Source organism: Toxorhynchites rutilus, chromosome 3 (assembly GCF_029784135.1).
Source record: "Toxorhynchites rutilus septentrionalis strain SRP chromosome 3, ASM2978413v1, whole genome shotgun sequence".
Lineage (NCBI taxonomy): Eukaryota > Metazoa > Arthropoda > Insecta > Diptera > Culicidae > Toxorhynchites > Toxorhynchites rutilus.
In genome coordinates, this window is record NC_073746.1 from 229,170,529 (window position 1) to 229,312,766 (window position 142,238).

The following is a 142,238-nucleotide window of genomic DNA, read 5'->3' on the forward strand; positions in this document are numbered from 1 at the left end:
GGTATAGAAGGAATACTATACGCCAAAAAAATGGCAACTGTGTAATGTGCTATTTATAGATATGATAAACATGTGACATGTGCACTATTAAAATTCGGCTCTGTTACAGCTGAAATGCTAATGAGCCTGAAATAAACGAATGGGATAATAAAAAAAAATTTAAAAAAAATCTTGCTATATACCATAACGAAAAGTTCTTCAATTATTTGTTACTTTCAACTTTGCTACGTTATCCTCAGTGACGAAAAAAGTACAATTTGGATAGTCCTGATAGTTTCAACAGGCACTGGTGTTATTTACGGAAGAAGGACCAGTAATTTTCAACCAGGAATATTGGTGGAGGCTCGTGCATGGTTTGGGCGGGATTCTATGCAACCGGAAAACTCAAGACAGCTTTCACATCATTCAAGGATTACATACATGTTCTGAAATCATCTCTCCTACCGTTTTTGCGTGTATATCGTCTCAAAAAATTCACATTCCAGCAAAACAATGCTACTATTCATACCAGAAAGGAAACTAAGCAATGGGTTGAGGACTCAAAACTTAATTTTTTGGACTGACAGGTTCGCTCTCCAGACATGAATCCTGTTAAAAATCTTAAAGGGATCCTTGTACGCAGAATCTACACTGAATGAATGCGGTACACCACGACTGAAGAGCTCAACGTCGCAATTTTGGAAAAATGGAAAATATCGAAAAATCCGTTCAGAAAAATTTGGTAAATAGTATGCCAAAACGAATTTTCCAGGTTATTAGCCCAAAATGACAAGGTTGTCAATTATTGTAAATGTAAATCAGACAATAGCTTTGAATCTCTCATTGATAATACTTTTTGGAATGGATTTATAGGAACTTGACAGCTTAAATTATCATATTTAAGAACAATAAATAAACAAACAATTCTTTTGAACGAAATTGACGTTAAATAAACTTTATTCTAAGCATTCTACAATGAATGAACTGTTTGTGTTGCAACGAAATATAATCAGGGCGGTCTTATAGAAGTTGGACAGAGTGTAGTATCGATCTAAGAACACTGTTACTGATTGTGATATTATTCTGAAAGCCATTCCATGCCAACACGATATAGTGATTCTCAGATTTTCGTGAAAAGTGGTAGTTTAGATCCTTATCGCAAAATATTAGACCCGTTTTTTTTATTAGGGTGCCTATTTCCATTTAAGAGTGATTCGAAAAATCTACTTTCTCCCTTTTTTTTCAAATTAATAGCTTTTGAACAACTAAAACGATTCTGATACTCGATCTGGAAGATGTCAACTATGACCGATAGAATTTCGGGCGAACCTCAAACGGAGGACCCACTCCAATAATTGTGTGAATAAAACGGAGAAATTGCTGATCGTCAAGGCCTCAAAAGAGCAGAAGACCAGCCGTAAGACCACCCAGCAGGGTGTCGAAGCGTCATCCAAAATATAAGCTTTTTTATTGCATTGCTCAGTAATCTTCGGAAATAATTCTGACAAAAGTAATGTCATACAAAAATAAACAAAGAAAGGTTCACGCTCACAGTAGGTGAAATAATCATTTTTTGTCTCATTTCTATGTATACTCATTGCAACTTAACGACTAACCGCTGGATGTGCAACGAGTGGTACTTCCAATCGTGAAGAATTTGGCGAAGGAAAAACATTTTACACACTAATTGAAGTGTACACCTTCAACGGTGACGTCAATTCAACTACTGCGGACTTATTGTTTACCGTTTTGCAAGAGTGCTCCTTCATCGGCTTCTCCGCCGGGCAGAAGTATTCCGATCGTCGTTGAAAGAGTAATTGACTCGACTAATGATGTTCCCGACAAAAAGTAACGTAAGTTAAGAAACTAAAATTAGAAATTCCGTTCCATTGGGATGTCAGTTATTGCCTCATCCATTATTTACAGATCAAAATACAAGTGACTCCAACTTTTTTTTGTAGAACACTGAAAGCACAGTCAAGGCCTTTGAAACTAAATTGCAAATATGCAGTCTAATCTTTAATGTCGACGAACACATGAAACAAGAAACACTTTTATATTTGAGAACAAGAAACTACACAGGTATGTTTCAATGATAACATCCGTAACACAAATGACAAACAAGTCTGATAAATAATAAAAAAAAAATTATGCTTTTATAAATCACCGAGTGGTTGGTAGCATTAATAGCACTTAGAGTGTCAGACAGGAACATTGAATTCACACGAAAGAAAACTGTGGACTTGTAATGTGTGTTGGGTTCAAAGGACTTGCCAAAATTGTTAGTTCTTAAATTATCATACAATGTTTTATATCGGCTGGTTACTCGGTTGTGATTTGTCGAACTAGAGATTATTGTGGCGATCCAGCCAAGGGCTGAAAATTCCTTAAAGATATGTAAAAAAGTAAGATTGTCCGCATGTACACGAGTTTTTTCATAACCATACAAAAGAAAATTTAACGGTGTCACGAACCAAATCATATCGTCTTACGATTTGAAGTTAAATGAAATGAGACTTTGCCATGGCAGAATCATCATTTTTGTAAATATCGTCATAGGCGATACACGGATCTCATGACTAACCTCAAACTTAACAAGCCACAATTGTAACGACACTCGTGTTTGAACTCAGAATATCTTTTCACGAGCTTCAAAATGGATAACTATGGAAAAGGTTTACATAAAATTGCCACACACAATCACACCTTTAAATATTCGAGGATGTAAATGGCTGATGACTAAAAAAGTAGCTGAATTTAACATTCGAGTGTCTCGTCCAAGAGAAATAGGAATTGAATAAGGGCACCAGGTCAGTAAAATTTATTGTTGTCTATATAAATAAATCATTAGAATGATTATGTGTTTGATACAGGTGTTTGAAGCGTTTCAAGCAGGGTATTCGTCGTTTTCGACAATTTCCACCACGAAAGGGCTACAACGATAATAGAGTCACTGTGATTTCCGGGCACTGGAATCAGACTAATACACCGAAACTAAGACCAATTAATTATTATTGGATTTTGAAGCGCAAACTGACCAATTAATTATTATTGGATTTTGAAGCGCAAACTGAAGGGAAGAACTGTCAGCGATGAGAAGCAGTTCAAGTCAAAATGAAATTCGAAATGAAAAACAAGTGGGAAATCAGTCGATGCAAAGAATATTGAGCCATGTTCAGGGAAAAGTTCGATCAAGAAGTTACGGTAAGAAGTATGGCTAAAGCAATGATCTTACTATAACCATCAAACCCAGTAATGCGTACCAGATATGTTAGAAAATTAAACATTAAAACGCATGGTTTTACTCTAGCAAAATTTTTTGGTGCGTAATTTTCGGGTTCAATCTTAAGTATAATGTCATTTTACAACGATGCTCGTCCTTTAGCTACGAATAATTATAACAGCATCAAAGCAATTGGGATCAAGCGAACGACTGCATGGTCATATATAATAACCATTCATCAAAAAATATACACCCGACGGCAAATAAAAGTTCAACGGCACCCAACACTCAATAGCTGGCAAACACGTTCAAAAGCCGAAAGCAATATTCAACAACTGTTAAATAATTCATCAATGGTCGATTGTCGGGTTGTTTAAAAATTTCAGCTCGGCAATGAGATGATTAGAAGAAATCAAAAAACCGCCAATATGCATTGACGAAATTCGCACAAATGGTTTGCAAAAAAAATATGCTCATATAAGAGTTCTATTTTGCAGATGAAAGACAATGTGATTAACAACTTTTTTTTATTCGAGTGGAGTTGTGCAAATCCTTTCTTTGACAAATTGTTTAGCACACTACTGTGATATGGTTTGAATCGTGTTTTGAGACAGACCATATATGACCTTGGCATTTTGTGTATAGTCACGTAACAATTAATATATCAGCATGTGGTATCAGCAGAATCCGACATGAAACTAATATGAACGAACTGCTCATGAAAAAAGAGGTTGTGTATCGATGAGTATGACTTGGAATAAGTTAAGGCATTCAAAAGTTGAAGAACATCACTTTCACCCTCCGGGGCAACGTCAATTCAAGCACAAATTCAACATATTTGCTCACTTATTTCGAACGAAATGTCTCTAAAAGCGAATGCTTCGAATGATTTTGTACATTCAGGCTGAAGAGTGTAGCTTGAACGGCAAAACAATACGTGTGTTATTCAAATAGGAGTATATCTTGAGAATCAGGATTTTTTGTAGCGAGTGCTCTATTTAAATCAATTATAGGAAGAACTTGCCTTTCAGATTTTAATTCCTAGAACGATCCTGTAGGACTTTCCCATACAGAGATATTTCGGTTTGAATGAAAAGTTATCCCTTCGTCTTTGATGATGTTATGAATCGGTCATTCTGAGAGTCCCGTAGCATTTTGTACTTTTGGTACGATTTGCGATGTGCTCCTCTAATTTACTCCAAATTTTGAAAAATCGGCTAAAAGAACCAGCTGAACGTATCAATATGAAACGTTCACAGGAATGTAAGGGATACACTAGCCTAAAAATTTGCCTGCAAACATTAGAATTTACTGCAATATTTACAAAATTACAGACAATTTTCTATAAAACTACAAAATACCTAAGCACTTCTTGAAAACAATGCGAAAAAATTAGATAATATTTTATTTCGTCAAAGCATTAGACTATCTTCATATATAATTTTATGAAGTTTTCAAAACTGTCTGTCGATGTGCGATGCGATCATTGCCTCTTGTAATATTCATCATCAAAGCATGTGGCATGTGAATTTTACAACCAAAACTACTGATGGGTCTATTATGTATCTCAGTTCCTCAGGCATTTCCACAATTTGTTGGTGAATGTTAGAATCTGGACATGAGGGGTAATTTTTAATTGAAATTGAAATATCCCTGTATGGGAAGTTACTACAGGAACGTTCCAGGAACCAAATGAAAGCTTGTTGATAAGGTTAATTGGGTTTGCTATTTAGCTGGTTAGTAAAAAAAAATGTGTTAGCCCACAAAATCTATGAAAAAACAGAAAAAAAATCGGTTTTTTATTTCTTCCCGATAATATTGCCACTACACCTACACGCACCAAGATAAAATATGTACGTAAAAAAGACGAGTGGGTAATGTCGGGGACATAACCGGAGTGACGTAGGACTATACAAAGGGGACAGCATTTGCTAAATATATATTTTAAATATACTGCTTTATTTTCTTCTCCTACGTGAATACCTACCTATATAACTGAAAAATGGATTAGTTTACTGTTCTTTATGAACATGTTGAAGGTTCTGAAAAGAACTTTTGATGTTGTGTTTTTGCGTTTTTTTTACAAACTTTCTCAATTTTTTCTCACTATCTTATAGTTGCTTCTTGATATTTTTCTGAAGGCTTTGTACTTATTAAATGTTCAACGCCGGTCATCTTTTGGCGTATGCACATATCGTACAATCAAAATGATGGCTATGATAGGGAATGCATAGTGGTCCTCAGCTCATTCACTATCATATATTTCACTATTGAGCACATTACCGTACCTTAAACTGTGGCTTCGGAGACGAATGAATTGTAGTATCCGCAAACAAAATAAATAAAAATGAAAAAGAATTGAGGTTTTGGAGACGAACTCTACGATCTGTCGAGAAATAGACGAGCTATAAGCGTTCTGAAAAACCAACAGTAAATACAGGGACGGATGACCTTCGGATTAAAGTCCTTTAAAATAAGAACAGAGCAGCAGGAAATACATAGCTCATCATGTTGCTCCTTAGTTATGTTTCTGTACAATGCAGATGTAACCTCAGTCAATTTACAACATCAGTTATCAACCAAAGAAAGCAGTTCTTGCTACCATGAAAATTCGTGAATGCCATCATGCATACAATGTGTTGTAATTTGAAGCCACTTTTAATTCGGGAACCATGCATGGGTTTGTGAAAACTGAATGATCAATTTAAAAGACCTCAACCACCAATAAGTTCAAAAACAAGCATAAACAAAATAAATCAGTTCATATTATATATCATATTATGTCACTTAAGAATGCATTGGTATTGTGAATAACTTTTGATAACTCCTCTTTAAAAGGTATAATTGCCCTGAAAAGCGCCGTGTTTTACGGTGGCTGGTTTTGCCACCAAAGCAGTCTGTATAAACAAACTTTTTCCATCTTCAACCTGCTGCCTTTTTGCGATTGCGTTTGCCACTCGCTGAAACTAGTTGTTGCCACCGAACCGAATGTGCTCTGTTCTGTAGGCGAGTTTTCTTATTGTCGTGAGCAGCTTTGCAAGCCAACTCGAGAACTCCGGCGGCCGAAATTCTATAACCGATATTAGATATACTGGTGCTCCGGCACCAATCCGTTGATGCGATGTGATGTGAAACGATGCCATACAACCACACTGAATGAAAAAAATACATTCATTACGATTTGTTCGCTCGTTGGATTCACATGCAGGCTAAAAAGGGTCCTTTTCAGGATCACAAAATTATCTTTAATCTAAAGAGTTTATTGTTTTGTTATTACTCGAGATGATGGGGATCTTGTTCGGCTAAACCTTCCTGTTTAGCGATTGCGTTTGCCACTCGCCACAGCATTCACAGTTGGAAAATTCCTTCCCATCCAGCTTGTGACATGTTGTACAGTAAATTACATTATGCGACATGCCGAAGCACCACTCAGTGTCGCATTGGAGGCGATTTTAACCTGTAATTGAACATTTGCGATGACAGTGGTACAGTGTCGACTTTCAATGTGGGGTCATAATTTGCACCCCGAACTATATGTTTACAAAAATGTCCAACTAAATATGTCGCATTACTAGTCCGTCAAATTAGCTAAATGTCGAGCTAAATGTAAATTACTGTACTTTCAATCTAGAAGCATTTTAAGAATTGGTGAAAATTGAATAATCAGGAAAGTCCCCAACCATCAATAAGCTCAGAACAACTGCCAAATTCACATACCCATCATATCCTGGCAAACAAATTATGAAAAAAACAATTTGTGTTTTATTATTATTTGGGATATTGTTTTAGAAAGCATTGAACTGTATTTCTTAAACTCTTTTTTGGAAGGGTTAATGGCCCTGAAAAGCGCCTTGTTTTATGGAATGGTTCCAATTTAGAGAACTTAGTACTCGTGATTTTGAAAAAAACCATTTCGAACTGCCGCCTTGTTCTGGATTTGCCACCAAAGCAGTTTGTATAAAGAACGAAACTTTTTTCTTCTGCCGTTTTGCGATTGCGTTTGTCACTCGCCACTCGCTGCAACTGTCTGTTGTCTCGATGTCCACCGAACCGAATGTGTTCTGTTCTGAATGCGGGTTTTCTTATCGTACGAGCAGTATTGCCAGCTAACTCGATCACTTCGGCGGCCGAAACTATATAACGCCGGCTAGGTGGACTGGTGCACTGGTACTAAGGTGCTCGGCCTAGCTACCCTTGCGGGGAACTCCAGACCGACACGGTTCGAGCGGGATTTTGCCTTTCCCTTCACTTTTCCTCCTTTGCCATATCCAACCATGGCTGCTTGTGTTGGTTTGTTGATGTGATGTGATGCGAAACGATATGGTGTACGGTTTGGATGAGAATGATCGTTACGGAAGGAAGGAAGGTATTGTATTATAGAGACTTTAAACTTTTTCAGTTCATTCGTCTCTAGCCTTGAGAAAGGCCCTTTGAAAACTCTACTCTACTCTACTCCAGCGCTACCACCTCCACCCTCTTGCCTTGAGAAAGGCACTCGATCCCTCGCCGTCCAGCTCGTCCAGCAACGATGATGTCCAGTCGGGTTCAAATCGCATGATCTGGACGGCCAATTGGCATCACCAAAACGCGAAATTATGCGTCCCTCAAATTTCGTTCGCAATATGGCCATGTTCGGTCGTGTTGTGTGACACGTGGCGCCGTCCTGCTGAAACCACATGTCATCCGTATCCATATCTTCAATTTGTGGCAAAAAAAAATGGTTAACATGCGGTCATAGCGCTCACCATTCACAGTTACCGTCTCGCCGTCCTCATTTTCAAAGAAATACGGCCCGATGACTTCACCAGACCATAATGCGCACCAAACAGAGACTTTTGGCGGATGCAATGGCCTCTCAACAATCACGTGTGGATTTTCTGAGCCCCATTTTGGGTGTTCACATAGCCACCGAGCTCGAAATGTGCCTCATCGCTGAAGTAAATTTGATGCGAAAATTCAGCATTTTGCTGCCGTTGTTCGTTCACCCAATCGACGTATGCCCGACGCATTCCATGGTCACCACGCTCTAAATTTTGTACCAGTTGAACTTTATATGGATGTAGGTGCAAGTCCAAATGCAAAATTCGCCACAATGATGTGTTTGACAAGCTCAATTGCTGAGCACGCCGTGGAATCGAAACATTCGGGTCATCCTCCACACTGGCAGCAACAGCAGCAATATTTTCGGCCGAACGCACATTACGACGATGCACAGGTTTCACAATATCCGCTACGGATCCAGTTTGTTGGAATTTACGCACTATATTAGCGATTGTGTGCTCTGTCGACCAAAATCCGTCCGTAATGCTCGAAAAACATTCGCCGGTTTTTCATCATTTTTATAGTATAATTTAACAAAATTAACACGTTGTGCAATGCTAAAACGATCCATATTGTAAAATGGCAGACATTCAACTAACGATATGACGCTTTCGGAAGCCCGAAATGGAAAACCCTGTATGATCACTGGTGTATGCAACATAATTTTCATGCTGTTTTTTTTTGTATTTACACCTCATAGCGATTGACCCTGTCCTTGTCCTTGTCCTCTAATACAGAGATTTCAGTGAAAAAAGTACAGCGGCCGACAAAAAACGGTCGTCTCTATAAACAGACTGATATTTTTTACTCGAACCTATGTGCTTCTCTAAAAAATCATGTAAACGATTAAAAAATAAATGACTGGTTATAATCGATGGTCATTGCAGTTGGAAATATGCGGAATCGATTCGGCTATAAATAGAATTCGGTTAATTCGAGTGAAACATGAGAAAACGGTTATGATTGTAAAACATGTACCGATGAAGCTCAATTATATGTCTGCAGTAAAACTCGTGACTCATTCACATTCCTCCGAAACGTCTTGAGATGTACGATTATTAGCACTTTGACGTCCGCACGTTTCGTAAAAAAAAATTTCCGCTTGGCACCAGCAGCGCTAATATGGATTTCTTGGCTTGTCGCCGCCCGTTCTTGACATTATCGGATAGTTATAAATTGTTAAGTTTTGCTAATCTCATCGATAGTTTTCAGTTCTCAACCCTGTTCCTTTACGTTCATGGATTTTCGAAGATATACGTACGTAAATATTAGAAACCTGTCCATAGTCCCCCACTATATGTCCATGCGGGTAATCATCGAAAAAATGCTCTACTTTTCGGTCTGTTTTAATTTTAGTAAACACATTGAAAACCTTCGGCTGATTTATTCTAGAAACAGTATATTGAAATGCAAGAAACTGCTGAATCCAACTGAATCCAAGCAAATATTCCACGATAACTTTCACAAGAAGGAAAGATCCTATTCGCTACAACTATTCTCTCGACGATGCTCCTCTAACTAAACTTGACTGCGTGAAGGATCTAGGAGTGTATTTAGACTGTAAACTGGATTTCAAAACTCACGTCAACTACGTGGTTGGAAAAGCTTCCCGTAGTCTTGGATTCATCATGCGCACTGCGAGGGATTTCACCGATGTACACTGCCTCAAATCTATGTTCAGCGCTCTAGTTCGTTCAAGTCTGGAATACTGTTCAGTAATTTGGAATCCGCACTATCTGAACGGAGTCAACAGAATCGAAGCTGTACAAAAGCGATTTGTCCGGTTCGCCTTAAGACGATTACCCTGGAGTAACCCCCATCAGCTACCTAGCTATGAAAGCCGGTGCCAACTAATGGCTCTTGACACGTTGCACGTGCGAAGGGATGTGAACCGCGCCTTATTTGTATATGATGTGCTATTGGCTAGGACAGAATGCCCAGTTATTCTGGAGAACATCAACCTTCTGGTTCAACCTCGAACTTTACGTGACCACGCTTTCCTCCGAGTTCCTTTTCGTCGTACCAATCATGGATACAACTCAGCCATATTGGGTCTTCAGCGTTCAACAGAGTAGCTTCTGACTTTGACTTCCACTACTCAAGGAATGCGGTTCGGCAAAAATTTGTTGAACAAATACGTAGATTTCATTAATATCATTGGGGCGAAATTCCGCCTGTTGATAACGATTAAATAAATAAAATTAAAAAAAAAATAAATAAATAAAAAAAACAAAAATTGCTCTCTCGATAGCCATTAGGCCGTAGTCCTGTGCGCATGGTATCTAAGGAATTTCTAGTGAAATTTAGTTTATACAATCTGATATATTGGACAAATCATCAATTTGGATAACTATTCACATATTCTAGAAGAGGTAAACAGGTGCTCCCTTGGCCGAGTGGTTAGCGTCATAACTAACATGCCGGGTGTTCGGGTTCGATTCCCGTTCTGGTCGGGGGATTTTTTCGTCAAAGAAATTTCCTCCGACTTGCACTGTGATCACGCGTATTCTAGAGCTTGCCACTCAGAATGCATTCAAGGCGTGTTATTTGGCATAGAAATCTCAACTAAGTATGTACTAATAAAAATGACGCAAGTAATACTACGTTGAGACGGCGAAGTTCCTCTAGGAACGTTAGTGCCATTGAAGAAGAAGAAGAAGAGGTAAACAGATTTTTTTTTATCTGTATTATAGTGACTTTCAACTCATTTGGCTGGTTCGTCACTTTTACTTCCATTTTTGGAAGAATGTCGGGAGTGAGAATTGAACTCGTGACCTTTAGCGTGAGAGGTATGGATGTTACCACTACGCCAGATCACCTCCACAGAGGTGAACAGATTTTTTTTTTAATCTCAGCGATTAATTCGCATAGAAATTACTTTGATGTTTGGGGGCAAAGTGGTCATAGGTGTATAATGACTTACAATGTTCTGTTTACTAAAGCTGATATACCGCATCACATTCTGCATTTGAAGAGGATCCTTTTATGGCTTTGACCCTGGAAAAATATGCCACTTCAACTAAACCAAGCCCCATTATGCGAAGCGTTATGTATTTCCTACTAAGTTTTTGAATGCATGAGAAAATTTAAATATATTGAGACTTTAGATGAATAGACCAAGCTTATTTCATACATGTACCTACTATATCAAATATGATTTGAACAAATTTGGACGAAAAAACGCATAAATCTATGCCATTTAGCTTGATATGTGTGAGTGACCACTTTGCCCCCACTAGGTGACCACTTTACCTCCAAGCAAAGAAAAAGTTCGAATTTTCACGTTTTTTGTAATGATGAAAAGTGTACTATTTTGATTTTTTATAGTAAAAGCCGTTTGCTGTCTTGAACAACAATAAGTTGAACTATAATATTCTTCGAGAAACGAAGAGATCTGTGGACGCTGGAAATGGGCTTATACCTTAGGGTGACCACTATGCCCCCACTTCCTCTATCTAAGTTTTTCACTTATTTATTCAAAATCATTGAACGTCATACTTCATACCGATTCATTATATATTCATTAAAATCAAATCATCAAAACATCAAGAAATACTGCATAACTTTACAATTTATGATGATTGTTTAAGAATTGAAACGCAAATGAAGCGAAATGCAATGTCAAACCATTCAATGCCTACAAAATAAAATCTATTTCAACCATTTAACGAAATAGAAAGTTGCTTGAGATTGCACATTCTTTTATTCAGAAGGAAATTAAACTCAATTTTACTTTTTGTTTTTCTTATTTATTCCGAAAGTCAATGAATTATGAAAATGTATCTAACGTGTTCTTTCAATTCCTTGACATGCATTAGCCCAAGGAATGAGTTTATGACAATTGTGAATAGCGGCTTCAATATCGTCATAAAACAATATTCAATGAGAAACCGCTCTGATGAGACAGACCGTAGAAGTTTATTTGTTTGCTGGTTTTTTCTTCTCTCGGCTTATTGCTTTCGTGAACGTGAACGAAATAGATATGGTTATTATCATTTCGATTTCATTGATTATCATTCGCGTGATCGCGTACTGTCGATTACAAAATTTGATCGCGTACAGAAAATATCCGCGCCCCCACAGCAAGAACATTAGAAGATATTTGTATGGGCGCTCATCGTTCTGCCACACGGAAGAACCGGTCCACACGGAAGATTCTTCGGGAATAGAATATTATATTGATGCGATGATGCTATTGGTAACCGATAGAACCGACGCGGGACAAATTGAGCAAAAGTTTAGACATTTTTAATTCTGGGACTATATTACGAGAAATTTCGAAAATATGAAGATGAATGAAAAATCGTGACATTCCATAAACACCGCAAACAATTTCAGAACCTGGAGTGAAGCCAAATAAGGTGATGCTTTGTGTATGGTGGAATTGGAAGGAAGGAAAGTCCTCAATAAGGTTGTACCAAACGACCATTACTTCAGAACTTTATTGTTTTCAATTGAATAAATTATACGAAACAAAAAAAAATAGAATTGATTAACAGGGAAATTGTCAGGAAATTTTTTTCCTAAACATTGTTAGACCGTTCATCAATAACGTCAATTTCACTTTTCAATTAGAAAGTTCTCAATTTTGCGAACTTTATAATGAAACAAGAATGTTATTGTTGATCATTTTGGGTAACTTATGTTTGGAGAACAACGTGCAACGATTCGCTAATCCTGACGTTGATGGGAATGATTTTGAAGACTTTCTGAAGAAGCATGAGGATGTTTACTTCGGTATCGATGCAGAAGAAGCTGAAAAAGGATTGGATTCAGCTAGGAAGCTGATCTTCAAATCGATTTGTTGTGACGTCTATATTCGCATGAAACAAATTTCAAATCAATTTAATTTCAATTAAAAAAAACTGCCAAAAATCCATCACTGATTTAAATTTGAAACAGTCATTGCAACCGCTTTCTAGTGTCCATCACGTGACCATTGATTTTCAGTGTTTAAGGATTGCCTGCGTAAATAAGATCTTTTGTGCACCTTTTCAAGTAAAAGTGCAGAGAAGTCATCTTGCGCGGCCGATAATTGACATCACAAGATCAAAAAACTAACCATATTGTAAAATAATATTCCAGAAAACCAATCCAATCACAGGTTGGACTACATCTGAGTCTGACCGCTGTTTGAATATAGTGCTATATTTTAGAAATCACGAATTATCAAAAAGCGCAACCAAACTCATACAAAAAGAACCATAAATGTCCATATCCAAAAGTAGAAATCATCTACAGCTTTGATCCCAGTAAGCTGAATCGATGCAAACAATAATCGATTAGTTCATATGAAACGATTATTCGACGACGTCGAATTTCAATCAAGCGAATGAAATTATCGGTTGTGATAGGTCACACACAACCGATAATTTCATTCGCTTGATTCATGATTCATTGTTTTAACACTTTGGGTGCCGAATTGCTCTTGCTACGTTTTCCATTCAGCCCGCATCAAGAGCCTTTGCCCAATATCAGTGTTGGTCCCCATTCCCAAAGATATTTATTGTATAAAACGAAAATAGTCAGAAATTCGACTAGAAAGTAGTCACATATCGTAAAACAAAATTTTCCAACGAAAAGCTCAACGTCAGTCCCTAGGGACCGACACGTGTTAAGCATGGGCTTTTGTGGTGATAAATGTTGTTGAATTCATGTGTTGGTGAACTGTAGTAAGTTACTAGAAAAAGGACTGAATTACGACTGAATGTACCAATGACACTTACTCTAAAAATAGTTACTGTGAACTTCATTATCAGCTCTTCGCATCCTTTCTTACATTTTATTGGTAAAATTAAAAAGGTCGTAAAACGCACAATTGAAAGAATCGTGGCCATCGCTGGACAATGCTGCTCAGCCATGCGCAAACAATAAAAAAGGTGATAAACTGAAAAGATAATCCCCTTGATTCCGCGCGGCGAGTGACATGAGATGAGTCATGTCACGGTATCCCTGCAGGCGAATTGCGTGACTATAGATTGTCACTTAATTGAGATTTGAAGTGTCCTCATATGTTATCGACTCGGGTATGAAATAGGAGCTGAAAAGTAAGGTGGCTTCCACAATAAAGAGAGAAAATTTGCCTTCTCACGTCATTCGCCGCGCGTATATAGGGGAATATCTTTTGAATGCGAAAAGTGTGGGTCATTCATTCCTATCATTCATTTGAGCTTTTCGCAAAACTTTTTGAGTTATCGTTGTATACTCTATTTTTGGCGCCTGCCACTATACGCTTCTTCCTTCTTTTCTTCTGTTGAAGCAACTATTCACACTTGAGAAAAGACGTTCAACGTCTTCCGACTTAAAAGTACCACAAATATCCGACCCTTAGTTTTGAATCTCATCAAAAACGTTTTTAATTATTTCCAGTGTATCATTGAAATCTCGAAAGTGATGTTTCAATTTTTTTTGTTTTTATCCCAAGCAAGCATGGGAAAGTTCATTCGCTCATTCGCTGCACACCTAGTTACTGTTCTGAATCATATTCCGGACACTTTGCTCTAATATCTCGAAATGCTTAATGCACTGATGATATAAGTATCAAATTAATATCACAATTGCTTGTTTAGAGTAATCCCTTGGTTTCACTACCATTGCACATGAAAACTGCATTTGAATTATAACATAATCGGTAGAAATATTACAACACTACTCATTATCGTTTGTGTTAGACGTTTGTTTAGCGTGAGCGCGTGGAATTTACCCGTTTAACAATATTTCAATTTCTCCCGTGTTTCATCAGTTTTCATCATCGTTAACAGTTTACTATGATTGCTTGATAAGTGTTTCGAAGTTGACTATAAAATATAATTAAGTGTAATGTAATTTTCGTCCAAAAAATTACAAAATAAAGTGTCCGAAATTTTAATTCAATCTGTCCGAAATTTAATTTAGTGTCCGATGTTTGATTCTTATTCGCTTCATTTGAAAAGCATTTTATTCGATGATTTTGATATGTTTTCAACCAAATAAGTACCAAAGTAGAAAGCTTAAAAGCATATTGAACTAATTTATTAAAAATATGCCAAATAATACCTGTGCATAAAGTTTAGATCTGTTTTCTGCATCATATGCCTTAAGCGTCCGAAATATGATTCAGAACGGTATAAATCTTTCTATCTGCTTGGAAGAATCATGACGAAGAGAACGCAGCAAGCAATCGTGAGATTACACGATGAATCATTTTAAACTCTCCGACCTTCTTCATTAGGGACTGTGACTGAACCTAACATAACAAAGAGTGGACAACAACATTCAATTCATGAATACTCCTTTGAAAGAATCGTGCGGAACAAAATAACGAATGATTCAAAATAGGCTCAATCTGCGTGCATGTATGATTTTATTTTCCCTTCTACTCTCTTCCTTGTTAGCATTCAAGCCGAGCAATACACTTGAATCTGCTTTCCCGCTCACCAAAAATTTGCGTTATTATGGTCTATTGTGTTGGTTTAGATCGTTTCATACTACAGGGTTTTCCATTTTGGGCTTCCGAAAGTATATAACCCTGCGCTGACAACCGTTTGACATAGCTGTCAACCAAAGCGTCATATCGTTAGTTGAATGTCTGCCATTTTACAATATGGATCGTTTTAGCATCGCACATCGTGTTAATTTTGTTAAATTATACTTAAAAAATGATGAAAAACCGGCAAATGTTTTTCGAGCATTACGGACGGATTTTGGTCATCATGGACGGCCTACAGAGCACACAATCGCTAATGTAGTGCGTAAATTCGAACAAACTGGATCCGTAGCGGATATTGTGAAACCTGTGCATCATCATAATGTGCGTTCGGCCGAAAATATTGCTGCTGTTGCTGCCAGTGTGGAGGATGACCCGAATGTTTCGATTCCACGGCGTGCTCAGCAATTGAGCTTGTCAAACACATCATTGTGGCGAATTTTGCATTTGGACTTGCACCTACATCCATATAAAGTCCAACTGGTACAAAAATTAGTGCGTGGTGACCATGGAATGCGTCGGGCATATGTCGATTGGGTGAACGAACAACAGCAGCAAAATGCTGAATTTTCGCATCAAATTTTCTTCAGCGATGAGGCACATTTCGAGCTCGGTGGCTATGTGAACACCCAAAATTTCCGTATATCGGGCTCAGAAAATCCACACGTGATTGTTGAGAGGCCATTGCATCCGCCAAAAGTCACTGTTTGGTGCGTATTATGGTCTGGTGGAGTCATCGGGCCGTATTTCTTTGAAAATGAGAGACGGTAACTGTGAATGGTGAGCGCTATGGCCGCATGTTAACCGATTTTTTTTTTTGCCACAAATTGAAGATATGGATACGGATGACATGTGGTTTCAGCAGGACGGCGCCACGTGCCACACAACACGACCGAACATGGCCATATTGCGAACGAAATTTGAGGGACGCATAATTTCGCGTTTTGGTGATGCCAATTGGCCGTCCAGATCATGCGATTTGAACCCGCTAGACTTTTTTTTGTGGGGTTTTGCGAAAGACCGTGTCTATACCAACTCTCCGCAAACTCTTGAACATTTGAAAGACAACATTCGTGAAGTTATGACCGAGATACCGCCCCATATGTGCCGAAAAGTCATCGAAAATTACCTGTTCCGGATCAAGGTGTGCGAGGAAGCTCTAGGTGGACATTTGAATGATGTTGTATTTCACACATAATGGCATAAACCAAACTTTAATTTGAAATAAAAGTTTCATCGAAATTCGAATTCTAAGTGTGTTTTATTTAAATTTACTTTCGGAATTTAAATTTGGAAAACCCTGTATAAAAAAGAAGTCATTGCAATAGTGAACAGGAAACAACTCAATTTCGAGCACCTCCCTGTATTTTACTGCTGCGATCGAGGCTTCAACGATTGCTATTTGAGTGAAAAATGAATTATTTTACTTGTATGAGAATTCAATCAAAACTGTATCACAGAGCTCGAGTAAAAGATTCCAATCTGATCCTCTCACCATCTAAAGTCGTTTAGAGAGACAAATGAGAGAATGCTAAATTCTCTGAAAATAGAAGAAAGGAATCGAGACAATATTTCTCCGATGAATTCGTGAATAAACTTTGCGAAGATGATAGATTATTGTTTTCTGTCTCAAATATAGTGAGTTTGATCTTTCATGATCCCAAGTATATTTTATCGTTATCATCAAAAATCATTTTCTTCAATACTCCCGAATTAATTTTTGAAATAAATGTCTCACGAACTATTATATATGTTGATCTTTTTGAATGATAAGATGTAAACGTGTTCTAGAAGTCATTATTGATGCATCTTGTACTTTTCCCTCGGGTTTGATATTTCTCGATACGTTCAGTCAGCATACACAATTATTTACCTGAAAAAGCTAGGTATTGCTTGGTGAAATAAAGGAACGCTCCAAAGTCTTTTCTCGACATGTACTTTTACATGTATATTTACTACTCCGACTCCGACTTCCAGTTAAATGACCCAATAAAATCAAAATATTTAGGTCATTGCAAAAAAATTTCATTTCATGATCTTATTAGTTTCCTATTCACGTCCGAACCGTTTGCTTGTGTGTTGGTCATCCACATCTCTCTGCTTTCTTTATAAGCGACATGATGACAGTTAGCATGACTACTGAAATGCTCAAGAAGAGCATTGTGGATATGGTCTTGAAAAACAGCATCCCCCTGATATTTTTGTCACAACCAGCTTCCATGGCTTTAAACGGGGAAATGGGAATAAAACTTGGAACTTATCTTCAAAGTCAAAGAATCAGATGCATGGTGATTGAAGAAGCAAACACTTGAAAAAGGGAACTTGCGCAAATCCGTTAAGAACCGAGTTGAATTCGTTGAAATTAATTTGATACCGTAGTAGATGAAGATGCCGATATGTTCAAGATCTTCCGCATGCATTGTGCCATTCACTCCAGTTGACAATTCGTGGCAGACTGACTGATCGTGCTGATACTACCTGATTGGTAAATTGAAACAAGTTACTATAGCTGCTAGAACACCGAAAACGAAAAATCCGCTATAATGAACAAGAATCGGGATCGAACCATTTTGCCACGGGAGCACATAAACCACTTCGCATACAACATGTAAAGAGTGTTATAGATGATTCAGAATAATGTTTATAATATCTTAGACAAACCAAAAATACGAGGTCGATGAATTGCTAACATTATGACTCATTTCATACGAGCCTGAAAGGAATTTGACGACAGAAAGCAACTTGCAATGGACAACAACTTTATTCAAAGCCATTTCCAGATGTAGCGCATTTCTAACTTGGCGGACCAACGCTTTAAAATGAAACCAGTGTGATACTGTTACTATAATCAAACGCTCGACATAAATCCTGCGCACCACATTCATACAAATCAATCAATTTTGCCAAAACAGTCACAACCTCCTAACCTCCCTAACAACCCCCTGAAGATGAGCCTCGAATATATATTAATTGTCAAACAATCAAAACGGGACTCATCCCATATGCGTTTTCGACGAACTTTTTTCTACTTTACTGTACTGACAAGTGAACCCTGTCTCATTGTCGATTTAATGTTTTATATATCCTATTGGACGCGAACTGCGCGATAAAATGTAGAATCAATCGTTCTTTGGTTTTGTAACAAAAACATAAAACAACGCAGAAATTTGCCCTTAGGCTGACCTAGGAAGTTTTATTGTACATTGCACACATCAACCGATGTGGTCAGATGTTAATTGGCGGTTGAAAAACGGAGTAATAAATCGCAATTGCAACTATAAATTGCTAACTTATTTAAGCAAGGTCAACTCGAAGCAATCACGTTCAATTAAATTCGACGTGGTTGAGCTGCAGTTATTGTTATTGCTCTCAAAAGCTCATTGAAACTATTTTCAATTTTATACCGCCATTTCCGAAGACTCTTTTTGCTGCTGGCCTTGAATCTGTTCTTACCTTTAACATGGTAGAATCTGACATCCTTGTTAACGATTGCGCTATTATTTTCACCAAATTGTTTTATATGATCGTTATTATGTTATTATTATTATTAAGTTTCTTCCAAACAGAGAAATGCTTTCACTGAAAATAATTAAGGCAGCTTCATGTTCCAAGGACGAAAAATGGGTTCACAAGAAACCTTACTCGATGATAGATTTTTACAAAAATTCTAACTCAAAAACTAAAGTGTCTACAAAACTCTTCAATTTTCAAAAAAATATGTGTATATAAGATAGCGATATAGCGTTTTCGACAAAGTTATAGATGTTATTAAAATGTGAACTTTTGTCGCGGACATCAATTTTAACTCGTAATATTTTTGTGTGTAAATTCTCGCGTTTGAAATGTTCTTGACATATTTATGAATTGAAAAAAGTTTGCAGGATTTTTTATACATGAAAATGTTACGTGTTAAACGTGTAAAGTAATTTTTCAAAAAAACATGAAGAAATTGTTGTTGAAAATACTCTTACGTATGAGTGATTCGTTAGAAATTGTAAAGCTTATCCAAATCTATTTTAAAAGAATTTTCAAAATACTTATTTTTGAGAAAAATGAACTTTAATTTTCAAGATAATTCTAATGATTTTTTTAAATTTGTTTGATATTTTTTAATGGAAACTCGAATAATTTTCTTCATTTTATTCTCTAACTAGCTGACCCGGCAAACTTCGTCCCGCCCAAATTTTTTTTTTTTATCACATCCACGTTTTCCTATTAAGCGCACGTTCATGGGTCCAATCGCAGAACTGTTCATTGATTGATCTTCTAATCTACTCTTTAAAATTATTTTTTATTATAAAATTTCAGTACTTCTACCAAAACTCGACGTTATAATATCAGATTATTTTCAGACACAATTCTCGTGCAAGATTTTTCATCCACTTGCAAATAACATATTTCTCTGTTACATGGAATAAATTTGTGATACAGAAAATATGATAAAATAAAGACAGCCCTAAATCGGACAGCTTCTTTCTCGAATTTTGCTCTCATCAACACATTCGGCGATCCATGTTTATTTTTATAGATAGAAGACGATATAGGAGTGCGTTTTGTCACATTAAAATCCATTTCAACTTCCAAATGAAGATCAATTTCGTTACAGCAACCATCAAATGGACTAACAACGCTTATCAACATGTAATTGTAGGACACATGCGAACTGAATTTTTCGAATTTTCCCATTTTCCTTCAGAGTTTTCCGAAAAATTTCAATTGTGCATTATTTTTATGGGACCTTCCCTCCTTTCCAGAGGAGGAAAGGGTGCCATATCATCATAGAAACACTTCTCGTACCCAAAAACCCTCACATCCAAAATTTGGATCCATTTGCTTGATTAGTTCTCGAGTTATGCAGAAATTTGTGTTTCAGTTGTATGGGGCCCCCCTTAAGAGAGGGAGGAGAAGTGTCGAACTACCATAGAAACGTTTATCGATTCCTAAAACCTCTACATGCTAAGTTTGATTTCATTTGTTTGATTAGTTCTCGAGATGTTCAGCACCCTCCCCCTCCAAACCAAAGTGTCAAACCACCATAAAAACATTTATTGCTCCCTAAAACCTCCATTTGTCAAATTTGGTTCCATTTGCTTGATAAGTTCTCGAGTTATGCAGAAATTTGTGTTTCGTTTCTATGGCACCCTCCTTAGAGAGGTGGTAGGAGTGTTGAACCACCTTAAAATGTTTCTTGCCCCCTAAAACCTCCACATGCCAGATTTGGTTTCGTTTGCTTGATTAATTCTCGAGAAATCCAGAAATTTGTGTTTCATTTGTATGGCAGCCTCCCCTTAGAGAGGCGGTGGAGAGTCTAACCAACATAGAAACATGTATTGCACTCTAAAACTCTCACATGCCTAATTTGGTTTCATTTGCTTGATTAATTCTCGAGTAATGCAGAAATTTGTGTTTTATTTGTATGACAGCCCCCCATTAGAGAGAAGGGAGGAGTATCCAACCACCGTAAAACATTTATTGCACCCTAAAACACTCACATGCCAAATTTGGTTTCATTTGCTTGAGTAATTCTCGAGTAATGCAGAAATTCGTGTTTCAACTGTATGTAACCCCCCCTTAGAGAGGGGGGTGGAGAGTCTAACCACCATATGCCAAATTTCGTTTCATTTGCTTGATTAATTCCCGAGTAACGTAGAAATTTGCATTAATTTATATGGCAGCCCCCCCCTTAGAGAGGGGGAAGGGGTCTCAAACTATCACGAAAACCTTCCCCGGCCCCTAAAAAACCCCTACATACCAATTTTCATTTTCCGAGTTTCCGAGTTTCCGAGTCCATAAGAATCAGACAGACAGACAGAAATCCATTTTTATATATATAGATTTACATTTTGTAGTTCTTGAGTGATTTTTTTTAAATTTTTAATCTATTTTTCAACTTTTTTTAGAAAAATCTAAACTCAAAAAAGATAGACATTTTCAAAGAAATTGCAAAAAAGTCTCTACAATACTGTCCCATAGTTAATTGAAATGGATTGAAAATATAAAAAAAAATCAAAAGCCTTTTTTTCAATTTACCTACTTATTCTGTACTGAACAAATATGCATGGTTGACCCTTGGTGCTCCCTTGGCCGAGTGGTTAGCGTCATAACTAACATGCCGGGTGTTCGGGTTCGATTCCCGTTCTGGTCGGGGGAATTTTTCGTCAAAGAAATTTCCTCCGACTTGCACTGTGATCACGCGTATTCTAGAGCTTGCCACTCAGAATGCATTCAAGGCGTGTTATTTGGCATAGAAATCTCAACTAAGTACTAATAAAAATGACGCAAGTAATACTACGTTGAGACGGCGAAGTTCCTCTAGGAACGTTAGTGCCATTGAAGAAGAAGAAGAAGAAGAAGAAGAACCCACCAGCACTACGGGAAACATTTTTTTCTTGTTTTAAGCTGAATCATCATGACTGTGAATCATTTTTATACAATGATCTGTTTAATAAATATTAACGATCAGAAGTGGGCTGGAGGGACTTTATGATTTTTTGTTATTTCACTTCAATTTAAAAACACTTTTAGCTCTTACGTCGACCATGCAGTATATATATATTAGGGTGCCAATGAATGTATGGGAAAAATCGACCCTAGAATTTCAAAAAGTTACCCTATACAAAATGTTCACCACCTCGAAAAAACACCCTATGCCGAATTTCAGCTCAGTCGGACTTAAGGGAGAGTGGCACAAAGCGGTCAAAGTTTGAGTTTTTTGAAAATCGAAAAATCACCCAAAATCGATTTTTTTTAAGTCAAATGTCTTAAAATTGCATGAAACGTCGAGATCTAATGTCATCACAAAAAAAAAATTGTCAAAAATCGGCATTCGTACTTCGAAAAAAACTAAGTCCTAGAATACCGATTTTTGACAAAAATTTTATATCGAGATTACACTACATCTCGACGTTTCATGCAATTTTAAGACATTTGACTTAAAAAAATCGATTTTGGGTGATTTTTCGATTTTCAAAAAACTGAAGTTTTAAGTCATTTGACATAAAAAAAAATTCCGAAAACCCTGATTTCTCTTGGGTGATTTTTCGATTTTCAAAAAATAATTTTCGAGGTGGTGAACATTTTTTATGTGGTAACTTTTTGATATTCGAGATGACCATTTTCATTGGCACCCTAATATATATGTAGTATATGAGTGTCGTCTTTTCTTTGAACAGGGAACAAAAATTTCATGTTTCTAATCAAACATTAATAGCTCAGGACAGTTGAGAGGCCATAAAAAACCTTCAAGCCCCGAATAGTTAAAAAAGTATTTGTATTCATCTTGTGCCATCATGGATTCATTTAATGAAATAATTGAATAGGAAAAGTATTATTAGAAATTAAAAAACTTGTATCTGCCCAGAACTCAGCCGACAACGATCCCAAAAAGAGTGATCGCTTCAATCGGCAATGGCACAATTGATCTAACCATCGACCACACGATCATACATCACTTCGAAATATTTAAATAACATTTTTGAAGCTAACATTTGCGAATGCTAACTACCCCTCCGGGTGGTTACCGCTAGTTCTAATCCTGTCAGTATTTGCACGGAAGTAAATCGAAGAAGAATCAGACTGACAAGCTTAATGTTTAAAAAAAATTCTAGGCGGTCTTTGGTGATATTACAATTACAACTACAATTTTTTAATTACAAAGATTAGATTAAAAAATTTAAAAAAAGTCAAAATGGAAAAAAACGATCTTCAAAATAAAATTTAAAGAAAACGTGAACTTCAGGCCTTGAGAAAGGCCGTATGAAAATCACTGCGAAAAGCTGTTGACTGCCCACTGTTCCGAGTTAATTTATTTATTATTATCTCCTTATTGCAATTGTTATGAAGTGTCCAAATCTATTGGTTCCAAAATCTTGTAAATTCATCAAGAATTAAATAAGCAATAAGCTCTCAAAATATTTAGACGTTCAATTTCATCCCGCTTCCTTTTCAAATATTTCCAGTCATAACTCATAAAGATTGGTGTACTCTATTTTTACCTTCACTCGACCCCAGTCTGGAATAAAAAATCTGTAACCTTTTTTCTTGCATCTACGAACCAAAATCTATACACGATCAAGCCCTATTTGAACTAAACAGTTTATCATCATATGACCTCGAAGAAATGGGTGCTCCCTTGGCCGAGTGGTTAGCGTCATAACTAGCATGCCGGGTGTTTGGGTTCGATTCCCGTTCTGGTCGGGGGAATTTTTCGTCAAAGAAATTTCCTCCGACTTGCACTGTGATCACGCGTATTCTAGAGCTTGCCTCTCAGAATGCATTCAAGGCGTGTTATTTGGCATAGAAATCTCAACTAAGTACTAATAAAAATGACGCAAGTAATACTACGTTGAGACGGCGAAGTTCCTCTAGGAACGTTAGTGCCATTGAAGAAGAAGAAGAAGACCTCGAAGAAATATTTCCGTGACCAAGTAATTATAATTACAACACAATCAACATTCCTCTTCAATTCGTCCTTCCTGACCGGCATAGGCTTAACTGAAAAAGAGTGACTGAGCAGTACAATTTACGCACCACATAAACGCATAAAAATAACTGCCGCATTTGATGTTTCGATGTATTAGACCTCTAGCAACCAATTTGTCTGCGAAATTACTTTTTCACCCAATTACCGTCACAATTCTTTAACCTGTTTTACTCTTTCGAGTAAAAACAGGGTCAACATAAACATGCACACCTCACCACACGTGAATTGGTGGCGATTTAATACAAAAAACTTAATAACCCTATGGCGATCGCTTCAATCGGCAATGGCACAATAGATCTAACCATAGAACTCAAGATCATAATCACTTCGAAATATCTCAAACAACATTTTTGAAGCAGTGCGAATGCTAACTACCTGAGCTGTGAAAAACTTCCGCCATAAGAACAACACAAATGAAAAAAAATTAAACCCATCCGACTTCGGTGAGTTGAAGAGTTCCATTCTTCGGACTTCGGTGGAAGAATATATTACGACGTACTGAAATTGCATGATGTCTAAACTCATTGCCAGAAGATATAGAATCTCGGCAGTATTAAGTACAATGGATATGATTTTTTGCCATTGCTCTCGTTCACCGTGAGACTGGTGATACTCTGCAATGACACAAGTACTGCCCATCGTTTTACCTCAGGTCAATGTAAAATAATGCGATAAACGCAAACGACTATGAAGACATGCTGAACGTGATCTGCGACGAAAAATATTGTTTCAGCTCACGTGGTATATCAATTTGTTCACACAAGAACACACTAAGACCTAGATATGTTTCTTTTTCAGATAAACCTACTAAGCAAGCACAACAAATACCGTACCCGATCAGTGAAGGAACTTTCCGAATTGAAAATTTTCTTGACATGCCTTGAGCATAAAGTTGAATCTAGAATTATGCTGTACGTCAGCTAACTGTGTATGAAAGCGATCACACACCGTGTCATAGTAAATTTCAGACTGAAGGAGTTCCCTTTGAAAATTCACAGTCGATACGAAAAGGAGCATTGTTTGTTTTTACGGTTGTTCTAGTTATCCGGCCACGGCCGAGTGGACAGGCATGTCATATTCAGTGCTTCAGGCTCGATTTCCATTCCTAGGTGAGCATGAAAATTTCTTGCGACTTGTATTGATACTCAAGTAATCCCCAACTTACTCATAATACAATGATTGCTTTTTATTTAGAATAAAATAAGATTTGAATACAGTAGAGCCCAAATTATCCGCGGATTAGGGTGCTTTGTTTTTATGAAAAAACGAAACCAGGAAGTTGTTTCAAATTTTCAAGCAAGTATATTTCGTCGTCCATTACGATACAAAAGTATTTTACTAAAAATTGAGTACAATCGATTCTGCAGTGCTTTTTTACTTTTTAAACACTTGACGACGATTTTTAATTACGGCTCTAGATAAATATCGAAACCAATGTCGAAACAGTGTGTTTTAGATAACAAAATTGCTCTAAACTGACGCAGTACAAGGTATTCATGAAATCTCTTAAAGGTAATTCAATAATATTTAGAATCAAGTAATATTTATAAGCATACGACTCTAATATTAAGATTTAAAATTCGAATTAAAATTTTTCAGAGTATATTTTTCATACAACATTTCATACATTTTTGAAAGTCCCACGCCCTTTGAAAAAAAATTATCTCTAGAAAAAATATCATCCCCTATGTCAAAGAAGAAGGTTTATTGAATTTGGAGAGGGTCATTTTTTCATTTGTAAAGCTGAGATCATTTTAAAAATGGGCACTTATAAATATTATTGCGCTCCCTATGGACATATTTTTTTTTGTTTGTAAGCCATTCAGCTTAGTCTATTTTTGACTTAGGACAACTTTTTATGGAATAATGTTACCGTCAATAACTATTTTCTCTATGAACGAATTTTGATGATTTGCATATAAATCGAATCGAAAACTTTCTAAGATTTGTTTGATATGCTCTACATTGCGATTCCCCAATCCATAAACGGTTTAATTCAACGGAAATTGGAAATATTCCATTTTCCATCGTCCCAAACTTATTCTAATCATTTGTGTGCTTACCTACCCGTACTGTCGATATGGAACAACTCCCAAGTGTGCATACTTCTCAAACCGCAAATTTGCTTGATTTAATGATCTTCAGGCACTTAGTTTTGATTTTGACATGCAACTTGAACACTTTTTGTTCAATCGACGTTACCGACGTTATGTCAGAAAATTGTTATCAACATTTTGTCAAGCGGTATTCAGTGAGCTGAAGACATGAAGGGATATCTTCCAATGCAGTCTTGAATAACCGAGCCAAAGTGTTATGTTCAAACCGCTTTTGAAGTGGGCACACATTCCGGAGTGCAAAAATGCACGCGGACACAAAAGTTCCCACACCTTGCATATATCTGCAATGTCGATTTCCTCAGACTCCTCGCAGTCTGAAGTATTGAAGTCGGTGTTGAAGAAAATCATTCCGGTCTGCAGAAATGCATGCGAGTACAAAAACAAACGCACCTATTTTGGAATGCAAATTTCCCCAGGCTTTTTGGTTTCGAAATCTGTGTTAGGGAAACAAACAGATTGGATCGTACATCAACCACTGCGAAATCATAACTGAGTGGATTTCCGAGCAGGTATACGTTTATATACAGATTTGTGTGATTTCGATAGCCTCTTTCCAAAGCAATTTTTAAACTAATGAAACGGGTCAATAATTAACAAGCATATAATTTTTGGACATTTAATTTTCGAATAAAGTGATTATCAAACCTGGCACTCCAAGTGTCACGCTCTCGTTTTCGAAACTTTGAACTTACACCCCGGTACAGAAATAAAAAACGTAGTCCGACGTCAAAATTATTTCGTAGTTCTAGGTTAACAATGCGGTCGTGCTTTGGACAACAGCTTTATAGTATTTTTTTCAAAGTTTAAAACTGACATGGTTATGCAGGATAAGTAAAGAAAAATTATTGTGCGTCAACTCGCTTGTTGGCGAATCTGCTGGATTATTCTAAAAGTACAGAACGAATACACGAGTGATTAAACAGCACAAGGAAACTCTCACACACTCTATCCACATAGTGCAATCGTCTTAGTGGAGCCCTTGATCGTTCGTGGAAGCGGACACGGTTTGCTGACGAGCAATGTCAATGAAGTTTCTTTATCAAGGCATATGAGGAAGGAATTGGATGGAGTTTGTCCACAAGGGCCCTTCTTAGGACTAGAACTGCAAAAGTTTAAAGTCTCAATAATTCAACACAATCAATCAATCCACATCCTTACGTCTGATGTGTAAAATATGGTTCAGAAGTTTAGAAGTTCTCCTTATTATATATTGTCACATTATACTTAAACTTGATTGTTACAGACACGTGCACCAAACCACTCTCTTCGGTGTTCAGTCAATTTTAGGGATAAGTTTTCTTAATTGTGGGAATGCCATTTCACCACCACGGGTAGAGAATAGTCTGAAAAATCAACATTGCGCAGCCCTCTGAATTCCTCATCAATTGGCTGAATCATTTATCTGGGAACCAGATTAGGAAAACTTTCAGTAAACAGTAGAATGATTTGATGTGTAATGAGTAGTTCAGCCGTTGTTCCAACCTACACATTTTCCAAGCTCTCGTAATTTTGTTGATCGAACGCAACTTCATTCAGATCTTTGAGCGTTTGCATAAACTCATTTGTGAAAAAAATCCAATACCGTACGGAAAAGTACTGAAATGCTCGAATGAAGAATCGGTAGGACTCTCACTTTGAAATAACTTGTTCATGTTGTTAATCACTTCGAGTATGTATGACAAAAATGTTAAATAAATATTAGTCTATCAATTAAGCGTTCTCAACATGATTAATATGTATCAGAAATCCAAAGTAGATTTGGAGTGGTTCATATCTGTCAAGCACTGTTTGCACTACTGCTTCCAGTGAAACCCATCTCGTCGCGCATGGATGCAGCAATTTCAAGCGTTTTAATTCAATAATTTCCTGAATTTCATCACACTTACTCGTCCGCAAGGGGCTGCAGCTAAGACAGCTATTGGTTTGCTTAATTTTATCTGGAATATGCTTACACGCATACGAAGAGCATAAGGCAGAACTATAACAAATACACTCCATAATGAAAAACGATGGACAATCTCTTTCAAGCAAAGCGCCAAGTGAGTTGCCTGGTGAAGTCATAGTCCCTGCTCCATCAGCCTCATAGCCAATCGAATAAATTTAGTATGTAATTTTGTCTCTCTTAACCAACGAAATGACGAGATGATACGACATTCTAGAATCCGTTTCAGTAGTCTGTATAAGGTCATAAAACCAATCATTCACGAACAGTATACCTTATACCAGTATACCTATCCTTCCGAAGACCAGTTCTGGCCGACAAGGGTGCCCATACACTCTTTGACCGAAGCCAAATAATTTGACTCTTTTTGATAGATAAAATTTAATCAACGTGTACTGATCAAATATATTTGACACAAAAGCAAATATTCAGTTATTGGATTACCAAATATTTGATTGGCCTGTTCTTCGAACCTGTCGGTACATGGTTAGGTTACCTCAAATATTTCAATCGAATTTTTCCATGTTCGATGTTTGACATTGTTTGATACTGTTAATAACAAAGCAGTCGCTTTTGTGCTTCTAAATCGCAGTATGCTTCAAGAAATCCTTCAGTCTTCCAAGACTCTTTATATCTTTTCTACATACTTTGTAGAAACCAGCATGCTTATCGATGCTCTGAGAAACCCAGCTCAGTCTGGCCTCCCAATCCCTTCGGTGAAATCAGTGATGCCATTTTGAATAACTGTTTCAATAGAACTAGTATAAACTAGCTTTCTAAGCTCACTCAATAGATTCAAATGTGATTGTAGATTTTGTTTAAATCTGGAAAAAATATGGGAAATGTGCAGAAAGTCTGGACTAACGGGTGTTAAATAAAAAATGAGAATTTGTTCAATCACATATAAAAAAAATATTTTTTTTCGTCGATTTCAGTATTTTTATTAATAACATAAAGTATTTTTTTCAAAAAAATGTCAGTGAATGTTTGAGTAAGGGCCGTGGTCTGCTGTTCTACGCAACTTTGTCGCGATGCTCTCACAAGAACGTTGTACGGCACTTACGTCCATTTTCCGGATACAATTCCGGATTCTTGTAGTCAGTTGCTTCGTGTCATTGACCCTCCAATTGTTTCTATACACTAGGGCACTGAGTGAGCCAAAGAAATCCTCTATTGGGCGGCACTGGGGCAAGTTTATTGGGTTACGATCTTTCGGCACGAACGGTATCTTTTTCTCCTCAAGATACGCCAGCGTCTTCTTGGTGTAATAGGAAGACGCCTTGTCCGGCCAGAAGACGTACTTCCCATCCGCGTGATGCTCGTTCAGGAACGGCAGCAGGATTTTATCGAGGCACTCTTCTCGATAGATTTGTTGGTTGATTGCCAGACCGCTCGGCTTAAACCAAGGCTTTGAAATGCCCCGGTCGAAAATGGCGATGTACAACATAACCTTTTTTTCAAACTTGTGCTTGAACTTGTATTTCACTTCAGGCGGTGTGGATGACTTGTCTCTGAAGTAGTAATTATCATTTCCTGGAATATGCGTTTTGGACAGCGGAAAATAGCTTTCGTCGTCCAGAACGAAAGACGTCATCTTTGCTTTGACTAAATTCAAACTAGCAAAACAAAACACGCCTACTGTTTCTAGGGAGTCCAAAGAGCAATTTTCTTGGAGAAAGAAAATTTTACGCTCTTTATTTCAGTTACTGAAAGGTATTGAAAAAAATCTCATTTTTTATTCAACACCCATTAGACAAACGACGCTCTGGATATCTGGCTGCGCTACCAAAGACTGGAAGATTCCAGACAAACCTGGAATTCTGGCAACCGTGCCAAATGCACTTGCTAAATTTATCGATTATACCGACTTATGCGCGCTCATCTATTCGTTGAGTTGTTGAAAAGTACAACAATAATACTTTCTACTAGAAATCAATTTAGTCGAGTCGATTTGTTACGGTATAAGAATTCAGAGCTTCATTTTTATTCACCAATTTCTTGTCATGATTTACGATCATAAAATAAATATAGCTATAGTCTTAAATAAAAGACGCAATGCAAAACTGCAAATGCAAAATGTGAATATATTCAGGCACAATACCAATTTTGGGCGATATAAGGAAAATGTTAGCACGCTGTCATCGACATCAACTACGCAAAATATATTCAAAACAATTACGAAGGAAATTGTGTAAAAGAAGCGTCGGAAGAAGATTGCCAAAGATGCAAATCACATTCATGCAACGCATGTAGCGATCTCAAATCTGCATCTAGCCATGTTATTATGTTTCTATTTTTTTTTGGACTAAGCAGACGACGTAATTCAGCTCGTGAAACAGAACCCTCATAAAAGGTTATACCTTTGAAGTCAATGTGCCGTAGAAGAAGCGTTGGAAAATTATTGCAAATTACCGAAAGTGTTTTGGCCCCAGGCAAATATCTTTCATCTCATGAATTGCCTTTCTCAAAAATGAGCCTTGAATGGAAATGACTAAATGGCTGTGTCCAGTATATGGCGAAAAGATTCGATCCAACATCAAAATACTAGAAAGTGCTATACGTCCTTATCACGCGAACTCGCGCATTGTCCTCCTGTTTATGTATACAGACTAAAACAACGAAAAAAGCAACACCAAAAAGCGAATCGGAAAAACTGAAGCGGATAATCAACGTATGATTTTATTAATTCGCTACGTTTGTTAAGATCATGCCGTAATCATTGGCAAACTGCCAGGGTCACCAACGCACACAGCATATTTCCTCTACCACCATATGGGGAGAGAAAGAGAGAGAGAGAGAGAGGGGGACACATCTCATAGATTTTTGCGTTTGCTGCACTCACGATGTTGTGTGTTACCGGCGTTGAAAATACTGTTGCCGAAAAAAAACAAATCAGCGACACATCCCCAGAGGCTGCGCGGGCTTGGATAGAACCCGAGCGCCAAACGCATTAGTTGCTGTCGGGCAACCGGCGATAAACGACGCTTTTTTATACGATCTTGGACAACATCACTGAACTGATTACGGTGCAAAGAAGGAGCTTCTAAGTGAAAAAACAACAGGTGGAAAATTTTGTGTGCGGTGAAAATTGTGCAGAAAGTGTAAGAACATGCTGGATCCTTATGTTAATACGACCATAAGTGTGCTGGGAGAAGCCAACTCCAGCTCGTTCTTCAGCGAAACTTGGCATGCCTTTCTCGACGTTGTTGGTGAGTGACTAAGATGTTAAACATTAAACATTTAGATGCTGTACCATGAAATTTTTTTGGAAAATCTCTCCGATTCTACTGTGTTATTGAGTAATCGGAAATTGGATAATGTGAAAATGTGTATTCGTGAAAATGAAGAACTATTTTGAAACAGACCAACTATATTAACAAGCAACCAACTATGTATGTACAGAAGAACGAACAAATTGAATTAATCATAGCGTAAAGGTATACCAGAAGTCTAGTTGCAAGCAATGGAGTGATTTTGAAATATCCCAACATACTTATATTGAAAACGCAGAAAAAGCAAATTCAAATAAAATAAGTTTTATTGAAAATTGCTCTAACAAAAATAATTAGGGATCAGTGACTTCAGTGTTATCATGAAACCTGCATTTCTGAAAATTTTCTCAACTAGCAAGAGCTTTTTTTCCAGACCGGAAAGTGGTTATTATCATTATTTGAAAATTTTGTGAAATTCAACAAACCAGCTAAAACAATAGTTTATTTTTCTATTGTTTCATAGTAATGGACAATAAGAGGTTCGTCCCTTCAAAACAAATCACTTGTTTACAAGTGCCATGCTGAAAATCTATATGCTGAACACATTGAGCTTCGACCAACCAATCGACCAAATGGTGAGTTTTGTGCAGAGCCAACTATCGGTTTGAAAACACATAGCTGAAAAAGAAAGTATATGTTTTGGTTCTCTTTTCGTATGTAAATGTCCTCAATGTTTGCTTGACCTCTTGTTTTATTCGAATGACAATGGAAGAAGATGAGTATTGGGAGTCTGTAACCAGCGGTCGTTCGAAAGTAATAGAAGTTGTTTGCTGCATCCACCAGGTTAAATTATCACGAATCGTTTTTTTTATGCTATGCATCATAGAAATAACAAAATTCTAGTTTGTATAGTTGTATAGAATTAAGCAAATAAGAAACAAGTTGCGCGTTCTCAGTGTCATAGATGTGAATTATATTTATACCGATTGTACACGGCATTGAGAAATTAAGATCTTTTTGGTTGGTAGTTTGAATGCTTCGTGCTTCATGATTGAAATATGGAGATGATGTCCAATTGACGTGAAAATTTGTGAAAGCTTTGGAATTGATGCTACGCGTTTCTCTCAGGCACACCAATTTGATTCAATTCTGTGCTACAGTAATCAAAGATAGGTTTGGAAAATTGAACGAAAAAAGTGTCACCAAATATAGAATACGAATATAAACGTAAGGGTATATATATATATATATATATATATATAAATATATATATATATATATATATATATATATATATATATATATATATATATATATATATATATATATATATATATAATATACGATACCGCTCAAATACCGATTACTAAATATTTAATACCGATTAGAGTGCCTCTACGGGAGTCTCCGTAGCCACATTGGTTGCGCGTTCGCTTAGTAAGCGATCGATCGTGAGTTCAAAACTCAGGACCCTCATTGACCATCTTTGTGTTGTTACAGAATAGCTACGTCCACGCAACAATCATCAGCGATGGAGATCGATCCACGGTCGAAATTAGATCGATTCATCCATACAACTGCTCTGCTCTGCAAGACACATCGGGCTGCTGTTCTATAAATAGCTCAACAATGATCAATCAACTTTCTCCGCTGTCCGGTGGTCTAACTGGATAATGGAAGAAAAATACAATACAGAATACTCTTACGCCTAAATGGCTACTGTGTTAATGTACCATATGCAATGGTATAGAAGGAATATTGGCGAATGGCAACTGTGTAATGTAATGTGCTATAATTATAGATATGATAACCATGTGACATGTACACGATTAAAATTCGGCTCTGTTACAGCTAAAATGCTAATGAGCCTGAAATAAATAAATGGGATAAAAAAAAGAGTGCCTCTATGCAGAAAAAAAACTGAATATTTTTTTTCTTAAATTCTGCTAAACAATACATGTAATTACAAATTCAAAACCCCATAGCCTATTTTCAAACGCGATTTTAGTAGTTTTGTACAAACAACATTCAAATAATTTTTTCGTCGGTCGTTTTTCTAACAGAACGAATTATTTTATGTTGTTAAATGACAGATGGCGCTAGATCTCCAGGCGTATCGCCGGCGAGCTGGAAATATTTTTTAATGAGCACAACGAGTTACTGAAATAGTTCAAATCATACTTGATCGGTTTACAAAATTACAATCGCGTTATTGTCATCAATTCTGATAAAACATCTGCTGGAGAGCCCGTGTCTAGATTCGGTGCGCAAGCATTACTAAAATCATAGAAGGTGTTTGCACAATGACGTGAGAAATAGTGATTCGAAGAAAAAACAATAATCTGGAATTCCTCGTTAACGCTCATCCTTCATACGACTCTCTCCATGTTCTCCTTCAAAAGCACTAACGTTCCCAACGTTCGCTTTCTCATCGTAGTATTACTTGCATCATTTTCAGTAGTACTTAGTTGAGATTTCTATACCAAACAACACGCCTTGAATGTATTCTGAGTGGCAACCTCTAGAATGTGTGTTGCCACAATGCAAGTCAAAATAAATATCTTTGACGAAAAATACTCGACCATTCTGAACAAGATGAAAATTGCACAAACATTAGACAACGTGATCCTGCCACAGGTATTCCATTCATTATGAACATCATAACTCATTTTGAAATGAATAGCTATATCAGACGAATAAAATAAAGGAGTGCGCTCGATGGATTTTATGTGTATCGTATGATGTCATTATATGATGTCATGAGCTGTACCAACATTTCATGATCGACAGTTACGCGAAGGTATAGAGCGAACAACTGCGATTCCTACGATCCAATCAACATGTGTGGCTTATGGAAGAATTCATTCACTTGGGAAACGCTATCATGAGCAACGCAGTAACAGCGTCAGAGTCAAAACTATCCGAACGGATTGCAATTTTGCATTCTGAATTCCATTCGACTCAAGTCCAATCGAGTCGTGCAAATGTGTCAACCTTGCGTCGCAATTCGACATAGACAACATTGAGCTCCGTGTTCCATTTCTGTGAAGCAAAAATGCAAATGTATATTCGGAAGGGGAAAACACGCTTTCATGTGCTCCCGTGGGCAAGTGGTTAGCGTCACACCCAACATGCCGGTGGTTCGGATTCGATTCCCGCTCTGGACAGGGGAATTTTTCGTCAAAGAAATTTCCTCCGTTTCGCACTGTGCTCACGCGTATTCTAGAGCTTGCCACTCAGAATAAATTCAAGGTGTGTTATCCGGCATAGAAATCTCCACTAAGTACTAGTAAAAACAACGTAATACTACGTTGAGACGGCAAAGTTTCGCTAGGAACGTTAGTGCCATTTAAGAAGAAGAAACACGCTTCCAAACCAATTTTTTTAAATGAAATTTAATTCTACTTATCAAAAATGTGTTCGATGTGAACAAGCAGCACATTCTCTGCAGAGTTACGACTATGTCTTCTATGTATTTAAACGACATCGAGTAATCGTGAAATCCGATCGAGTTTCAATCTGAATTTCCGGAATAACTGTTCGATACTGTTACCACAATAATGGCGTTAAGTCCATGCGGTGATTCGAAACCTTTATGGCCTTGCATGGTAGACGGATTATATACAAAGCGTTTTCCTAGAGATTCCATCAACGACACGATCGTAAGCGTAGGCGAATAATCAATGTATCAACGAATAAATACTGATAAAGTCATTCACGAACATCAACAACGCAGACATAGAAATTAAAAATCGTTGAGTAGTACCATATTCGCCTCAGCTGAGCAAAGAGCAATTAATACATTTGCAAAGCCATCGATACAGGGAGTGACAATATTGCTGTGATTGTAAATTAGAGTACCACTGTGAATACTCCCCAATTTAATGACAACAACAAAGTAATACGGTTCCAAATAAAAACGACGTATCGTTGGTTTCGTAACTCATGAACGAGATCCAGCAGATATAAATTCAGCCTAGCATATTGAAAAAGAGAAGCGGGTATTTTCCTCCAACGAGACAGTATTTGAACGATATTAATATTGATTTTCTTTAATTCGTTTTTCAACTTTGCGACAAACATCCATTACTTTTTTCTCTTTACATTTTACTTTTGAGAGATCAAACACACCAACTTCAATTGAAATCGTTTCATTCGTTCTTTTTATCGGTCACATTCGAATAATTTTGTAGATCGTTAAAACATTCAAACACGCTTAAAATACATTAGTCATGTTTTATTTAACACCCAAAATATTCTATAGAAACAATTTAAATGGCATAACAATGTTTGCCAAATTAGCTAGTACAATGTAAATATCTTGGAATGAATGTGCAAAAGATAAGGTACAAGAAAAACACGTTTTAAACTAACTTTTACTGCGATGCGTTGTGAAACATGAAACAAATCATTTAAAAAATAAGTTTCTTTATGTTTAGGTCATAAGTCATTAACATCATTAACATATTTCGTATGACCAAAGTATTATATGTAGTTGTGACGTTTAGTTTTAAGTAATCATTTAGACCAAATGTGAGTCAGATGATTCTAAGAAATAATATAAATAAAATAAATAAAATAAAATACGCAGTTTTATAATGACAGTAGAAAAACATTTCACCGCCTCAAATTGCAGTGAAATTTTATATTTGTAAAAAAATTTGCGAATTTGCTCACTTGAAATCTCCAAAAAAAATCTAGACGACGCTTTGAAAAGGTCCTGAGTTTATTCTATTTTTTTTTTATAAAAAATTATAATTAAAAAAAACAAAAAAAATACATGGTAGAAAATTATTCAAATATTGAAATTTATTTTGAAAACAAAAAAAAAACAAAAACTAATCCTAATTTTTTTAATGTCGAGATAGCGATAAAAATTACTGGACAGTCTGAGATAATACAAAAATATGGAATTCCATCAAAGACGTTAGCTTTCTATATTTTATAGCGTATAAAATATATGGCACTTTTGCAAGAGTCCTGAATAATTGTTTTATCTCCGAGAATTTATATTTTCGCGATTATTTTACTCGGATCTCCGAGTATAATTTTTCGCGATTGAAAATGTTCAGCAAACTTTTTTCGATTTAAAAAAAAATCAGAATTCGAAAACGATGAGATCTTAAAAAACTGTTGGACAGGTAAAAGAATCTAGGAAATTGTTGAAATTTTTTCTTGAAAAATATCAATAACATTGAAAAAATACGCTTGAAAAAATATTCTCAAAATTAAAACGATATAGTGGTTCTCAGATTGTCATTAAATTTGATATTTTCATTAAATTTGATAACTCCTTATCGCAAAATATTTTTTTGCATTAGGATGCTCATTTCCATTTTAGGTTTCTCCTTTTTTCCAAAAATAAAATCATTACTTTTGAACAACTGGTTCAGATGATCTATGGTTTTGTTTGTAATTTTATTTGGATATTTTATATTTTTTCATTCTTCAACCAAAATTTAAACAGAGATTTCTAAAGAGGTATTTTGAGTCGGTATTTAGTAAATATGTGTGAAATCAAAACAAAATGACGGCTTTGGAAGTAGAACTAAAGATATGTTGCTAACATCCTAGATTCATACGAGAAGAGCCACCATAACATTAGGACTTAAACTTAGTTACTACTCGCAAATATTAATATTTATTTCAAATTTATGTATCAAATATAACTTGTTCCATGGAAGCTTGATCTTTTTCTAAATAGAAAAATGCTGCCAAATGTTAAATAGAATGAACATGCCAATCAAAGCCTCGCGATATAGCACACAAAAATGTTACGAGGAAAACATAAGTTTTTCAGGAGTCTCCATGCAAAACTTCAAAGGTTATAAATGATAGAAAGTTGACGTTTTTGACAAAAATCCATATTTGAGTGTTATCTTAAACTTTGCTGAATACACTATATCGCTATCATGACTTCAAGCAAAATAAGGATTAATTGTAAGTTTATCAAAGAAAACATGAAGCAGTTGTTGTTGGAAAAACTATTTCCCTGTAGAAGTGCCCATCTTTCGATGTGTTTGATGTGAATAAGTTTTTCTGTTATTGAATGGGTTTTTCATGTATATTATTTAAATAAACAAAATACGTTTCTAATGTTAATTAATTTCAATTTGCCAATATTTTTTTACACGCACAAAGTTTCGCTGCAATCTGAGATGGTGCTACCAATGGCTAGTCACGAAATTCCTCATAGGAAATGTCGAAATGCGTTTTTTCTCGAAACCTTGTTATTCCACCTGGCGGCACATTTATTTCAGGATCGTTACGACCGGTTTGGCTCAAGTTTATTTTCACCATGTGAAATTGTATTTTCTTTCGCGTAACGTACTGATTTTATATGAGCATTTTAGGTGACAACATTTGCTACAAAAAATCGAAAAATCGCTACGCTACACGTATTCAAGCCAAGTTTCTAATTCTAAGTCGGTCATATTGTTCCCGAGATAAATGTTCCACCTACCTTTGAAGGGTACTAACGCACACAACTACCAGCGCATTAATAGACAGTTTCGCTCCCAAAATTTTCAAAATACATCTTCAAACATACTTTGAACACGCCACGAAAGATTCGAACACATGGTCAAATCCTAAATGGCATAAAAATCGTCAGAATCACATGTTTTTCGGCTCTTCTTATTGGGCCACCCCTTAAATGAAAATTTACTTAACTTGTTTTTTTTTTTTTTTTTTTGAATAAGCTCACAAATACAAAACATTCAAAAACGATGAATTGCTAGCATGATTGTATGAAACATAGCTTCTAATATTCTAATTTTCGATTGCCCAAATAAGCAATCGTGAACGATTATGAGGATCGCAACTGGCTTCGAAAGTTTTAGTTGTTCCTCACCTACTTCAGCCCGTCGAAGGAAATCGATCGTAAGAAACTATTGTGAACATAGGCTTGAAAATAATTGATGCATAATTGGAGGCCTTCGCTGGAATTACGCACTAAATTGGAAAGCAATTTTAGTGACCTATGTTTCGAGGAGAGGGAACCAAAAGTTAGGTTTTTTTTCAATAAGATACCATTAAACGTAATGTTTCAATGTCATATGATCTGTATACTCCACAACACATGCAGTGATCGATTGTTCGTCTGATTACTAAGAGGGATGACAGTTCAAATATTGCTAGAGGTTCGTTTCAACATCTATTTCATTCGCCAAATCCTTTCTCTGCGGATGTCTGCCGGCATTTTCCAGATATCGGAAGGGGCTCAGAGAAGTATGCACTGCAAGTGTTCCGAGCATAACGATATGAATTCTCGAAAACCGATCTGCCAAATGAAAGGCCAACCGATCTGCCAAATGATGAACCAAAACACGTGTAAGAAGAGCAGTTGTCAAAAAAAAAATAACTGAACATTCAAAACAGCCATACTTGTCAGCATAAGTGAGAGACATGAGTACCAACATAATGCCACAAAAAAAATCTAAAATCGAATAAACAAAATCCGCGTAAATTCGAAAGTCGCGTTACTATTTGAACAGACCTCGTATCTGACATCGGAATTGGTTCAAGAACTCTCAAATCTCCAATCGGTGGTGATTAAATATTTAATTCACGTGTACCAGATCTCCTTCTTGGATGGCACTAACGTTCCCAGTGGAACTTTTGTCTTCTCAACGTAGAATATTACTCGTGTCACTTTTATTAATAGTACTTAATAGTACTTGAGATTTCTATGTCGGATAACACGCCTTGAATGTATTCGGGAGTAGAAAGCTCTAGAAATCATCAGTATTCTCTGAATATTTTTTTCTAGTTCCATCTACATGCGTAATGCATGGGCTTCAGTTGGTTTCGTGAAACTACGCCTCCAATGCGACACTGAGTGGTTCCTCGGCATGTCGCATTAAATGTAAATTACTGTATCAGTTTTCTAAACCAAAAGCTTTCATTTATGATTCCTACAATTTCAGAAGTTTATAAATTTTAATTGCAATCGCAAAAAAGACTAACAAACATTAAATGTCCGCTTGCAAATCTGGCAACTCAGTCTGGAAGTCCGTGAGGTAAAACGTCAATTCTGCAATATTTGCAATTGCTCATCGGAACATATCGTTCATACATTTTATTTGAGTATTGAATTGTTATTTTTTCCAAATGTATTCAAAGACTCGTGTCAGTGAAGCGCCACACAGTCTGATAAGTGAATTGATCTATTTACGTGTGCTTTGCCCTTCTCTCACAAACACTATTACCCCATTTTTTCACGTGATTTTACCTATACTACTACAATGGCTAGCTTCCACCTTCACCTTAAATCCTAGCGATATTGTGCACTCACACCTGACCATTTCCGTACAATCTTCCACGTGTAACATTACCATGGACACCAGCAATATTGCAACCGCTTCCGGTGACACTATCTGACTTAGAAAATACAGTCTATGATGCAGGCTAAATTTTTGAAACCCCAAAAGCACTCACCAAAACGAGCGAATCGCACAATGAAGATAGCTTAAACACAGCGTTAAATATGTTTTGATGAAACGCCGTTGCAGACGAGCAGCTTTCATTGCAACGCATCGGAAATACGCGTTCCACTGTATAGTTTAAAAAGAGAACAACTGTTCGGCATTCGGATCCATCAGTACATTTGTTTACGAACCGACGAACTGGATCATCATGAGGGAAAAGCACAAAATAGCTAATAAACACTCTGTTGATTACTTCACACCTTCAGTCCTCAAGAGGCTAAGATACCTCTTGAAATATGTTTGCATCGTTGAACGCCACATGAGAATAAAAAGTAAAATTGTTTCCGAAACTTGTTCACACTCATGTGTCATATTATCAGTGCCTTTGGTGCTCATGGAACTCAGATTTTATGCGTATACAATATGCCTTCCATTTCATAACCGCTGTTTCGAAGTTTAAATTCGAAACATGAAGAGTAATCTGAAAATTATACAAATTATATGTATGGCATTTAAGGAAGAAAGGTGTAAAATTTCAATCTCAGACATCCACTATGTACTCCGACTTTCTGCATTCGCCTATGAACCAATGGAAATTTCACAACAAAAATATGTAGAAAATTACATCGAAATTTTCAGATAAAATTACATACTGAATACATGAAGAAGCGAACTGAAGATAAATCAAAATGTTGCATTCTTCTCTGGATGAGAAATTCATCGATCATTTTTCTTCAACACTTCAACGTCATTCACGGCTAACAGCCTCGAGTAGCCGGACGTGCGCTTCACGATTCTCCGCTATCGCGATCGTTTACCGTAAGTTTGTGATTTTATATTCCTAGTGATTGCTTTTCGCGCGTTGTTTGCACCGTTCGTGCTGACACATCGGGCCTGAACACGAACATCACGGTCACGGACAGTTGCGTGTAAAAATGAACTCCGTGAAGTAAAAGTGTTCATTCCCATTTATAAGAGACATGTTGGTTGCATAATGTCGGATGTTTGAACGTTGTGTCGGTTGCATAATTTCGGACGTTTGAACGTTATGTAGGTAAAATTAATACAGCGTATGAGATAATTATCCATTTAATTAATCGTATGTTTTAGAATGACAAGTTTGCGATTATACCTCGATGGTTAGTTAGCTGAATCAAATGCTTGCTCAAGGAGAGGAGGAATACTTGGATGCTCGTGAATAATGTAGTTGTTGAACATATAGAAATGTAATTTTACGCTAGAGATAAAACAAGACTCATCTCGTGTGAATCGCTGTGAGTGAGAACGTGAGAACGAGCACCGGACTGAAAAGTGCACAATCGCAGCGGCGTCTGCAATCATCCGATCGAGCAGCAGCCGTTACCGCAATCATCGCACTGGTGTGCGTTAGCAAGTAGTTTTATTATTTTTTTGTTTTTCTTTGTTTTTTTTTTATTAGGTTATAGGAATCATTCAAACTATTGCAATTATCAGCCACATAAATGATGGATGAAGGTGGGGGGTCTTTTAATATGGAGATCTCCTTCGATGACTCCCTTTCCGTTGCACAAAAAGGTGCCGGAAAGTCGCTTAAGCGCGTTCCGTGTGATACAGAAGAGTCGTCGATTAAAAAGCCCTCCTCTAAGAAATCCACAAACCAGGGAATCGCCACTCATCCCCCGAACCCCCCCGTTTTAACTCAACCATCGACCTCGCATTCCTCATCTGTTGCTCCTGATCCCTCTCAACCATCCACCTCATCTCCCCCCTCTACCGTCCCCGTTCCCGCCCAAACCTCGTCCTCGTCTTCTTCTTCTGTTTTGTCCTCTCCCCGTGTCAAGGTTTATCCAGAGGATGCACCTGGAACTGGTCCATGGGTTGTTTTCTTCCGGCCCAAATCCAACGGGAAATCGCTGAACGTCATTCAGATTATGAAAGATCTGACAAAAAATTATTCCTCCGTGGTCGAAATGAGAAAGGTTAGACCGAACAAACTGCGTGTTGTCGTGGCTGATCGGAAGCAAGCTAACGAAATTGTTGTCGACAATAGATTCATCCTAGAATATCGCGCCTATGTGCCCTGCCATAACGTAGAAATTTCGGGGGTGATTACAGAAACGGGTCTGACGAGCGAATTTATAAAAAAGGGAGATGGCAGATTTAAAAAGCTTCCTCGGTCGATAGTTAAAATTTTGGACTGCCAACAGTTAGGAAAAGTGTCCCAGGAAGAGGGAAAAACAAAATTCACGCCGTCCGACTCGTTTCGAGTAACTTTTGCTGGTTCCGCCCTCCCTGACTACGTTATGGTAGACAAATTGAGGCTACCACTGCGACTCTTCGTGCCAAAGCCCATGACTTGCAACAAATGCAAGTCAGTTGGTCACACAGCAGATTATTGTGTCAACAAGGAGCGCTGTGCCACTTGCGGAGAGCAACATGTGGGGAAATCCTGCAGTGCGACTGAGCATAAGTGTCCATATTGCGGAGGATCCCCACACGTGCTCTCAGCTTGTGAAACTTACAAGAGTCGCTGGGAGAAGCAGAAGCGCTCTTTAAAGGAACGCTCGAAACGTACTTTTGCGGAAATTTTAAAGGGCGCTTCTCCACTGGCTCAACAACAACAACCAATCTCAACACACAATACCTTTTCCGCGTTGCCAGTTGATGAAATGGAAGCGGACACAGCTAGCGAGGGCACACCGTATATTTTCAAAGGGAATCCCCGGCGCAAAAATGTGACCACTCCCAAAGTTCAAGAACAAGTCCCCACGGTTATATCCTCTGTTAGCTTGCCTAAAAAATCGAGTGCAGCGGACAAGCAAAATCAGGTTCCTCCTGGCTTCCGTGGGAATATTTCATCTTCGAACGACCCAGCACTCGAAGGGACATCAAAAACCCCAACTGTCCCTATTTTTCCATCCAGTTCAATTTCCCAATCGGGATTTATAAAGTTGTCTGACCTTTTGGATCAAATCTTCAAGTGTTTTAATGTTTCCGACTCCATCAGAACCATTGTCATCTCAATGCTTCCAGTATTAAAGACAATTTTGCAACAATTGATGCAAACATGGCCCCTCCTTGCAATGATTATATCTCTTGATGTCTAATTCAAATAGAGAGGTCGGAGATATCACTGTTTTACAGTGGAATTGTCGTAGTCTTATCCCTAAATTGGATACATTCAAATTTTTAATTCATAACTTCAATTGTGATGTTTTTGCTCTGTCCGAAACTTGGCCTTCTTCGCGAGATGATATCTCTTTCCACGATTTTAATATTATACGCTTGGACCGTGATGATAGATACGGAGGGGTGCTTTTGGGGATCAATAAGTGCCACTCATTTTTTAGAATTGACCTTCCAACTATTGGAGGGATCGAAGCTGTTGCTTGTCATGCAAACATCAGAGGCAAAGACCTCTGTATTGTCAGCTTGTATTGGCCTCCGAGAGCTGCGGTTAGCCGCAAACAACTTGATGACATGTGCTCACTCCTTCCTGAGCCACGATTGATCTTGGGAGACTTCAACTCTCACGGAACTGCCTGGGGGGAACAGTACGACGACAATCGTTCATTGTTGATATATGACCTTTGTAACAGCTTCAATATGACCATTTTGAACACTGGGGAAACAACACGTGTACCTAAACCTCCTGCTAACCCTAGTGCTCTTGACCTCTCGCTTTGCTCGAATTCACTATCGTTAGATTGCAAGTGGAATGTAATCCAGAACCCCAACGGTAGTGATCACTTGCCAATCAAAATTTCCATCACCATTGGGTCGAATTCTTCTGAATCTATAAACATGGCATATGACCTCACAAGACACATTGACTGGAAACAATATGCGGACGCGATTGCTCTAGCCATCAATTCCAGAGATGGTTTACCTCCATTGGAGGAGTATAACTTCCTTTCTCGTTTGATATATGACAGCGCGGTTCGCGCTCAAACGAAACCCATCCCAGGTTCCACCATTCGCCGAAGGCCTCCCGATCCATGGTGGGATAGCCAATGTTCCAAGCTTTATGTAGAAAAATCGAATGCATTTAAAGCTTTTCGGAAACGTGGAACCCCTGAAAATTTTCAAATGTATTTAGCCCTTGAGAATCAGTTCAAAAATTTGATCAAAGGGAAAAAACGTGCTTATTGGCGAAATTTCGTGGGAGGTTTGTCACGAGAAACGTCAATGAAAAAATTATGGAAAGTGGCTCGAAACATGCGAAATCGCTCATCAACGAATGAAAGCGAAGAATATTCACATCGATGGATTTTTAATTTTGCACGGAAGGTTTGTCCTGATTCCGCTCCTGTGCAAAAAATTGTTCGAGACATACCACAAGATAGGTGCGATCTTGATTCCGAGTTTTCGATGGTAGAATTCTCTCTTGCTCCCCTTTCTTGTAACAATTCGGCTCCAGGATCGGATAGAATTAAGTTCAACTTGTTGAAAAACCTCCCTGGTGTGGCGAAACATCGCTTGTTGAATTTATTCAATCGGTTTCTGGAACATAATATTGTTCCAGATGATTGGAGACAAGTACGAGTTATAGCTATTCAAAAACCTGGAAAGCCCGCGTCCGACTTCAATTCGTACCGCCCAATAGCAATGCTGTCTTGTATACGGAAATTGTTGGAGAAAATGATCTTGTTTCGCCTTGATCGATGGGTTGAAACGAATGGCCTACTCTCAGATACACAATATGGGTTCCGCAGGGACAAGGGGACAAATGATTGTCTTGCGTTGCTTTCTTCAGAAATTCAAATGGCTTACGCCGAAAAAAAACAAATGGCTTCAGTATTCTTGGACATAAAGGGGGCCTTTGATTCTGTTTCAATAGAGGTTTTGTCAGACAAATTACACTCTCGGGGTCTGCCGCCTCTATTGAATAATATGTTATATAACTTGCATTCTGAGAAACATTTGAATTTTTCTCACGGGGATTCGACAGTAAGTCGGGTCTCCTACATGGGCCTCCCTCAGGGCTCATGTTTAAGCCCCCTTTTGTACAACTTCTATGTAAGCGACATCGACAATTGCCTTACACAAAATTGCAACCTAAGACAACTTGCAGATGATGGAGTGGTGTCTGTCGTAGGATCAAACGAATCCGACCTGCAAGGACCCTTACAAGATACTTTGAACAATTTTTCAACCTGGGCCATTGGGCTAGGGATCGAATTCTCCACGGAGAAAACAGAGATGGTGGTTTTTTCTAGGAAGCATAGACCAGCAAAACCAAAGCTTCAACTTTTGGGTAAACCGATCACTCATGCTATGTCATTCAAGTATCTTGGGGTCTGGTTCGACTCCAAATGTACTTGGGGGGCCCATATTAGGTATCTGAGTAAAAAATGTCAACAAAGAATAAACTTTCTCCGTACAATTACCGGCACCTGGTGGGGTGCCCATCCTGAAGATCTTATAATGTTGTATCGAACAACTATTCTCTCAGTGATGGAGTATGGCAGTTTCTGTTTTCAATCAGCTGCCAAAACACACCTCATTAAACTCGAGCGAATTCAGTATCTTTGTCTCCGTATTGCGTTGGGATGTATGCCCTCAACGCATACCATGAGTCTCGAGGTTTTGGCAGGCCTACTCCCACTAAAAGATCGCTTCAATTTATTATCTCTTCGGTTCCTCATCCGGTGTAAGGTTATGAACCCATTGGTGATCGGAAATTTTGAGCAGCTTATCGAGCTAAATTTTCATTCTGGATTCATGAGCTCATATCATGAATTCATCACCATGCAGGTTGATCCTTCTTCGTATATTCCCAACCGTGTTTGTTTTTCTGACTACATCAATTCCTCTGTACATTTTGATCTGTTCATGAAGGAGAAAATCCATGAAATTCCAGATTATCTTCGATCGAGGATCGCTCCTACGATCTTCAAAGCAAAGTATGGGCGTGTCAATTGTGATAATATGTACTTTACTGATGGGTCCTCTATGAATGAGTCCATAGGATTTGGAGTGTTCAACGTATTTTTTAGCACCTCACACAGTCTTCAGTATCCTTGCTCAGTATATATTGCTGAATTGGCAGCAATACACTGGGCGCTGGACAGCGTCGCCTCACGACCTGTTGAACACTATTACATTGTAACGGATAGTCTTAGCTCTGTCGAAGCTATCCGTTCAGTGAGGCCGGAAAAGCACTCGCCGTACTTCCTTGAGAGAATACGAGAAATTTTGAGTGCTTTATCCAGACGCTGTTATGTCATTACCTTTGTCTGGGTCCCTTCACATTGCTCCATTTCGGGTAATGAGAGGGCTGACTCATTAGCAAAGGTAGGTGCAATTGAAGGCGATATTTATCAGCGTCAAATCGCCTTCAATGAATTTTATTCTTTAGTTCGTAAAAATACCATCGCTAACTGGCAACGCAAGTGGAACGAAGATGAATTGGGCCGGTGGTTCCACTCGATTATCCCTAAGGTTAGCCTCAAACCATGGTTCAAAAGTCTGGACTTGAGTCGGGACTTTATTCGGACCTTCTCCCGACTCATGTCCAATCACTGTTCTTTAGATGCGCTGCTTTTTCGTTTCAAGCTTGCCGACAGCAATCTCTGCGTTTGTGGCCATGGTTACCACGACATCGAACACGTTGTTTGGTCGTGCGAGCTATATTTTGTCGCCAGATCGAATTTAGAAAACTCCCTTCGGGCTCGAGGAAGGCAGCCCAATGTGCCGGTGAGAGATGTGTTGGCTCGGTTAGACCTTGATTACATGTCCCAAATATATGTTTTCCTTAAAGATATCGATCTTCGAGTGTGATTGTTCTTACATCCTTTCCCCCCATTTTCTCCTCCTTTTCGTCCTTCGCGAGCTATCGGTTCCCTAACATTAGAATAAGTTAAATTGTTAATACATATTAGATGTGAGGATAGTTTAAGAATTCAGTGTGATGTGTGAGTATGAATGTGAAAGTGAGTGTGAGTGTGAGTGTGAGTGTGAACATGGTTACAATCTCCTTACATCCCATCCTTTTCCTAAAGAAAATGTGTCACCCTTCTAAACTCGAGTCGACCGCGAGTAATCGGTTTCCTATTTCATTAACCGTAGAATTAAGAAAACATGTTAATAGTAAAAGTATAGTTGAGAGTTTGGCTTCTTTAAACCTATGTAACTGAGCCTGTACAAATAAACGAATTATAAAAAAAAAAAAAAAAAAAAAAAACAAGACTATTATGTTTAATAATCTAAATCTCGCATACTATTGCACTTTGCTCTGTCTTACTTGTTTGAATAGTGAAAAATATTTATGAACTGTTTCTACAATTTTGGTGAATAATAATATCTTCTATATCTCAGAACAAACCCGAATTTATCCACCTCACGATCAGTATAATCTGAGCTACTCACATATGGGATTCTGAAGTTTAATCCTCTTATTCTTCCCATTCTCGTGTAATTTGATACACGTGACATGAGGTTTGATTCAATTATTTCAACAGGAACTGGTCAGCACACAAGACAATTGAAAATATATGTAACGTAAAAAGTTATAACTATCGTCCTGATTCCGGTTCGACAATTGTGAATGTTTGAATTACGAAAACTAGCTCTGCAATGCTGGAAAAACTTTACAGTCATTATTTTATATTCAAAATATCAACAAATCAATATTATACATAATCAATCGTAATGATCGTATTTGGGCCAGTGGCCTCCATTGTCATTTTAGGGTATTGCAACTCTCTCCTAAAAATAGAAACAAATAATTTCAGTTCATTTAGGACAATCGGAAGTAGACCTTCGCCATGTTTCAATGGGCCTACGGGAGCTACATTTTCAATCCTTAATTACATCCCATAGCGCATTTAGCGAATCCAAATAAACAAATTTACGTCCTCTGGATACGTCAGAATTTCGTTCTAAAAAGGCCATCAGGCAGGTAAATTGCTGTTTTTTTTTATCTTTGGTTTCTTAAACAAGACAAGACAATATTCAAAATGTTAGCAAAAAAGCTAAATAAATACGAAATAAATACTAACTCCATTCCGCGTGACTAGCTTTGACCATCTAAAACACAAGTGACAAATATACCTGTTTTTCTCCGTGACATGACAGTATCGTGGTATTCACAATAACACCGAGTTCATCAATGTTGTCACGACGGATGAACTCTTCTGGATTCTACACACACGGTGACAGCCATAATGAGGTTGTATACAATTCACTTCGTTTTCACCGTGAAGTGACGTTCGTGATACGGCCCATTGTATTGTGCCCAACGAGGTTATCACAACAAAGGCTGAAAGGTGGCTAGATTTTCGCCGAATAATCGCCATCAGTTGTCAACAGTATCTCGCATACCCAAACAACTATCAGTACGAGACGCCTCATTGAAACCTCAACCGCTCCCCGTGTCAAGGTCCATCCAGAAGGTGCAACTGGAACCGGCCGGTGGGCTGGTTTCTTCCGGCCCAAACGGAAAATCTCTCAATGTCATTCAGATTTCGAAAGATCTGGCAAAACATTATTCTTCCGTGGTCGAAATCTCTAAGGTTAGACCGAACAAACTGCGTGTTGTCGTGAGTGATCGGAAACATGCAAACGATATTGTTTTTTTTTTTTCCAAAATATATTTTTTATTAAGGCACATGTGGCGTTAGCCTGACGGGGCCGGGAGTCCAATATTTTGACAATTTTTGTCTTACAACTATGTTAGTAATATGTAACCGATTACTCGCGGTTGGCTCGAGGTTAGTATTACAAGTGTTCTCATAATTGGTATGTTGCAGTCTTCGATGCTCTATACGTGTGCCCGACACGGGCTACTTCCTATTGGGATGCAGCTGACCATTAATCAGCAACGCTCCCTAGTCTGTACCCCATATCTAGCGTGGTGCGTCTTTCTCGACTCGAGGAATCCAGGATAGAATGGTTAATTCTATTATAATTGTTGTCGACCAGAGGTTCACCCTAGAACATCGTGTCTACGTGCTGTCCCATGACGTAGAAATCCCGGGGGTGGTAACTGAAACGGGTCTGACGTGTGGTATTATAAAAGAAGGAGTTGGTAAATTCGAAAGTCTTCCTTCGGTAAATGTTAAAATTTTGGATTGCCGCCAACTAGGGGAAATCACCCAGGAAAAAGAAAAATCCAAATTCACGTTGTTCTTTTACATTTTTTTTTGCTGGTGCCGCCCTTCCTGACTACGTTATGGTGGACAAGTTGAGGCTACCGGTGCGACTCTCCGTGCCAAAGCCCATGACTTGCAACAAATGCAAGTCATTTGGTCATACAGCGGATTATTGCGTCAACAAGGAGCGCTGTGCCACTTGCGGAGAGCAACATGAGGGGAAATCCTTCAGTGCGACTAAGCATAAGTGTCCATATTGCAGGGGTTCCCCACACGTGTTCTCAGCTTGTGAAACTAACAAGAGCCGCCGGGATAAGCAGAAGCGCTCGTTGAAGGAACGCTCGAAGCGGACTTCTGCGGAAATTTTGAAAGGGCGCTTCTGGCTCAACAACAACAACCAATCAACACACACAATGTCTTCGCCACGTTGCCAGTTGACGAAATGGAAGCGGACACAGCTAACAGGGGCACACCGTTTAATTTCAAAGGAAATTCCCGGCGCAAACATGTGACCACTCCCAAAGTTCAAGGACAAGTCCCTCCGGTGATACCTCCTGTTAGTTTGCCAAAAAATTCGAGTGCAGCGGACAAGCACAATCAGGCTCCTCCTGGCTTCCGTGGGAATAGTTCACCTTCGAACGACCTGGCACTCGAGGGGACATCAAAAACCCCAACTGTCCCTGTTTTTTCGTCCAGTTCAACTTCCCAATCGGGATTTGGAAAGTTGACTGACATTGTGGATCAAATCTTCACGTGTTTTAATGTTTCCGACTCCATCATTGTCACCGCAATTGTCTTTAATTTTGCAGCTATTGATCCAAACATGGCCCCTCCTTGCAATGATTATCTCTCTTGATGTCTAATTTAAATAAAGAGGTCGGAGATATCGCTGTTTACAGAGAAGAAACATTGACTGGAAAAAATATGCGGACGCGGTTGCTCTAGCCATCAATTCCAAATATGGTTTACCTCCATTGGAGGAGTATATCTTTCATTCTCGTTTGATCTATGACAGCGCGGTTCGCGCTCAAACGAAACCCATCCCAGGCTCCACTATTCGTCGAAGGCCTCCCAATCCATGGTGGGATAGCCAATGTTCCAAGCTTTATCAGAACAAATCGAATGCATTTAAAGCTTTTCGGAAACGTGGGACCGTTGAAAATTTTCAAACGTATTTAGACCTTGGAAATCAATTTAAAAACTTGATCAAAGGGAAAAAAAACATGCTTATTGGCGAAATTTCGTGGGAGGTTTGTCACGAGAAACGTCAAGGAAAAAATTATGGAAAGTGGCTCGAAACACGAGAAATCGCTCTTCAATGAATGAAAGCGAAAAATATTCAAATCGATGGATTTTTAATTTTGCTCGGAAGATTTCGTTCCCATGCAAAAAATTGTTCGAGATATACCACAAGATAGATGCGATCTTGAGTCCGAGTTTTCGATAGAAAAATTCTCTCTTGCTCTCCTTTCTTGTAACAATTCTGCCCCAGGATCGGATAGAATTAAATTCAACTTGTTGAAAAACCTCCCTGATGTCCCTGAAACGTCGCTTGTTGAATTAATTCAATCGGTCTCTGGAGCATAATATTGTTCCAGATAATTGGAGATAAGTACGAGTTATAGCTTCGTACCGCCCAATAGCAATGCTGTCTGGTATACGGAAATTGTTGGAGAAAATGATCTTGTTTCGCCTTGATCGATGGATTGAAACGAATGGCCTACTCTCAGATACACAATATGGGTTCAGCAGAGGCAAAGGAACGAATGATTGTCTTGCGTTGCTTTCTTCAGAAATTCAAATGGCTTACGAAAAAAAACAAATGGCTTCAGTATTCTTGAACATAATGGGGACCTCTGATTTAGTTTCAATAGAGGTCCTGTCAGTCAAATTACATTCTCGGGTTCTGCCGCCTCTATTGAATAATATGTTATATAACTTGCTTTGTGCGAAACATTTGAACACGGAGATTCAGTAAGTCGGGTCTTCTACATGGGCATCCCCCTGGGCTCATGTTTAAGCCCCCTTTTGTACAACTTCTATGTGAGCGACATTGATAATTTCCTTACACAAAATTACAGCCTGAGACAACTTGCAGATGATGGAGTGGTGTCTGTCGTATGATCAAAAGAATCCGACCTGCAAGAACCCTTACAAGATACTTTGAACTATTTTTCAACCTGGGCCATTGATCTAGGCATTGAGTTCTCCACGGAGAAAACAGAGATGCTCGTCTTTTCGAGGAAGCATAGACCAGCAATACTGAAGCTTCAACTTTTGGGTAAACCAATCACTCGTGCTATGTCATTTAAGTATCTTGGGGTTTCGTTCGACGCCAAATGTACTTGGGGGCCCATATTAGGTATATGAGTAAAAAATGTCAACACAGAATAAACTTTCTCCGTACAATTACCGGCACCTGGTGGGGAGCCCATCCCGAAGATCTTATAATGTATCGAACAACTATTCTCTCGGTGATGGAGTATGGCAGTTTCTGTATTCAATCAGCTGCCAAAACACACTTCATTGAACTCGAGCGAATTCAGTATCTTTGTCTCCGTATTGCATTAGGATGTATGCCCTCAACGCATACTATGAGTCAATTTGTGATAATATCATTAATTGAGGAGCTTAGAATGCAAGGGGTGTAAGTGACTTGATCGATTTCTCTTCATCAACTTTTTCTTCAGTTAATAACTCAACTGCAAAAATGTTCCAATTTGAGTTTGCTATAGAATCCGATAGATGAGGTTCTGACCTATCTTCCGCATTGTCAAATACAGCTGGGAATGTATTTGCAGCTAAGTTATGACCAAAAGAGAAAGTCGATGTAGAGAAATCGATCAAATCACTTACACCCCTTTCATTCTAAGCCCCTTGTTCGAGACGAGATTACGGTGAGCCTAATCGCGACAACGTTTGATAAAAGCGCCTAAAATTCGCGGCTAAATTCGACACCGAGAATGACACGTATCCGACAGTATTCTTCCAAAGATGACGAGAAGCAAAAGAACGTGTTATAGGTTCAACTGGTTTGTTCAAAGTCAACGTATATTTCGTATACTTCTTTTGTGGCTGGTGGTCAAGCGCGGCAAAGAACTAAAGGTCGATAGTGCTGGACAAAGGCTATTGATTTGGTATCGATTATCCTATTATCTGTTCAATTTGAGGCAATAATCTTTTAGGGTGGTGTGCGAAATATTGGATTCCAATTATTTTTTAACTATGGTTTGAACATGCCGGCCACCTTGAAAAGTATTTTCAATATTTACAATCTAGTTTACAAGAATTCATTTTTTATTCAATTTTTTTTTACTGATTAGTTGAGTGCTGTTGAGGGATGGCCGTTGGCTGCTCTGCTGCAATCGCGGGGTCTATCTCTATTGGTAGAGGACATAGCTTCGTGAAGGGCCTCTTGATTAAGTTGACGCTGTTTGGCAACTTCACGGTAGCAACACGTATTAGTCCATCTTGTCCTGGGTGAGTGGCCACTACTCTTCCCATCGACCATCGGCCAATCGGTAGGTTGTCATCGCGTATCAGCACAATCGATCCATTGAGAAGATTAGGATTCATAGTTGTCCATTTATATCGAGTTTGTAGGGTGGACAAATACTCCTCGTGCCAACGTTTCCAAAAATGTTGTGTTATGCGCTGAATCTTCTGCCAGTTGTCGAGACGATTCTCGGGGATTTCATCCAGATTGGGCTCAGGAACTGCTAACAGTGGGCGGCCTATCAGGAAATGTCCCGGCGTTAGGGCTTGCAGATCATTTGGATCTGATAATAGCGGAGTTATAGGACGTGAATTTAAACAGGCCTCTATTTGGGCTAAAACGGTGGTAAATGATTCGGCTGACAAATGGTTGTTGCCCACAATTCTGCGCATATGGTGCTTGAAGGATTTGACGCACGCTTCCCAAAGACCATCAAATGTGGGAGCGTGTGGGGGGATGAAATGGAATTCAATCTTGAGAGCAGCAGCTTCCATGTACACTGCTTGCTTATGTTGTTGTGATAGAAATAATCGACGTAGATCTCGGAGTTCACGCTGAGCTGCAGTGAAATTTGTTGCGTTGTCGCAGTAAATGGTGCTGGGGATTCCCCTGCGGGCGACGAATCGACGTAGTGCTGCTATGAAGGCCGCTGAACTGAGGTCAGATACGAGCTCGAGATGTGCCGCCTTGACAACTAGGCATACAAATACTGCCACGTAAGCCTTCACTGGGGCTCCTGTTTGGTTTTGATTTAAATAAATAAAATTTGGTTTTAAATAAATCGGACCTGCATAGTCGATTCCCACAAATTTGAATGGATGTGCTTGTGATATTCTTGCAGGGGGCAGTTGACCCATTAGCTGTTCAATACTTCTAGGTTTTGCTTTAGCACAAATAACACAGTTATGGACGACCTTCCGGGCAAGGTTACGACCTCCTAGAGGCCAAAACTCATGTCGCACTATTGATAAAAGCAGCTGAGGTCCCCCGTGCAAGCTTCGTTCATGGGCAGAGGTAGCAATTAGAAGCGATAGTGGGTGTTTGTCAGGTAACACTAGAGGATGTTTTGTATCATACGGTATGTCAGCATGTTGTAGACGCCCTCCAACACGTATAAGGCCGTCTTGAAGCTTCGGATTGAGATAACGAAGGTGTGAGGAACGAGATACTGGGTTTCCTCTAACTAAAGCTTCCAATTCGCGATGAAAATATTCTTGCTGAGCGACACGAACTAGTGATAATGTTGCTCCATGGATTTCGTCGTTAGTAATCGAACCTATACGTGGAGAGTCCTTCGACGAGCAATTGTTCACGAAACGCCGGCAGAGAGAAGTGATGCGTAGTAATTTAGATAAAGAGGAGTAGCGTTCAATAAGATTACAGTTTGAAACGGTGAGATGTAGAGCAATTTTACGTGCTTCTAGAATGTTATCTGTTTGAGGATACGACAGTATTATGTTTTCCGGCCAACGTTGATTGGTATTCGATAGCCAGATAGGTCCATTCCACCAAAGGGTATTTTCCACGATGCCATATGCTTGAACTCCTCTAAAAATTAAATCGGCAGGGTTTTCTGCGCTAGGAACGTGTCCCCATATTGCGCACGAGGTGAGTCGCTGGATTTCCGCGACCCTGTTTGCCACGAACGTCTGCCAAGTCGAAGGTGTGGCGGCCAGCCAGTGCAGGACAATGGTTGAATCTGTCCATAAAATAATGTTGTTATGCTGACCGATGCTTTCTATCACCATTTGTAAGAGGTGTGAAAGAAGAAGAGCTGCGCAGAGTTCCAGACGAGCTTTTGATTTTACTTCAAGAGGAGCGATACGAGATTTGGCCGCAATCAAATGAACCACACAAGAACCGTTTTCAGCGATGGATCGCATGTATATACAAGCTCCATATGCTCTTTCGGAGGCGTCGCTGAAACCATGCAGCTCGATATTGTCGAAACTATTCAGCGATGAGATGAAACGAGGAATACGGAGATCCTTGAGGAAGGCAATATGCTGCTGATAATCTAGCCACATTTGCTGGACAGTAGGCGGTAAACAATAGTCCCATGGATAATCTTGCTTCCATAATGTTTGAACAATCATCTTTGCTAGGACGATCACTGGACTCAATAGGCCAAGTGGGTCGAACAGACTTGACATTTGTGACACGATAATTCTTTTGGTGTATCTACTAACTGGAGACCAAGTTGGTATTTTATAACTGAGAACATCTGTAGAAGGTTCCCACAACAGACCCAGCGTTTTAACTGTTTGGTCAGCGTCGAGATCGAGAAGGGTTCTTGTTTCCCTTAGTTGCTCAGGGAATATTTCGAGAACATTTTGCGAGTTAGATGTAAATTTGCGTAGCGTGAATCCTGCCGAATGCAGCATAGCGACGATTTGTGTGCATGTACTCTTCAGCGTATCAATGTTGTTGCAGCCGAATAACAAGTCATCCATATAGAAACTCGTTCGAACTACAGGAGCAGCTAAAGGATAGTTTTCAGCTTCATCTTCGGCGAGCTGCTGTAGCACCCGAGTTGCGAGAAACGGAGCACTGTTTGTTCCATATGTTACTGTTTTAAGCTGGAACATTTTCAACGGAGATTCTTTGTCATCCCGCCAATAAATCCTCTGCAGAGGCTGATCTGTGTAGTGTACCCAAATTTGGCGGTACATTTTTTCTATGTCCGCGCTTATGACATAGGCGTGCATACGAAAGCGCATGACAAGCGCAATCAGTGTATTCTGGATAGTAGGTCCAGCAAGAAGAACGTCGTTTAGTGAAACACCTGACTGAGATTTGCAGGACGCATCGAATACCGTCCGCAATTTTGTCGTAGAGCTTTCCGGGCGTAATATTGCATGGTGCGGCAAGAAATATTGAGGTGAATCATCGATTTCTTCGGGGGAAATTTCCCTCATATGCCCAAGGTTGACATATTCATGAATAAATTCACGATATAGTTGTTTCATTTCAGAATTTGAATCAAATTTCCGCTCTAGTGCTAGAAAGCGACGACGAGCATTGAATTTGTTATCAGTCAGTTGTGGTAATAAATCGTTTCTTTTTGGATTAATCACATTAAGTATCAACTCTGGATACTTAATGTGATTAATTTGAGTCGTAGGTTGATTTATTCGTTGTACACTTGCAGCTTGCGTCGGCAGGTTTGCATTCAAAAACGTTTTGCAATTATAATAAATTTCCTCAATTTCATCGAGAGATTTCTCATATTCTTTCCTAGCATTCGGCACTAATTGTAGAAGCTCCAAAATCGTATTGCGATATTCAACGAATAATTCCTCTAATCGAGCCAACCTTACCATAACCTGTCCCGCATCATTTTCCGATTCAAAATTCTCTACAAACTCGCTTATTCTATAAATCGATCGTCTTATCATGGCTGCCCGACTCTGGACAATGGAGGTCCTTTCATCTGACCCTTTTTCAATGGCGGATTTTCCGCCCGACTTGCTATCTATCTCTGATTTTTCCATTGCAATTGCCCTGTTAAGCTAACACAGAACGAACCCACCTGGTTTTTTGAGTGCGATGATCTCTCAACAACGACAATCCAACGAGGCGGTCCACTACTTATCTTTTGCGTGTGCAACACGTGCACTGTATACCGGAAGTAAAATTCACCAATTTTTCTTTTACACTTTTTCTTTTATACGATTCCACTTCTATAATTAATTATCACACCCGAATCGTCTTCGACTTTCGCTAATCCAATCAATTCCAGTTAATTTCTAACCGCGTGGTCATAACCACCGTTCATAAGTTCACAGCGTTTCGAGAATTTTACACTATAAAATCTGTACGTGTTCGAGAACTTCGCGTTATTAGCCTTTCGAAAACACTTTTACGCCAAAACATTGTTCGGCTCTTCAACCGCTCAGCCGGATAAATTCGCGCAAATTTCCACAATCGTATCACCACGCCGTGTATGGCTCGACAACTTTCGACATTTATTTCCACTATGATCGGAACATCGCGACGATATTTGTTCCGGTTCGAAGGACCATGTTCGAGACGAGATACGGTGAGCCTAATCGCGACAACGTTTGCGTAAAAGCGCCTAAAATTCGCGGCTAAATTCGACACCGAGAATGACACGTATCCGACAGTATTCTTCCAAAGATGACGAGAAGCAAAAGAACGTGTTATAGGTTCAACTGGTTTGTTCAAAGTCAACGTATATTTCGTATACTTCTTTTGTGGCTGGTGGTCAAGCGCGGCAAAGAACTAAAGGTCGATAGTGCTGGACAAAGGCTATTTATTTGGTATCGATTATCCTATTATCTGTTCAATTTGAGGCAATAATCTTTTAGGGTGATGCGCGAAATATTGGATTCCAATTATTTTTTAACTATGGTTTGAACACCCCTCTATTGTGATAATATGTACTTTACTCATGGGTCCTCTATGAATGAGTCCACAGGATTCGGAGTATTCAAAGATTTTTTAGCACCTACCATAGCCTTCAGTATCCTTGCTCAGTGTATATTGCTGAATTGGCAGCGATTCACTTGGCGCTGGACAGCGTCGCCTCACGACCTTCTTCTTCTTCTTAAATGGCACTAACGTTCCTAGAGGAACTTCGCCGTCTCAACGTAGTATTACTTGCGTCATTTTTATTAGTACTTAGTTGAGATTTCTATGCCAAATAACACGCCTTGAATGCATTCTGAGAGGCAAGCTCTAGAATACCACAGTGCAAGTCGGAGGAAATTTCTTTGACGAAAAATTCCCTCGACCAGAACTGGAATCGAACCCGAACCCCCGGCATGTTAGGTGTGACGCTAACCACTCGGTCACGGGAGCACGTCTCACGACCTGTTGAACACTATTACATTGTAACATATAGTCTTAGCTCTGTCGAAGCTATCCGTTCAGTGAGGCCGGAAAAGCACTCGCCGTACTTCCTTGAGAGAATACGAGAAAATTTGAATGGTTTATCCAGACGCTGTTATGTCATCACCTTTATTTGGGTCGCTCCACATTGCTCAATTCCGGGTAATGAGAGGGCTGATTCATTAGCTCTCTCAATGTCAGCTAATATTTTATCGATCCATTTTGGAGTATTCATTTCTAAGACCATTCCGCCTCAGTATGAAAACGAAAACTACGAATCATTCATTCCTAGGATACTGGTACAGTTCGCGATGAAAAGATCCTATAATTTACCCGAAATTTTGATCGATCGGCTAAGAAAAACGTCTCAACTTATTAGCAGAAAACGTTAACAGAAGTTTAAGGATTGTACTAAGCTCAAAAAAAAATCTGTTATCATTAAAACTTACTGCTGTTGTGACAACAAATCCTGCTTACTGAAACACTAGAAAAACTGTTTTTGGCTCTTTATGGCAATCAATTCAATGATATGCAACCCATCTTTATGCATTGATTTTTGACGAGTTTACAGCATTTCAAAACCATATAAAAATTTCGACTTCGCACTTTGTTCCTTTGATTTTTTTGTCGAGTGTATTTATAAAATGCATAATTTGAATCTATTTTCAATGTATTAATATTGGGAAAAATATTCACCCTGGATTGTCGATATTCGCCCAATGTTCTTGTTTAATCGAAAAATTGTCTCATGGACCCAATTTTCTCACGTCTTATTTTTCCTAATATATGTTCTTTCTTCTGCATTTTCTTTTCATTCACACATAAATTTGTAAAATTCCTCATAACATCAGCCTCAGCCTTGATAATTTTTTCAGCTGGAAACATCTTATATACGCATATATTACAGCAGTTGAACAAAGCTTCCATATAAAGAAAAATCAAACGACCCAAACAAATATTGGACTCGAAGCGGTTTTTCGAGCTCAGTCCAGTGATTTGTTATGTTGGAAATTATTCTCTTGCTCCCCGATGGATCTAGCTCCCACTATAACCTTCACTCTCTACATTTAAAATAGCGAGCTGCGGCCAAAACAAGAATGTACATTAATGTAACATTGACCTCAACATTACATCACATGGTTAAAAAAAAGCCGAATAAAACTCTCGATGGACCAATCAATCTAATGGCTATAGTTTTTATGTGCAACGTAACATTTAATTATAGGTTCAGGCTAAACGAGGACACACCGATTTGTAAAGTGAAAGTTAGCTTCACGAAGTTACTTCTCTTACTTACGGCGTTTCTGATTTAATATCGTTAAAATCGGGGAATGTCTTGCGGGACATTACACGACATCTTACCGATGACGGTGTGATTTTCTTCTGAGAAAGTTCCCAGGTGCTACTCACATGCGCTATGTGCTATCAGTGTTGAAAAAAATCATATTCGCTAAGCTCAAATGCATAGATTTTCGGGCTAGGTTGCATCGAAAACCTATATATTCCAAACGAAAGTCAAAATGACAGATCCAGACAACCAGCGAATATGAGCAAATAAACTTTTGTTCTTCAATTTGAAGATTATTTTTCCACCCAGTGTCATTTTCATCTTGACTTTTCAAAATGCCAGAATTGAATTCCATTTTAGACAAATGAATATCAGCTGTTGTTTACTTTTAACCTTGGGCAGCTGTGTGAGGTTGGTCTTTATTTATGCCGTTTTTACCGTCCCGCCAAACAAAATCCTGTGCGATTTCTTGCAAAGTTCGTTTCATCGAACTCTTGCGTTTTTGTTCTGTAAATGATCCAGCCTGACTATTTTTTTATTTTATTTTAACGAATATCGTTTCGAATGTGATGAATATCAATTTGTTGCTTTTGATATTCAAAGTATTAGGCTGTCAAAAAAGTCCTGCGGTATTTGCGCGAGGTGTCGTTGTAAGCGCGTAGTTCTAGTTGTATTCATTGTATCGAGTCATACTATAGCTTGTTGGAAAGGTATTTTATAGTCCTTGTCCTATAGTCGCGCTATAATATAGTCCTTGACAGTGTTTTGTTTGGTTAAGTCGTTCGTGAGTTATAGTGTCGCAAATATGGAGCAAAATAAAGAGAAAATTCGACATATTTTACAGTACTACTATGACAAAGGCAAAAATGCATCTCAAGCTGCCAATAAAATTTGTGCAGTTTATGGACCCGATACAGTTTCCATTTCCACCGCACAACGATGGTTTCAACGTTTTCGTTCTGGTGTAGAGTTCGTCGAAGATGCGCCACGCTCCGGAAGGCCTGTCGTCGAAAACTGGGACAAAATCGCTGAATTAGCCGAGAAAGACCGGCATAGTAGCAGCCGTAGCATCGGCCAAGAGCTGGGGATAAGTCATCAAACCGTTATTAACCATTTGAAGAAGCTTGGATTCACAAAGAAGCTCGATGTATGGGTGCCACACACGTTGACGCAAAAAAACATCTTTGACCGTATCGACGCATGTGAATCGCTGCTGAATCGCAACAAAATCGACCCGTTTCTGATGCGGATGGTGACTGGCGATGAAAAATGGGTCACTTACAATAACGTGAAGCGCAAACGGTCGTGGTCGAAGCCCGCTGAAGCGGCTCAGACGGTGGCCAAGCCCTCATTAACGGCCAGGAAGGTTCTGCTGTGTGTTTGGTGGGATTGTCAAGGAATAATCTATTATGAGCTGCTTCCCTATGGCCAAACGCTCAATTCGGACCTGTACTGCCAACAACTGGACCGCTTGAAGGTAGCACTCATGAAGAAGAGGCCATCTTTGATAAACAGAGGCCGCATTGTCTTCCATCAGGACAACGCCAGGCCACACACTTCTTTGGTGACGCGTCAGAAGCTCCGGGAGCTCGGATGGGAGGTTCTTTTGCATCCGCCGTATAGTCCGGACCTTGCACCAAGTGACTACCACCTGTTTTTGTCCATGGCGAACGAGCTAGGTACTCAGAAGTTAGCCACAAAAGAGGCCTGTGAAAATTGGCTATCCGAGTTTTTTGCCAATAAGGAAGCGATCTTCTATAACAGGGGTATTATGAAGTTGGCATCTCGTTGGGAACAAGTCATCGAACAAAACGGCGCATATTTGACTTAAAACAGATGATTGTAACTAATTTTATGAACAAATGAAAATTCAAAAAAAATACCGCAGGACTTTTTTGACAGCCTAATATAAATAACAGCGAAGTTATGAACCCCATTCAATTCCGCATTCATTCATTATAGCAAATTTGTTCATGCATCAGCGATATGAACGAAATGAACTCGTTTGTTATTGTCATCAATACAGGTCGGACTCGATTTTATATAGTCGACCATTTTTTGTCAACAATTATTTTCAAATCCTATACATAATCGAATCTCAAGAAAACAATTTTTTCATTAATGTATGAATGTCAAACATTAATAGAAAAATAGCTTTTTTTGTGATTCGATTATGTATTGTATTCGAAAATTAACGTTGAAAGTGAAATTGCGATTACATATAATCGAGTCCGACCTGTATAATGAGGGCAGTGTGTTTCAAGCTGAAAAAAAGTAATTTACACTGAAATAAAATCATATTCGTTACTCGTGAATATTTTTTGATATTCTAAGACACTGTGTGCTATAGACGATGAATTTTTGACAGAAAGAAAAACTTATATCGTAATTCATCGGAATCCGGACACTTAAGCGCTTACGATGATAACTTAAACTACTAAAAAATATTGACTTATCATAGCATGAAAAATTACCGTTCAATATTTGTAAATCTCTTCATTGTGACACTGTGACACACAATTTCAATAATGATTTTAAATCCAGACTCTTTTGCTATAAATTTCTAACACATTTTGTCAGCAGCATTGCTCTGAGAGTAATTAGTTATTGATTTTTGTGAAGCTTATATTAGGTTGGGGGAAGAAAAATCCATCATTTTGTCGGTAGCTGGCTGTAGTGACCGGTATCTCGCGTGACATCGATCATACAATCTCAAGTTTAGGCTCGTTGTAAGGGCGACATGGCACATAAAAACATGGCACGTAAAAAAATTCTTTAGCTGTTTGAATGTTTGATCCATTCAGTTTTGAGTTACAGGGTCTTAACAATGGAAGCCAACAAAGAGAAATGTAGGAATGTGTAACATGTACTTTTTCTTTGTTTTATTTTCTTGATTAATAATGCAGTAATGCAGAAATTTGTGTTTCATTTGTATGGCAGCCCCCCCTAAGAGAGGGGGGAGGAGTATCTAACCACCGTAAATACATTTATTACACCCTAAAACCTCCACATGCCTAATTTAGTTTCATTTTCTTGATTAATTCTCGAGTAATGCAGAAATTTGTGTGTTCCCCGGCTCCCTGTAGTTTACTAGTCCATAAGAATCAGACAGACAGACAGACATAAATCCATATATATATATATATATATATATATATATATATATATATATATATATATATATATATATATATATATATATATATATATATATATATATATATATATATATATATATATATATATATATATATATATATATATATATATATATATTTTTTTTTTTTTTTTTTGTAGTGGACGGAAAAAAATAGCTGATTTTGATAGCTTTATTAATGAAGCGCTTCAAAGCTGAAAGTTTAACATCTGTCAGAAACTAGGTGAATAAAGAATATGTTCTACATACAATTCAGTTTCCTTCTAGTTACTTAAAGTCCAACTAACAACGTAATATATCCAATAGATTTCGCTCTGCTCGTCCAATTCGCCTAAGCTACTTCTTAAATATCAATGGGTTATTTTAATATTCGCTGATTAATTCAGTATCTTCTAACCAATATAAATTTCTGTCGCATTCAATGGTTATGCTAAGCATCCGTAGTAAACACCGCCGTCAAAAACAATAAGCCGAGATGTCAAACCGTTGTAGCTGTTGGCTGCCTTTGTTGTGCAGGGCTACCTAATTCGTCCGGGTTACCAGGGGTATTTTGCGGCGGCAACATCCTCCCCCCAATGGAACCTTCGGCTTTCGAAGTTACATCACTTTCAACAAACTCCAGAACAGCTAGTTTTGAAGATGGACGTCTCAGTATTCCTCCTGAGGTTTGTACTATAACTTGTCTGACGGCACCATCTGCTGCTGTAATCACTTCTAGAACTCGTCCACGGGTCCATTGATTCCGCTTTCTATCGTCAATGATTAGCACCAACTCTCCAGGTTGAATGTTTTTCGTTTTTCCAAACCACTTTGAACGCTTCGTGAGTGTCGGCATATATTCACTCACCCATCTCTTCCAAAATCTATCCAGTTGCTTTTGCAGAGTTCTCCAGGATCGTCTCAGTTCATTAGCATCGCCGATGTGTTGGACCGAAGGCTGTGTAACTCCTGATGAACTGCCGAGCAAGAAATGGTTTGGCGTTAAAGCTTCCTGTTCCGTTGACTGTAGCGGTAAGTACGTTAGTGGACGACTATTAACTATCGACTCAGCCTCCACTAACAGCGTTTGGAAAGCCTCGTCATCTAGTTTTTCATCACCATAAGACGTTGACAGTGCAGACTTGACTGAACGTACCATACGTTCCCAACACCCTCCCATGTGGGGCGCGCCGGGGGGAATGAACCTCCACGTCGTGGAAGCGTTGGTGAATGTAGCGGATAACCCAACATATATCTGTTGACGAAGAATTCTTTCTGCGCCATGGAAGTTCGTTCCATTGTCGCTATGTAATTCTATAGGAGCTCCTCGACGATTGACGAACCTACGTACACTCATAATGAAGGCCTCCGTCGTGAGGCTGTAAACAACCTCCACGTGAATTGCTCGTATAGTTAGACACGTAAAGAGAGCTACCCATCGTTTTTCATGACATCGTCCTCTTTTTACTAAGATTGGTCCGAAATAATCCACTCCAACGTACGTGAAGGGCCGAACAAAAGGTGATAGTCGTGCTTCGGGTAGTGGAGCCATTTGTGGAACAACCGGACACGCATTTCGCATTCTACATAGCAGGCAGCGGTTGAATATATTTCGTACAACTCGCCGCAAGTGTGGGATGCAAAACTGTTGTCGAGCTTCGTTCACAACTGTCTCATTATAGCCATGTTTAAACTTTCGATGCAAATCTTCCAAAATCAAATTTGTTACGTGATGTTTTTGAGGAAGTATCACTGGGAATTTTACACCATAGGCAGTTCGCTTGGCTGCTCCAATTCGTCCATCGACTCGTAGGACTCCCTGCTTATCGACCTTAGGGGTGAATTGATAAATGGAACTAGTCCTTTCAACAGTGTTCCCAGATCCCGTCAGCATAGCCATCTCTTCTGGATACGATTCCCATTGTGTCATCTTAAACAATGTTATTTCTGCTTTTTGCAATTCGCTCTGTGTAAGATGTCCAACATCTCGAACGTCAGCCGCCTTGTGAGAATTCGTTACAAATCTGTGCACGTATGCCATTGTGCGTTGGAGCCTACTCCACGAAGAGAATCGCTTTACATCTATGATCATACCCGATGCGTGTATTTCTTGATGTGTATTTTTACCCAATCCCGCCAGCGTTGAAAAATGTTATTATCCACTAACTCGTCCCACTTCGTTCCAGCACGCCACACGTCTTGGATAAGAATTCTACCGAATATAAGATACGGTGTAAGAAGTCCCAACGGGTCGAAAAGAGTCATCACGCATTGTAGGATTTGACGCTTAGTAGGTATTGTGTCATTTTCGATTATTTTCCTGATGTTTTCTCGCATGGTCGTCTCGAAATGGATCACATCCTCTTCACTGTTCCACAGCATACCCAGCACACGTTCGGGAGTACCAGCATTCTCTAAATTGAGATTTTTCTCAACCTTTTTCGCGTTTTCTCCTAGGTGCTTCAGAACTGCCGGACTGTTGGAGCACCAGTTGCGGATCTCGAAACCTCCTCTTCTGTGTACTTCTCTAACGGCTGTTGCCACTCGTTTGGCTTCTTCTTCGTCGGGGAAGCTATCAAGATAGTCATCCACGTAGTGGTTATACAGAATTCCTTCGACGGCTCTAGTGAATTCTTGTGCGAATCTCTGAGCGTTTGTGTTCTTCACAAACTGTGCAGTCGCTGGTGAGCTGGTTGAGCCGAACGTAGCTACATCCATCACAAATATTTCGGGATCGTGGGAAGAGTCAGGGGACCATAGGAAACATTGTGAGTACCGGTCGCGCCAACGGATAAAAATCTGGTGAAACATCTCCCTAATGTCACCGACTACTGCCACCTGGTGTTGCCGAAAATGGAAGATAACTGTTGGTAAAGACGCCAACTGATCGGGCCCTTTCAATAGCATGCCGTTCAACGAAACACCATCGACTTTCGCTGAGGCGTCCCATATAAGGCGAACTTTCGAAGGCTTTTTTGGGTTGACTACTGCACCTAAGGGCAGGAACCAAATTCTACGAGGATCGACAGCCGCTAATTCTCCGACTGATGCACGATGAGCATAACCTTTGTCGATGTATTCCTGTATCTGACGTTGAATATTTTCCTTCAAAGTCGGATCCTTTTCCATTCTACGCTGCAAACAGTGCAGCCTTTTGATGGCCATTGGATAGCTGTCTGGAAATTCAAAATCATCGAATTTCCACAGGAGGCCTGACTCGAATCGATCGCCCACTGAAACTGTGGTTTCCTGCAGTATCTTTAACGCCCGTTGATCTTCCTTAGACATACACTCGTTTCTTGGACGAGCCCCGACTTCCTCGATCGAAAAATACGTCTTGATCGTTTCATCCATAGATTCCATCTCTATTGCATTCGCAGATATGCATGTTGACAGAGGGAAATCTAGCGTTCCTTTGACCGCCATAGACGCACCATCCAAGCCGAGTTTTCACGGCCACTGGATTACCTTCTTCTCCTTCCCGTGTCTTCAAAGGCAGTGTCAATTTAAGATTGTCAATTCCAATAAGCAAGCGAGGTACAGCGCCACGGTACCCTTCGATTGGAATTCCTTGAAGGTGTTGATAGTGCAGTTTCATGTCATTGATTGGTAGCGTTTGCACCGGTAGGTCTAGTGACTGGATTGTTCCGACATCATTTAACCAATAACGCTTCATCTTTCCGATTCCTGATATTTCAAATGTAACTCGCCTGGATTGCTTTTCCTCGCGGGTCACGTTGCTCGTCCATTTCAAGCATAGTGGCTTATCATAGCCATTGACTTCGAGATTGTCCGCCAAACTGCTCTCTATCATCGTAAGAGACGAGCCCTCATCCAAAAAGGCAAATGTATCTATGCTACCAGTACGACCGTAGAGGGTAACTGGTACGATGCTAAATGTCTTTAAATTAACGGTAGGAGATTGATTTCGGTAACCTACCCATTTCATTTTGTATTCTGCGGGTAGTTTGGCCACCAGATCTTTCAGTAGTGTTGGATTGGCTAAGTGTTCTTGTAAGTTCGCTGCAACAATATGGTTACAAAGTCCTTGTACCATTGTTCCGAAGTCGATCATGGTCTCGAGTTTGTCAGCCCTCGGAATCGGAGTGGATTTAACTTTTTCGACGAACTCTTCAATGAGTATTTCAGGGCGGCCAAATCGCATCGTTAATGACTCTATCACCTGAGGAACGGACGCTGGAAGGATTAATCGGCTGCGCACGCATTCCCAAGCGATGCCTTTCAGGCAGCGCTGGAGGCGAATCATATTTTCACCGTTGCTATACCCGCAGGCCTCCGTCGTATAATTATAGTTGCTGATGAACACGGGCCAGTCCGCGGGGTCGCCGGTGAAAACGGGTAAATCACGTGGAAGGACCTGTCTGGCGGCTAGTTGCTCTTGTGACGGCCCAAATCTTGTTATAGCACCATCCTGAGACTGTATTTGTTCCGCTGCTACTCGATGGTGAAAATCACTCTGCTCCGAACGCGCGTGGTTTCGCCCAGGTATGAAAAAAATCTTCGGTGGGTCCACAAGGGGAACCGTATGAGAATTGTTACTCTCTTGTCCCGAGGGCACGTTACTCCGCAGCTGTTCGGGTACGAAAGGGACGTTTGGAATATTTTGTTTATCGATGTTGACTGAATCGATGCGTTTGTTCCCTCCTGCAAAATTTCCGGGCTGCTCCTGAGCAGTTGACCAACGGTGGTTTAATAGAGAAAATGTGCCATCTGACTGCTCTTTAAAGCGTGTACTATTCCGTGTCTCTTCGCAAATTTGAGCTGTGATCGGTTTCGATATCGTATTCTCCACTGGTGAAATTTCCCAATTCACATCGTTGATTTGGAATAAAGATTGCTTTGTGCTTCCAGAAATATTCCCGCTGACTTTAGGAACCGCTCCCTTATTCGTCGTAATGGGCGGGGGTGATTTGGTTGTTTATGTTGTTGCAATTCAACCTGAAGCTGAGTCAATTGAGCTTGCAGCGCCTGAATTTGCTTTTGTGACTCCTCTTCTCGAAGCTTTAGTTCCTCACGCAACTTCTCGACCAGCGAAGGCTCTGTGAATTCAGGTGTCACTGATTGCCCGGTCTGATCGACCGGTTTCGGTAATGATTGTGTGGCTGGAAGATTATCGATGCTGGTAGTGGTTCCTCCCACTGCGCCTTCGTTCGCGTCTGTAGTTATTGGTTCCTCTGCGTGTTTGAGCACCCACTGATTGGTACGAGTAGATGAACTCACAACGCTGCGGCCGCTGCGAGCACTACGATTTTCGCTCTCTTCTCGCAGGATCATCAGCTGATGTTTCTCTTCCAGGTGTCTTTTCTGCAATTCGTGCTCTTTTAGCATTTGCTGCCTCTCCAACTTTTGTTGTTCTGCTAAGCGGGCCAAATATTGTTCGTGTCGTAACTTCTGACTATGGGTCCCAGACCTGGCTGAAGTCACAGAAATACTCTCGAGTGTGTTTTGCACAGGAAGACATCGCGAACAGATACAATCGCGATTTGCTATGGAAGCTGTAACTCCGGCACACGAGAAGTGCCACCACTTGTCGCATTTGTCACAACAAACGTAATTATCGGCAGTATGAGGCCTATCACAAGCTACACAACCGGACATTTCCAACTCAGCTGTCTGTACAGAGTCATTTGTATTCATGATTGAATTCTTTGAAGAATGTTGTAGTGGACGGAAAAAAATAGCTGATTTTGATAGCTTTATTAATGAAGCGCTTCAAAGCTGAAAGTTTAACATCTGTCAGAAACTAGGTGAATAAAGAATATGTTCTACATACAATTCAGTTTCCTTCCAGTTACTTAAAGTCCAACTAACAACGTAATATATCCAATAGATTTCGCTCTGCTCGTCCAATTCGCCTAAGCTACTTCTTAGATATCAATGGGTTATTTTAATATTCGCTGATTAATTCAGTATCTTCTAACCAATATAAATTTCTGTCGCATTCAATGGTTATTCTAAGCATCCGTAGTAAACACCGCCGTCAAAAACAATAAGCCGAGCCGAGATGTCAAACCGTTGTAGCTGTTGGCTGCCTTTGTTGTGCAGGGCTACCTAATTCGTCCGGGTTACCAGGGGTATTTATATATATATATATATATATATATATATATATATATATATATATATATATATATATATATATATATATATATATATATATATATATATATATATATATATATATATATATATATATATATATATATATATATATATATATATATATATATATGTATATAGAATAGATTAACTACCCAAATTATATTGAACTGCAACAAATTGCATTAAAGTTTTGGGTGATGATTTCTCAACCTGTTTGTCCAGATGTGCAATGGAGCCACTCTACAAGCAGCGTAGGGGAACCGCGGGTAATACGGACAGTGGGGGTAATATGGACAGGTGGTTGGTTTGTACAGTTACATTTTGAATTTCAGATTTCTGTTAATGAGAACACCTTCTACATGTTATTCTATAATATTTAAGCCACCCTATGGCAATGCATACTGATCTAAAGAGGAAAAGGGAAACAAAAACCGAAAATCATACTTGATTCCGCGTGTGGATGTTATTTTAGCTGCTTCGATATTAAGCTTTTTTTGGGTGGTTTAGTATCAAAATACAATTAGCTGATGATTATATTTCGGTTTGTGTATGGAAAAGGAAAATAATTTTTGAGTGGGAATTTGAATTATTGAAATAATTGTACTGGTAGGGTAAATCGGACAGTTGCCAGTGGGAGTGAGATGGACTCTGAACTTTGCGTCTATAAATGGACTCAAATTGCCAAATGTGGACTGTTTAGAAGCTGACTGGAACCAAAAGCAAAATAGTCGAGAGTCTATCCGTTTATACTGCTGAAAAGCACGATATCACTTCTTGGTGGATTAATTCGATTTTTTCATCATTAAACGGACATTCGTGATGAGTTCAGACCTTGGTTGAAAAAAATTATTCTTCTCGCGATCGATAAACCTCTACGCTTCATATATTACAAACCTGTCCATATTACCCCCACTATATGTCCATATTACCCGAATCGAAAAAAATGTTGTACTTTTTGGTCTGTTTTAATTTCAGTAAAAATATTGAAAAACATTTTTTTTGTAAAATATTTGGCCAATTAGGTAGAAAACAGAATATTGAATTGCATGAAAATGCATCAAAGTTTTGGGAAACATGAGTTTCCAACGATATATTTGAAGTTCTTTTTAACATGTCCGTTTTACCCCCACCTCCCCTACAAGTGTTCATGGTTCATGCATCTTCGTCATTTTCGTCTTCCCCTTGCACTTCAGGTAATATCGTTTTCTGATATGATGTTTTCTGGAGCAGGCAAAAGCCCAGCGTGCTTGAGATTTTTTTTCAAAAATATGGATAATATGTTCTCATCTTTTGCGCCAACAAAATACGTATTCCAAATGGCATAATCTTAGTCCTAATCAAAATCCAACAAAGTAAGCTTATTCTGTCTTTCCACTAGACACTAGTTTACAAACCAAATGACAATATGATATAATAATAGAATTTTTTAGAGTATTTAAAGTATTTAGATTTGATGAAATTGATATGCGTGATATCATCCTCTTTTGCAATAGTTTTTCTTTCTCCCGGTAGAATGCTTCAGCAAGCTTCCCAAATTTGTAGAGTTTGCCCGGTCCGTCTTTGCCGATCGTGATCAGGTTCCGCTCTACATTACTGCATATGTCGACCTACGGCACATAGCCTCTGCGGGATTGGTTAACCTTCCGGTAATAGTTCTGCGTATCATTGGTATCAATAGCTTCTTTATTTCGTCATGATCATACAAGTCCTTACAATCGTACCCGCTGTTGATTGTTCATGTTCTCTTTCGCCCTTCTATGAGCACATAGTCAGTTTGCTCCGTCGTTCGTAGATCAAGTGATCTATATATGATCTTGTGGATGTGTTTGCAGAAAAATGAAGGTCATTTGAACTACCAGTTCTCGGGACGCTGCGAAATTGACAATCGCTCGTCTTGGAGTGCTGTCTGTCTAACTGTCCTGTCAGATCATTGATTTGCACATGTTTTCCCTGCCGATTGGCGCGTTCGTGCCCTCGATGGCTCATGTAGATCATGTAGTCCCTACGCGAATAGCTGTCGCAGACATCCACCAGCTCCGCGTAGAACGATTTCTTCTCGGGTCTCCGTTCATACGAGTAGTGCACACTGATTATGCTGTAATTGTAGAACCGGCCCTTCATCCTCAACAAACACATTCTGTCACTTATTGCTTACCACTCTACATTTGAACTAACACGATGAAGTCGACACCCAACTCATCGTTTTAGTAGCCTTTAGTCGTGGTCACGCCTTAGCCGACTCCGGTAGCTAGATCACACCTTTCGAACGTAGTCCTCCGACATCAAATGGCAGGTGCGCGTTATGACAGTCTGATGATCCTCTGAGAAGCTGTTCTTCACTTTGGGTAATACATGACACCAGTCTGATGTTTGATTCGGAATTTAAACTTCACTTTCTCCGGAACATCCTCAAATTTCTTTAGTGAAATAAACCGATCTGTGCGGCTGCAGCATCACAGCATCGATGCTGAACCGCTTTTCGTTGGATAACAGGATTATCATTTTCTCATTCTTCTACGAAGAAAGCAATCACTTCGAACAAGTCACTCGTAGTTCCTTCACCCGCTCCGTAAATAACTCTAGCTCTGGAAGATGCGTGTATGTCTTCTTTGATGATGCTTCGCATGATTTTTTCAGAAATGTTGGCTTGGCTGGTATATTACCTGATGGAACATATCGGATTGCGAATAACCTTTGTACGGACCGATTTGATCGCGTTTGATCTACGTGCAAACCACGGATCTCCACTTCCCTGCTTTCGCTGCTTAGGGCTATCCTGTAGAGACTTTTTGATGCAGTAAACTGTAGCCAAATGGCACCCTACCATCTTGGCAATCTCGTTCGGCTTCTTCTATGCAAGCAGCAAACTCGTAATCACTTCACAAATTCGTAATTCTTCACAAATTTGCAATTGAACAATTCCGATGTTTTGATGCAGCTATAAGTTTTCCAGCTAGAGCGAGAAGAATATTTGAGAATATTATAGTATACGAATGCGAACGCAGTGTACCAATGACTGAGCTAAATAACTGTTTTGCAACTAGTCTTCAGTACCTGTAATTATTTACTTTACTCTATTGGGATCATTTAGTCTAGCCAATTAACTTGTTAATAAATCAAAAGAAATACGTTGATATGGGTGACAGAATCAACTATAATTATATTAGTTTAATTATAAATTGCCTCATCAGGACGTTCAAATAAATACATCACGAGTGAATACACAGAAAATTCGACAGTTAACTCAATTTGGCGTTTACATCTGTCTCAAACAAACATTCGCCTTCAACTCATTCTATATTTAGAAAATCATTGAAAATCAATTCTAGTCCATCAGACAACGAACTTGAGAGTACCTGAACAATTGATAATATGTGAGACCCACTTCCTGTCAGTCATCGTTTCATGATATAATTAGAAATTACAACTTCTGTTCATTTATTGGATAATTTCTTATTGCAATGAAATATGAAAAATCATTCTAATTATACTTATTTTAATAATGTGAAATGTTTTTGCGTGTGAAGAAATTAATCGTTTGTTTAATGTTTTCGCTGACACGGTTCATTTGAAAATTGCGACGTGTCTTCGAAAAGTTCCCATACAAATAGGTGGGCTATCTGTTGGATTAATTTTAGATCGTGCAAAGTCAATCGAAAATGTATTAAAATATTGATTAGAAAAAAAAATCTGCGAAGCCAGTCGAGACATTCATTTGAATAAATTATTTTGCTATAAAGAATCGATTTTTTTCTCAATTTAGTACCGATGCTAAATTGAGCAGAATTTCACAGATTTTTCAATCAGAAAAGAACAGAAAGAGCTTCATTTCGTAATAAAGGAAAAAAGCAGCTAATAATTTATTCGTTTGGCCAGTTGAATGATATTCTGATATTGAGAACAATTTTCCCAACAATATCATTGGATCGTTGCTGTGTTACCCAAGTCTGCATAGAATTCATTCAAATAGACAGAATAAACGTGTTTGTCTATGCCTTTGAGTAAGAAATTCAGGTTTAACTCAGATTTCAGGATTTTATCAAGATAAAAAGATATCGAGATCTTTGTTGCTGCTGAAGACAATAAATTAAGCTTGCATAATCCGTTGAAGTCAGTCAGTAAGAATTATAGATTCTATCGTGTTCTACCCACAGGATATAATTTCCATTTTCTATATTCCTATCGGTTTAAGATCTACTCATATTGACGTCAGATTCCCGGTCCGATCCTCTCTTTTGATGATGCGACAAACTTGTTTTTTTGTATAGTTTCCAATCAGTCAAGTGAGTTTTATGGACAATAAAAGTCTGCCGAAACATACAATTGACCCTCAAACACATTGTCCGTATAATCCATCCCGGAAACGGGCTTCTAAAAAGCAACTTGCTACTAGCACGGGAGAAGCGCGAGAGTTGTGCTGTATTTGTTTTTCTCAAAATCTCGCGCCGACTGATGTCATTCAAATGAACCCAAACACCTGTACAAACTATTCCGTGGATAGAACATCACGACTGACGAAGCGAAAAGCAAACAAGTGAATGTTTGTATTCGAACCGCCATTAGGCCGTAGCAAACCAACAATACCTTAATTACCGCTGCTTGATTGACGACCAAAGAAATCTCATGACATCGTAAATATTCGCACAAGCTATTTGAGTAGTTATCGGTACGGATTGTAAACGAGAAAAACAGACACAACCCCAAGCACACATGTAATGTAGTTATACTTGCCATATTGGCGATACTCACAGTGTAATTAAGTATTCATACAATCTCGGAAAAAATTGGGATGAGCAATTTCAGCGTAAGTCACAATTGATCGTTGATTGAAGATCCACAAAAAAGATCGGATAGACGGTCAGTGATGTTTTATCACAGAATTTTATAGTTTCAATTAGGTTTAATTGCAATCGGTCAAATTTTTGGAACATTGGGGTTTCTTTAACGCCAGTGATCAAAATACTACCAATGGTTGTCGCCAAAACAAAAATTTGTTACGGCTCGGTACGATATGTGTTAATAAATGTACATTATTGTTTCTGTAAACTAATTATATGTGTTATTTTATAAATTTATTAGCAGTTTCTACAGCCATTCCTTGCCAAACCGTTATAGTAGTTCTCAAATTTCCGTGGAAAGTGGCAGTTTTGTTCCTTATAACAAAATATTAGACCCTGCAGTTTTTTTTTTGTTTTTTTCATTAGGCAACCCATTTCTATTTTAGTGTGGATCGAAAAATAGTTTGTTTTCCTTTTTTTCCAAAAATTACTTTTTTTCAAAAAATTATAACTTTTGAACTATTGGACCGATTCAGATGATATATCAAATTGAAGCCAACGAGATAGTCTTCTTCGAAAAAATAATTTGCTTTCATAAATAATGATTGTATTTGCTTTTTATAGTTTACATGGTTTCGGGACCATGGTACTATATCGGTTTGTCATGGAATGGCTCTATATAAATAGGAATCCTGCAGAAAAAGGATAAACAAGGTACTAATTTGCTCCGATTCAAACCTTGTGTATTCGACCTCATTTATAAAAAAAATTAGACGCGTTTTTTTTTCTTATTCTGCTCTTTAGATAAACCATCATGATTTAGGTTGGTATGAAAAGTAAGAGCAAATGAAAGATATTTAAATGAGCTTTTTTTAGAAATAACATACACATGTTCGTCGCCTTGTCACTCATACATGGGTGGTGAGTGTCCTTCTATTAACCATGTATATGTGACGCGTTTCTTGTTGAAGTGAAATATGATTTCAAAAGGAATTTAATGTATCACTCTGAAATACAAATATTCGTATGCAAAATAATTATAAACGTAAGACATAAGAATATAAACATTATGCTATCCTTTTTCATAAATTCACATATCGGAAAAATGGTTGAATTATATTTTGTTACGTGGTATTGGGTAAGGCATTTTTCACATAGACCCATACCTCGCTTTACGGCCGCTCTTTATACGGCATTTCGCTATAACGGCCCACTTCAATTAAGGCACGTTTTCGATTTACGGCCTAAAATGATTCGCTATAACGGCAAAAAAAAATTCGATGACATTACAAGTAGTTTTGTTCCTTGGGGGCTGTCCACATACCACGTGGACAACTTTAGGGGGGGGTAGGGGGTAAGAAAATGTCCACTCTTGTCCACGGAGAGGGGGGATGGGGTATAGACTGAGTCCACGTGGACAGGAAGAATTTTCTCTCTGTATTTATCAATAAACGGATTGAGAAGCCTGAGAATGCTGCCCAGTCAAACGTTCATATATTTTCTCTCATATCATGGATCTTCTTCAGTGAAATCTGTATTATAAAAATATCTCACGTAAATTGTGAATGACCAACTATTTACTATGATCGAACTTTTATAGTTACGGGGTATGCATAGCCCTCATAGCCAAAACTTTAAAAATTAAAAGATTCCATAATGGTTGAGATTCCATGATATTCGTAAATGATTTTTATCAAATATAATTTTCTCTACGTTTTGTTATATCTCGAGAACAATATATGATATTAACGTCTGTATAGTTTTTCATACAGAATTGCGTGTGAAATCATTTTTCCAAAGTATTTTCATTCCATTAATTTCTAGGAATAAATATTTACATTTGCAGGATGTGCATCACTAGTCGTCAACTTAAAACAATTGTACCAGTGTTCTGATAAATTACAGAATATTTCAGGAGGTGATAGAGGATCATATTTGATGAAAAAATCCTACGCATGTAGTCAATTCTCAACTAGGACATTGTTGAATTTTTGTTAAGTCTAATTTTATGTCTTGAACTGACTCTAATTTAGAAAGTACGCTCCTTAGAATAATTATACTGTTCATTTGAAAGATAAGAAAATTTTGCATAGAATGCAATTGTAAAACATTCAAATTAATGGAACCCAGGATCAACTTTTAAATGTAACGAATAAACTTCAAATTTTGTGTTTTTAATTAATTTTCCAAAAATGCATGATAAACTGGATTGTTTCTATCAGCCAAATTGAAGCTCTCCAACCACTCTACAGTTCCTTCCTTGACACCACACTATTATCCTTTTTGTTATCTTCCACTAATTTAAATGTGTTCACAACATAATTTTACGCAAATTTTCCTCAAATGAAAGCATCGTGCAAAACAGCGCACTTTTTGAATTTTCAGTTCAGTCAGTTTAAGGCAAAAAAAAACAGTCTCAAGGAAAAGTTCAATAATTCTTTCGTAGTTAAGATTTGATCATCAGCGTGGAATATTTTTTATGATCCCCCATCTCCTAAAATATTTCGGATCAGCTACCTAATAACCTATATATAACAATATTTTAAACAGATATCATAGTTTTCGACATTTTATTCAATTTATGAGAAAGTTTTCTCAATGGTTTGATCATTTAAAAAAAAATAATAATAATTCAATCGGGTCATTTTTGGAAAAAATTAACAAAATTTCAATAAAATGGGGAGGATAGGGGCAGCGGAGGATTAATTTGGCGTTGAATTGCTCTCTGGTAAACTGTGACGTTTTGATAAGGATTTAAGTGGAGGAAAACTAAAGAGCAATACAAATAACTTATCGTGAAAGATTAGTAAAAAATTATTGAGTCGTGAGTTTTCTGATGTTTTTTTCCCGACGAGCATTTTGGAAGCTATCTAGACATTCAATGCAGGATGGTCAATAAGCAGTTGAAAAATAAAAATATATACGAGTATATAGATATTTAAAATAGTTTTAATAAGGTATTAGTACCCTTTGAAACTATTGCGGAAAAGGTTTCTAAAGTGAATTGATTGTGTGAATGAACCGACATCTCCTGTGGCGAAATGTCGAAAATGTTTTGAGTGATCTTTGAAACGCTGTAACTCTGTTATAAAATAATGCATTCGTCAAAGCATCAACTGAACCATGTATTAAATATTTCCAAGATTGCGATGAGTAGATTTGACCATCGATTTGCTGTGCGTTCATTATTTCATGAAATATTCTTAATTCGAAATCAAAGGATAATTTTTCATTCGATAGAGAATACCTCTGTAGTGAATAGTTCTACTGAAACTCTCTATGAATCAAATGGACGCGAAATAATCATGTTGATTGGATTGCTTTTAAGCATATATTCTTAAAATCTAGAGAAACTTTAAAAACAAACTATAAACGCTTTATCTTTTCTTACAAAGTATAAACGCTTCACATCTACAACACATATACACATCACACACTAGAAATTTGTAGCTTGAAAATGCTGTATTTTTTATCTTAATGTCATCATTTATATCGAAGATACAGGCGTTCCGAAATCTCTGAAAAATTTCGACCTTTTACTCCTCATACTTTGTCAAGTGAGGATCTATAGATATCAGTACATGATTCCTACTTTGTCTTTTCTTTTTTTGAAATTCTTTTTAAATGATAGAAAAAGAGTCTATGTATATAAAATCGTTCTGTTCGTTTTTGTGCGCTTCAAAAACTCGAGCTCTGATGGAGCTCATATTATAACACAACATACGAGCCACTTCAAAATTTGTTGTTGTTACTGCCAACGCCTCAAGAAACTTCAAGATTTCCAGATGAAATAAGCACACTTTTGAAATAAATCTGTGGAAGTAAATTAACTTTCTAGTATTGAATATGTATTCTATGTGACAGCAACACAATTCTTTGCATGTGTTCAAAAATTATGTGCTTAAATTGTATCTGATAGTGATTTTAAATCTATTTAATTTTATTCGATTGGCTTTGCTCAAGATCAATCCTTGGAATTTTGTAATTTATATTCGGATGCGGATTGTTCAACTGGATATTGCGCGTTTCCGTGTTGACAAACCAGATAGCCTTTATATCTTCGAAGATAATGTCCACGTGGACAACATAGGGAGGGGTATGAAAATGTCCACGCTTGTCCACGGAGGGGGAGGGGGAGTATAAAATCGTGCTTTTTCTGTCCACGTGGTATGTGGACAGCCCCTTGCCGTAAAATGTAAGACCCGTATTTTTAATTTTTGCATTAGAGGTGCCTATTCCCATTTTAGGGCGGCCTGAAAAATCAACTCTTTCTCCTTCTCCAAAAATGATTCTTTTTTTCAAAAATACAGCGATTCTAATTGATTCCTTATACGGTTTTTCACTTTGCGGCCAAGATTTGTGGAACAAATCAAGGCCGTAAAGCGAGGCATGAGTGTATTTGAAACGAGATTGACAATAAATCGTACAATAGGTCGTAGTTTTTCACATTTTTCCTCGAATATCTACACTTTCAAAATATTAGACCCGTATTTTTTAATTTTTTCGTTAGGGTGACCATTTCGGTTTTAGGGTGGTCCAAAAAATCTTTTTTTCCAATTTTTCCAAAAATGGCTTTTTTCAAAAACTCATAACTCTTGAAACTACTGGATCGATGCAAATGATCGATATATCAAAATGAAGCCAAAGCTATTCTTCAAAGTTAACATGTTTTCAGTTTTCGTTCAATAGTTCTATGTGACAAGACTACAATTATGCGACTAGAAGCCATATTTCACGCAAGTCGGCTATTTTTTCGAATAAGCCCAACCCAATAAACCCAAATAAATGTATCGCCCAGTAGTTCAAAAGCTATCAATTTTTGAATAAAGTTTAGAAAAAGGGAAACAATATTTTATGGACCATCTGTTAATTTTGAAAAATCATAACTCACGAACAAAAAATGACGCCTCTCTTGATATGATATGTAAAAAAGCTCAGTTTTCAAGAAAAAATATAAAAATATATAGCGCTCTTGGTCTCGAGACCATGTAAACTATGAAAAACAAATACAATCAATAATTACAAAAACAAAATTAATTTTTTTCCAAGAGTAATATTATTTCAAACATGAACAGTTCATTGGGCCTCATTTGATGTGTCGATTATCTGAATTGGGCCAGTAATTAAAAGGTATGGATTTTTGTGGTGGAAAAAGGGATAAAATTAGATTTTTGGTACAAGTTCGCATAATATTTTTTTAAAAAAATTTAAGCTAATTGGCTTCGATTTGATATGTCGATCCTCGAAAAAAAAAAAGAGGGAAACGTTGATTTTCCGGACCACCGTAAATAGAAATGGAAAATTAAAAAATACTGGTCTAATATTATGCGATAAGGAACAAAACTACCACTTTTCGTGAAAATTTGAAAATCACCATACCGGTTTGGTATGCTAATTGGCTTCGATTTGAAAAAAAAAAGTCATTTCTAGAAAGAAAAAAAAAGAGGGAAACGTTGATTTTCCGGACCACCGTAAATAGAAATGGAAAATTAAAAACTACTGGTCTAATATTATGCGATAAGGAACAAAACTACCACTTTTCGTGAAAATTTGAAAATCACCATACCGGTTTGGTATGGAATTGCTGACTGTATATAGATAACTCATACAACGTCCAACTAGTCATCCATACATTGGAAGAAGGGCTCTTTTGCAGAAAAGGAGTTTTTTTCTGACACCGATTTTTTCCTTTGAAAAATTGCTACTAATGTTCTACTCGTAACATTTTTGTGTGTAAATTCTCGCGATTAACGTGTTCGACATTTTTTTCTTTTATGTCAAGAATTTAAAAGAAAAATTAATCCAATAAATATGAAATAAATAAATTCTGTACACGGATACTTTGTTACATTGACGAAAAAAATATATATTCCATTTTTTTTGCGTCGATTTCGAAGAAGCTATGCGATAATTATTTATTGAACAATTAATCATCAAAGACGAATGGGGAATTTTTCATTCAAACAAAAATATTTTCGTATTGATATATCCTACATGAACGTTATAGGAATCGAATGAAAGCTGGTTGAGAAGCTTAATTGTATTTGCTATTGAATATGTTGGCAAAAATTTTTGTCAGTTCACAAAATCTTTGAAAGAACAGAAAGAAACCGATTTTTTATTTCTTCCAATATGTTTGTCCACTACATCTACACACACTACAAGATAAAAAATTAATAAAATATTAATAAAGTATTCCGAAACTTGAGAGTTTCAGGTATCAAATAATGCACATCTCATCTTTTTGCGTTTATTCTATGTACAAAAAAATATTATATTTGTAATGAAACAATCGGCAATTATTTTGCGAGCAAACCAATATATTCTGGCGAAAAATTTATATGTTCTGGCGATTATTCGCCAAACTAATGTTTGATTTAAAGTATTCAGCTAGTTTATTTATTAGATTTCAACTATCATTTAGTTTCCAATCGTTTTGCTTTTTATCAAATGTGATGATAATGAATTAGCAGGTGACATTTGTGACGATTTCTTTTTATCATCTATTTCAAAGCAAGCATTTCAAAGTAACGTCTTGGAATGTTGGGTGCGAAACGAAATTTAAATTATTGTCAGTCGTCACGTATCGAACATAGGGAACCGATAACAAAATCCGTTTGAAAATAACCTGCCGATTATGGACAGATTAACGGCCAGGTAAATATCAACTCAAATTCGCCCATGAGGAAAAAATCTTGTAGAATTTCAAATCCTTCGCGACTGGCTCAAATGAGTTGTTTTTTCGCGGAAATATTTGCCTGGTTAGTTTAATATTGCCAAAATAGCAAAATGACATCGAAGCGATTTGCCATTGTTTGGGGATTGAAAGTGATTAAAAAAATGCATATAAGATTTCAGACAAAACGTTGCCTGAACCCGATGTTAAAACAAATGAAACGAATGACAGCAACGGCCGGGCACAAAACATGCCACACGTAAAAACTATATTCGGTTATGTTGTCAAATTTTTAGATGGATCCATGGCGCGATTATTGAATACTAAAAATACTATAAATATCGGTTTATGTAACTCAAAAATCTTGATCAAAATTACGGGTGGAACTGGTCCTCGACCTTTCTGTTTCAAGCGGTTAGGACTTTCGTTGAGACTAAAATCAAGCTTTAGCATGTTTTCCTGCAGTTCTCCATTGTGGTGAAGAATCCCTAGTGAATTTCCATCTGATTCGAATGACCTTCATTTTATTTAAAATTTTGCATGTCGGCAGAACCGGTTGACTAAGATTTGCTTGTGCTGGCACAATCCAACGATCGTATTCTTCTACTTCTACGATCCAGTCCATTATTATTCGGTCCTGACGAAAATTCCCCTGGAAATTTGCATTTTGATTACCATGATTTCGTTTCCACTTTCGCTTTTTTCCGTTCATGCGATTTTTTTCATCTATCCTGGAACCCGTTCGTGAACAAGTCGCATATGTTAACTTATTCTGTTGAAGATCCCCTATGAAAATCCCGTTCAATAGTGACCTTCATTTCGTTCTCACTTTTGCGTTGCGTTGAATGATTGGCACATTTTTTTATTTTGACACAATTGTTTTTTTATAATATACTGGCACTTTATATCAATAGAGCAATCCACGTAGGAACATCCTTCGGTTTTCAAAATCCCTAAAATATTCGTTTAAGAATTCCGCTCTGCAGATATTTAGATGTTTCTGTCTGCGTTTATGTTTGTGGACAAATGTTCACGAAGGGCAGTGATACGACAAACAGTTCAGAGACTCACGCATATTTGACCATTTGTGATCAACTAAATCCAGTGAATACATCTGGGGCGTACTTCTATGAAACATGATTTTAAGAAAATGTAATAAATGTCAAAAATTGTAAAAAAATATAAGTGAAACTGGATTAGTCTCAGACAATTCCCAATGTTGGGAAAAATTTTGGAGAAATCTGCAATCTATTTGCAACATAGTTTATATCATTTCTTCTGATGATAATCGTTTGTTTGTTTGTTTATTACCTGGTAGCGTAAAGGAAAACCTTTTTTTACTTGCTACCTGCGATTTTTTGAAGGATATAACTACACTATAATTATCTTAATGCATAAAATTTATCAAATTCAACATTATTAACATTATTTGCGGTTCAAAAACTCGAGACAGTCCCTCTTAAAAAACTGCTACCGATGTCGAGCGTCTGACGATAGGAGGTAAAGAGTTGTAGTTTTCCACACCTCGAACGAACAAAGTATTTGAGTAGCTAGTTGAGTTGTTGAGTTGGTTGAGTTGTTAGGTGGAATAATGAGGCTCTGAAGGCGGCGTCCTTGGGAAAACAACAGCTCTTGAAAGAGAACTGGCGGAGACTGCGTCATTATCATCTTGCGCAGGAATATACATGAGCGATACACGTAGAACTTCTCTAGTGGACATCCAATTAGATTTTTCTGTAAATGGCTGACGTGTGCGTAGCGGGTCAAGCCGTAGACAAATCTTACACAGGAAAACAACGCTACCCTCAATCTTTCCATAGCATGGGAACTTGGTTTAACATGTAGGAGTTCGCCAAACATGAAGTGAGGTAGGATCAGTGCTTTGAACAGCTTCAGCCGCGTTTCGTTAGGAGCAGCAGAAGCATAACAGTAGAGCGAACGAAGGCTTGCATAAATTTTCCCGCATTGCTGATTGATCAAGCCATCCCATTTTAGATCCGATTGAAAAATGAAACCGAGGATAGTCGCGCTTTCCGTCCACTCTATAGTCTGCCGATCCATAGTAATAGAGGGTAGCAGATTCGATTGAGCAGCGTTCCTACGAAGGCCCTTAAAAAACATGGCTTTGCTCTCTGATGGATTCACAAATAGATGGTTTTGACAAGACCATTCCATGATTCTTTTGAGATCTTCATTCATCATTCTGATGAGTTCGCTGGAACACGGACCGAAGCGACGGATATAGAACTGAACATCATCAGTATACAGCTGAATCGAGCACCATCTGGAGACGGGTGTTAAATCGTTTACGTGACAGCAGAAAAGCAGGGGTCCGACACAGAGCCTTGGGGAACGCCAGAGGTTGATAAGCCACTTTCGGAATGTTGATTTCCACGAAACACGCTTTGAAATCGCTCATTCAAATACGATTCAATAAGGTTTACAGCGGAAACAACAAAGTTGAACTGAGTTTGTAGCTTCGAACATAGTTTGCGATGAGGAATAGTGTCGAAGGCTTTGGAAAAGTCCAACAGTAGCAAAATGGCAGTACCTTTTCTATTGATAGTTTGTGCCAAATCGTCATACACTCGAACCGCTGCTGTTTGCATGCTTTGCCTTTTTCGGAAACCCGCTTGAAACTCTGATAGAAGATTGCTTTCCGTGATGAAGGCTGACATCTGTTGTTCCATAAGTTTCTCAAATGACTTCGATAGCGAACATAGGATACTGATTGGTCTAAGGTTTGACAAAGCGTTTTAATGTGGCTTCTTTCGATGTGGCAAAACCTTGGAATGTTTCCAACATGAAGGAAAAGTCGAGGTCTCAATGTTGCTGTTGAATATAAAAGTAATTTGCTGCACGACCAACGGCAGGATTATTTTGATGAGTTTGATTGGAAAGATATCCAGACCAATTGCATTGGATTGAATTCTACATATGGCATTCACCACTGATGCACTGGCCGGAATTCCCAGCAAACATTAAATCGTATAACTTTGCACATGATAAGTTACATATAAATTCGTATCAAATCACAATCGCATAAAATATCAATCAAAATATCGATCATGTATATCTAAACTCGCATAAAATGCAAAAACACGATTTTCCATGTCATCGATGGATTGAGTGGTAATATTGTCGAATCAAATCGCATATCAGTCCAGAAAACATCGCATATCGTTATATACGGCTTTATATGCGTACAAAATATGGCATATACGTATATCGCCTCCACTTTTGCGTGTATATGCTAGTTATATACATCATATATCATACAAATGAGTCTTGGTTGTATGTATATCGCCTCCAATTATAGCTATTCATACGACTTAATGTTTGCTGGGTTTGAAGCTGTAGGGCGAGTCTGACGATGATCTCCTTATTTCACTGTGGTTGTCATTGTGGATGTAGCTCGAGAGGAACACACGGTTAACTTCATGTGGGTGAAACTCGGAAATTGTTCACGTTTTGTCTTTACCCACTCCAATACTTTTGAGCCGTTTCCAGAGTACATTTGACGGTACTCGGTCGTCTAAGAGATGATTTAAATATGTCGTTTTTGCAACCGAAATCATCGTATTGGTTCGATTTCTCAGGACTTTATATCGATGTCGCGCTTGGTCCTTGGATGTTCTCGGTGCCCTGATCCAGTCTGTGTAAGCCAAATCGCGTTCCAGCATAACCTTACGAATTTCGCTATTGAACCACAAGTTGAATGATTTTTCATTCTTTCTGGTACGTAGCGGATTGCAGTCATCGTGAGTTTGTTTTATGTGATAGTTGAAGAAATTAACCAATTCACTGGGACCGTGGATCGCATAGAATATATTCCAGGGGACGGAAAGAATGGCATTTCGTAGTGAATGTGGATTGAAATTAAGGTAATCTCGAAACGTGACGTTCCTTTGAGCAGGGCTGACGTCAAAGTCCAGTGAACCAAAGATGAGGTCATGTTATGATAGTCCAGGAAAACTAACTTGGTTAAATCGCAATACTTTGTCACTAGAACTTGTGATAAACAGATCCAGCTGTGACGAACCGTCTCTATGGAAAAACGTTGGTTCTTCACCCATGGAGCACATGGCAATCCTCACTAGAATGGATTCGAGCTGCATTCTCTTCCTACTATGCTTCGACATATCAGTATTGAAATCACCAATTAGCAGAACGTTATTGTAGCAAGTGGCGAAATCTGACAGTTTCTCTTCAAGGAAATGTGAGCAGTTATTATCTGGGGGATTGTAGATAACCATAATCAAGATTTTCTCAACTCCTAGTCGCAACTCCACCGCCCGACACTCAGTTATATCCATAGACTCGGGTGTCGATTGTGTATTAAAAATCTTAGAGCAAGACAGATGATCTTTATAACACAGCATTCCGCCCTCACGGCGATAGCATCGATCGTTTCGAACAACATTAAATCCTAGGATGGAGATACTACAAGAGCTGTTCCTATCCGAAAGCCAGGATTCCGTGAAGCCAACTACTGACACCTTTGAATAATCGTGAATGTGAATATTTCTTCACAGAATTTACCAATGATATTAGTGTATATCATGTCGAAATGACGGACTGAGCTTTAAAAAGATTAGATGTATCCATAGGTTCTGGACCAGACGGGATCAGAAATAATACGATTTTGTTGTTGTTGCTTCACTGATAGAAACCCAACAAATAACAAATATCCTTCACGTTATTTCATGTGGCACCCAAACATCTGATTTTTTTTTGTTAGTCAACCGTTTTCAAACGATTTCAAACTGTCACACGGTTGATTCTTACTGCCGGTCTTGCTCGGCCAGTTTCATAGATTGTTTTCAATGACTGGCCGACCAGAGCGAGATAAACCTTTCCAAAACGAAATCGCTCCTGCGTCCTCTGTTAATTATTTAGTTCTGTCCGAATATGACTATCAACACAATCTAGTGACAAATAATTGCGGATCATTTTTAAATAACTCAATAGTGTAGTTCCAAGTAGAAGTAAAAGAAAAAAATAGAACTTTGTGATGGTTAACTTCAGACTGACGACATTAAATAAAAAGATAGTAAATTATGATTGTAAGAACTGGAACGATTGTGAAAGCAATAACAAAATATGGGAGCTATCTACAAATGAAAAAGCAAAGTGAAAATCAAGTGGAAGGGATTCTAATGTAGTCATATGTATTCGGAAGATGCGACACAATCGACAAGTTACTGACCCATAAATCAAAGATTTTCTTGCGAAGCTAGTAGAAAACCTTGTAGGTACTTCCTTAAGACTAGTACTCACTAGTACTAAGTGTCCCAATTGCTCTCGTAGCACGAGATCTTTAAAAAATTTTGTTACTTTTAAATCAAATCTCCTCAAGAAAAGGATAACATAATATAACAATAAACCGGTTGAAGATAATAAAAATGCAAAAGATTGTTCGTATCAAACGAAAATTCGCTCGGGAAGCTTTCAAATGAAAAAAAAGAACGGACAGCTACCGCGGTCATTCGTTTACATCACACGAGTCAAATCGGCCGCAGAACTAATCAACTGGTTCTGGAGTAGATATGAAACATGAAAAAGCGAAAGATCGTTCTTCTATACAGGAACTCCAATCCAATATGAGTTCGAGTTCTATTTCTTGCCATCTGCAAAATTTTGAATAATAATACCAGTCGTAGATGACGCAACCGTCATCACCTGTGATGAGTGTTCAAGTGATTCAAGATCGGGTAGCTGCTCACTATACACTCGACAAAAAAATAGAGGAACTGAGTGCGAAGTCGACATTTTTAGATGATTTTTGAAATGATGTAACTTTGTGAAAAATCAATGCATGTGATACACATAATTTGAAGGCGTTTTTAATTTAGTGTGTGTAAATGTAGTAGACAAAAATATCGAGCGGAAACAAAAAATCTTTTTTTTCAAAGTTTCAGTGGATTTTAAAATAACAGCAGTTCTCTCTCAATTCCATTTCGTTTCTGACAGTCCTTAGCGTAGTCGATCGCTCGATCTTACGACGCAAGCCATCAGCCATCTGCCGGAATATAATGGATTTATTATTTCGTTGCTTATTATCAGCTTCCTGTCGGAATTTATGGGAGTATCGCACCTTTTTGTCAAAAAAGATGTTTTTGACTTGTCCGAGGTTCATGCGATAGCGGTATCTTTACTGATTCAGAATCTGTTCGATTTTTTTGTTTGTGATAACCAGAAGGGATGGAATTGTGTACGCCATGGCCGAACTTTTTTTAACCCTCTCACTTCATCAGCTTGTAACTATTTATTATAGTCAAGAATATTTTTTCTCCGTTCAATTTTTGTTTTATTGCCAAAAGATAGATGAAGATGATATAATAGATACTAAAGATATTCTTTGTTTTATTTTTACGGAGCTCGAAAAAACGTCCCAAATTCGTGTCTCTACACTAGAATATCCCCTTAAATTAGGCGCCGTGCACAAATCACGTAACGCGAGAATAGAGGGAGAAGGTCGAGGTTCCGTTACTTTCTGTGCTTAAGAGATAGGAATTGCGTTACGTGAGAGAGTCCAAAATCCGGATTTTGAGCGATACGTAATTTGTGCACCAAGCCTTAAACGCCGAAAAAATGCATTTTTTATTTATAACAATAATTTTTCTCCAAGCGCTTCAACTAATGTACAGTAGAATTCCGATTATCCGCGGCTTTGAGTGACAAGGTCACCGACTGAAGAAGAGTGTAAACACGAAAAACATTTCCGCACGAAAATATTTTCAAGAATAATGCACCAAATGAAATCGAACTAAAAATGTAGATTTTAAAAACATGTATTTTTGATTTAAACAACAGTTTGTATTCCGTTTGGGTTGGAAGAGATATGAGTTTTCCACAGCATTTGGAAATTTTTTGGCTCAAGTGTAACTTTTGAATAGGGCGTATCGATTTTACACCCAAACTAGTGTTGGCTGAAAACATTTCATCTCTGGCAGTAATAATGCCGTTTCGCATGCTGGAGGGTCAAATGCGCAAATATTGAGCTGTTTTAATAGCTTAAAAAAGGTTTGTATGAATGGGAGCAGACATCTCTTTCTTTTTTCTATCTTCATTTCATTTGGGATCGTGCCAAAAAAAGTCCAAACGATGTCAATGGGGATCGAACCCAGGCCGGCTGGCTGAAGCGCAAAGCTGTTTCATACGACCGCGCTATCCATATAGCTACTCGTGCTGTTATATAAAGTGTGATAATATCACACCTCATCATAAAATGAAGTTGGAAGATGTTTTCTAAGAGAAAAAAGAAAAGCATGAACGAGAATAGATATTTTTCTCTGTCTGTGCCGTGTATTTGCATAAACGTGTATTTGGCAAACTATGTTTCGCCGGTTTCGCTCGCTCATATTGGCCCATATTGGCTCTAGCATATACATTATATAAATGATATACACATATTGGGGAGTAGAATATTTTCTGTTATTTTTCGGCTCATTTAATGTAATTAATCGGGATGCCATAACGTTTGCTAAAAATTTACTTTGGGTGTAGTAAGAGAAATCATTGATAATTTATATCTCAAAAACTATAAGTCGCTATAAATGTAAAAACTTTTCGAAACTTCGAATGTTTGTAAGTTAACAATAATTTTTAGCCACAAATTATGAATCATGGTGTGATCTAAAATAAAAAAAGCTCTTGATCAATCTCCTTCTAAATGCAGTAATTCTCTAGAGAATTAAAAATTTCTAATTTATTGTCTTTTTCATAGTAAATAGGATCTTTTAATATGTTTGTCGTGTTATACCGCCGTGTTCATAAAATTTTATGAATTTGCTTATAATTTTCAACAACTTTTCCAAATACATCATTATGGTAAAACTATATGTTTAGGAGTTACGTTGAAAAACAGCAATTGCGTTATCCGTGATTTTCGTTATCCGAGCTAGCTTTGCCAGACTATTTCGCGGATGATCGGGGTTCTACTGTATATGCAAGCTGGGAAGCTTTTATGATAACTAAGCTAACGTCAACCTTGCGGTTATATCATAGATATAACCCTTTTTTTTTTCACAATACTCGACATGTTCAACACTATAATAATTCGTTTTGCATTTTGGCGAATATACAAACGAAGAATTTCAAGCATACTTATAATATTGAGTTGCCTGGAATGTTCGTACCCCCACAGATCGAGAGCGCTGATCAAGATTTATTCTCGGTGTACAACACGAGAATCAGAAGACTCACTACGGATATCTGAAACCACCGTTCATGAGCATCTGGTGAAGCTTGGTTACGGAAATCGATACGATATATGGGATCCAAACAGTTTGACAGGAAGCATTTGATGAATCGCATCTCATCTTCCAATTAGAAATTAGAAAGTAATTCTATATACTAAACTTCTACTCAGCAACCAATCGATAAATTCTCAAAAATACTGCTCGCATCTTAATGGATTGGAGACAGCGATCCAGAAGAAAAACTCAGAATTAGCTAATATGTAGGACGTAGTATTCCACATTGTTTCTTTGACATCCAATAATAATTTTTGGAGTTTGGCTACTCCACACATCCTACTCGCCAGACTAGGACTACATGGTTTCAATGGCTAACCACACGCTCAAATGATCTGCTCTGTCGCAAATGTTATTCATGAACATCTTCACAAGAGTTTTGACACAACGTGTCAGATATAAATACTCAGGTATGTTTAGTGCAGCGCATTTTGTATAAATTCATAGATTTTGCGAGGACTTGCAGAACACAATGCGATTTTTTATATTCTATTTGTGACAGGGTCGAGCAGTTTCCCATCCTGTAAAGTATTCCAAAGAGCACAAATAACACGCGTGTTTAGAAGCTACCAACACGAGGCTCAAAATACCAGTGTAGTCTGGCAAAAATATTAATCTAATTTAATTTGCTCCTGTATTCTGGAAACTCTATTCCAACGAAAGGCACCCTATATGAAGTTCAGTCGCCATCAGGTCAATACCACCATAATGGAAGGGAGTTGTACCGCAGATAGTCTGTTCTGTTCATTTCATAAGAAGCCGTATTTACCTATCCCGAAATAAGATTTTATTTTGATTTGTTCCTTTAATGTACGTACCGATTTTATCTATGGATCTACCTAAAAAACCACTAATGAAGCGGCCGTACAGAGGAAAGCTTCACTTATATGATGACTAGCTTTAGGTGCTACTTAAATCTGAAGAAACTGCCTTCTTAGACAAAAAACAAACAATATTCTTTGAACGTGCCGCGACGGAAGAAAACTTTATCTTCCCTTCCTTATTTTTTCAAGCGATTTTGAGTTGAGTCATTACCGATACGTTCAACGAAGGCTTCTCACGTTGGATTTCGGAACATTAATCACATACGCGAGGCTGTTCACCTTTCAACACTCTATTCATCACCCTTTCACGAAAATGCTTCGTCATCGATTGGGGACAAGTGTTGGGTTATGATGAGTACGATCGGGGGTGTACGAATAAAAAACAACTATTCGTGATCAGCCTATGTAACTCAACAATGCTGTTCGATGGTTGAGCTGATGAGAAATAAATATACATCCTCTGTGCAAAACGAAACCAAAATTAGTAACCAGTAATTGTGATAAGCCAGTAAGATGGCCATCGCTGTCCGTTGAATGTCTTCAATTGATGCAAAACTATTTCCTCTCATAGTCAAATGTAATTTAGAAATTTGAGGAGTGTCATCAATGATACGCAGTGTGTTAAAACCAAAAAAAAATATACACAAAAGTGAGAAAGAAAAGTTGAAAAAACGATCTGATTAGTGTATCAAAATCAATGTTTGCACAAAATTTCCAAACCAGAAATACTTTTGCAAATATACTAATGACGGTCCAACTTCATTTCCTCACCATGTTTTTAGCAATTGAGTTATCATATAGATGGATTTGTTAGATATACCTAATATTAAAAAAGTATTATCGCATTATTAGAACGCATATATTTCATGATATATCACGTAGATCTCCAACAAGACCTGTGATTTTACCCAATATATATCCATGTATATCCATGTTAACTATGAATTTACCGGGGAAACCAGATAAAACTTGATCCTTCCAGGATGAATAGTATGTGAATCTGGAAAATGCACGACAGTAAATAATAATCTGGACAATATTTTTGCTAAAGAATCATTCAAGATATACGACCGTAAATTGAAGCTTCAAAGAGTTTAGAGATTATTTTTTTTTTTCGATTCAATTCAAGTATAAATATCCTACTATTCGAATCGATTCAGCTCGATTATTCATTTCTCACACGATCGAATAATGGATAATATCATGAGTTTTATCTGATTGAATTTCAAATTGACAGTAAGTGATGCGCATATCCAAACGACCGGCATCATATAAAACCAAAATGAAGCATTTTGTATTTAATCGACCTGATTTGCTATGTGTTTGATGAGCAAATACGATGACTCGTTTTGTGCGCTCTATCTACAAAAGTATTTAGTGGTATAGTATTTAGAAAAAAAAACTCTGACAAAGGAAAATCAATCAAATATACAGGATGCTAGGGCGCCCAATCTCTTAGCCAATGATAAAAGAGCATATAAAGCTTATACACATATGATCAAGTCTAGACCATTACCTTACTCATGGGAAAATTGTCAAAATAAGCTATATCGTCTTAGGTGATCTTAGTTCGTGCAATGTCACAAAATATGAAAGTGCTAGACGATCGGTCAGAGCAAAGATGTTTTAAATCGGTATTTATTTCCCCGCAGGAATTAACATCGCCACAAACAATGACCATACTGTCACATATCATTAGCCATCATAGCAAGAACAGCGAAAAAGTAACAGTCTTTTTCTCATTCGTTCACCTTATTCCCATATCCTGTCAAAAATGTCGGTAATTGTTCATTCAACGTTTATATACTCCAACATACTCTAAAAGAGTTAAATGAAAGGAAAACACATAAAAACTATTACAACACAAAAGGTTTTAATTTCGAATCGATGGTTACGTTAAAATCACTCGCGTGTTCATTCGTTATCAAACATCCGTCTTTCGGTTTACCTATCCATGTTTGAGAGCATAATTTTGATACGATTCTCGGTTGTATTTTTCGAAAATTTAACACCGAACTCGCCTTCTATAGCTCATAAATTATGAAGCATTGAAAACCATCATATGTCTAATGTGTTAATAATACGTAATACGTCTATTTTTTGTAAGTCAGTCCAAATACTGAACGCAATGCAAATAAACTCATAAACTTAGTTTGAAATAACAACTTGCATTTTTATTTTTTGCGGCACTGTGTTACATCGGATGATGCATAAACATTTGCGAAACTAGCAACGGGTGGACGAACTAAGCTTCGTTTTGAGGATGTTAAACTTTCTGCACTTCACGTCAATCATCTTCATCTGTTGTCGCAAACAGTTTTTTTTATGCAATGCGTTGAGGTTCATTTTTTACTGTCAGACGACGCGCGACATCATCAGATATTATTTGTGTGTGATAAAACAAACATCACAACGCCGTAAACATGATCAAAGTTCAACAACCTCAACTGTTTACCAAGATGCCGAGATGCACATGGTACATATCAGTCTGAGCTCCTGGTTTTTTGTTTGTTCAATATAAGGTTAGACATTTTCCAATTTGCATAGTTTAACAACCGAACAACATTGAGACGTGTTCAAGTTTTTCACGTTTTTCACCTTGTGATTAGAAGGAATGCAAATTTTGCACCTATGCTTACAAGTAGAGGAAGAGGTGGTAAAATGATTACCCTAAGAAATATGTCCATTTCCTGCATCCACATCACACTACGATCTCCGTTTTTTGAAGAACAATGTAGATTAACTAATTGTTCAAGATAGCAAACGATTTTAACTATAAAAATAGCAAAAGTACATTTTTCATTGAAAGGAAGAAAAAACTAGAAAGATGAATCATTTTTTTAGTGTGGGGTTAAAATGGTCACCTGGTATTGATAAAATGAACACTTGCACATTTCATGCTAAATGGAATAGGGTTACGCTTGTGCAAATTTGATCGATTAATCATAAAAATAGTTGGTACATTTGTAAACTATGCTGGGCCAATTACGACCTAGAGTCGTAATTGAAATTTTTTCATGCGTAGATAAACATAGTGAGAAAAACATAACGTTTCACATAATGAGGCTTGGTTTTGGTTGAGGTGGCATATCTTACCAAGGTCAAAGCCACAAAAGAGGTGTTCCGAAATTGCAAGGTATTTTTATTTGTATACGCACAATGGTTGAAGTGAAAATTTGCATCTAGAGCTCAACAGTTATTCTCTAGACAAAAATTATTCCGACAAAGTTGTTACATATGATGCAGCGCTAATTTCATGTTGTCAAAAATAGGGTGACCAAATTTTTAGGTAAAATAAAAAATTCTAATTTTCTTATCTTAATAGATAGAGGTAAACATAGTTTGACAACATTGTAGCTCCAGGTGCTCTAAGCCACTTTGTCGATCAATGTATTTTTTATCTTTCGATTCAAACAATTTAGTGCTTTTGTTCTAAGTCACGTTAGGGTCAGCAAGGAAAAAAAAATTGTTTTTGCTCTAAATTTTATATTTATTTTTTTCCATGAAAACTATTCTAGAAAGACCTTCAGAGTTAACCAAGACAAACATTTTTCTATGCATAGCTTGACAATATTTCAATCCTACTGAAAGATTCTCCTACTCCTTGATTATTTCTCCCCAAAAAATATACACTCTTCATTTGTTTGTCGTTCTTTCTGGGGAAAACATAGAAAATGTTTATTGACGACATACTGTGAAATTTGCGAACCTATGTTTTTTTTCATATTTGAGTAAATTAAAGTTGAAATCAAGGGTTTTTTTTTGAAAAAAAAACATTAATAACTTTGAGAATGACAAGGTCTATATTGAAAAATGTTTGTCTTGATAACTTCTAAAAGTCGTCAGAAGACAGCTTTGATGTTAAAATTGAAAAAACAATAACCCTTTTTTTTATTTCACCCTATTGTAACATAGATAGAAAACGCTAAAAATAACTATGATTCTCTAGAAAAAAAACTGCCTTCAACAAAGTTGTTACATATGCTCATTTTAATGGGGGGACCGAATTTTAATTTTAGGGGGACCGAAATTTTAGGTGAAATAAAAAATCTAACATTCTTATCTCTATAGAAAGAGGTAAACATAGTTCGAAAATGTTGTAGCCTCAGTTACTTTAATCAACGTTGTACAACAATTTTATTTTATTTTTATTTTTTATATAACCGATTTAGCACTATTTATTCTAAGTAAAATGTAAATACGTTTGTTACGTTTTTACAGTTACAATTGTTAAACGGAAGCAAGGTGAAAAGACTATGCCGAGATAGAGCTAACTTCTTGCGTACAGATTCTAACTGAAACAGCATGACTACTCTGCCGTAATCTCGCAAAGTGACGCAAGCGCCAACATTGACATTTTACGTTTTTTGTTATAGATCGATAAAGAATACCAAATCCTTCCAAACAACTGTGAAAATTTACAGAAATGTGAAAAAATTACCACGTGAAAGCTTGAAAACGGAGTGGCGCAAGCGCCATTTCCACTGTGATGGGGCGCAAGCGCCATTTTCCTTATGTTGTGACGTAATTCCATAGTGATGCGATGTGATTTTTTTATCTGTTCTGATAGAGTACGATGAACGAGCAGGGACAGCAATATTCACATAACAACTTCTTCCGTAATGAACGTTTAGCATAATAAAAGTCACATGCCTTCTTTCTTGTAAAAAACACTTTTCCGAAAAGTTAGTCATGCCAAGTATTTTTATCAGAAACAGTCCATCCCCATGTAATGTTACTTTTATAATAGCAATTTTGTTTCAGAATTACAAATCATATACAAAGAAGCTCACAAAACCATGTACTTTAAATTCATGAAATCAAGCTCATCTTAAAGTAGAGTTATCCTAGATTGAAGTGTATTGCTGTTCTCACATATAGCTCATAAAGATTAAAACTAAATAGTTCAAACTCATCAATTTAATTGTTGATTACAAGGATTCCAAGGATATTTAGTGTCTTTTTCCTTCAGGCATCAAGGGACAAAGCTTCTTGACGATGTTTACGTTCCTCGCCTGTTCAATTTCTCTTTCGGATAAATTGAAGCTGAGTGTTGTTGAAGGATAAATGTCGGGTTTGGTGAACAGCTGCACTCTTCTAAATGCTCCAAACGAAACGAAACACATCTTGTAACAAAACTCAAAACATCCTCGCGTAAACTGTATCTGTTTTACTTCGGATAATTTCGGACGGCATTATATTATTTAACACGGATGGTTTCAATTGCATTTTAATTTCGAAAAAATCAGTGCTGTCCATAATTATTACAATCGGGTTCTCAACTACGTTAACCTGCTCGACTTATGCTACAAAGTTGGGAAAATATGTGAATTCTTCTCCCTGATGCTTCGCTCAACGCAGCATGTTGGAGAAAATAATTGGATACAGATTCTCACATACTTTGATGGATGAACGCCAATCGGTTGTGGAAACAGCGATTTAAATTTGCTGTTTCCACAACAAACTGGCCTTGGTGGCATAGCCTAAATAAAACTGCATTCTTTCAAAAATCAAGCCGATGGCAATGTTTTTCCATCAACAATACACATTTTGTACAGATCAGATTTTCATTATGTACGCGTATGCTGATTATACATGCAATTTTACAAAAAGTCTCGTACTGAAAATTTTTACCTTGGCGCTTGCGTCACTTTGCGAGATTACGACAGTACTGTTCTCCAATCTTGTACATAACCAATTCTTGCCTAGTCATGCTACACATGATCAACCACCCAGTAAACTCTGTCCATAGACTGATGTCCAAAATATCATTTACAGACTCCGCATCGTCTGATAGTGGCTCTGACCGTTGCGCTTGTGTCAGCTGCAACGTCAATGGTGGTGTTTGCATTGTCACAAGACTGGGCGTTTGTTGAAACAACGAATGTTTGGCAGTCGACGAAGATGGTACCGTGGTGGATGCTGATGTCTTACGTTATTTACGATTGAGAGTTTATAGCGCAATTTGACCATCACCAGGAAGCGAAGATGATGTTGATCCTCACGTGTTTGATATGTATTTCGGTTGGTTTTGGTGAGCTCTAGGTGTAGTAATATTATAAGCTGTGCTGAATAAAGTTGCTATGTATGGTCATGTTCTTGGGATCAGCAAAGTTTCTGGTCGGTCTCATTGGGTCGCGGATGCGCTATAAACCTTCCAATTGCCGGTCTGAGTTTCATCTCTTAGTCGAACTGAGCGTTCGAAGCACCCACGACGATTTTGATATCCTGTAAATCATCATCGCAATAGAAGCTACTCCCAGCTCGTGTTTTTACACCAGTTCTGGTGGATGGTATAACCACCTTTGAATGAACACGCCCGTTATGCCCGATTGTTCGACGACAGACCAGAATCTTTAGAAAGTTATGTTTATACGCACGACATTTTCGCCAACTCAAAGCAACATATGATATCGAATCGAATTGGGTTTCCGTTGAACGAAGAAAGTAACAGTTGTTACCCGTTCGTACTCTAAAAAATCTTTTACGAGATCTTTAAACAATGTTGCAACTCCGATGTCTTCAATGAACCCTTGTAAGAGGGTCGTCTGCATCATCTACGTGGAATGTGCTGGTATAGGATTGCATACAATATTGCGTCAACAACCTATTGGATCTTATTCTGCCGGGGTAAGACGAGTCACTTCTAGTTTTATAAGAAATCCTTAGTTCTTTGGCAAATATGTTACGCAAGAAGCATGATTAGTCTATTTTTGTCGTTTCGAAACACTTGGCAACACTTGAGCGCACGAAATATTAAAATTGTAAACAAAACAAAGTTTTCGTCCATTGCGATTGCAAGCGATCTAATTTTCAAGGCAACCAAAATAAGGATTTTTCCAGCAAAAACTGTATTTCATTCTGCGTTAAAAGGTATGTAAAATGTAATATAAAATGCATGAAAAGTGCAAAATAATGCACAAGGTGCTCTGGGGGAAGACGGTCCACTTTCGACGGGGTAAAAGCGCCATACGTCGTGTTATTGAATGATTTTCATATCAAATAAAAAAAACATATTTTTGCTCGTCTCTTTACACACAAATGCCCCGAAAGTGCATAAGGAAGTCGTCGAATAATCGTCCTTATAGATTCCGAATTTTTCACGAATATATGCAAAACTCCGCACGTGGAATATTGATTACCTTTTCAGAAGTTTTTGTGTAGTTCATGAACAACCCTAAACGTTTAGTACCTTAGACAACACTATTCGTGTTATTTTTACTAGACTAAACTGTTTGAAAATAGCATCACGCCGTCTTACCCCGGCATGGTCCGTTACCCCGCGGGATGTCCTTACCGCGCCAGCGAAATAAAAAGCAATTTTTTATCATTTCAAAAATTAATGAAAAAACGCAAAAAAGTTATACAATCAACAGTTGCACATTTTTTAATAGTAGATTAGGGGAAATCCTGAAGGACGTTTAAATGAAAATTGGTTTTCTTAGGAGGACGGTCTTACCCCGTCTTCTCCTATGCTTGAAAGTAGGCAAAGGTCCACAAGTTTTTAAGGTCGAATAATCAAATTCTTTCAATAATACCATGACTTCAACAGTTTTGTTCAAATTACAATGTACTTAGTATCGCAATAAGTTCTGTCAGGTAAATAGCGACTGCTTTTTTGAAGCGAAAAAGGTCGTGTAGTGCGATGTCCCTCCTTCACTCTAATAATGTTTCAGGGTCACATCAGTATTTTTTGGTTTCCTAGAACTATGAAGTTTGGTGTGTACAAGAAGCTCGTGGCCACTGTCATGTTATTAAAGCGAAAAAACAAAGCAGATCTACGAGTTGCTCAAACCGCTTCCTATCAATGAACAATTCGTATTTCGTTCACTACAACAGTACAACGAAATATCTGAAACAGCAGATAGAACCAGAGAGGAGCGCTCGAGATCGGTACGGCTGCACAATGTCATCCATGCTATTCTGTTCGCAAACGCGTACGAAACTACTAAAACGGTTCAAAAGCGTGGCCAGTAGCAATCGTACCAGACTTCATCTACACCCAAACTAGCGTTGGCAGAAAACATTTCATCTTCAGCAGAAAAAATGCATTTTCGTGTCCTGAAGGGTCAAATGAGCAAATAAAATCATCTGTTTCAAAATCTTCAAAATGTTTGTATGTATGGGAGCAGACATCTCTTTCTTTTTTTCTTTTTTCATCTCTTTTGGAATTGCTCACAAAAAAAAGTCCATACGATGTCAACGGGGATCGAACCAAGGCTGGCTGTAATGCTGTAATGTGGCAAAGTATGCGAACAACTTTAATGCGTGCTTATTTGCTATGTGTCTCTTGTTTCGCTCGCTCATACATCCTCAAATAATATCCTCATATATTGTTTCACAGTAATAATAAAAAAATATCCTCAAATATTGTTTCACAGTAATATTCGAGTGGTGGGAAACATCATTTTGATCTGCTCGAATGATATTATTAATTTATAATTTATTTCGCCAATTTAAGAACTACTTACTACACGAAACTTCGAATGAATGTCTGTTTATTAAGCATTGGAATGGATAAAAAAAACTCATTTTGATAAATCAAAGCCGACCTACGGGTTTACAGTATCCAATTTTCTTCCAGTTTTTTATAAGGGCAATCTTCCAGTTTTTTGAAAAAAATTGTTGCAACCCTGCGCTCTGCGTGCACTTTATCTATTGGTTAACAGCGAATACTTATTCGAACTCACTATATATATAAAGTTGAATGGTTAGTTGCTAAACTGGACATGAAGCGATAGAACGTCAATTGAAAAAAGTAGAGATCGATATTATTTACTGTTCAAACGGCACTTTGCATGCGCAAATAATCTTTACCAATTACGTATGCAAGAAGCCTTATCAATTAGGTTAAAAACGATAGAATTAGATAATACCTTTCCACAGAATATTAAATTATATCATTAAACTGACACTCTTTTATATAATGTTACACAACTTATAATCAAAGAGAAGACCAGTTTTCCGGTTTACTCACATGACAAGACACTTTTCTCGATCTTGGTTTCGCATCATTTGTTTATTTGATGTTCACAACTTCTCAAAGCTATTTTACAGAATTGTGTCACTACGTTGCAAATTGATCCCAAGATCAAACAGCACCGCTTTCAGTATTATTCCAAATTCTTCCACAGAGGTGAAAGAGTTTTTTTTATCATTTTTGTCATTGAGACGAATACGAAAAAGACGTGACCGAGAATTCCCACTACATAGAAGACTCATTACTCACATTGAACATTTATGACAGAATCGTTGATGGCCGATTCTGATTGTGATTATTAATTTGGTAAATTAGAAATTTTCTTGTATCCATGTGCAATGTGTCCTCGGTTCGTATTGTACCTTTGCTGTATATTTTCGATTTTGTTTCACACACGAGTTCTAATGAGTATGACAAACTGCATCTAGTATTACAAAAAAGCATAACACGCCACCTTCAAGGAAAATATGGATAGAAACGGTTGACTGCGCTCTCCAAAAGAACAACTACCTATGCATGTGGATTATCTCAATTTTAATGCTCAAATTATAGGCTTTCCAACTAAACGGAGTAAAACGCCACAGCAGACTTCAATATCAACCATACCATAATAACAAACAATCGGTACTTATTTTTTTTGCGTCTTTCTGTTAATCTTAAACATCCACTCAGATTTTAACATATTGTATTAGAATTACAACTATTGTCTATGACTGTTTTCAACCAATCCAACCAACCGGCCAGGACTACCCCTTATGTTTTTTGCATTGATATTTTTGCTGTCCGAGATATTCGAGTGGGTCGTGCACTCCGTTTCGTACACTTCTCCTATGCATCGTGTATAAATAAAAGTGTTTCTCTTTATTTCTCCCCTCCAGGTGACAATCCAGATAACATCTACCTTTGGTTCCTGACAGCATGGGCTTACGGTCTCTTCTGGATCATCGGCGGATTGTTTGTCTTCATGGATGTCACCAACAAACCAGCCTTCATGCGAAAATACAAAAATCAACCCGGCACAAACGAACCACTCGAAATGGACAAACTGAAAAATCTGGTAAAAACGGTACTCATCAATCAATTTGTTTGGGGTCTCCCGACAACCTTTGCTACGTATTACGCCCGTAAGTTCCTGGTCAACGATATACCGGACATTCGAGAGCTGCCGTCAATCGATATCATCATACGGGACCTCCTGATATGTATTCTTGTTTGGGAGATCACCTTCTACTATAGCCACCGTCTCCTGCACTCCAGCTTCTTTTACAAACACATCCACAAGAAGCATCACGAGTGGTCAGCACCCGTCGCGTGGGCCGCAATGTACGCTCATCCGTTCGAATACATCATCAGTGATTTACTCCCGGTGTACGCAGGACCTGCATTGTTGATCAGTCATCCGGTGACAATTGCGCTCTGGTTTGTGTTTGTCATGATGGACACATTGGTGGATCATTCCGGTTACCATTTACCTGTACTCGGTAGTTCAGAGCAGCATGATTATCATCATTTGAAGTAAGTTTTAAGTTATCCTTCCTCCAACACTATTTCCAAAGCTGTACCTGGAACATTCTTCAATTCCAGATTCAACCAATGCTACGGACTATTCGGCTGGTGGGACACTCTTCATGGCACGAATGAAGAATTCCGGAAAAAGAAACAATATCTACGCAATAAGCGAATATTCTCGACCAAATCCGCCAGAGAAATTATTCCGGATGAGTGAAAACCAAGTGTCCACAATTTGTACAGCATCTTTAATTGAGGTGGAAAAAGGGAATCACTTTTTGGTGACTTATTTCTGAATAATATCTACGTTGTTAATGTTAGTCTTATATATCGCAAGTATGGATATTCAAATTACTAGTCTAGTTTTAACTGATACCATTTTAGGTTTATTATTGTTAGTTTTATGGTGATGAAAGATAAAAAATGGCTCAATTTAAAAAAAATCGGAGCAAGTTCTTCACCGAAAAAACGACACCAATGATTGGATTGAGCATTCAAAATAATTAACGAATTCTGAAATTATCATAGCTGAACAAAAACTGATATCATGGTACTGATACATAATGTAAATATGGATTCAAATGGTATTTCCAAACAGATTGTGAAGAATCTATTTAAAAATAATAACATACTACGGGTTACTCGAATAAATTTATATTTACTATATTTACTTTTATTACTCTTTTCTCCCTACTCACGACGATGCCTCAAGCATCGTCTATGCATCTTACTCAAACCGTAACCAGTGTGTCCCAGAAATTACATCACGGAAAAAACACTGTAAAAAAATTACCCATTGAGTATTTTCTCTTGAAAATTTGGGTAGAAGTGGCTTTGGATGAATTGTTTATAATGTATTTTTATCGCCGTAAGTTTTTCGAAAATTGGAAAAAATGGCGTCATCAGAAAAGCAACGTCGCGAATTGATTTTGCGCAAGCACCTGGAAAGTTCTTAACTCTCTTATCGGAACATCGGAAAACAACTCGGAATCGCACAGTCAACGGTAAATCGTGTGATTAAACGTTCGATGGAATCGTTAACTGTGGATAATGGAAATTTAACGTGCCCCACGATTTTATTTTAGTCTCATCAATGCCCTAAATTAAAGAAGGAAGGGGTGTAATAACTGCTAACTGCTACTTGCCTAATTATTTTCTAGTTTTTAGTACATTGCTATATTTAATCACAATAAAACCGTTTAAGCTTAAGCTTGGGTAGACTGTACAATTCGTAGTTGCTCTCCGTGATTGATCTGAATCAACAAAATTGCACAAAGAACACACAGAATGACGCTTGGGACTAGCAAATCATTCTCGTTGTGCAATTCTCGGTGATTCGAGCTTTAAATGGTCAATAACGACGCCGGCCACGTCCTTACAGTCACCAGGGGAAGGGAAGGAATGTTAGCATGATATTCGCCGCCCGAAGGCCAGATTTAATCACAATGAAACCGTTTAACTTAAAAAGTTTTTTTTTACTTATTTTATTTTGTCTAAAAATCTAAAAAGGATCGGTCAAGTAGGTGATTTTTTACAGTGTTTTTCCCGTAATGCAATTTGATGTAGGACACCCTTCAGTTTGGAGCAACTATCAGTCCGCTGTAAGTTGCAAGTGCGAACTATTGGAGGGCTAACAATTTTCAGAAATAAACTATCGGAACGTCCGGTTTAGATCACGGGAGTGTTTGATTAGATCAACAACGTAGAGATTTTCTTCACAGAAGCGGCAAGACGATGATGTAGTGCCACTAATAGTGCAACAATTTTATCTATATCGTAGGTTTTAGGATATTTGGAATCGTGCCATGGATGAGATACCATGAAGTCGTTAACCAGAAATCGATTTCGATTCTGGTAGTAGGCCAGTAGTAGACAGACACGAAGCATGGACAATGTTCAGAGTAGACTCGATCTATTACAACATCGAACGCTTAGATTAATCTGAGACGATGTAGAGAAAATCGGAATATGGAGAAAAAGAATGAAAATTCACGAAAATTCTAGTAGTTCGGTTTAGCTTTACCTGGAAATATTTGATTTATAATGATGTTTTCAATTTTACAAGTACAAATTCACTTAAAATTTGTTGTGCTAGATTCCATCTACTTCCAAGCTCGCTTCGGGATCAACATGCATCGTTGTGATCGCTCCACTCCACCAGAGCTTTCTAAGATTAAATTATTAGGAGTCAAAGCCTCATAGCTGGTTGACTCTAGTGGAACGTAGGTCAACAGTCAAGTGTTGACTATGGCTTCTGCATCTACGACAACCGTTTTCAAAACTTCTTCGTCCGGACTTCGTTGTGCGTCCAGAATTGTCCCAAAAGCTGGTTTCACCAATTAGACCATCCGCTTCTAAGCGCCACCCACTGTGAATCACCCGATGGAAAGATTGACCAACTGGTCTCAGAGTTCGTTAGAACTGTAGCTAAACGTGCATTGCATTCCTTGTTCTAATTTTTAAACAAATAATTCGCTCCATGAAAATTCATCGTCATTGAATAATTCCACTGAAGACCTCCACTGGTGATCTTCTCCTTGAAACAAATCTTCTCACTGCCATTACACAACTTTGCGTTGATAAGCCATGGACAACCTCCAAATGGACAGCGCGGATAACGGATGAGTCCTAAATAGCGGGGCTGAATTCATGTCACGTTTTCCACCATACGCGCAGGAGGGAGACAAATAGCTGTGTATGATTTTGTTCTCCTCTTTGTCAGCGTTGTTCGTGCTAGGTGTGTTTTCGGTTGTTTACTATGAAGGTCGCGGAACAGAATTTTATCCGAGAGCGCGTCTTTCGGATGCTTGGACAGCATCCAATATTGTGTTCTGGCCGAACCTAGCTTCGTGCCTGTTCTATCCCAGCTATCACGAAGCACCTTGTTGAAGTGTTCATATGAAAATGTACGACGAATCGCAGCAACCACTGACTGCGATAGAAGAAATTTTTCATTCCATGTGCAACGTATAAAGTGAATAGACGTATTCCAGTCTAGTTTTTTATTTAACCCATTTGGAAGACATATTAGTGCCATTACGCAAATGTCACTCTGGATGGATCTGTACGTAAAGAAACCCAAGCCGCGGCCAATCGAGTCGTATTGAGTCATACAGTCTGTGTACGAAAATAATTGGAAAGCCACTGTGATATTCCATAAAACACCGATAAATCTTTTATGTAAATACGCCTAACAATCGCTCACATTCGTATCAATCAGCACTCTCTTAGTTTACCAATACCTCATCAGAGCTACATTCTAATTCAGGATACCACATCCTCCCCCGGCAGAAACCATAATAAGAATAGAATGTAATCTAATCAATGGATGCAATGCCCAGACTTTCGAAAGGAATATTTTCGACTCTTGTAGTCTTATTAACTAAATTACCGCAATATCTTTCCTATCATCAAAGTTTGTTTTTTTTTTGTTGCTAGATATGCCTCATCCTCCGGAAGCACTAAAAACGATCAATAAACGAAGTATGTGTGGAGTGTGATATTGAAAAAAAAATTATCATTCGTCCTATTGATTATTTATTGTTTTAACTTGGAAAATAACGTATCGATATTTTGAACTGATTCTAAGATTTTTTTGTTTTTTTTTTGGCCTTGGGCTGGTCCCGACTCAATATGGTGAATCTATAGATTTTGATATTACTAATTACTACAAGCTGGCCTTGGGCTTTACCCGACTCAACTGTTTCGCATACCTTGTTCAAAGCAATGTCTGTCAGTGTGGAAACGGTTACGATGACATCGATCACGCAGTTTGGTAATGTACGGATAATTACGCAGTCAGAGAGTACCTTTTGAATGCCCTTGAGGCCCAAGGAAGACAACCCTATGTTCCTGTTAGAGACGTGTAAGGAACTCGCGACATCTACTATATGCAGTTGATCTATATGTTTGTGAAACGGTCTAGCATATGAATTTAATGCTTTCAGGATACCACAGCCACCACAGCTCAACAACTCAAATCCCGTATCATTAGACGTGCCAAAAAAGTGGACTTCAAGTTGGCCATGACCATGATGGCGGGGGTTCCGGAAGATTCAAGATGAAAGTCCACTATTTGTCTGGAGAGGTGATTTATTTCCTAATGCAGTTCGCGTCTTTATCCGGAGTTTGGAGATGTGGAGGAAACTCCGGAACACGTTGATTTTATTTGTCCCAGATTCACCGCAAGACGTGAATGTCTGGTTGACCCTCATGCTGAGAATATCGTGGAGGCAATGTGTCGCGACGGGGACACCTGAAATGCAGTGAACACCGTAATCGTACACATCATGTCCGAGCTACAGCGGAATTGTAGGGCCGACCAACGCGCAGACAATGTCTGTCGGTGGAAGGTGAACAACTGCGACGGCTGTTGTAATGAATGATACCCCACGGGAGTAGCTGTGGCGGAGTGAGCGTCATGTTGGAGGGCACTACCTAATCAGGGCACCTTTAGGAAGAGGAATCCTGCGAGGGTGACTGTGACGGGGGGCGCCACTTTGGAGGGCGCTTCCTAGTCGATTCTCGTCTCGACAGATGAAAAACCCCGCGAGGGTGTCTGTGACGGGTTGCGCGTCAAGTTAGAGGGCAATTCCAAATCGGTGCACGTCTCGACGGGTGAACGGGTGCTGGCATAGTTGGAATGAAATGAAGATAGAAAAAGGGTATGAACAACAGGTGAAGTACATAAGCACCGCCGCCTCCCGAAGTAGTCGCCAAGATGTAGTCCGGGGGGGAACGAGGCAACGAAGAGAGTTTGGTTCTGGTGGGTGTGACCCCCACACGATGTCTAGATTAACCCGTTCCAGATAAGGCTGGTAGAGCTTTCTTAACTTCTTAACAAAAAAAAATTCCACCATGGCGTCGAAAAAATAACACCGGGAAAACGAAGAGTGTTGAGATTAGATATGAGTTCAATCAATTCTCCACTGCTCATCGTTGATTCGATCATCCCATCCGATGCCTGCTGCCCATATATCGTGCATAATTTTCCTGCCATGGATCAAAAAGTAAACAATAAGCCTCAGATTGTTGGACTGAGGTTCAGTGGAATGAAAGACCAAGTTTAAATAATTATTAATTAAGTTTTATTAATTATACGATGTGTTCACTGCGCGTTCTAATTTTTGAATGAACATGTTTGTTCAAGCACACAGCAGAAGGCTGATGGTGTGCTCTCGCTTTGCTATGCTGCCACCGTGCGCATACACAAGGTGTTTAAATGCACAAGGTGGTACGTTCGTTGTTCTATCAACACAGATTGTCAAAGAAGCGCATCGAAGAAGTATTCGAAGCTCTCTGGAAGATTAACCTGTTCTTCGTATCAAGCAGCCCTTCTACTTGAAACCACATGATACATTTAATTTTATTTCTCATCTTTCAAAACAAACAAAATAAGAAAACGATTCAAAATATTTTTGATATAGTTATACGGTTTTATTGAAATTTTATTTCAATTGGCAGCTTGTTATAAAACACATTCTATTCGATGGATACAATATATAGTGAACACCAAATTTGCCCTGAGAAGTTCACATTCCATGTTCTAATTTGCAAAACTAACACCGTATGGGATGACTACAGTTTTTCTTTGATTATAAACCGTATCCATAATCAAATGTCGGTAAATATCATTCGTCTTCAATTTAGCGAAGAAATCCATTACAATCTGGAACCGATTTGTTTCGTTATAATTACTTATGTCATAAGGGGAGCTCAACATTTCGTAGTGTATATTCTTTTCCTTCGTCACAAAAGTGTATCTTTGCTTTTCCACCTCTTTGGGTATCACTCCAAGAGTATCGATGGCAGTTCTGTTCCTGGTCGTCGAGTTAAGTGGCTCATGCTGTGTTGGTACAAATACCCTTTTAATCTGCTTCTCAAAAACGGCATAGTCAGAGCCATAACAATAATCATTATGACGGAATGTATACGGGAATTCAGGATTAAATATACCATGAGAATTGACCCAAACACATGATGCGGACACTCCGTAAGCAACTTCCATGCCGAGGCATAACTCTTCGGTCCACACCGAGATTGAACCTCCACAACTCTTATCCGCCAGAGAGATTGCTTCCTTTGCCGTTCTAAATACATTCAGTATCATCATAGGGCTCGGCTCACAAGAATCATCTTTCAAGAAAAATTCTACGCTAGAACCATACACAACTGTCGGCTTCAGCTCTTTAGAATCGCTAGGGTTCTGGATCATCTTTAGTCCAGTTTGCGAAGCCTTAGTAACCACTTCGACCATCTCTTTCTCGAATGACACTTTTTCGTTGAAAGGCTTAAGCTTGCCCTCCAATAGCTGGATGAATTTATCCTGAATTGTTTCCTGCACAAGAAGATTTCTTATAACCCACGGAACGGAATTGTTCAGCCAAGCCGTTGCCAACAAATCTGTTGCCGATTCTATATCGCTCGAAGCGAAGATAATCATTGTGCAGTAGGAGACAGGCAAATCGGACTTCGGAATTGCTATCGCTGACGCAATTCCAATTTCAAAGTGGTGAAACTCCATCAGCTTCTTGATGAAGGCATCCTTTGATGTACAATCTCCGATGAAACTAAGATTGAAACCACAACTGGTAGCTTGCATCGAAGTATATAAGTCTATTATTATCTCGAAGACCGATTTCCGGGTGTCTATTACCACACGATTCTCACTGTCCTGATCACCATACGCGCCGTAGTTTTTCTGCCCTGCGTGAAATTGCATGAATTTTACAGCCAGATCTATTTGATATACCATTTCCGAATATGGTATACTGGTAATGGTTTCCGATAGAGCCTTTTTATGTTCCAATATGAAATCATGGAAAGCATATTCAGCTTTGCAACTGGAGACCGCTTTTGGAATGTACTGAAATGAAAATTTTATTAATTTTAAATTATAATTTGAATTACGCATCGTATATTATGTTAGAATAGCTCACTTACGGAATATTCTAAACGAGAACTCATGTTTGATCGCTGTTATCCTCTTTGTGGACCTATTGATTCAGGAATGACACAAAAAATTTCATATACGTTATCAGCTAGTCTTTAAAAGAATATTTTGAGCATACTTTCGCTTTTTAGTAAATGATAAGAATGAAGTTAACGCGAACAAAAACTAAAACACGTTATCTTCAACTGGTGATTACGAAGACTATCAAAACGGAAAACCAAAAACGTAAACAGCCCGAGTGCCCACTGTCGCTACACTAAAAGGAATAATTAGTAAATATAACCTACTTTGGGTGCCTACCTATTTTTACAGTGCGCCCGTGGCCGAGTGCCGAGCTTCACAAATACAGGGTGGGCCATTTAAAGTGGAAGCATCTGGCAACCCCATAACTTTTGACAGAGATGACAGATTAACAAATGTCATACCGCGTTGGAAGCGTCATTTCAGTACAATTTTAACCATGGAACAATACACACCTAAACAACGCGCTGAAATTGTTCAGCTGTACATTCAAAATAACTTCTCAATTGTGTTAACTAAACGTGCGTGGAAAAATAAAAATAAAGTTAAAACATCGCCTGGAGACAACACTATACGTCGATTATATGCCAAATTTATATCGTCTGGTAGTGTTGGTAATGCCAGTCATCTGTCCAGACAACGACCAAGACATTTCGACGAGAATATTGATGCCGTTCGAGCCAGTGTTGCAGAGACTCCATCGACATCAGGTCGCTATCGTTCGCAAGAGTTAGGCATCTTTTCATTGCCATTTGTTCGTGAAAATGAATTGGACAATTACTGGTTCCAACAGGACGGCGCTTCATGCCATAAAGGGTGTGTCACATCAAATTGCATCACGGAAAAAACGCTGTAGAAATTCTCCCAGTAGACGGATCCTTTTGAAAATTTTAGACAGTAAAATAAAAACTATTAAACAACTTTTGGCATTTTCTTTTTATTCATACTTCGAGTCCAAGCCCGTATGCTCACACCTTCCTCTTCACCCCGTCCATAAGGTTCTGTACAACGTCAGGTTGTAGTTTTTTTTGAACAGAAATCCATTTTCTCTTGAAGTCCGCCTCCGATTTGACAACTTTTGGGTTCTTCCGGAGGGCCTGCTTCGTAATCGCCCAATATTTCTCTATTGGGCGAAGCTCCGGCGCGTTGGGCGGTTCATTTCCTTTGGCACGAAGGTGACCCCGTTGGCTTCGTACCACTCCAACACGTCCTTTGAATAGTGGCACGAAGCGAGATCCGGCCAGAAGATGGTCGGGCCCTCGTACTGCTTCAATAGTGGTAGTAAGCGCTTCTGTAGGCACTCCTTCAGGTAAACCTGCCCGTTTACCGTGCCGGTCATCACGAAGGGGGCGCTCCACTTTCCGCAAGAGCAGATCGCTTGCCACACCATGTACATTTTGGCAAACTTGGATAGTTTCTGCTTGCGAATCTCCTCCGGAACGCTGGATTTGTCCTCTGCGGAGAAGAACAACAGGCCCGGCAGCTGACAAAAGTCCGCTTTGACGTAGGTTTCGTCGTCCATTACCAGGCAATGCGGCTTCGTCAGCATTTCGGTGTACAGCTTCCGGGCTCGCGTCTTCCCCACCATGTTTTGCCTTTCGTCGCGGTTAGGAGCCTTCTGAACCTTGTATGTACGCAGGCCCTCCCGCTGCTTGGTCCGCTGGACGAATGAACTTGACAAATTCAGCTTATTGGCGACATCCCGGACCGAACTTCTCGGATCACGTCTAAACTGCTTAACTACGCGCTTGTGATCTTTTTCACTGACGGAGCATCCATTTTAACCGTTCTTCACCTTCCGGTCGATGGTTAGGTTCTCGAAGTATCATTTTAGTACTCTGCTGACCGTGGATTGGACGATTCCCAGCATCTTACCGATGTCCCGATGTGACAACTCCGGATTCTCGAAATGAGTGTACAGGATTAATTCACGACGCTCTTTTTCGTTCGACGACATTTTTCCAAATTTACGAAAAATTGACAGTGAAGCATGGCCAACGTGATCTATACACTCTTATCTGATTATAAGCGAAAGCTGAAGATATAATTCCTAAAAAATAAATTTCTACAGCGTTTTTTCCGTGATGCAATTTGATGTGACACACCCTTTACAGCGGCTGCCACGACCAAATTATTGCGCGAATAGTTCCCCGGAAGATTAATATCGAAAAACGGCGATTATGACTGGCCACCGAGATCCCCTGATTTGACGCCTCCTGACTTTTTTTTATGGGGATATTTAAAATCCAAGGTATACATTGGTAAACCAAGGACCCTGGCTGCGCTGAAAGACAATATCCGACAAGAAATTGCTGCCATATCGGCCGAAACATTGGGCAAAGTGATGGAAAATGCCGAAAAAAGGGCACATTTTGCGGTCAAGGCCAGAGGCGGTCATTTACGAGATATCATAATCAAAAAGTAGTTAGAACAAATCGCCTTGGACCAAAATAAATGAATTTAAAAAAAAAAAATTTTAAATTCCACTTCTTTACTTTGCTATTGCAAAAACAAATCCTTCCACTTTAAATGGCCCACCCTGTATCAGACCAGGCGCAAATTGAGACGCGTATAGCGCGAGTAACCTGCCGCGATATAGCGCCTGTTTTTGTGACTAATGAAAACAGATAGAACGGCGCAAATTGGTCAGATGACGCGAGAGTGTGGAGCGCTCGTGTGACACGACTCGCGTGAAGCTGTGGCTGAACCAAAGTTTCTCGTGCTGGTCGTACCGGTCGGGTGATTGTGTTAGTAAATAAATATATCGCGCAAATCTGTGTGAATCAGACGTTGTATGCGAGTGGCACGTTATTTACACCAAACTGCGACTGAATATGCGCTCCACCACGCTACGTTTGTGGCACGTATGAGTCGTGTTGGTAGTCTCGTGTTCGTTTACGAGCGCTATACGCTTCTCAATTTGCGCCTTGCCTCATGCGAGGGGTTCGGGATCGATTACCGTTCTGGCCCGGGGATATTTGTAAAAGCAGTTTCGTCCGACTTGCGCTGTTGTCACGCGTATCCTAGAGAATGTCACTCAGAATATTATCGAAACGAGTTATTTGGAAATAAATTTCATTTAAGTACAAGATATACAAATTTTCGCTCAGCTTCACATCGATGGCATGATATAAGCTGTATTCAAGCTTGCTGCAAGATAATAAATAATTTTCTGAATTATTCTTTATACTTTCTAAATTTTCTAATATTGTAGTTCGAGTATCGAGTTCGAGTTTGAAATTTACTCAAACTCACATTTGTGAGTAATATGAATTTGTCTCACCAATCTCGTACAACTTGTTTTCGTTGTAAGGAAGATAGTTTGACAGATTCGCATAAATTCGCAATTCAATGTGAATTACTTTAGCGAAAATATTTCGCAAGAACCAATTTCGCATCCAAAAAATTCGCTCATTCTAAAGCAAGCTTTATCCCCCAAAACGAATTCGTCTCTCTCTCTCTCTCTCAAGTTTTGGTTCATCTTTATATGGACGTAAAAATAAGAATGATTTGCTAGTCCCAAGCGTCATTCTGTGTGTTCTTTGTGCAATTTGGTTGGTTCAGGTCAATCACGGAAAGCAACTACGAATTATACAGTCTACTCAAGCTCAAGCTCTTTATATGGACGTAAAAATAAGATTGCGTTTGCGGTGACATGTAGATTGAAGTCAGTTGAATGAAGAGACAGATTTGTATTGATTAGTCGCGCCAGTTAGAATAACCTCTGACTGGACTGGTTCATCAGTCATCCTCGCTAGTCAACGCTTGTCAATTCATTTTCGAGTAAATTAACTTCTTCTTGACGGCAGCTGCCGAAGCAGTTCTAGTCGAAGCGAAGCTACCCCCCAGCAAACATTAAATCGCATAACAAGAGTATATATAACATCATATGCCCTAAAATTTGGTTGGCATATAATGCGCCTAACTGGCATATGCATACAAAAGTGGAGGCCATATACATACATGGCAAATGCTTACCGAATTTGTTTGGATGAATATGCAACTTTGACCGGCTATAATAGCGACTTTTGCCATACTCATATACGATTTATTACAGACATAGGAAAAAAACAAATGGCGCAAAATATTTTCGTGAAATGTTTATTATAGCCTCACGAATCGCCATTTTTTATATGAGTATTTATGTTTGTAGAAATAATAATTGTTTGATTGACTTGTGTTGGGAGTGGGATATGAATGTTTGAAATGGCACAGATTGATGTTTGGTGAAAACTGCTCCGATGTGGATTCGAACTCCGGTCGTCTGGATTATCATCCACCAGCTATCTCGCGCGGCTATCTGAAATTTAATTCAACAGCGGTTAATACTTTCGAGTGCATCAGCATTTCATTGACACTTCAATATGATGTAATATGTTCTTTATTAGGATCAAATATGATTCACTGTTTCATGATTTTCTTCAGCATGCAACACGATTCAATACAGTACTGAATCGATTTAAATTATACGCTTATACGACACATAAACTGCATCAGCGTAATATACGCATATGATGCGGCTTAAATATATTTTACGACAATGTGATTAATAAAATTGATGTTTATTATACCGAATTGCGACTTAATTTGATAATGGTATTTAAAATCGAGTTTTTACATTTAATGCGATTTCAAATATACACGATACATACTTTGATTGATATTATATGCGATTATGATTTATTCGGATTTCTTGTAAGACTTGGCACGTGCAAAATTATACGATTTAATGTTTGCTGGGCCAGCAATCATTAAATCGCATAACAAGCGTATATATAACATCATATGCCCTAAAATTTGGTTGGCATATAATGCGCCTAACTGGCATATGCATGCAAAAGTGGAGGCCATAAACATACATGGCAAATGCTTACCGAATTTGTTTGGATGAATATGCAACTTTGACCGGCTATAATAGCGATTATGTTAGAATTGAATTGCGATCTAATATGAATATATTCATGAATTGTCAAAGCACCAAATACGACTTTTGCCATACTCATATACGATTTATTACAGACATACAAAAAAACAAATGGCGCAGAATATTTTCGTGAAATGTTTATTATAGCCTCACGAACCGCCATTTTTATATATGAGTATTTATGTTTGTAGAAATAATAATTGTTTGATTGGCTTGTGTTGGGAGTGGAATATGTATGTTTAAAATGGCACAGATTGATGTTTGGTGAAAACTGCTCCGATGTGGGTTCGAACTCCGGTCATCGGTATCATCATCCACCAGCAATCTCACGCTGCTATCTGAAATTTAATTCAACAGCGGTTAAAACTTTCAAGTACATCAGCATTTCATTGGCATTTCAATATGATGTAATATGTTCTTTATTAGGATCTAATATGATTTACTGTTTCATGATTTTCTTCAGCATGCAACACGATTTACTACAGTACCGAATCGATTAAAATTATACGCTTATACGACACACAAACTGCATCAGCGTAATATACGCATATGATGCGGATTAAATATATTTTACGACAATGTACATCATAAAATTGATGTTTATTATACCGAATTGCGACTTAATTTGATAATGGTATATAAAATCGAGTTTTTACATTTTATGCGATTTCAAATATGCACGATACATACTTTGATTGATATTATATGCGATTATGATTTATTCGGATTTCTTGTAAGACTTGGTACGTGCAAAATTATACGATTTAATGTTTGCTGGGTAGACTCTGCCTACATCAGAAAGTTGGACCAAGACAATCAAGATAGGTGCAACGAGACAAAAAAGTTTCTCTCAGCATCTCAAAAATAGAACGATGTAAGCAATATTGAAGCTTGCTGCAGGATAATAATTAATTTTTCGGATTTCTATTTATACTCTACTAAATTTTCTAATATTGAATTATAGCGAGTTCGAGATATACTTGAACACACATTTGTGAGTAATATGTATTTGTATTACCAATCTCGTAAAGCTTGTTAAGGCTAGGCGCAAATTGAGTCGCGTATGGCGCGACTAACTTGGCGCGATATAGCGCCTGTCTTTGTGGCTAATGAAAACAGATGGAACGGCAAGATGACGCAAGATGGAGGAGCGCTCGTAAGACACGACTCGCTCGACGCTGTGGCTGAGCCACAGTTTGCCGTGCTGCTCATGCTGGTTGTGTTGGTTGTGTTGGTTGTGTTGTGTGAATCAGACATTGTATGCGAGTGGCACGACATTTACACCAAACTGCGACTCAATATGCGCTCCACCACGCTACGTTTGTGGCATGTATGAGTCGTGTTGATAGTCTCGTGTTCGCTTACGAGCGCTATACGCTTCTCAATTTGCGCCTAGCCTAAGACGATATTTTGACAGATTCGCATGATTTCGTAATTCAATGTGAATGACTTCAGCGAAAATATTTCGCAAGAACCAATTTCGCCCTTGAAACATTCGCTCATTCTAAAACAATCTTGAGTCAAATGAAGACATGTCTTCAAACCTGGCATCGCTGCATGGCACCCTACCGTTATATAAATCAAGGCGCGTAGAAGTATATCCTAAGGTGGGCCAACTTGCTAAAACCACTCTTCAGCCATCTTGGAAATCTACTGTGTTTTGTTTGTAAACAAAACACAATACGCTAGTGCCGAAGCTCGCTCCTGATCAGTCTGTCTCTTTCACGCTTCAAGGAAATAATTCCCCTTCTGCTTTCTTCCGTACTGTTTTCATATACCGCTCCCCTAACCAACTTAGTGACGAAACGGCCTCACCTAGTACCATAGACCCGTCTTGATATAAATATCTTGTTCTAAACAAAACAAAACTAGTGACATTTAAAACGTCATAACATAATAATTTCGCAAGTTTTATGGCCCTTGAACGATCCGAGTAATGGGTGTTTATAATAGCAAGTTTATCTAATTTGTTGCATTTTAATCATCGCCGCGAAGACATTCCCAATCATGTTCAGATGTTTTCAGTTAGCTTCGCCGATTATTCGAACAGCGAATAGCTACACGGGATTTGCATTGAAACAACTGAATACGGGTCGTTCGTTAAGTTTCAGTAGTTTCACAAGCCGTGAGTCTAATCTACTGGGAAAAACTAAAAATGTAAATATTTGCTGCATTATGAATCATGAATGAAATAGTACTTTCATTTCAGGCTAATTTTTCTATGCCTGGAAATACTAAATTGTCGCTCACGCGATACTGCACAAAACCGGAAATCGCTAAGAAAGGTCAAAAAGTAGTTGGATACTGGCTGCTCGGATGCAGCGGAATGGTCTTTGTGGCTGTCGTATTAGGTGGAGTCATTCTATACATCTTTCTAGTCTATTGCGTTTGTATTGTTATAAAGGAGATTATCTATAGGACTGCTAAATAAATTCCTGTAGAAAACAAGATTAGGACTAACGTAATCTGTCTTATCTGCGATTAAAGGTGGGGTAACTCGGCTCACGGAGTCGGGGTTATCGATGGTAACGTGGAAGTTATTGGGTGAAAAGATGCCTCGAACATCACAAGAATGGGAGGCCGAATTCAAACGTTATCAACAGTTTCCTGAGTTTCAAATGTAAGCATGTTTCTGTATCGTTTCGTAAAAATAGCTCTAGGTTTGATATTTTTCAGCAAAAACAAGGATATGACACTCAACGAATTTAAAATGATCTGGCACATGGAGTATGGTCACCGTATGTGGGGTCGTCTAATAGGTGCTTTTTATGCACTGCCAGCTGTTTACTTTTGGACCAGAGGCTACTTGAATCGTGGTATGAAAATTCGAACCGTTGCATTTGGAGCTTTGATAGCAGCGCAGGGTTTAATGGGATGGTATATGGTAAAATCGGGACTAGAAGATCGTTTTCACGACGAAAGCGATGTTCCTCGAGTTTCACAGTATCGCTTAGCGGCTCATTTAGGTTTTGCATTTGTTCTGTACACATTGTTCCTGTGGTCAGCATTGGATAAGCTGCTACCAGCACAAAAACTGATTGGCCAAATTCCAGTTGCTACACTCAAATTCAAACGATACGCTCACGCTACTAAAGCGGCAGTTTTTTTTACGGCCCTATCCGGTGCTTTTGTGGCAGGCCTTGATGCTGGACTCATTTACAATTCATTCCCCAAAATGGCAGACCGATGGATTCCTAGCGATATTCTGGCGCTATCTCCAACGTTGCGGAATTTCACCGAAAACCCAACCACGGTTCAGTTTGATCATCGTGTACTTGGAACTGCAACTCTTGCGTTGATCTCCGGTATGTATCTTGTCTCAAGACGTCGGGTTCTTCCACCGAGAGCCTACACTGCGGCGACCGCGGTTGCCGTTATGGGATGGTTGCAGGTTGCTTTGGGAATCACTACTCTGCTAACGTATGTTCCGGTTTCTCTTGCCGCTAGTCATCAATCGGGCTCGCTAATTTTACTATCATTTGCCATATGGCTAACGCATGAGATGAAGTTGGTAAGGCGAATACCTAAGTAATATGTGAAAATGTGTATGTACGTTGTGGAAAGTTAATGCTGGAATAAACGTGTTTAAAAAATGGATTTTATTGCTAATTCTAATGGTGACATCATGCCTTTTTAATTTCCCCACTTGGCACATTCTTAAGCCAGGATGGATTACATTGAAATAGTATGTAGCCTCGTTACACACCATATGATCATGACTTCAATCGAAAAATAAAATGTCCGAGTCTTATACTTGTTAATTATTGACCCAAAAACTAGTGTCAACAACTTAAAAACTGCTTTGAAAACAGCATATCGAAATCACACAAATCTGTATATAAGTTGGCGCTCACTTGAAGATCCATTCAGTTATGATTGCTATGTGTCATTAGGATAGGCTGACCAAATAGTTCTGGACTGGAAACGGGAAACGTAAGCAAAAAACAAAAACCCATTTTTTAAAAGAATTTTACTGGGTGAATGAATCCGAGAATAAAACCAAACAATTAACCATTCTCATACAGTCATTCTATGCTAAAAACCGATAAAATGTTTCTCCTATTGCGTTAAAATTTGTAGTTTTGTTCCTTATCCAACCTGGTGCGGAAGCTCACATGGGTTCAGTACATCGTTGGTTCTCAAGAGAGTTGGTGTACTGATTCACACGTAAAGGTGGCCGTACACTGTTTGCCCGGAGGTTAAATATTTGTTATTTTTTTATAGATAAGGTTTGATTTGATATTTGTACAAACACTATTTTGTTTGCCACTCTTCAATTTTCAACAGTAGTAAACAATATCAAACACCGAACATGGAAAAAATCAACTGAAATATTCAAGGTAACCTAACCATGTACCGACAGGTTCGAAGAAGAGACTGAAAAAATATTTTGGGCATCCAATAATTGAATATTTGTTTGTCGTGTTTTGTGTAGAATATATTTGATCAGTACACGTTGACCAAATTTTATCTGTCAAAAAGAGTCAAATATTTGGCTTCGGTCAAACAGTGTATGAGCACCCTAAGAGTTGTTGATTTTATACGTTGAAAAAGATATAAGCGTGGAAACACACTAGACGGCTCTCCCGCGCGATTCTCGCAATGACAAGTCGCAGCAGGAGCTCGATGAAAAACACATTCAGCGGCTTTCGACGGCTTCACTAGCGGCCATTATCATATTTTTATAGACGGATGCAAGACGAGCCTATGGTACAAGGTACAACTGTTTGGACAGTAAGCGGATTAGAGGGGAGGTATATAAAGACAGAATGGTGGAAAACGGAAGAGGGATGTTTACCTGAGCGAGAGGGAGAAAGAAGTTGATCGCACACGTCTGAAATATTGCATTTCTCGATAATTTGGGTAGTATTCGAGCTACATGACCGCAGAGTGATTTTCACGTATTGGCTCACCGATAGTACATTAACTATTACCTTGCTTCATGTGCACCGCATAAACACTAATACTATCACAAAACCGTTGCGGCGCATCATCTCCATCGAGCCACCGCAGAGAATGAGGAACCTTACAACAGTGACTTTAGAACCGGCCGTACCCGCTCCGCCTTGTGTGTTTTATCTCATTCACATTCCATTATCGAGGCCCCGCGGCGGTCTGTCATTGCAAAATCCGCGCGGGGAAGCCGTCCAGTGTGTTCTTACGCTAAGCCAAATGATGTTGGTTTGTCCAGTCGAAAATATGATCTTGATTTGTCCAGTTATCTGAATGCTCTAGTTCAGCGTATCTGTGTCAAATCACGTATTCAAATGTTTCAAAACATATATGTATATATAAAATGGTCCTCTCCATGACCACTATTCCGTTCAAAAGAGTCAAATTTTGTGTATCCTGTATCACTTATAATTCAACACTTATACTCATCTACTCAAACACTTACAAGAACTTTCACAAATTCTCAAAATATCCATTCATTCATTGTTAATTGATTCAGGTGCAACTTCGAACAAATGATAACTAAGCCAACGGTATTACTACGTCCACCTTGCGATTATGTTACAGATATAACCCAAGGCGCGTAGAAGTATATCCTAAGGTGGGCCAACTTGCTAAAACCACTCTTCAGCCATCTTGGAAATCTACTGTGTTTTGTTTGTAAACAAAACACAATACGCTAGTGCCGAAGCTCGCTCCTGATCAGTCTGTCTCTTTCACGCTTCAAGGAAATAATTCCCCTTCTGCTTTCTTCCGTACTGTTTTCATATACCGCTCCCCTAACCAACTTAGTGACGAAACGGCCTCACCTAGTACCATAGACCCGTCTTGATATAACCCACTTCTAATATTTAACAGTGAAAAAATTCGAGGGGTTGTATCCGAGACGCGACCGCTTAGGGCGTAGGACTACGCAATTTTTTTTCTAATTTGTTGGTTTATCATATCGGATATTATTTGCGAATACGTCGAAATTTCATAAATAACTCTTTAATAAAAAGTTTCGCTGAATGGGTTGATTGGCGTGGCGTAGTTTTATAGAATCATTTCGAGAAGCAACGATTCTTTCTTGCCTTTGCGAGAACAATACACTAATTGGTCATATGCAGGCATCCCAAAAGTACTGCATTTTCATAACAGTCGGTATGAAATTGAATCGACAGTCTCTGTGAGCGCGCTACACTCGTATACAAGCGACAGAGCATGAATGCATAAAGTAATACTATACAGCAACAGTCGGTGTTTCGTCGAATTCATCTAATTTGTCGTGCCCGACCGTAGTGAGCCGGGGAGACTGTTCGCTTCCGATTTTTTCGTGTCTGCTATTCCGTTCGCTCTGTCGCCGTAACAGTCGCTGACGAAGCGATGAATCTCATCGGTTTACCCGAGTTACTGTCACACGTGACTGTCGCCAGAAAAATGTCATGACATTTTTCTGGCGATCGTAATGCTAGCCTGTATCTTATGCGTTTGTGCTTCTTCGCCAGTACGCTTTGAGATGTGTATCGGACATATGGCTGTGATCACTAGTTGCGTGCACACATAGGAAGCCGAGTTAATTTCATATCGACTGTAATAAGAATGCTTTAAGGCTGATTTAGACGGTGCCAGTCAACGCGCTAGTAGAAGAATCCAATCACTAGAGTCTAGTTATTAGAGCCATGTAAACACCCGGCTCCAGTTACTTGCGCAAGTATCGCACAAGTAATTGGCCACGCCAGCGAATAGAAAATTTTCTAGATACTGGCGCCAATAGATAAATGACAATTTCTCCCAAACAGTGCGTCATATTAGACATTTGTGTGAAATCGAAATGCCAGGCAGTTTCAGTGGTGCCATATATTTATTTGTACTGGAAGGGGAAAAATCTTTTTCGGCTATGGTGAAGACAATTATTAAACGGTGTTATTTGGCTTGCTTGTAATTTGTATGTTTGTAACATGTTTGTAGCGCTTTACCACATTGAAAGAAATTTAACCCCCTTCCTGTTGACCGATTGGTCTGAAATTTGGAACACACCTTTATCTCTGCAGTCATTATAAAACTGGGTATTTAATTATTTTAAAAATCCAAGATGGCGGCTGGTACAAAATGGCGGATTACATATTTTCTCAAAACCCCATCAACATGGGTATCAAATGAAAGGGCTTGACTAGTAGAACACAGTTATTCATGAGAAATGCAAATCCACGATGGCCACCACCACAAAATGGCGGATCACATATTTTCTCAAAACCCTATCAATATGGGTATCAAATGAAAGGACTTGACTAGTAGAACACAGTTATCCATGAGAAATGCAAATTCAAAATGGCCGCCACCACAGAATGGCGGATTACATATTTTCTCAAAATCCCATCAACAAGAGTATTAAATGAAATGGCTTAACTAGTAGAACACAGTTATTCATGAGAAATACAAATCCAAAATGGCCGCCACCACAAAATGACGGATCACATATTTTCTTAAAACCCTATCAATATGGGTATCAAATGAAAGGACTTGACTAGTAGAACACAGTTATTCATGAGAAATGCAAATCCGAAATGGCCGCCACCACAAAATGACGGATCACATATTTTCTCAAAACCCTTTTAATATGGGTATCAAATGAAAGGGCTTGACTAGTAGAACACAGTTATTCATGAGAAATGCAAATCCAAAATGGCCGCCACCATAAAATGGCGGTTCACATATTTTCTCAAAATCCCATCAACATGGGTATCAAAGGAAAAGGCTTGACTAGTAGAACACAGTTTTTCATGAGAAATGCAAATCCAAAATGGCCGCCACCACAAAATGGCGGATCACATATTTTCTCAAAACCCTATCAATATGAGTATCAAATGAAAGGGCTTGACTAGTAGAACACAGTTATTCATGAGAAATACAAATCCAAAATGGCCGCCACCACAAAATGACGGATCACATATTTTCTTAAAACCCTATCAATATGGGTATCAAATGAAAGGACTTGACTAGTAGAACACAGTTATTCATGAGAAATGCAAATCCGAAATGGCCGCCACCACAAAATGACGGATCACATATTTTCTCAAAACCCTTTTAATATGGGTATCAAATGAAAGGGCTTGACTAGTAGAACACAGTTATTCATGAGAAATGCAAATCCAAAATGGCCGCCACCATAAAATGGCGGTTCACATATTTTCTCAAAATCCCATCAACATGGGTATCAAAGGAAAAGGCTTGACTAGTAGAACACAGTTTTTCATGAGAAATGCAAATCCAAAATGGCCGCCACCACAAAATGGCGGATCACATATTTTCTCAAAACCCTATCAATATGAGTATCAAATGAAAGGGCTTGACTAGTAGAACACAGTTATTCATGAGAAATGCAAATCCGAAATGGCCGCCACCACAAATTCACGGATCACATATTGTCTCAAAACCCTTTTAATATGGGTATCAAATGAAAGGGCCTGACTAGTAGAACACAGTTATTCATGAAAAATGCAAATCCAAGATGGCGGCCACTACAAAATGACGGATTACATATTTTCTCAGAACCCCATCAATATGGGTATCAAATGAAAGGGCTTGACTAGTAGAACACAGTTATTCATGAGAAATGCAAATCTAGAATGGGCGCCACCACAAAATGGTGGTTCACATATTTTTTCAAAACCCTTCTAATATGGGTATCAAATGAAAGGGCTTGACTAGTAGAATACAGTTATTTATGAAAAATGCAAATCTAAAATGGCGGCCACTACAAAATGGTGGATTACATATTTTCAGAAATTTATGAAAAATTATGAAAAATGCAAATTCAAAATGACCGCCATCATAAAATGGCGCCATGTTTTTCTCAAAGCCCATCAATATGGGTATCAAATGAAGATGCTCGACTGGTAGAACACAGTAGATCATGAAAAATCCCAACAAACATCGAAACATACTTTTAATTCTACTGTCATTATAAAACTGCGTATTCCATGTTCATGGAAAATTTGATTTGGCCGCCGCTAAAAAATGGCTGAATGGCTTGACTTGGAGAATACACTACACTATGAACAACATAATTTCGAAAAGCTCATCGCCATGAAATGGTCCACTATGTATTTTTTGCAATCCCCTCAATATTAGTCTCAAATGAAATGATTTCACTAATAGAATACAGTACACCATCGAAATATTCTGAAGAAAGTTAGGTAAGAAACAAAAATTGAAAAAACATGAATTTTTTGAATGGTTTTAATGTAGAGAAACTAGGAATTAAAATAAGTAAAAAAACATGTTTAAGTTAAACGGTTTATTGTACTAAGAGCTAGAAAATAATTTGACAAGTAGCTGTTAGTAATTATCACATCCGTTCTTTCATTGATCTAGGGCAATGATGAGACTAAAATAACATCGTGGGGTATATGATGAAACAACTAACTGTGGATAATGGAAATACAACGTTTATTTCTTACCTAATTTTCTTCGGAATATTCTCATGATGTATTGTATTCTATTAGTCAAATCATTTTATTTGATACCGATATTGAGGGAATTGCGAAAAATACATAGTCGACCATTTAGTGGCGGCGACCTTTTTGAATTTATGTTGTTTATTATGTTTCGTGTTCTTCATGCCAAGTCATTCAGCCATTTTTAGCGAAGGCCAAAATAAATTTTTCAAGGTCATAGAATACGTAGTTTGATAATTGCAGTAGAATTAAAAGTATGTTCCATATTTCAGATTAATGAGTCAATAGGAACGGGGCAATTTTCTATTAATATGGGGCAACCCTACAAACATTCAAACATACATACAAACAGGTCAAGCTGAATGAAACCATTTAAAAAGTAATTAGTTGTTTGGGGACTGCGGTCATTTTGGATTTGCATTTATCAAAAATTACTGTCTTCTACTAGCCAATTCCTTTCATTTGATATACATATTGATGGGGTTCTGATAAAATGTGTAATCCGCCATTTTGTAGTGGTCGCCATCTTGGATTTGCATTTCTCATGTATAACTGTGTTCTACTAGTTAAGTTCTTTTATCTGATACTCATATTGATGGGGTTTTGAGACAACGTGTAATCAGTTATTTTGTGGTGGCGGCCATTTTTGAGTCGCATTTTTCATAAATAACTGTGTTCTACTGTCAATCCCTTTCATTTGATATCCATATTGATCGGGTTTAAAGAAAATATGTAATCCGCCATTTTGTGGTGGCAGCCATTTTTGATTCGCATTTTTCATAAATAACTGTCAATCCGTTTCATTTGATACCCAAATTGATCGGGTTTAAAGAAAATATGTAGTCCGCTATTTTGTGGTGGCGGCCATTTTGGATTTGCATTTCTCATGAATAACTGTGTTCTACTAGTCAAGCCCTTTCATTTGATACCCATATTGATGGGGTTTTGAGAAAATATGTAATCCGTCATTTTGGATTTGCATTCCTCATGAATAATTGTGTTCTACTAGCCAAGCCCTTTCATTTGATACCCATATTGAAGGAGTTTGGGAGAATATGTAATCCGCCATTTTGTAGCGGCAGCCATCTTGGAGTTTTAAAATCATGAAATTCTCAGTTTTATAATGACTGCAGAGATAAAGGTGTGTTCCAAATTTCAGATCAATCGGTCAAATTTCTATCGATGTGGTAATGCGCTACAGACAAACATGTTACAAACATATAAACGTACAAACATACAAACATACAAATTACAGGGCAAGCTAAATAAAACCGTTTAAAAACAGTTCCTATCGGTGATTTATGAGAAAAATCTGTGATCTTACTGTACAGAACAAAATAAAAAACAGGAAGTGGGTTATATCTATGGTATAACCGCAAGGGTGACGTAGGACTATCGTTGATTTAGAGATCATTTGTATGAAGTTGAATCTGAATTCATTCTGAATGAATGAATATTTGGAGAACTTCGAAAACGAGAGCGTTACGTTGGAGGCACAAGGTTTTATGCATCCAATATTGGATACGGAAATATCCTACTGATGGGGAAGAATAATCTTCAGAAGCTATCCTGTTGATTGCGATTGATTGAATATATTTTGAAAATTCCCAAAGGAACTGGCAGATTATTTTCAGTAACGATTAGATATTTCCACATTTTCCTCGATACTGGACGCCCACCAGTGGTTAATGCTAATTCGATAACCACCTGTTAATAGCACTTGATTGAAACATATTTGGTCACAGTGTTACATGGATAGAAAACATTCAATTAAACTCTTTCACATGAATATATTTTGAAAATTCCCAGAGGAACTGGCAGATTATTTTCAGTAACGATTAGTTATTTCCACATTTTCCTCGATACTGGAAGCCCACCAGTGGTTAATGCCAACTCGATAACCACCTGTTAATAGCACTTGATTAAAACATATTTGGTCACAGTGTTACATGGATAGAAAACATTCAATTAAATTCATTCACATGAATATATTTTGAAAATTCCCAAAGGAACTGGCAGATTATTTTCAGTAACGATTAGATATTTCCACATTTTCCTCGATACTGGAAGCCCACCAGTGGTTAATGCCAACTCGATAACCACCTGTTAATAGCACTTGGTTGAAACATATTTGGTCACAGTGTAACATGGATAGAAAACATTCAATTAAACTCTTTCACATGAATATATTTTGAAAATTCCCAAAGGAACTGGCAGATTATTTTAAGTAACGATTAGATATTTCCACATTTTCCTCGATACTGGAAGCCCACCAGTGGTTAATGCCAACTCGATAACCACCTGTTAATAGCACTTGATTGAAACATATTTGGTCACAGTGTTACATGGATAGAAAACATTCAATTAAACTCTTTCACATGAATATATTTTGAAAATTCCCAAAGGAACTGGCAGATTATATTTTCCAGCAATGATTAGATCTTTCCGGAACTTTCTCGATGCTGAATGGCATCCTAACGGAAAGAGTTCTGCGCGTGTATGTGTCGATCCTTCGCCGTCCACCTCCTCCAGCACGTTAGGCAACGATGTTGTCTTGTCGATGTCCTCACGAAAAATGAATGTGTCTCACCACCAGAATATCGCTTAAGTATGCTTTTTGTGTGTGATTGAACCGAGAGAAGGTGTGGTTTACGATGGCAATTTGGAAGGCAAACTAGAGGGGAATGAACTCTCTGAGCTCGGAACTTTCGGCGACTGAGCAATAATCGATTGCGGGCGCATACAATATTGGATACGGAAATATCCTACTGATGGGGAAGAATAATCTTCTGAAGCTATCCTGTTAATTGCGATTGATTGAAAAACCACAAAACCAAATGTATTTGGTCACAGTGTTACATGGATAGAAAACATTCAATTAAACTCTTTCACATGAATATATTTTGAAAATTCCCAAAGGAACTGGCAGATTATTTTCAGTAACGATTAGATATTTCCACATTTTCCTCGATACTGGAAGCCCACCATTGGTTAATGCCAACTCGATAACCACCTGTTAATAGCACTTGATTGAAACATATTTGGTCACAGTGTAACATGGATAGAAAACATTCAATTAAACTCTTTCACATGAATATATTTGGAAAATTCCCAGAGGAACTGGCAGATTATTCTCAGTAACGATTAGATATTTCCACATTTTCCTCGATACTGGAAGCCCACCAGTGGTTAATGCCAACTCGATAACCACCTGTTAATAGCCGCGCGTGTATGTGTGTGTAGCGATGTCTTCCCAGGGAACCGTTTGTGGCATCACTCTCCTCCTGATAGGTTCCCTTCTGGCATAGGGTGCACAAACAGGCTCTTGGTGACACCGTTCATCCGCGCTTTCATGATAAATAAAGAGCTTCACCGCAACAGCGACAACATGCTCCAATCGCTGTTCAATTAGAACGGAGTGGATTTCCGAGCGCCGCTCGCTTATATACCGATTGGTGATTTCAATAGCCTGTTTTGAAAGCAATTTTAAGACTATTGAAACAAGTTTTTGGATCAAAAAGTAACAAGTATATAACGCGTAGACATTTTATCTTTCGAATGAATTGTTTATCATACCATTTCGTTCAGTTGTTTAGGAGCTATTAACGCTCAAAATCTCGGTCTCCGGCGTAACGCTTTCGTTTTCGAAACTTTGATTTTACACCCCGGTATAGAAATGAAAGACGTAGTCCTACGTCAAAAGACGGGTGGGTAATGTCGGGGACATAACCGGAGTGACGTAGGACTATACAAAGGGGACAGCTTTTGTTAAATATATATTTTTTATATATTGTTTTATTTTCTTCTCCTACGTGAATACCTACTTATCTACCTGAAAAATGGATTAGTACTCTTTATGAACATGTTGATGGTTCTGAAAAAAACCTTTGGTGTTGTGTACTCGATATCCCCATCTTATTCGGTTAAACCTTCCTGTTTAGCTATTGCGTTTGCCACTCGCCACAGCTTTCACAGTTGGAAAATTTCTTCCCATCCAGCTTGTGTCATGTTGTTCAGTAAATTACATTTTATGCGACGTGCCGAAACACTCAGTGTCGCATTGGAGGCGATTTTAACCTGTGTTTTAACCATAATTTGGACCCCGAACTCTATGTTTACAAAAATGTCGCATTACATGTCCGTTCAATTAGCTAAATGTCGAACTAATTGTAAATTACTGTACTTTCTATCTGGAAACAATTTGAGAATTGGTGAAAATTGAATAATCAGGAAAGTCCCCAACTATCAATAAGCTCAGAACAACTGCCAAATTCACATACTCATCAGATCCTGGCAAACAAATTATGAAAAAATCAATTTGTGTTTTATTATAATTTTGGATATTATTTTAGAATGCATTAAACTGTATTTCGTAAACTCTTTTTTGAAAGGTTTAATGGCTCTGATAAATGGCGTGTTTTATGGAATGGTTCCAATTTAGAAAACTTAGTACTCGTGGTTTTAAAAAAAAAACATTTCGAACGCCCCCGATGTCGCCTTGTTCTGGTTTTGCCACCAAAGCAGATTGTATAAAGAACAAACTTTTTTCTTCCGCTACCTGCTGTCGTTTTGCGATTGCGTTTGCCACTCGCTGCAACTGCCTGTTGTTGTCTTGATGTCCACCGAACCGAATGTGGTCTGTTCTGAATGCGGGTTTTCTTATAGTCGCGAGCAGCTTTTCCACTTCGGCGGCCGAAACTATATAACGCCGGCTAGGTGGACTGGTGCACTGGTACTAACGCGCTCGGCCTAGCTACCCTTGCGGGGAACTCCAGACTAACACGGTTCGAGCGGGATTTTGCCTTTCCCTTCACTTTTCCTCCTTTGCCATATCCAACCATGGTTGCTAGTGTTGGTTTGTTGATGTGATGTGATGCGAAACGATGTGGTGTACGGTTTGGATGAGAATGATCGTTACGGCAGCGGAGCGGGGATTTTTAAGCTGACTGGCTGGCTCGAGAATTACGCATGTGTGAGAGACTGCGACCAATGTTTCGTTCATATTTTTTCTTTTTTCTTTCCAATCGTGCTTCATTGTATTTCGCTGCTGCTCTGGTTGACCGTTTTGGTCGGTACGATTTGAGGAGCACAAAATGGACCAATCAAAAATGGGCACATAGTGCATTTGGACAATGCTTGATATTTCACCATTATTCAATTATTTATCTCAAGAAAAATGGAATGTTATTCGTTATGATAGATGCGTAGATATATTTCCTATCAATTGATGCAAAAACCTTTGCGATCTATTGAGAAATGCTCGAGTTATAAGCGTTCCAAATCTTGCATTTTTTCCTACTTGTCCAGTGCCTAGATTTTCATTTCACCCCCTATATCTTCCGGTTAGACGTAGTCCTACGTCAAAAAAACTGAAAAAATATACCTTTTTTTTATAAATCTGTATATTTGCCAACACTGGATGGTTCGACGGTACAAGGAACATCAAATTGAATTCCCTCAACGTATACATGGAAGAATCTCCATTCGCGTTGACGGCATTGTGCTTCATGTGTTCGATTTGTGAAGCGAAAATGATAATAGACAATGAAATCATGGAAATATCAGGAAATTTATATAAAAACAGGAAGTGGGTTATATCTATGGTATAACCGCAAGGGTGACGTAGGACTATCGTTGATTTAGGGATCATTTGTTTGAAGTTGAATCTAAATCCATCCTGAATGAATGAATAAATAAATATTTGGGTGGTTTCAAAAACGAGAGCATTACGTTGGAGGCTCAAGGTTATATGCATTCAATATTGGATACAAAAAACCTTGTTCTGAAGAATAATCTTCAGAAGTTTTCCTGTTAACTGCACTTGATTGACAAACCACAAAACCAAATGTATGTGGTCGCAGTATTATATGGATAGAAAAAAATTAAAACAAACTCGCTTGAATGTAATTTTCAATTCCAAGGGGAACTGCCAGATTATTTTTCAGCAACGATCATTTCTTTCCAGGTTTCTTCTCGATAACCAGCAAACGAAAAGAGTTGCGCGCGTGTATGTGTGTGTGTGTGTGGCGGCTGCTTCAATGTCTTCCCGAGGAACCGTATTTTGATGCTCTCTTGGTCACCTTCTCTTCTCCTTCTGATCGATCGGTTTTTCTGCGCTCCCTCACAGTTAAAACAAACTGATTGCATTTCAGGTCAGGTCAGGCCAGGTAATGAATCCCTCGATCCCTCGCCGTTCAGCTCGTTCAGTAACGATGTTGTCTTGTCGATGTCCTCAGGCGTCGTGCACAAATTACGTAACGCTAAAAATCCGGATCTTGAACCCCCTCCCCCCCCCCCCTTACGTAACGCAATTTCCTATCTCTAATAAACAGAAAGTAACGCAACATCTACCCCCTCCCCATTTATCGCGTTACGTAATTTGTGTACGACGCCTCACGAAAAATGAATGGGTTTCACCACCAGAATATCATTTAAGTATGCTTTTCGTGCGTGATTGAATCGAGAGAAGGTGTGGTTTACGATGGCAATTTGGAAGGCAAACTAGAGGAGAATAAACTCTCTGAGTATGAAAATTTCGGCGACTGAGCAATATCGATTGAAAATTATATAATTTTCGCGATACGAAACAATTTCCGTTGCGCGCGCATACAATATTAGATACGAAAATATCCTACTGATGGGAAAGAATAATCTTCCGAAGCTTTCCAGCTAATTAATTGATTGAAAAATTACGAAATCAAATGTATTTGGTCGCTGTGTTATATGGTTAGAAAACATTAAAATAAACTCTTTCGCATGAATGTATTTTTCAATTCCCAGGGAACTGGCAGATTGTTTTTCAGCAACGATTAGATCTTTCCGGAATTTTCTCGATGCTGTATGGCATCCAAACGAAAATTCTCGTTTCAGTTTGGCCTGCAAAAAACTTTTCTGAACTCTAATCCATCAAATTTGGAGCCCTGAAAAGGGCCGTTGATTATATGCTAAGCTAATATAGCACGCTCTCCTCGGATACTATGGGCCAGCTGGATGTCCTTGGGCATGATGTGACGCGTTTTGCATGGATAGCACACAAATTGGTATCTTCGAATAGGACTCCTGCAGCGTCATAACCGCGGAACTTTGGAAGCGCAAGTCGGTTTTGAAATCCTGAGCAATTCAACGAACCAAATGCTGCAAAGGTAGCTTGCGGATCAGCGACTTCTGATAGCGACGAGTTTTACCCAAAGTTCCCTGTCGATAGCGATGTGGCTTCTCCACACTTCCTGCGGCTGGTGCGCTTATCCGAGCTGCTTTCGTGGTGCCTTACCACCGAAAGACTAACGAGCTGTCTGCTTTGTCCCAAACAAACGAGTCCTCACGGTGCGAGAGTAGAGTAAGAAATGAACGAAAGCAAAGGAAGCGTCATTTTATAAACCATAAAAGTATAGAATCTAAACCCCACCCTTATTATATTCGTTGCTTACCCTGAGAGAGAAACGAATAACATCGAAGTAAGTATACAGTAATGTATTTGAATCCGGACACTTTGCGTTACATTTAATACCATACCGCAGCCACAACATTTTCTGCATGTTGAATTAATGCGATTGATTAGTAACTATCAAGAAACTATCAGTAACTATATTAGTAGCTAAAATAAATTCAACATGAAAAAAATGTTATGGCTGTGGTATGATATTAAATGTAATGCAAAGTGTCCGGATTCAAAAGCATTACTGTAAAAAAGAGTTAACTCGACTGAAAATTTTTCGGTTCGGCCTGCAAAAACGAAATTAAGAGCCCCCGCAGACTGCAGACTGACTTGTCGACCGATAGTTCGGTCGGCTTCTTAATCAGTACGGAGAGGTATGCATGTGCGCACATTACACCGATTCCGTTGGGTCGGTGTTTGCACCAGTAGCCGTTCCGACCAAACTGTCGGCTGAAGAAAAGTCTGTAGTGTGCGGGGGCTCTAATTGAAGTGTACAGCATAATGCATAGACGTAAGTATGAGCTTCCCCATCTCACATTCCAATAAGATTAATGGGCTTCCAAGTGGGCGCGCTACATACGGATACGAATGATTTCAATAACCTGTTTTCGAAGCTATCATTAAGCTATTGAAACAATTTTTCGACTCAATAAATAGCAATCATATAACTCTTGGACATTTTATCTTTTGTATGAAATTATTATCATACTGTTCCGTTGATCCGAAGCAGAATGAATCTCTCTTAAAGAAGGAATGGATTTTTTCTTGGAATTTACTCAGCAAAAATAATGCCCTTTCCCAACAATTAAAAACGACAAACGGTAAACAGTTTCATCAAAATGATTTCTTCGATATGGGGATATATTCACTACATCATGTCATATATTTCATATTCTTCATTATGATATCCATATCCATGGCACCTATCGGTATCGAATTATCATCGACACCACGATTTTCGCTAAATGCTCCTTTCAGTTCGTCCTGTAAAAATCTTTTCTGAACTCTAATCCATCAAATTGGGATCCCTGAAAAGGGCCGTTGATTATATGCTAAGCTAATATAACACGCTCTCCTCGGATACGATGGGCCAGCTGGATGTCCTTGGGCATGATGTGACGCGTTTTGCATGGATAACACACAAATTGATATCTTCGAATAAGCCTCCTGCAGCGTCATAACTGCGGAACTTTGGAAGTGCAAGTCGGTTTTGAAGTCCTGAGCAATTCCACGATCCAAATGCTGCAAAGGTAGCTGGTAGGATCACCAATTCGGTCGACTTCTGATAGCGACGAATTTCACGCAAAGTTCCCCGTCGATAGCGATGTGGCTTCTTCACCTATCCTGCTGCTGGTGCGCTTATCCGAGCTGCTTTCATGTGCCTTACCACCGAAAGACTAACGAGCTCGAGTCCTCACGGTGCAAGAGTAGAGTAAGAAATGAACGAAAGCAAGGGAAGTGTCATTTTATAAAACATAAAAGTATCGAATGTAAACCCCACCCTCTTTATTATATAAGCTTACTGTATACTTAGGAATATAATAAGGGTGGGGTTTAGATTCTATACTTTTATGGTTTATAAAATGACGCTTCCTTTGCTTTCGTTCCATACTGATTTTAACCTCCGACCGAGAAGGTCGCGTTTACTTTCAGCTCGGCAGTTTGGCGTTTTGGACAGCGGACTAGGACGTCTCCCCCTGGCGATTCCGAAGGAGTTAATTTTAATTATCTTTAAGTGGCAGCAGAAGAAGAAGCAGATAGCTACGGCTAGTTTCGACCGTTAGGGCGATTACACATTATCCGGTTTCTGCCGGACCGGTTTCAAAAAGCGCCGCTGGGTTTGGACGGAAAACCGAACAACAATGTGAAAGAGACCTCGCGCTACACAGAACCGTACATCTCTCACAAACACATATATGCATTTATTTATATGTGGATTTGACAGGTAAACATTGCAATACAATGTTTTGGATTTGACAGGTAAACAATATTCCGGTTACATGCAGCTGAGTGCAGACGGAAAACCTTAAACCCACAGCTGCTGCGGCAACCACGAGCGTTCTCATATGTATGTTCCTTGGAAATCACATAAGGCCGAATGTTGGAGTGTAGCACACCATGAGCATGATCAAAGTGAGACCAGGCCTCACGGACATTACACACATCCTGCATCATAACGGCGTTCTTACCGTACCTATCGTGAATACTTCCGCCCCACTTCAGAATACGTTTAAAAAACTAACTTTAGTCCAGCTGCGGTTTATTCATTCATAGGCATAATTATTTCGTTTCCAAGCATACACGAATAGTATGATTTATTTCACACGCTCTGTTGCCACATAATTTTTCAACAGTCCAAGAAACACGGTTAGATAAAAGTGCAATTTGATGAACCAATAATAATAACATTCCGTTACAAGCCAGAGGCACTAGTTATTTATATGTATAATGTGTTCACTTCCTGTGATTATTTTGGAATTTACCTACAAGAGAATGTATACACATCCATTCATTCTAGAGTTTTTTTTATTTCATTAATACAGTAAACAAATTACGAATGAAATAACATAATTCGTTCAAACACTATTCCATTGCTGCTTCCGCTGATCCTCGTCGAAGAACGAGCTCAACATATACCGCAATTCCTCGAGCACGTAATCCTGGGGCATGGGCAGCTTCTCGAGCCCAATTCGCATCACAGCTATCAGTACGCGGATCCGGGGCAAAGAATGACCGAATCAGATAAGCTGGAATTTCGTTCTGACAGAACCGATGCTTTGGCGTCGGGCATTGGAACATTTAGACCACAGAGCACATATCTGACTGTTTTGGCTGCCGGTCAGGTCAAACTGGAATACCCAAAGAATATTAGACGAGAGAATTATTTTTAGTGTGTTCAAATTAACAAAAACTAACCTTCTCATTCAGCTCGATAAAGCCGCTCGAAATCCGCCCCTCCATGAACCGATTGAAGATTTGTTTGACATCCCCGAACTCGTTCAATAATTATTTCAGATAAGGGATGTTGCCTGTGAACAAAAAATAGAAGTCAATAAAATAACTCGATCTGCTTGTCAAAAGACACCACTCACCGTTAATAACACAGTCCGTGGCAATATGCTAAATGATGACATCGTGCACCTGTGACCATTGCTTCTCTTTGAGCAGAAACTTGCATCACAGAATTAGTTCCACAACACTGGTAGTTGTTGAAGAAGTGAAATAAAAATTTCATATCACTTGCAAATTATCAACTGGTTTCAAAATCAACAAACAAACGTCAATAGTGCACACATACTATTACATTAGACGAAAAATTGCCTGAATTGTACTAATACTAACAGACATGACAAACAACTGTCAATTCGCTTTCATGGCATGGAGCTTCGTGCTCCGCTTTTGGGAAATGATAGTGATAATGGATTTTCAGGTGCATTAAACACATATCTTAAAATAAAAACTATGAATGAAAATTAACTTCTTCTCATGAAATGTGTTCTTTATGTAATAAGGTAATACGTTCTTTTGCAAGTTGGGAAACCTCCTGAACAATAATTATGTCTGATAATGATCGTATATTACAATGATGAGTTTTAGTTAAAATATCAAGAAAACTATACAAAAATGGTTAAGGAAGAATCAATACCACAGGTTCTGAGCAAGCAAATAATATGAAGTAAAAGTTTTCATTAAAAATTTAAACAACTTAAAACTGTCTTGAGGTGTGATAATCTTATAGAGAATGATTTGCTTTCCCAAACCGATGTCTCCACCAGACGTCGACACTATTCTACGGTCATCGCGTATAATGCTTGTCCGGTCACCGGACATTGCAGTCGCTGTAGACGGCTGCATCACGGCGGCGTAAAAAGGTTGGTCCGATCGAAATTTGCCATTTGGGTTTCAAACCGGTCCGGCAGAAACCGGATAATGTGTAATCGGCCTTAGGAGCGGGCGCTTGACGGCAAACCGGAAAAGCGCGCGCTTTTGCGGCGTCACCGACTCCACGCCCCCTTTTTCCTTTGGGCAGTGGTGTCAGTTTTTCTTTTAGTGATTGTAGTGATTTCTAACATAAACAAAAAACTAAAAAAGAAAACACGCATTACGGACGGTGAAGTGACTGAAGAAAACAATATCAAAAGTTTATTCCCCTAAATTGTTCGCGATTATTGGTGGTTTCTTGTAAGAGCTCTATAAAAAAAGTGACAGAGTGTTTTTCTAGATAATATCCCAAAGTGAAAAGCCCTCATAAGTGATCTCTCTTTTAAACAATAAAACGATCTGTCGGCTATACCTAGGGGGTAGCCGACAACAGCATGGCTTCTAGTAGCTCCGGGCCTCCGGGAGGCCGGGCTACAAATTTGTACGAGGGTAAACCTACCCAACTTACTGCTCCAAGGTGGGCCGACCCACTGAACGGCAACCTACAGATCCTGTTACTACGGGCCACAGGAGAGAACGTGTAGGAAAGCTGTAGAACGCTGTAGGAAAGAAATACTACACAGCGCGACCGCAACGGGACGACAAGAAGAGGACGCAGTATATCCTTACGGCCAAGGACGAGGATATAATTGGTAAGCTCCTTTTAATCAACAAATTGATTGACGAAACTCCTATCGAAGTAATCTACCATCCTACTCTAAATCAACGTAAATGCGTTGTTACTTGCCGTGATGTCATGGACATCAAAGAACCTGAATTGATTACAGAGCTTTCCGATCAAGGTGTGATCGACGTCAAGCGAATCACCAGGAAGGAGAATAACATTATTATCCCAACCGCTACTCTCATTTTGACGATCCGTGGAACTGTTGTTCCCGATTTTATTAACTTCGGATTTATTCGGGCTGGGACTAGAAATTACTATCCCAACCCAATGCAATGTTTCAAATGCTATAAATTTGGACATACGAGTAAGCGATGCAAACGCGATAACCCGCTTTGCAGGAATTGCGGTCAAGAACATCCAGAACAAAAGGATGGAATTAAAACGTGCAACGCTTCAGCATTTTGCTTGAACTGCCAAGGGGACCATTCCTCTTCGAACAGGAAATGCCCCGTATGGCAATCTGAAAACAATATAACCAAAATCAGAATCGACTATGGTATCTCCTATAAAGAGGCGAAAGAAAAGTTCAACGTCCAAAATAATGGACCAACTTTTGCAAGTGTTCTGCAAGACAGACTCTCCAACTTGCAAAAGCCAACTCGCAGCTGCAACTGCAAATGTAACTGCGCCTCGGCCGCTTCGGCCTCTTCTAGCCGCGAAAGCACCCCCCCCATTTGACACTACAATCGATACCTCAATGACAGAGTCGTCAACTGATAGCTCAACAGCTGAATCTGAGAACGAATCAGTCATTTCAATGGACACTTCTGATGTTCCAAACAAAAATAAAAATAAAAGAAAGATTACGAAAGGTTCATCTTCAGATTCAGATCAAAAATCCGAAGATGAAACCCTAACTAACAAAGACAAGAAAAGAACAAGAAATGAACAAAAACAGACACCAACAACAAATAACAATACAACCCCAACAGAAAACAACAACAACAACAACAACACTCTTCAAACAAAAAATAACAATAACAACAACAGCAACGCACACTCAACAAAAAACAACACAAACACAACAAACACTCCAAAGACTTCTACACCAAACAAAAACAACACCAATACCTCAAAGAAAGCTTCTCTCTCCAAGGGTAAAGGACCATCGAACTAATTCTCTTTGAATAGTTCAAACACACACACACAATCAAGACTTAGGAATTAGAGTTAAAAACACCAACACATTCACTCCAATACAGAAATTCGGGATACAATGGAACATCAGAAGTATCCGACAGAAGATCTCAGAACTAAAAATGCTTATTTCGAACTTTAATCCTACAGTCATAGCCCTTCAGGAAACTATGACTCCAAACAATTTCGATGATAATTTCATACCAAAGTACATCACATACTTCAAAGAGGGTCCCAACCCCTCAAAGCACGGAGTCGCAATCGCAATCAAGGATAGCACTCCACATGATCTTCTCCCCATTACCACCGACATTCAGGCAGTGGTAGTGCGCATTAAACACCCCTTTCAAATCACAGTTGTCAGCATCTACATTACTCCAAATTCTGATCCGGCTATTCTTCGCGGCCAGCTGGACCATCTGTTTAGCCAACTTCCCGCCCCAATCATGCTTATGGGTGATTTCAACGCCCACTCATACGCCTGGGGAGGCGCATACCTCGACCAAAAAGGATCCATCATTGAGGATTTTATCTCCGACCATTCCCTACTCCTTCTAAACAACGGCCAACACACCAGAATTCACCATTCTGGTACTACTTCGGCCATTGATCTTACTATGGTATCACACAAACTCTCTTCAAAACTTTCTTGGAACATTCACGATGATACCTGCGGCAGCGATCATTTTCCAATTCTCATCTCCTTCGGCCAATCTTCTCCAGAGTTTCCGACAAGGCCAAGATGGAAATTTGAATACGCTGATTGGGCTGGCTATCAATTTGATATTGAAAACCGCCTTTCCGCTAAACAAGACTGGACAGCAGAGGAGTTCTCCAAAGCTGTCCTTGAGGTTGCAATGTTGCACATCCCTAGAACCAGTGGCATCCCTGGCAGGAAGTGTGTTCCATGGTGGTCGCCTGAGGTGAAGGCAGCGATCAAAGGTCGACGTAAGGCCTTACGCAAACTAAGAAAGGCCCATCCGGATAACCCCCATAAGCCCACTCTGCTCACAGAGTTCCAAAGGGCTCGCAACGAAGCTAAGACTGTCATCAACACAGCCAAGCACAACAGTTGGGTTAAATTCGTCAGCGAAATTAATCCCAACGCGTCAACAAAGGAGTTATGGAATAAGATTGGCAGGCTTCACGGCAAAAAAAGGAACAAAGAATATAATCTCCTTATAAACGGTCAATACACCAATGACCGGAAAATCATCGCCGAGGCGTTTGGAGATTTCTTTGCATCCGCCTCCTCCAATCAAAACTACGACCTAACCTTCCAAACCCACAAAACGGAATGCGAAAAAATTCCCATCGATTTTCACACCGATGTGGAATTTGACTTCAACAAAAACCTCTCCCTCAAAGAGCTCGATTGGGTACTGAACAAAGTCAAACAAAGATCCACAGGACCCGACGACATCAGCTACCCTATGCTGAAGAATCTACCCCATTTCGGGAAAAAAGCACTTCTGAAGCTCCTCAACAAAGTTTGGGACAGTGGAACCCTCCCCAGCTGCTGGAAAGAGGGTTTAATGATCTGTATTCCAAAACCAGACAAAAAAAACCACCTTCTTGACAACTTCCGCCCCATCACTCTTCTTAGTTGTGTTGGGAAAGTCATGGAAAAAATGATCAATCGACGCTTAACGACGTTTCTAGAGTCAAACAAGCTGATCGATCCCCGACAATTCGCCTTCCGTGCGGGAAAAGGTACAGAGGATTGCCTAGTAGCAATTGAAAAAATCCTAGACGACGCAACCGAAAGTCTACATCAAATAGATATCGTTTCACTTGATTTATCCAAGGCCTTCGACCGGGCATGGAGGTACCCTGTGCTGAAAAGTCTCTTCGACTGGGGAATCCGTGGGAGGTTGGGCCTCTTCATTAAAAGTTTCCTCGAAAACCGGTCTTTCAAAACCATCATCAACAACCAAAGGTCTTCTCTAAAAATCCCAGAAAACGGTTTCCCCCAAGGCTCAGCACTTTCACCTACCCTTTTCAACATTGCTATGCAATCCATCTTCGAACACATTCCCGACCACATTAAAATTGTAGTCTATGCAGATGACATCACTCTTATCTCTACGAGCTGCTTCGGCTTAAATCAGAGAAAGAGGCTTCAAAAAACCTTAGACTCCATCCAAAACTGGGCTCTAAAAACAGGTTTCAAAATTTCCCCGGAGAAATCCAAACACTTGCACATAGGAAAGGCTCTCACAAGGAGAACCCATCTTCAGCTCAACAATATCCCGATCCCTACAATGAGGACATTGAGAATACTAGGGGTTACTTTCGACAAGAAACTCAACTTCCTATCACATTCCCAAAAGACCAAAATAGCCACCAGAAAGAAACTGAACATCATCAAGGTTATCGCAGGCAACCTAGCCTCTGGTCATAGAAAGACGCTGCTAAATGTCGTAAACGTTTGGTTGGTCCCACAAATCCTCTACGGAATAGGCACCTTCAGCCGTGGCGGGGACAGGGTGTTAAACACCATTCAACCAATCTACAACAAAGCAATTAGGCTCGCAATTGGCGCTTTTCCCTCTAGCCCTACTCTCGCTGTAATGGCAGAAAGTGGGCATCTTCCCTTCACCCACCTGGTGACAAAAGCCATCACAAACAAAGCCATCCGTCACTTGTCACTCCCCGAAAGCGACCACAATGTCCCATTGATACATAGGGCCAAAACATGGTTCAAAAATCTCACGAACAAAGATCTCCCCGATATATGTGAACGCCCATCTGCTACGGGAAGAAATTGGAACGTCAAACCGCCGAACATTAACCTTGATCTTCTCAAGGCGGTTCGTGCGGGAGACCCTTCTCCAAAAATCAAAGCCTCCTTCAATAACCTCATTGCAACCAACTTTCAAACCAACCACCAGGTATACACAGATGGTTCAGTCAGTGCCGATGGAGTTGGCTGTGGAATTTTTGAGAGTAGATATACAGGTAGCTTCTCTCTTCCACCGCAATGCTCCATCTTCAGTGCGGAAGCTTTCGCCCTTTTGATAGCTACCCAAGAATGCATCCATGAGATCCTTCCTACTACAATATTCTCCGACTCAGCTAGCTGTCTCCACGATCTTCTGAGTGGAAACAGCAAACACCCATGGATTAAGCAAACAGAAGAGGCTGCTTCAGAAAAAAACATCTCCTTCTGCTGGGTTCCTGGTCACTCAGGAATCCGCGGAAACACAGCCGCCGACATACTGGCCGGCAAGGGCAGCAAAATCGAACCCCCAGACATGCCCTGTCCTCCATCTGACATTATCCGCTGGGTAAAACAGCAAGTCCGTGAAAGTTGGGACATAGGCTGGATTAACAGCCGTCCCACTCATCTTCATAAAATCAAAAACTCCACTCTCCCTTGGGAGGACCGCCTCAATAGTAGGGAAAGGCGAGTTCTTACCCGTCTTCGAATTGGGCACACTAACTTCACCCACTCACACTTGTTCGACAGAGCCGAAAAACCCCAATGTGCTTGCAACGAAGCACCCGTTTCCGTTAGCCATCTTTTACTAGAATGTCAACATACCAAAGATGCTCGAGTCCGACACAATCTAGGTCAAAGTCTCCGAGATATCCTCAGTAGAGACGAGACCCAAGAAACCAATCTAATTGCGTTTCTGAAAGAAACCGACTTCTTTGGTAAAATCTAAATCGAAATACTAAGTACTTTTGAAATTGTTTATTTATAACAGCTTGCCACTTCACAGTCATGTATGCGTGTTTATGTGTGTATACACATGCATGTACGGGTCGGAAGGAAGGAAATCATACATGTGTATACACGCATTTAATAATAATAATTAGCAAATAATACAATATATACATACATACTCACATCTATCTTCTATCCATTACATTATACTTTAATCAACTTCCTATTCCTACAGCCACACACACCAAGGAGGATAAATCCATTAAATAAACCTCTCCATTTTTCAGCTCTACTATACACCATTAAATTCAAATCCACTATATTTAATCATCTATTCAAACTGTATTTCATTTCATTTCACCCCACCCCCTTCCACTCCTCTAATCCCACCCAAATCCTTTCCACTCCTTTCCTTCCCATCCTCCTGAGAAGGGCCTTTTTTTTTGTTTTTGGAGCACGCCCTGCACTTGGAGTCTAGGTCATTTGTGCTTCGTCACTGCTTCGGTCCTCGGATCAGTAAATATTTACTTTTCTTTACAGCATATATTAAATATCTTATGAAGCATTGGATCCCTTCCTACCTTCTTCTTTAACCGAGGGTCGAGCGGACAGATCTGATGAGTGGTTTTTTGGTTTCCCTTTCGCCAGTCCCCTCTGGACTGGTTTTATTGTGGCCCTTCACTGGGCTAGAGGCGAATGAACTGCAAAGTTTAAAGCCTCTTAAAAGCAAAGAAGAAGAAGAAGATTCTTTCGTTCATTTCTTACTCTACTCTCGCACCGTGAGGACTCGAACTCGTTAGTCTTTCGCAGACAGCTCGTTAGTCTTTCGGTGGTAAGGCACATGAAAGCAGCTCGGATAAGCGCACCAGCAGCAGGATAGGTGAAGAAGCCACATCGCTATCGACCGGGAACTTTGCGTGAAATTCGTCGCTATCAGAAGTCGACCGAATTGCTGATCCGCAAGCTACCTTTGCAGTATTTGGATCGTGGAATTGCTCAGGACTTCAAAACCGACTTGCGCTTCCGAAGTTCCGCAGTTATGACGCTGCAGGAGGCTTATTCGAAGATACCAATTTGTGTGTTATCCATGCAAAACGCGTCACATCATGCCCAAGGACATCCAGCTGGCCCATCGTATCCGAGGAGAGCGTGCTATATTAGCTTAGCATATAATCAACGGCCCTTTTCAGGGCTCCCAATTTGATGGATTAGAGCTCAGAAAAGTTTTTTACAGGCCGAACTGAAAGGAGCATTTAGCGAAAATCGTGGTGTCGATGATAATTCGATACCGATAGGTGCCATGGATATGGATTTCATAATAAAGAATATGAAATATATGACATGATGTAGTGAATATATCCGAAGAAATCATTTTGATGAAACTGCATTATAAAATTATTTGTGTACGAATACCATCCATTTCTCGTTTGAGAAATTGCCAGTGCGCGTAGAGCGGGAATTCCTAAAGATTCATTGCACCTCTAATAAATTGCCGAAAGACGTGGTCTTAGGTTGATCGCACTTGATTGAAAAAATCCAAAACGAAATGTATTTGGTCGCAGCATTATATGAGTAGAAAGCAAATAATCGCTCGAAAATGACTTGATTTTAGCGATGATGTTTCACGTTTTTCATGTTACGCATCCAATATTGGATACGAAAGTTTTCCACTGATGGGAAAAAAAATATTCAGAAGCTTTCCTATTAATTGCGATTGATTGAAAAATCACAAAACCAAATGTATTTGGTTGCAGTGTTATATGGATAGAAAACATTAAAATAAACTCTTTCGCATGAATGTATTTTTCAATTCCCATGGGAACTGGCAGATTATTTTTCAGCAACGAGAATTCCGCGCGTGTATATGTGTGTGTGGCGGCCGATGTTTCAAGCGGAACCGTGGCATCACTCTCCTCTTGATGGATTCCCTTCTGGCCTTAGGTGCACATACAGGCTCTTGGTGACACCGTTCATTAGCGCTTTCATGATAAACGAAAATAGCTTCACAACACAGCGACAACATGCTCCAATCGCTGTTCAATCATAACTGACGGGGTTTACGAGCGGCGCTCGCTTATATACCGATTGGTGATTTCAATAGCCTGTTTTGAAAGCAAATTTAAGACTATTGAAACAAATTTTTGGATGAAAAAGTAACAAGTATATGACGCGTAGACCTTTTATCTTTCGAATGAAGTGTTTATCATACCATTTCGTTCAGTTGTTTAAGAGCTATTAACGCTCAAAATCTCGGTCTCCGGCGTAACGCTTTCATTTTCGAAACTTTGGTTTTACACCCTGGTATAGAAATGAAAGACGTAGTCCTACGTCAAAAAGTTCCGTAGTTTAATGCAAACTTTATTCAACTTACAATCGTACATAATTTTAACAGTTCACGACTAGTGTCGTACCTGAAATACTTTGAACAATGGACAGAAAGCATCCAGTTGTCACAGTTTTAGTATAATACCAATTGAGGTTTATGTACCTTCCGAATTCCACCGGCCGACCCAATGTCTACCATGACAAATCAAGCTTTAACATTGGTTTATTATGTTACAAAACTAAATAAAACAAATGAAAACAAAACAATCAAGTCTTCCTAAAATGGTGCATAATCTGATAACCAGGATGTTATAATCGGGCAAGCGAATGATGATTTCATCTACAGCCCGGCTATCACCATCATCACTACCAAGTTAGCTTTAGTTTAGTTAGTTTATTCCGCTTTCTTCTTCTCATATAGAACGATTCCAATATTCGCTTGTTGCCGTGGCTGACTTAAATTATAACTAAATATCTTTTCTACTAATTAAATCCATTTTGTTTGATGGGGAACTCTTATTTTCGACTGAGCCACATAAAGGTTTTCAGTAGCAGGTAGGCGAGGCCAACGCAATAAATTATTTTTTCCCTTTGTTGACGCTGCATATTATCCAGCTCAATTGCCAGAAGCCGGCGGTTCATTTTGGCCACTTGGCGACGCAAGTGGATCATTTCCTCCGGTGGGGTTAAATTTTCCACACTTCCACCAAAAGTGGGGGTCTCTTCTCGGAAGCTGAAAGAATAAGACGAGGTATCACATTGTAATACTGATCACTTATCATAAAGCGACTGCTCACCTTCTAGGAACTACCAGCTCGGAATTGTGCTTGGAGAATGTAGCTCTCTTTTGCTGTACTTCGCCGTTACCCGCACCACGACCCGTTTGTCCAAAGCGCTGTCTGTTGCCCACATTAACACTGCTGTTTGGATCATCAATCGAATTCAACGAGCGTGACTCGTAATCGTCATAGTTTCGCTCCTCGTCCAAATCTTTCTCACCAGTTGCTTCTGGTTCATCGGAAGCGGATGGAAAGTGATGTTCCGACAGTGTGATCACCCTCGGTGGGGTCGAGACACGAACGCAACCGGGGTCTTTAGGCATAATAGAATTTTCCAGCATGATTTCTCGTGGTGCGGACTTTGTGCCTGACGTAAGAACTGGCTCAATTAGACGTTCGTTCATCGATGGAATGATAACGGAGTGGGTGATGTTTGTTAGCAATTAAGACGAACAAAGGGGAATCATGTTAGTGTCCGAGCGATTATAGGTAACCCCATTTTTAGATCAGAATGACACATATTTGGCATGATGTAGTGTGACGCACAAAGAGCTACTGTACTCACCTAGATGCTGGTCCTGTCCTAGCACAACAATGCGGTCCGGAACATTCATTTCAATTTTATCGCTATAATTCCAGGAATTAATCTCGCCATTCCCGTTAGACAATAGCTCGTGCTCATCAAAGTATCCTCCTGTAGCCCGGATTCGCTTAGGGACCCGCATTTGCTCGCTAATATCATGTGTGAAAGCTGCATTCTGAAACAGCGAATCGTCCTCGTAGTTTGAGTAGCCACCAGGACTTGCAGAGCGAGCCATTTTTCTCTTTAGCTGGTTTGATGGTTTACTTCACCCACCGTTAAGTTTCCAGACTGATTGGATTCTATTTTTAAACCAAGAACAGCAAAATAGAGCAAATGGACAACAAGCCCTGACAACTTGTTTTTTCACTATGCAAGTTGAATAATTCTTGTCAGCCTTTTTTCCCTGGATTCAACACTAAAAAGAGTGCTTTGCAAAGATTTTGACAAAAGCAATAATACTGACAGCTGCAATAGAAATTATCGTTTAGTGTTGACACTTTGGTTCGACAGGTTCGACCATTTCAGAGCAGGGATGCCAGACATTCAAACAAGCCTTCATTTAAAAACATTTTACTTATTTCAAAATATGTGAAGGTTTTTTGTTTTTTACGTAAAAATACCACTGGATGAAATTATCCAGTTAACAGTTTTCTCCTCAGTGTTATTTGATAACTTTTTCCTCTTTGTCACTAGTATGCTTCTTACATACTCAACAATATTAATTTTCACATTTATTTCATCACATTTTCATCACGTTGAAGTACACGGACGAGCAACGCTTTAAGCGTTAATGACCAAAAATGACTACCGAAACTTTAAGAGCACTTACTCCAATTATCGACCTAAAAATTGTTGCAGCCCGCAGGCTGTGCATACCCAGCAAACATTAAATCGCATAACAAGCGTATATATAACATCATATGTCCTAAAATTTGGTTGGCATATAATGCGCCTAACTGGCATATGCATGCAAAAGTGGAGGTGGTCATATACATACATGGCAAATGCTTACCGAATTTGTTTGGATGAATATGTAAATTTGACCGGTTATAATAGCGATTATGTTGGAATTGATTTGCGATCTAATATGAATATATTCATGAATTGTCAAAGCACCAAATACGACTTTTGTCACACTCATATACGATTTATTACAGACATAGAAAAAAAACAAGCAAAATATGTTCGTGAAATATTTATTATAGCCTCACGAATCGCCATTTTTATATATGAGTATTTATGTTTGTAGAAGTAATAATTGTTTGATTGACTTGTGTTGGGAGTGGAATATGAATGTTTAAAATGGCACAGATTGATGTTTGGTGAAAACTGCTCCGATGCGGGTTCGAACTCCGGTCGTCTGGATTATCATCCACCAGCTATCTCGCGCGGCTATTTGAAATTTAATTCAACAGCAGTTAAAACTTTCGAGTGCATCAGCATTTCATTGACATTTCAATATGATGTAATATGTTCTTTATTAGAATCTAATATGATTTACTGTTTCATGATTTTCTTCAGCATGCAACACGATTTACTACAGTACCGAATCGATTAAAATTATACGCTTATACGACACACAAACTGCATCAGCGTAATATACGTATATGATGCGGATTAAATATATTTTACGACAATGTACATCATAAAATTGATGTTTATTATACCGAATTGCGACTTAATTTGATAATGGTATATAAAATCGAGTTTTTACATTTTAAACGATTTCAAATATACACGAT

General features: G+C 38.6%; 4 protein-coding genes and 1 long non-coding RNA gene across 7 annotated transcripts; 2 read left to right on the forward strand and 3 right to left on the reverse strand.

The window, feature by feature from the left end:
- Nucleotides 1-30,981: 30,981 nt before the first annotated feature.
- On the forward strand, nucleotides 30,982-99,332 carry LOC129779654 (fatty acid hydroxylase domain-containing protein 2-like). Of its 2 annotated transcripts, XR_008743730.1 has the most exons (4): nucleotides 30,982-31,238; nucleotides 98,036-98,672; nucleotides 98,742-98,982; nucleotides 99,051-99,332. XR_008743730.1 is itself a non-coding variant. In XM_055787247.1 (3 exons), the coding sequence occupies exons 1-3, from the start codon at nucleotides 31,139-31,141 to the stop codon at nucleotides 98,881-98,883; spliced, it is 879 nt and encodes a 292-aa protein (XP_055643222.1). In that variant the 5' UTR covers nucleotides 30,982-31,138; the 3' UTR covers nucleotides 98,884-99,332. The 2 variants fall into 2 exon arrangements, 1 of the variants encoding a protein (XP_055643222.1); XM_055787247.1 differs by having other exon boundaries at nucleotides 98,742-99,332.
- A 4,746-nt stretch (nucleotides 99,333-104,078) lies between these two features.
- Nucleotides 104,079-105,839, reverse strand: LOC129777303 (uncharacterized). Its single transcript, XM_055783521.1, has 3 exons — nucleotides 105,737-105,839; nucleotides 105,609-105,661; nucleotides 104,079-105,531 (listed from the first exon to the last, which is right to left on the reverse strand). The coding sequence occupies exons 2-3, from the start codon at nucleotides 105,630-105,632 to the stop codon at nucleotides 104,212-104,214; spliced, it is 1,344 nt and encodes a 447-aa protein (XP_055639496.1). The 5' UTR covers nucleotides 105,633-105,661; nucleotides 105,737-105,839; the 3' UTR covers nucleotides 104,079-104,211.
- Nucleotides 105,840-112,429: 6,590 nt separating this feature from the next.
- LOC129777435 (cytochrome c oxidase assembly protein COX15 homolog) lies at nucleotides 112,430-114,160 on the forward strand. Its single transcript, XM_055783694.1, has 4 exons — nucleotides 112,430-112,720; nucleotides 112,773-112,914; nucleotides 113,051-113,183; nucleotides 113,240-114,160. The coding sequence occupies exons 1-4, from the start codon at nucleotides 112,571-112,573 to the stop codon at nucleotides 114,093-114,095; spliced, it is 1,281 nt and encodes a 426-aa protein (XP_055639669.1). The 5' UTR covers nucleotides 112,430-112,570; the 3' UTR covers nucleotides 114,096-114,160.
- A 15,817-nt stretch (nucleotides 114,161-129,977) lies between these two features.
- On the reverse strand, nucleotides 129,978-131,099 carry LOC129780343 (uncharacterized). The gene is made up of 3 exons (XR_008743891.1): nucleotides 130,483-131,099; nucleotides 130,307-130,419; nucleotides 129,978-130,239 (listed from the first exon to the last, which is right to left on the reverse strand). It is a non-coding gene; the product is annotated as an uncharacterized LOC129780343 (long non-coding RNA).
- Nucleotides 131,100-139,134: 8,035 nt separating this feature from the next.
- LOC129775992 (transport and Golgi organization protein 11) lies at nucleotides 139,135-140,963 on the reverse strand. 2 transcript variants are annotated; one of them, XM_055781329.1, is made up of 3 exons: nucleotides 140,479-140,963; nucleotides 139,932-140,280; nucleotides 139,135-139,867 (listed from the first exon to the last, which is right to left on the reverse strand). In XM_055781329.1, the coding sequence occupies exons 1-3, from the start codon at nucleotides 140,729-140,731 to the stop codon at nucleotides 139,651-139,653; spliced, it is 819 nt and encodes a 272-aa protein (XP_055637304.1). In that variant the 5' UTR covers nucleotides 140,732-140,963; the 3' UTR covers nucleotides 139,135-139,650. The 2 variants fall into 2 exon arrangements, with proteins under 2 accessions (XP_055637304.1, XP_055637303.1); XM_055781328.1 differs by having other exon boundaries at nucleotides 139,932-140,292.
- Nucleotides 140,964-142,238: the final 1,275 nt, after the last annotated feature.

Excerpts from the sequence above, each read along its gene's own strand:
- LOC129777435 (XM_055783694.1), top strand. The coding sequence starts at position 112,571 with ATGTTCAGATGTTTTCAGTTAGCTTCGCCGATTATTCGAACAGCGAAT. Across the intron at positions 112,721-112,772 it reads TACTGGGAAAAACTAAAAAT|GCTAATTTTTCTATGCCTGG; the intron begins GTAAATATTTGC and ends CTTTCATTTCAG. Across the intron at positions 112,915-113,050 it reads CTTTGTGGCTGTCGTATTAG|GTGGGGTAACTCGGCTCACG; the intron begins GTGGAGTCATTC and ends CTGCGATTAAAG.
- LOC129775992 (XM_055781328.1), bottom strand. The coding sequence starts at position 140,731 with ATGGCTCGCTCTGCAAGTCCTGGTGGCTACTCAAACTACGAGGACGAT. Across the intron at positions 140,293-140,478 it reads AGGACAGGACCAGCATCTAG|TTCTTACGTCAGGCACAAAG; the intron begins GTGAGTACAGTA and ends TAATTGAGCCAG. Across the intron at positions 139,868-139,931 it reads GAGCTGGTAGTTCCTAGAAG|CTTCCGAGAAGAGACCCCCA; the intron begins GTGAGCAGTCGC and ends TTATTCTTTCAG.
- LOC129777303 (XM_055783521.1), bottom strand. The coding sequence starts at position 105,632 with ATGAGTTCTCGTTTAGAATATTCC. Across the intron at positions 105,532-105,608 it reads GTTCTCGTTTAGAATATTCC|TACATTCCAAAAGCGGTCTC; the intron begins GTAAGTGAGCTA and ends TTTTCATTTCAG.
- LOC129779654 (XM_055787247.1), top strand. The coding sequence starts at position 31,139 with ATGCTGGATCCTTATGTTAATACGACCATAAGTGTGCTGGGAGAAGCC. Across the intron at positions 31,239-98,035 it reads TGCCTTTCTCGACGTTGTTG|GTGACAATCCAGATAACATC; the intron begins GTGAGTGACTAA and ends TCTCCCCTCCAG. Across the intron at positions 98,673-98,741 it reads CATGATTATCATCATTTGAA|ATTCAACCAATGCTACGGAC; the intron begins GTAAGTTTTAAG and ends CTTCAATTCCAG.